This window comes from Sinohyriopsis cumingii, chromosome 7 (genome assembly GCF_028554795.1).
Source record: "Sinohyriopsis cumingii isolate HCF-2022 chromosome 7, ASM2855479v2, whole genome shotgun sequence".
Classification (NCBI taxonomy): Eukaryota; Metazoa; Mollusca; class Bivalvia; order Unionida; family Unionidae; genus Sinohyriopsis; species Sinohyriopsis cumingii.
The window spans coordinates 20552499-20671222 of NC_142967.1; the positions used below are offsets into that span (position 1 = coordinate 20552499).

Below are 118724 nucleotides of genomic sequence, written 5' to 3' on the forward strand. Positions count from 1 at the left end.
AATATTTTCTTATTTAAATAATTGTCTTAAATATAATATGGAGGAGTTTTCCAGGTTGTCTGCGTTTGGCACCGGGAGATTCGATCTTGACAGACTAACCCCTGATTCACGGAGACGAGCCCTGACTGATTTGTTTGATATTATCAGGAATGCCAAAAAGGAATTCCGCAACGATGGCGCATCTCACGTGTGGTCGACATTTAAAATTATACGCAACACTGACAGAGGCAATGTCATTGATGCTACAATGAATGATGCACGAGCGAAAACAATTATTGATTATCTTACCGCCTGGTCGGAAATATTTTTTCAGAATAAAATTTACTGTGCAAGCAGATTCCGATACGTGGATTATTCGTGATAAACACGATCCTGTTCTTGCTAGCGGAAAGACCATTCTGTTAAGTAGTAGTTGTAGACCAGGAATGCTGACCGGGATTGATAAACCATATTACCCGAGAGCTTATCCTGTGACCGCGGTCATTTATGGAATTTATCCGATAAAAAAACCAAGAACTGATAAACTCGCCCCGATGAGGTCGTCGTTGGCGCTGAATTGTGTAGCAGAGCGAGTAATGGAACATTTTAAAAATGCGATGCGCGGAAACGGTCTGACTGCGTTAAGACAGTCCAAAATAACAGCGTGGGCTGAGCGAGTCAAACACACAGGAGCATCAATAAACGATGTTACCGAGCTAGAAAAAGCATTAAGATTTCCCATAACCGTAAAAACGATCACAGAAGAGGTATTATACAAATCGAAATATAATCAAAAAGGAGCCCCAATAAATATCATTGATCATAACGCTCACGCTTGGACTCGCGGTTACGATATTTCCGCGGGATCGTGTTGTGAAATATTATCCGCCAGGGAACTCTGGCGGAAATATATTTGATTTTATCAAACAGATAAGCAGCAGCGACCCTGTGTCGATGTGGTTGTTTAAAAGTTCCGAAGATGGCGAGTATGATCAATTTGTAAGATCCAACGGTGAATTATACCGAACGGAGTCGTTGCAACAACAAATGAAAAAACTCGCAGAGAAACATATGAAAATCGAAGATTTTAAAAACACTGAGCAGTTATTGGTTAATTGTTTTACAGTTCCAAGTGTTGCCGCTCACGCCGCCAGAGAAAGAAATTCATGGAAACCAACACGAAGTAAGTTTCTTTAGGATATACAATTAAGTTGTGTCGAGTATGGACACGGCGGTTTGTGGAATACCCGATACGACCACCGGGATATGATTTCCGTGGATATGATTGCTTGCTACCCGGGAAGTTTTCTCGGGATGGGCGAGTGCAGCGAATACTTTAAGCGATTCGGACATCCCACGAACTCGATGACACGAGTTGCTATAAACGGTCCTTTATCCGATTTTGACCTGACAGGATTTGCTCGTGTGACGTCGTTTGAATTTGCCAAAGAGTTACATCCGTGTTGTTATGTTTGGTTTGGCAAACACTTCAGTGAAAAGCGCTGGGCGCCAATAGTGTTATTGCAATACATGCTTGACAGCCGAATACTGGTATCGTTGACTGTCAGTGAAGCAATCATATCATATCGACCGCAGAACTCAGTTTGGTTACCAACACCGGAGCGTGTCAGTTTGGATGAGATTATTAGCGAGTATGGACGAGAGAGTCCAAATACTCCCATGGATGTCATTATCGGCGAGGCTCCTAAAGTTCTTAAGATCAAACTCAGCAATAGTGAAAAAACAGCAAAAGATCTCGGACGAAGAATAATCGGTAAATTTACTCAAGGTGGCGAATATGATCATAAACTACATCATTCACGGCTGATTATCGATGATGCTGAATTGGATTTTATAATTGCTGATGCCGTTGCGAAAAATATATTTTGTAATCGGGAGGACGCCCTCTTGTCCGACGGGGGAAAGTTGGGCACAATTGTAAGTTATATCGACGGAGAATCTCCTCAGTACACACATTTAAGATCTTCGATGCTGGCTTATGTTTCTATAAATTTGCTATCAATGATAAATCGATTTCCCGACACTGCACTCAGAGTTGCAACGGATTCATTTTATATCAGTAGCAAATGCTTAGAATCACTGGCTCGTTTTACAAAGAGCGTCGAAGACTTTTACGATGAATCATGGAGTTCGTGGAGAATAAAAGTGGAGATGTTACATGGATATTGTGAATCCGCTGATGTTACAATTAAGGATGATTATTGTAAATCAGAATTATCAGAAATGTCGAATGCGCCATCTGTGTATGATCCAATCACTAGACACAAAACTGTTTATTTGAATGGACCAGGGGGTTCTGGCAAGACAACTCGAGCGATTGAATTATTTCGAAATTCAGATATGATTGTGCTAACACCTACACACCGACTTGCCAGGGAGATGAAACAACGAGGAGTTAATTCTTGTACTTGGCACAGCTTTTCAAATACAGCGGCGATGTGTGGACGTCAGATCGAATGGGAACAAAATATATTCCCGGGAAAATAATTTGGGATGAGATATGTACGGTACCGTTGGAAACGTTGAAAACGTTCCTGGATTGGCTGCTAACAGCGAATACAGCTGTGATAATGTGCGGCGATCACGGTCAGCCACCACCTTTTGTTGGGCCATCTCCACATGATTGGTTGAGGGATTTTGTTGATTATTATGAAGAAGTGTTTGATGATCATAGAGCACTTGATGCAACATTGAAGGAATTTAAAACATTAATCAGATTACAACCGAATAAAATTCAATGCGAAATTATGCGCGAGATGATTCCTGAAACTTCAATGAGCGACTTTTGGAAAACATGGAAACCAGACGATTTGATAGTGGCAAGTAGAAAGATAGTTAGAGACACACTTCAACAGCAGCTATTTCAATTACAACAAGAAAAGTTTCCAATGTTGCCAGTGCCGTTATGTTATAGACCAGCTGATACGCGGTTACAGAATATAGATGTTGATATACCAGGACACCAGACTGTGTCAGGGACAGAGTCAAGGAAACAGAATTTAGTATTAAATGATATTGTGTGTTAGTTGATATTAATGCTGTCAAAGATGCACTAAAAATGAATAAATCCCCGTGGACGCTGGGATACGCAATGACAATTCATTCATCTCAGGAACTAACTATCAGTGATACAACTGTCTGGATTGTCGACCACCGCAATGAATGGTCAAACTTGGTCTATTTAGCTGTGTCTAGAGTCAGAAGAATATCTCAACTGCGAAGAATTGTCTTGGAAGAGTCAATAATTAATAATGAAAACAACAGCGACATAATAAGAAAAAAACTCACCGGGTACAAACAGAGTGACAAAAAAAAAATAATCGCGATTTCGACCTCGACGATGACTTCGTTGTTGCGCTGAAACAACAGCAGAATAATCACTGTGCGAGCTGTAATTGTATAATGCTACGGCAGTATTCGAGTAATAATCCAAGACAATTCACCGTAGATAGAAAAGATAATAATCGTGGCCATACACGCGATAATGTGATGCTGACCTGTCTTGAGTGTAATCGACGTCGGGGTGCTGGCACCCTTGGTGCTAGTTAAGTGATCGCGGTGGCAATTGTGTGTTCTCGGGAATTACCTGAAGTTGCTCACGTGTGAATCCGCGTTGAGGAGCAGTTGAATCCAACCTGTAGATTGCTGGTCTGCCAGTGGATCTTACTATGCTAGATATCTTGTGTGTAGTGATACTCCAAATGGGATCAGTCGCTATTCGTTTACCACCTTCAAGTTCACCCGGTTCATATAAATATCTTACAGTGACACCACCCAGTACTCGCTGTTTTTCAATATTTTTTTGTTGTACGGATATATTTTTTTTTTGTGACCGCGATTGCAGGTTTCATATTGATTGTTCGAGTAATCTCATTATTTAGTGCAGTTATCACGCTCGGTAATCTTGCGACCCATTCACGAGATCTGTTGTCTTTAATAAATTCCTTCACGTATTGATATCCAAATAACCGCTCAGCAAGTGTTCGATTAAATCGCTCAACAATTGTCGGATCACGATGAATTGCAGTATGCCCTCGTCTGATGGTGACGTTATGTTGTTTCATCAACGATGATACCGCACCTTGAAATTCTTTGCCAGGATCAACTTGTAATAAATTTGGCCATCGCAGACCACCTCGTTGATAAATTTGTTTAAACGCAGAAGCAACCTCAGATGCGGTTTTAGTTGTTAAAAGCTCAGCATCCTTGTATTTACTTGCAACATCAACTACAGTTAATGCGTACTTGTATGTTCGGCGACGAATGGTATCGTGTGGCAGAAATAATATATCAGCCTGATGAACTTCATTTGGCACACTAACATCAAAATGTGCAAAGTAAATTTGTTTAGGACGCGGTAGATAAATTTGCCATATTGCCTGTCGGGATAACCAATTTTTAGCAGTAACTAGCGTAACTTTTGCTGCTTTAGCAAGTTTACTAATTGCTGCGCTACCTCTCCAGTATCCACTTGGGGAATAATAAATCGACTCCATTATATACCAGCACCTAGCGCTAATTTACCTTTCATTGCAGATTTTATTAACCAGGATGCTAACGTTTCTTTGAAAGATTTATCAGCGATGGCATTTAACGCGTGAATTAATTTCACATCCGCGAGATGGCGCTGTTGCAGATCCTTACTTCGATACGCTATATCATGAGCATGACACGCACCGTCGATAGCATTTATCGGATACTCACCTGGATTGGGTCGATCTTGGCTATCAAGTCTGATATCAAGTCGGGTTCCGGGCCCACAGTAATTATATCCCGGAAGATGTTTTTCTCCTGGGTATTTAGCCCACGGAGTCCCTGGTAATTTTCCTAACTTGGCTGCGATATCACCTCCTTTTTTGTTTTACTCGAAGCTGGCACGCCGCTGCTGTCTGTGACAATTGACGGAATAAATTTAAACTTTGTTATGCCGCATCGTTCACACTTGCCTGTAAGCGCAGATCGATTATTTTTTGTCGTAGTGGTTGTTATGCCTGCAGTTGGGGTACGTGCTCTACATTTCACACAATATAAATCCATATTATTTTATAATATATCTAATGAAGATTACTGACTTTTCTGCCACAAAACGACGAGAGCCAATCAAACATAACTCAGTGCTACCAAATTCTGTCCGAATGATTATTATAGGCCCATCTGGGTCGGGTAAGACGCAGTTGTTACTTAATTTAATAACGAAGTGGATGAAATGGGATAAACTGTATTTGGTAGCTCCATCTGTGGATGATCAACGGTGTCATCAAGTACTGAAAGATTTTAATGAAAGTGTAAAGTCGCTAAACGACGATGATGATGTTGTTGAATTTATCACTGACATCGATGAAGCACCAAGTATTGATGATATTGATGGGAAAATTAACAATTTAGTCGTGTACGACGATGTGATGTTGGACAAACAATCAAATCCTGCCAGGATATTTTCACGCGGCAGGCATAAAAACACTGATGTGATTTATGTAACCCAGCGATACACACAAATTCCGAAAGTGATCAGAGACAACTGTAACATCCTTGCGCTGTTCAGCGGCGTTGACGCACATACGTTACGAAATATACATCAGACCTGGTGCAGCGGCGATATGGACTATAAACTTTTTAAACATTTCTTTAGTCGTGCTCAGGCGAAACCACATGGATTTGTAACGATAAACTTACATGACCCTCGAACACGGTATCGAGTCGGGTTGGATAAAACTTTTAACTAGAGAACAGCAGAGAGGGCGGCGACAACGAGTTGGGTTCGTCGCATAAACTAAAAACCCCATCAAAACAAAAAAAAAATTGTTTAAGGCGCAGCGATAGTAATATTGGTCCTTCTCCCGGTAATTATCGTTACCCTCTAATTGACTTTTTTCTCGATTCGATGGAGGCCTTATTTTAACGTTTTGAACCCTCTATCAGTTTGTAGGGTTCGCCCTCTCTGCTGCTCTGGTAATAAGAATGGCAAAAATATACTTACAGTTTTACATTCTGCATTTCCTTAAAATATAATTTCTTAGTTCTGCAAATCCGAATTACATGAGCCATGTCATGAGTTCTCAAGTTTGTTCACACATTTCGAAATTGTACTGTAATTTAGACTATATTCCAAGTGCAATTACATCCTCCTTACTGCAACTCAAAATGAAATAAATATTAAATTTAATAGCGTCTCTTTGGTAATTGCAATTGAAACACTTCATATTTTTCCCATATTATGATTTCAAATAGTCAAAGACAGAACAAACACACTTGCAGATGTAAACACGCTTCTCCCGCGCTGCTTTAATCCGATGTATTTCATGCACAATTTACACAGATGAATCCAGTCCATAATCACGAAATTTCGTAGAATCGACAAAAATACCAAACCTATTCATTCCACATCAAATGGAAAACTTGTTGCAATGCGCATTCATTCACAATAAGAAACATATGTTAGCGCGCGGCAATTTCAAATTCGTCTCGTAGCCGGTATGCTCTCATTCACCGAGAACTGCAAAAGCGCGTTGTCATTTGTTGGAAGCCAGTCTTAAAGAACTGTTTGGGCTGATTTACCTTGATGACACGGTCTTCGCAGAATCATTCACACTAGTAAACATAAATAACTTTGTTCAAAAAAGTATTAACTATTATTGACACTACTCGCAGGTTTGAAAATTGATATATGGAGACAGAAACAAAATATTGTATGAAAAGCCAGTGTTAATATTTGCTTGATTCTTCGATGAAATGCGTGGGCAGTAACTTTGCTTCAGAAACACGTCCTGAGACTCTTGGTCAGGTCCAATTATAGCTCAACAGCCTATCTTTCAAAAATGTTTGAGGTAGTTCTTAAAAGACCGGTCGATTCTTGATACGTTCTATGTTTGACCTCCAAAAGTAAAGTTATTTTGACGTAATCGAGTGATTATGGTAATGATCTTGTAAACATTTTGCATTACGCTTTAATCTGTTTATACCTATTTATACCTAGTAATCAATTAATATTATCCATCTCATAAGCGCACCAAAATCTAGTCATTAATGTATTACCTTTAATCTAGTCGTAGAAATATACATAACTCACACAGTCCTTTATTTGGACAGTGTGTTTGTATGTGTTTGTGTGCGTTCGCGTACGTCTGAATGTGTGTGTATGTGTGTTTTCTTCCCTTAGCAAAACACTTAGTCCTTAACGAAGAGTGTTTGTGTGTAGAGTGTTTGTGTGTGTTTGTGTGCATTAGTGTACGTTTGTATGTGTGTGTTTAAGTATGCATGTCTGTTTGTTTTCTTCCCTTAATAAAAAGCTTATCCCTTAACAAAAAGTGTGCATATGTATGTGTTACTGTATGCAAGCGTTCGTCTGTGTATGTTCGTATGTGTTTGTGTCCATTAGCGTATATTCGTATGTGTGTGATTGTGTATGTATGTGTGTTTGTTTTCTTCCCTTCACACAAAACTTATCTCTTAACAATAAAGTGTGGGTTTGTGCATGTATGTGAATTTGTATGCACTCGTTCGTGTGTGTTTATGTGTGTATTTGTGCGCGCGTACGTTTGCATGTTTTTGTGTATTTGTTTTCTCCCTAACAAAAAGCTTATCCCTTAACAAAAAGTGTAAAAGTGTATGTGTGTGTTCATATATGTGTTTTTGTATGCACGTGTTTGTTTGTGTGTGTGTATTTGTGTATGTGTGCGCACGTACGTTTGTATCTGTTTGTGTGTATGTGTGTTTGTTTTCTTCCCCTTAGCAAAAAAGCGTATCCCTTAACAAAAAGCGTAAATGTGTATTGCCTGTTTGTATGTTTTTGTGTGCGTTCGCGTAAGTTTGTATGTGTGTGTATGTGTTTGTTTTCTTCCCTTATCAAAAAGCTAATCGCTTAACGAAAAAGTGTGTGTATGTATGTGTTTTTGTATGTACTCGTTCGTTTGTGTGTGTATGTGTGTGTATAACCGCGCGTACGTTTATATGTGTTGTGTGTTTGTTTTTTCCATAACAAAAAGCTTATCTGTCAACAAAAGAGAGTGTGTGTGTGTGTGTGTGTGTGTGTGTGTGTGTAGGTGTGCGCCCGTACGTTTATATGTGTTTGTGTGTTTGGTTTTTCTTTAACAAAAGCGTAACCCTTAGGAAAAAAACAGTGTTTGTGTGTATGTATTTGTTTTTGTATACACGCGTTCATTTGTATATGTGTGTGCATTTTGTTTGTGTGTATGCATTTTGTTTGTCTGCAGACCCCATATTTTCTATCGCCATACATGCCCAACCTTTTGTTTTTTATAAATCGTGTCCCTGAATCGTCCCACGGTGTTATGTAATGACAATTCCCATTGTCCGTGAATCACGTGAAAAACTGTAACACTTGGTGGAGCGGGACATATAACTTTATATAACGCCTGGGGGACATTGTTGCCAATGTCCAGTACCGTGACGTCTTCATTCCTAGTGTCCCAATACAAACGCAACCTATGGTAAATTCCCATTGTCTCCAGAGTGGATATAAAATTGCCATGTTAAATTCCCCTTGAGGCAAAAGTGGATATACCCATTTTTAACATTAAGGTCCCATTGAGGCTAGAGTTTCCCAATCACTTGTAGTTATGTTCAATTCCCCACTTACTCCTTGTTAAATTTCCCCATGTTAAATTCCCATTGTCCCCAATTTGGATATACCCTTTTCACATCAAGGTCCCCTTGACGCTAAAGTGTTCCAATGCCTTGTCGTTATGTTCATTTCCCCTTTTCGCTATACAGTCTCAACCACTTGTCGCTATGTTCCCTTTTCCCTTCTCGCTATACAGTCACAATCCCATGACGACAAACAGGCCCACCCATTTTAAAATTCCCCATGTTAAATTCCCCTTGTCACCAAGGTACAACACCCTCATCATTCCTGTTGTCAGTACACGGGCCCAACTTTCCCTCGTCCGTATATGGGCCCAATACTCCCCATGTTAAATTTCCGATTGTCCGTATAAATCTTGTCTGTATAGTGGCGCAGGCAGTTTTGTAATGGTAATTCCCATTGTCCGTATAGTGGCCCAATCCCCTTTCGCTATGTTCAATCCCCATCCACTCCATGTTGAATTTCCCCATGTTAAATTCCCCTTGATGCTATAGTGACCCATGACCTTTTTGAATGGGATTTGCCATTGAGGCTATAGTGACCGACTATACTACTATGGTCCTAACAAAGCTCTATGAATCCCTAAGCGAATGAAAAGTTCGGTATAAATTTCACAGCCGGAAATATACTGTTCCTCCTAGAATCGTGATGTTGTCAAGATGGTGTAATCCAGAACTCCTTGGAATAATTCACATCAGTTCCAAAATAATATTATGGTCCAAATAATGAGCACTTTCTTTTTCCACAGAACAGCCCAAACAAATATTCGGGTATTTTTTTCTCCCCTCGAATAATATCTAAGTACAATATAAAACACGTTTGCAAACTTATAACAGGAACACATGAAATAAGGATGACTCCGAAATAGGAATGAATCGGATTGCTCAGCTCTGTCATTATATACACCTAATATAACGACAATTATTTCGCAATATACCCCTCGTGACATATCACACTACACATTTTGCGTCGAAATTGCCTATTCATTTGACCCAGCCCAACGAATGGGAAGTTATGGAATTCTTTTAGAAATGTCGAAACTCCATTAGACTTTGGGGAATTAATCCAAAGAAACCATTAAGTCTTGTTTCTAATCATAAAATTAAAGTCTTCAACACTACGTAACCATCTCTTTATACATTATGTGTAATATTATGCTCTGAACAGACTCAGATCACATAAGCAAAAACTAACTAAATATATTCTGTGCAAATCACAGCCATGAATACAATTTATAACAATTCGATAAATTCATGTACCAGGAGTTATAAAAATAGCGATATACAGAATAAATTGTAATAGATAATTACACCCCAATTAAACACTGAACACACAAAAAGATTCTGCCTCAGATGTTAAATGCGAGAATGAGGAATTTCTCAAGTAAACAACATGATACGAAAAGCTAAGCCACAAAGTAGTACATGGATGAGGGTTAAAAAAATCATTTCTAGAACAAATCTATGTTGTCAACAAGATAAAATCTGGTATCAAAATTATAATTAGAACATGAGGTACAACAGAATCTTCATGAGGGAATCCTATGTCCGAGACCAAAACCTAAATAAAACATGATTACCTCCATTGATAATGAAAACATGAGGTACAACAGAATCTTCATGAGGGAATCCTATGTCCGAGACCAAAACCCAAATAAAACATGATTACCTCCATTGATAATGATCCTAACATTTAACCTTCATTGATAGAGAAATATTAACTATGTATTTTACTTTTACATAATAAACTTTACTGCTCAGAGAAGTTTTCTAGCAACAATTAGTCAAAAATACGTGCTAAAAATTACTCAAGATGAAATCTTATGAATTACATATAGAATGCTTCTAGGAATATAATACTTCTTTACTTTTGAATGTGTACCTCCATTTAGATTATCTTTTCCTTTGACGTGCACCATGTATCTTATTACTTGATGTGGGCAATGTATATTATCCCTTGATGTTCCCGGTGTATCTTTCCGCTTGACGCGCCTTTTGTATCTTATCATTTGATGTGCCTCATGTATCATGCCTGATGTCAATATTATTTTCATGCAATCTTAAGCTCCGCCTTTTAGTATCTGATTTTTGTTTGTTTTCATATCTGGCCAAAAAAGGTAAGGGGGTTGTGATCAGTATCTACAATAATAACAGAAGAAGCTGAACTTATATACACTTCAAAGTGTTGCAAAGCTGGCATCAAAGCCAAAAATTCCTTCTCGATTGTGGAATAATTTCTCTGGTGCTAATTTACTTTTTAACAAAATAGCACAATGGATGTTCTACACTATCTCTATATAACTGACTATAAAAAGATCAGCCAGCCCCGGCATCACTTGCATCAGCAGACATTTTAAATGATCGAAATTTGAAGCCGAAAGAATCGGTGCACTCTTAAATATGAAATTTGACTTATCAAATGCCTCCTGGCATTTTTCAGACCAATGAAACTTTCCTTTCACTGTCAGCAAATTTATCACGCGTTCAGCAATTATGGACAAATTGGAACAAAATTTCCGATGATATCCAGCCATACGCAAAACTCGCATCAGTTGCTTTTTACTGATAGGCACAGGGAGTTGGATACTTAGATTCCGTTAATCTTAAATCAATAGACAAACCACCCACAGCTATTAGAAAATGGAGATTCCTCATATCTAGACCGGAAAGGTGGGCATCTCCGCCACGAGGGAAAAGACCGGTAGTAGTGAAGGGGGATACTATACGTACAATGGGAATTAGCATTACAGACCCCCCTTGGGAACATATACGTACAAGGGAAATTTAACATGGCGAAAAATCGTGGGTCAATATACGTACAAGGGAATTTAACATGGGAATAAATCGTGGGTTAATATACGTACAAGGGGAATTTAACATAGGAATAAATCGTGGGTCAATATACGTACAAGGGGAATTTAACATGGGATTTTTTTTTTTAAATTTAAAAAAAAAGGGGTAGGCAATTGAAAGGCTATCTCTTTTCGAGAAATATGGCTGGCCTTGAAAAGGGCCTTTGGGTTTTCTTCTTCTGCTTCTAATTTCTTCTTTTTCTCCACCAAGTTCTTATTTTATCTCCTACACTCTTTTTCTTCTTTTCTTTCTTTTTTTCTCCTGCTCTTCTTTCTTCTTCTCTTCCTCCTCTTCTTTCTTCCTCTTCTCATTTTCTTCTTCTTTTTCAATTTTTTCGTTCCATTTGCTTATTCTTATTCTTTCCTCTTCATCCTCCTTCTCCTCCTTTATCTCTTTCATGACACCACTTATCTTGTCCTTTACCTTTCTTAAGTTATTAATTTCCATCTTTACACGATGGGGACTATAGGAATAGTGGTCTTCAACGAGTCTTATTAACATCTGCTCCATCATTCCTAAGTTGTCTAAAACGTCTTGCAATGTTTGCATTTTGTCCATTTGGTTAGAAGCCATCTTCTTTGTAGAATGGTTTGAACGACGAATACTGTGGGTTCTTATAGTGAAAGCGCGTACGTGAAGGAAAACATCCCCCTAAAACATAAAATTGAACTTACCTAGATCATGACCAAACAACGCGCGGACGTGAAGGAAAACATCCCCTACTTTCTCATTTCATATAATAAAACCAAAACTATACTCTCTACATACGCTAAGAAACAATAAAGAAACCCATAATCTACTATTACACAAACATACCTGAGCTCTTACAATCACAAACACACAAACACATACCCTCACACAATTAAAAAAAGAGTTAGTGTTTATTTTGACACTACTCTACCTACACATTGGCAAATTGATCGTTATTTTTTTTCTAGAGTATTGGTTAGCCCTGAAATGGGCTGTTTTTTGGAACTTCATGGACACCTGGTTAATGGTGGCACCTTCCAGGCCTGGCGCCACATACACATCTTATCCCCCAGTTACTTTTTACCTTTTGGGGGGAGAGAGCAGAGGCAGGATATGTGGCTTCAGAATCCCAATTTTCGGTTTCTGGGATTCTGAAATTTCTTCTTCTCTTCTTTTCCTCCTCCTCCTCTTCTTTGTATCTTCTCTCCTCCTCTTTGTATCTTCTTTTCTCTTCTTCTTTATATCTTCTCTCCTCCTCTTCTTTGTTTCTTCTTTCCTCCTCCTCTCTTATCCTTCCCTCCTCCACAATGGCTTCAGCGGCCAGTTCATTTAATATGCGCCTGGCATATTCCAGATGCACATGAAGTTCCAACAGTTTCTCCAGTCTCGTGTTCATTTTTGGTGTTGATCAATCAACAAGGGTAGCTGGACTGCCGAACGAGTTTCAATTTATAGTGAAAGCGCGGACGTGAAGGAAAACATCCCCCTAAGAAACATAAAATTGATATTACCTAGATCATGACCAAAAAACAACGCGCGGACCTAAAAGAAACACTCACTCACTTTTTATGCTACCCATTCCTATTCTAAAAATTTTTTATAAATCACTTCAATAGACTATCCACATACGCAAAGCAATCCAATCTAACCCCAAATATACACCTCAAACACCAAAAAAAAAAGACATCATTTTAATCTACTACCCTTACCAACGTACTTGAGCACTTACTAACACAAACACACAATCACATACCCTCACATTTTTTAAGAAAGAGTTAGTGTTTATATTCACACTACTCTACCTACACACATTGGCAAATGGATCGTTATTTCTTTTCTAGAGTATTGGGTAGCCCTGAAAAGGGCTGTTTTTTGTTTGCTATGGCATTCTTTTTTAGTTTCTAAGAATGCGATGTCCTCTGAGGATAGACTTTCTGGCGATAGGTCTGCTTCTTCGGAAAGAGAAGAAGAACTCTTTGGTGTCGATACGGCAATCGACAAAGCCTCTGTCAGGTTCAGGTTGCTGCTGCTGTTGCTGTTGTTGCTGCTGTTGCTGCTGTTGTTGCTGTCTCTGAAGTCTGTACTTCTCTGTCCATTCTTCTTTCTCCCTGTTCATTTCTTCTCTGAAGAGCTCTTCTATCAGGTCTTCAGTGATTTTTAACATTCTCACATTCTCCATTTCTTCTGGCTTCGGTATCAGACTGTGTCTGACCCTATGCAAATTCACGTAGGCTTCGTTGAGTTTAGCTAGTTTGGAGCACATCTTCTTAGGAGGATGAGTCGACAATGGATGGTTAGACTGGAAACAACCCCGGTTCTTAAAGTCAAAGCGCGGACGTGAAGGAAAACATCCCCACACGGTTTTCGAGCCGCAACGTTCAGTGAGTGTCATGAGAGGGATAGTAAGAAATGAAAGAGCATCAATCCAACATTCTTATAGCTAAACAAACCACAAAGGCATTTTTTTTCAAAACACAACATTTTTTATTCAAAAATCACTTAACACTAAACAACAACAACTCTAACATTTTTAACAATAATCCAACAATATAACATCAAACAATTGTTTCAAATCACAAACATTTTTTCTCAATTTACAATCTACTTTAAACAGGGCTGACAACGTTGTGAATGAAATTGTGATTTCCACTGTTGGAAATCATTAGGCCATTGATGGACACTACGTTTCCTAGCTTGAGATAAAGGATAAGCATAATGGTCACAAAACCATCGATCTACTTTCACATCATTTCTAGAAGAAGAACGAGGATCAAAATGAGTCACTAAATGTTCTAAGGAATAGCCCAGGCTGCGATGATGCAGAAAATACACACAGTACTGTCCACACACCAAGGAATCTGTGCCTTGTAATTTCACATTATTGAATCGGGTGGTTTGAGCATTTCTTCTCATAAAGTCGATGATATCGTCTTCCAAAGGGGGAAATCCGTACGAATCGAAATATTCCATACATCCTTCTTGAGGAAAGTAGACGGCTACCCAGTGGGTTCCTGGGAGATGACTTTCGTCCGTGTTGATCACGTAAGCTTGATGGTCTTGAGGTTTGCGATGAGGGAGTTCATCTTTAGCACAGACGACAGGATTCCAAGAAGCCGTATACGAACTGTGGTTCAAAAGGTAATAAAGTTCCCAGGTATCCATTGATTTGTGTGTGCTTTTTTTCTTCTTCACAGGTAATAATAAGTCGTCAATTCGATCCTGACTTTTTGCTTGAAAATGTCTGACGAATAAACGGTTATTCGTTCTGTTTCCTCACTCTGATTCAGGAGAGCTTCGATACGATGGATCTCTTGAGTGGTTAATGGTGGACAAGAATGTTCACGCAAGTCTTTATACCACTGGTGCAACACGTCTTTGTCCGAGATGAGACTCCAAGCTTCGTCCAGATACTCGTCCAATTTTTCTTCTTGGCTCAACATTAGGCATTTATCGTGTTGAATTTGACTGGGATGATCGTTTTGACATCCATAACAATTTTTCTTGATCAATTCCGTCATTTTTTCCACCAAGTGTTTGGCAAAACAGGAGACTAAATGGGCTTCTTGTTCTGGCCATCTCGATTTCATCATGATCACTTCTTCTTCTTCTTTTTCCACGGTCTCCTCACATTCCATCTTTAAAGTTTCTCCACTAGGTAAAGAGGGATAACAGTCTTCCATGGTTTCTAGTAATCTAGAATGACTTCTCTCAAACTGTTGATTTCTATGGTATTATCGAATTCGGCATACAGGATGACGTTCACTGTCGCTGGTAGTTCTTTTGCAAACTGAAGTTCCACACGAATCTGGCCAGATTTTATAGGGTGGAAATGTCCCTCGTCGCTGCCTTGGTCTGGAGTGAAATCGAAAGCCCACAAAGCATAGCCTCCTGCGTAATCGTCGTACGTAATGCCGTGACTGGTGTTGGTTCCTAACTGATCGGTGGCTTCGTACAGGGACAAGTACGATCTCAAGTAATTCATCTTCTTGTCAGTAAAGTCAGGTTCGAAAGGTCGGGTACACAAGGTCTTGCCATCGCGACTGACTTCGATTTTCTTCACGTTGAAGTGTTGAAAGTTGAAAGGATTTTCAGCGAAGGCTCCGTTGAAGGCTGAATTCAGGACCATACCAAGGATTAAACGTTTGGGTAACTGTCCTTGAAAGAGATGATCTTCGATCATAGAATGCTGTCCCTTGGGAATGGTGAACGTTTTCACTTCCACACGTCGTATGGGATACTTGGCGGTCGTTCTGCTCAACGTTTGACTGATGTCGTTACCCACTTTAGGTAACACTTCCACGCGTCGTACGTAGAGTTTGGCCTCTTCGATTTTGCTTTTAGGAGCCTTAGCAGCCTCAGCCTGCAAATGGAAAGCGGTACTGCTGCGATTCAGTCTCAAGCGAACATTGACCCCGTTCAGCAAATATTTCTCTTGCAACCACATGTCCAAATGCAAACGATCCATCAGTTCTAAACTCTTCTTATCTATGATTCTGATTTCTCTTTGCTCAAAGCCGGAATTGCTTCCATCTATTGTGTCGAACTTGTTCGCTTCGTCAGGTTCCCACAGCACACAAGCATTGAGATGAGTATCCTTGGCATCTATTCCGTACGTCAAGAGATTTTCCAGGTAGGCACGGTAAGGGTATGTATCCATGCTGCTGCTGTCTAGTTTGTTATTCAAGTACAAATCCACTGAGCTGAACAAGGAATGCATGAAATTGTTGACGGGAGCTATATTCTCACTGCCATCTACTCCACCATCATCCTTATCTAGAACTTGGACTTTCAAGTACAAGTAACTGCTATTCAGATCGATGTAATCTTCGGGCTGTCCCTTGATTTCAAACTCGATGGGAGCGGAATCGGTCAGTGAGGAGACGGGGTGAAATTCCACCCACTGGGATTCTTGCATCGTCATCATCGTGGGGGGCATGGCAAACAGATCCAGTTCCGTCTTGGAACAAGCGCAAGACTCTCGGTGCATCATTTTTGTTGCTGTGTTTCAATAATCGAAAACGTCTAAGTCTCGAACGGTTCTTCTTTTCTTGGTCTTTCTCGCTTGAAGTCTGGTGAAAGGGTGTTTTCTTCGTCGTCGTCTCTTTCTGCCTTGTCCTTGCTGAATGCCTGACTCGGTAGCGTGCAGGGCATTTATAGGTGTGTCTCGTCGGCCTAAAATGTCTTTGCCCGTTTGCAGCAAGACATTTTTGCCTGCCCTCATGAAGGCTTCTTTAGGGTTTTGTTTGTCGATGATGACATTTTGGAGAAATTCTTTGCCTTGCGTCAGTGCCGCATCTTTCAAGGCGTGCAATCCGCGTGTCACCATCGGTTTCAACACCGGGGCCACCGAACGAAAGGCCGATTTTAACATGTCTCCTAAACCGTGTCCTCGCTGTCGTGCAACCCCTCGGTACACTGGATACATGACTTACTTACGAATCGTGAGAGAACCGTTTTCGAAAATGGAGTTTCACCGTGACTTTTCCTTTGGTGAATGGAATATTTTGTCCCAAATCTCCTTTTATAGTAATGTTGACCGTGTCCAAATACGACTTGCTGACCGGCAAATAGTGAGGATGGAGAAATTCGCGGTGGACGTGGTAAGTGTTTCCACCTTCCTCGTCAGCGTTCGTGGCAGAATCCACTTTGAAAGGAATGACACGCAGTAACGGCACGGAGGTGTGTCCCACCACGTTGTATTCCACCACATCGGAGTACACAAACATCAAATTCAGTCCTTGGTTCAGTTCTACCGGGGAACGAAAACCTTGGCAAAAGCATCGTTGTCAGAAATGACTGATAATTCGGGTTTTGTTTTTCGTTCTAATTTTTTCCTCAGCTCCATGTCACCGCCCAACATGTCAAACAATTCAGGACAAAATAAGAAAGACATGATTTTATTCCCCTCAGGAAATTTCATCAATAAGCGACGAGCTGCTTTGTGGTACTCCATGGTGACCTTTTTTTGGGCAAGCTCCAACGCTTTCCCAAACACGGCATTAAACCTGGAGCTTATGGTGCTGACCAAATGTTGACCACTAAAATAATAGCCTGGGGGAATCAAAATCTGGTAGGTCCACGTTCGAGTTGTTTCATCATATTTTTTGAGATCATATTTGACATTATTCAAGGGCTTTTGCACTTGCTCGTCATGAACTTCCACCGTAAAATAATTTTGGTTGGGAAGGACATTGAGGACTTGGGTCGGGTGAATCATTTCTACTAAAGCCACTTCCCAATGGGCTTCGTGATCTAAGGGGATGGCCTGAGGTAATTTGGCCGTGTAACAGCACAGCGTGTTGTGGGGAAACACCTCCATGGAACTGTCACTGGGTAAGGTCAAGTAAAATTGGTTTTGGTGACTCATAATTCCAGAGTTCTGTGGCTGTCCGAGGGGTTACTGGACGTCAGAGGCGTGTCTCCGCCCAAAATGGGGTTCTGATTGTGGTTGGAGTGGTGACTGACACTGGCACTGGACACAAGGTTCCCGTTAGAGGAGAATTTCAGGGAGGGATTGGGAAGCAGGTAACCGATGCAACTGCTCAATAAAATGGTCCACAATTGTTTGTCTCCTTGTTGCAAACTCAAATTGGCGATGGCTGCCCCGATGACACAATACACCACGAAGATTTGGCAGAAAAAGACGATTTGCGTTTTAGGCACACGTTCTCCACACCACACCCAGAAGGGTTGTTTTTGTAAATCTTGCACAGAAGAACTAGGTGAAGAAGGAGTGGTCGACGTAGCTGCGTCTGATGTGTGAAAGGGCATGATGGTCACTTCTTTTTATAGTCGATGACTTGCGAAGCGTCGATCCAAGAATCGAAACTGGGTGGATATCCTTTCCAACGTACTTTGACTTCTTTGACACGTCGTTTGCCCACTTTACGGGTTCTGCGTTCGAGAATGCTTTCGATGTCGTACACGTCGTCTTCTTTTTTGGTGACACGTTGTAACTCGGGCAAATAAAACGTTCCTTTGAGCACTTCTCCGTTCATGTCTTCCAATTTATAGACGGCAGGATGACGGCCATGCACTCGTCCAGTGACGCGAAACAGTTCGGTCGTCCAGTTAGGTAAGTAACCTTTGTCGAAAGTGCGTTTGGTTTTGCCAATGCGCACCCAATCTCCTACGGTCAACTCTCCACTTTTCTTGGGGACAGCCCTCGTCGGGGACGTACCAAACAGACGCTCAAACACTAGCACTTCGTTGTCGGGAGTCACGTCTTGCGGGGCACGTCCGATGCTTCGATGGTAAGATTGGTTGTACGCTTGCACCAGGTGCGGTAAGATGTCGATGTACTTCAGAGTGTGGCGTAAAATATTTCCACATGCGTTCTTTCAAAGTGCGTTGAAAACGTTCCACGATACTGGCTTTGGTTTCGGGATTCTCGGTGGTAAAAAAATGAATGTCACGTTTCTTTAATTCTTTTTGGAAAGCTTGGTTCAGAAATTCGGTGCCTTTGTCCGTTTGCCATCGAAGAGGGTGACGACCGCTTTGTTTCAACACCCGTTGCAGGGCTCGCACTAACTCGTTGCTCGATTTGGAAGTCAAGGGCACGACCCAGGCAAATTTGGAAAAGACGTCGATGACACAAAACAAATATTTGTAGCCACGATTGTAGCTGGCCAAATGAGAGACATCGGCTAAATCGGCTTGCCATTGATGATCGATGCCTTCCACTCGGGTGCGACTTCTGGCAAACTTGCGTCGAATGGGTTTGTGTAAAGTGTAGGTAGCTTGTTCTTGTAACCATCGTTGCACTTGAGGTAAACGGAGACTTTTCAGTCGAGTTTTGGCAGCAAGATACAATTTTTGAACTCCTGCGTAACCTGCAGGATGCGAGGGATCGTACTAAATGCTGGCTAAGACTTTTTCCATTTTTTGTGTTGGTTGGTGTGTTAATAAGGCACCCACTCTTGGAAGAGGCTACTCTTTTTCTCTTGGGGTATTTTCTTGGATTGCAAGGCTTTGCGTGTGCGACCGGCAATAGGTGTTGAAGAGGAGGAGGATGTCTGAGCGGGGAATATCGGTTCTTGTTTCACTTCTGTCTTCACTTCTGTCTTCACTTTCTTTTTCTCTTGTGATGAAGAAGGGGTGGCCATCATCTTTTTAATCCATCCAATTCTGGAGGTAGGTGGTGTTGTTAACTTGCGTACTTTTTCTGGTGGAGTTTGAAACCCTTCTTCTTCTTCTTTTCCTTTTTCTGTCTTGGTCACTGGTACTGGTGGTACTGGTACTGGTACTGGTGATGGTGCTGGACTTTTCATCAAGGTCTTAAAATCTTTCAGAGTGGGTAGAGCTGTTTCGTCTAAAGCTTTCTGGTGAAAGAGTTGCAATCGTTGCAAGAGTTGACCGTACTTTTGCGATTTTTCTGTTTCGGACAAATCTTGGCGATCCATCAAGGACTGCAATTCGTGTTGTAACTGGGACATCTCGCTCAAATGGGGATTGGGAGGTAAATGCGGGGTGCGTTGTTCTTGCCACCGATGGTATTCCATCCATCGTTTGTAAGGCACTAAAGCTAGTTTTCGTCCTTCCATGGGGTTGTCAGGGGTCGATTCTGAGATCTTGGGACTTCCGAAGGCCTTTTTATCTTGGTCCCACCAGTCCTCCCAACGTGGTTCCCAAGACTCCTTTCAGTATGGGGCCTAACAAGAGAGGTAAAATGCCTCCACGTTGGACCAACATCTTCTTTTTTTGACGAATGGGAATTTTCTTTTGAACCATTTTCCGAAGAACGTGACGATGTTTGCCTAAGCATTGTTTCTGGTGTTTGGACAAAGGGATCGTGCCTTTCAAAACGTTCAAACAACATTCGCACACGGTATCGATGACCTCTTTGGAGGCCGTTTGAATGAGTTTTTTTCGTAGAGGTGGAGAAGCTTTGGACAGGACAGATAACATGTCCCCATGTTTGGCTAAACGTGGTGGCAGTCCTTTCCTTTTCTTTCCTTGGGGTTTTCTGGAGGGTGACATCTTTGCTTGTGGGTTCCGGGACATTCACCAAACAGACACTAACGTCGATGACTTAACGCACACCCTTTTATCTTTTTTTGGGACTATCGCTTTGTCATAAAGGTGACAATGTTTTTCCCAAAATCGCCAAGGAATCCTCCCCTTTGTTGACGCCTCTTTTTCTTGGAACGACTGTGTCTTTTCTTAGGGTAATGTCGATGCTTGGCTAAGCGCTTTGTCGGATGACGCGTCTGCCTTTGTCTCTTTCTTTTTTGGCTTCTTGGAGGTGACATCTTTTACAAGTTCACTGATACCCCTACTTGGTCACAGACCTTTTTTATACTGGAACGCGTCGCCACTGATTGTCTTTACGTCGTATTAGTTTGAGGACAGGCATGACACGTCGTGCAGGGGTACGCAACGGACTAAATCGAGCCAGTTCTTGCTTGGACAAATCCAGTAAACTTTGTAACATGCCCGATCTTTCATGGACTTTGATTTTGGGTGAAGGTACTTTGTGAGCAGCATCCACTGCCGCTAAATTGGAGGGTCCTGCCACTGGGGAAGTTCTTTTGGGGGTCATCAACGGAGAAGTTCTTGGTGTGATCAACGTCTCCAAGTACTCTTCAGTTCTGGGTATCATTAACGGAGAAGTGGATAAACGTGAGGCTGCCGGAGACGCAGTCACCGCTATGGCAGGTCGTGGTTTGCGAGTGTAAGGTTGCGTCTTGGCCGAAGTGCCTCTCTTGTGACTTGTTTTCTTCTGTGGACTTTTCTTTTTCTGGGGACTTTTTTTCTGTTTCTTTTTCTGGGGGCTTCTTTTCTTTTTCCGGGGTGCTGGTGTCTGGTCAGAGGAGGGTCCCGCCACTGGAGAAGTTCTTTATGGGGACCTGGTCTTTTTCTTTTTCTTCTTGGGGCTTCGTTGGACTTTTGTCTTGGGGATAACTTCGGGGGCATTAGGATCCCATCTTAAGAGAGAGCGAATGATGACCCCTCCTAGAGTACCGCTCCCTCCAGGTTTCAAAATGATTTGTTTTTTGGTTTGAGTGTCGATGCGGGGATCGGCCAGTTGGACCAAAGCGACTTTGTTTCGATCGAAAAAGCGTTTGGTTTGATGAGGAATCTGAATGATTCCTTGGAGTATTTGACGTGCCGTCACCGTGAACCATCGTAAGACTTCTTTGAGACTAGCTTCTAAGACACGAGCTCGTGTTTGTGGATTTTTTTCTCGACTGATGCCATACAAGGCACGAATCAATTTGACGGGAAGATGCGACTGAAGGGACGTCATGTTCACACTGTGTGAGACAGACGAAAAAGGGTTTGAGGTTTTTATAGATTTTTTTTATGTGGAGTGAAATGAAGTCGAGGACGGAGACGTGTACAGGACAGGCCCTCCGTCTTGGCACCAGTGGTGAAACAAGTGGGTACGAAATCGCAAATCCTCGGGGGTCGTAGGTTTCAAATCGACGAGTAAATAGGCGTGTGGCGTTTGAGTGGCATCGTCGTACGCCTGAGTCAGCCAAGGCGTTCCTAACTGTTTGGCTAAGACTTGCACTTGCGATTTATCTCGAGGGCTTTTAAACAAGACCACGTAATGTGCATTGAGACTGATGGTGCGATGGGCTTTACTTTGTTGAAACAAATTTTGGGTGATGTAAACGACACTGGCATTACGGTGATGCCCTTTGCGCGTGAACCACAATTTAATTTCTTCTTCGTCTTCTCCTAACATGTCGCCGAAAATGACCAAATGGGTTTGACGGGAGTCAGAGACGATGCCGTCGTCTTCTTTAGGAATGCCTTCCACAAACACGATGGAATCGCCTTGACTTTCTCGCAAGAGGCTGTACGCCGATTACCACTCTTTGTAACACCACACGATCCGTTGAGGTGGCCGATCGATCAAACGATGTTTATGTTCGATCAAACGTTTGACGAATTCGGTTTTGCCTGAACCGCTAGGTCCAGCAATGAGCATGTTAAAGGGATGGCGAAGATACAAAGCCTCCCAACTGACACGATCTAAGTGTTCGTCGATGACTTTGACAGTAGAGGAAGAGGGAGCAGAGGCAGTAGAGGTAGCCATAGTGTGAGGAATGTCACTTGTGACACGAAACAACAAACAAGACAAGAGTTTATATACTTTTTCAGAACACGTTTATTGAATGTTTCAAATATGAACACGAAAGACAAAAATACATAAAACCCAAATAGTGATGTACAGGAATAAAAAACACATCAAAACAATCAAAGTGGAATATAAACAAGTGTCTGTACAACATGTTTTGGGTAACCAAGATGTCCTAGGGACAGTTTGTAATGTTCTTACAGTCTCTACATGAGGTATTGTCACACAAGTGTCCTCCCGGAATGACCTTTCAGGCATGTCCATGACAGTCCTGTCCTGAAGCGAGTGGTTGTTCTCGGTGACGGGTTCTTCTGGCACCGTCACTAACACAGGTTGAAAAGTAACTTTTTTCCTTGAACAACTCTTGTGCATACTGGGCCACTTCTTGGGTCCAAGCCTCAAAATCCCATTCTTTCCAGGCACGGACATCTGTCCAATGGGGATGTAAGTCACAAGCTACACACACATCGTCATACACGTCTTGGGTAGCTAAAAGTTGACGAATCTTTTTTTCCTGTTGAGGTCGAGAAGTATCCAGATGAAAACGCAAGGCTTTGAGCAAAAGGAGTTTTTCGTGACCATTTAAGGCCATTGAGTTGGTAAGTACTGATCGTAAGGAGTCCACAAAGAATCGGCTGGTAAACGAAATCCCAGAAAACAAGTCACTAAGACACACACCACTTGTCGTCCCAAATTGAATGGATAAAATTCTTGTAATAATTGATGGTAATGATCCACGGTTTGAATATGGTCATTGAGTACCTTCCACGGAATCTGTTGAATGATATGTGACATAATCCGTGGCATGGCAACTTGATTTTATAGTGTCTTTGTTTCGGAAGCAATAAAGGTAATTTCTAACCAAACACGTTCGTTCTCCAGTAGGGAATTTAAATGTTACATACTGTAACTGAAACGTCAGAGTTTGTCTAGATGTTTCGTCTTTTTCTAAGCAGATTCCATGTAACAAATGTTGGTAATCCTTTAACTCGTCTTCCTCAATACGTTGCAGTAAGTGAATCTCGAAGTAACCAAAATTACGAACGTCTAGTCCATCATCATCATCATCATTCATACACTGAAAGTGTTCAACAAGGTCTGACCACTGAATAAATTTCTGACGAATCAGTCCTCTTATACCATTCAGGTACCAGTGGTTAAAGATCTGGTGACGTAACGGATGCAATTGTTCTTTACGTTTCACTTGTATTTTCACCAACTCTCGGTAAATCCTTTCTCTCAACTCCTCAGGCAAGCCCAAAATGTTCTCTTGTAAAGTATCCATAAGTATATACACTGTTTTTGGAATCCTTGGGTGGTGGCCAATAGCCTCGTTTAACTTTGTGCCTAATGTAATATCCACTCATAATCAGTCTTCTTGTACTTTGGAACATAGCATAATTTAAAAACGGATGAATCACTTTGAGTTTGCGTTTCACTTGTATTTTGATCAGTTCTCGGTAAATGCGTTCTCTCAACTCCACAGGCAAAGCACGAATGTTCTCTAGCAAAGTATCCATGAATAGGTCATACTAAATCCTCTTTGGTCTGACACAAGAAATGTACTGTTTGCACAGACATGGTTTTACTTCAGTGTCGAATTTAAATCGTTCAGTCACTAATTTGCACATTACAATTCGTTCAGAAGTTTCCTCTTTCACCAAGTTGACATTGTGTTCAAGATGTTGGTAATTCGTTAACTCTTCCTCTGGAATTCGATGCAGTACGTTTACAATGATGTAGGTAGAATCGCCCATACCAAACCAATCCTTTTTAAGACTAGAGGATCGTTGATCAATGTCTGTCCGATGGAACACTTTCAATTGAATCAATCCTTGTATAGCCTTCAGGTACCAGTGGTTCAAACACCGGTGACGTAACGGATGCAATTGTTCTTTACGTTTCACTTGTATTTTAACTAGTTCTCGATAAATGCGTTCTCTCAACTCCACAGGCAAAGCATGAATGTTCTCTTGTAAAGTATCCATGAACAGATGATGGTAAGAAGTTACTTCAATGTCTCGGTCCCACTAAGGGTAAGTAATGACAATTCGGTGACCATCGAGCACGTTCAACGTAGGCCGAATCTTGCGGTTCCCAGTGGTGAAGTGACACACCGCAACTGAAGCACTTGACTTTATCTCCTTCGCCCAAGTAGAAAAATCCGGCTCTGGCTAATTCTTCGGGGGTCGGTCCTCCCAGATACTTAGGCCATTTTCCTTTGAACGATTGAAGACGATTTTCAAAGTCGCAGTATTCCGACAAACGCACAGGGAACGAATATTCGTCTTTCACAGGTTCGTTTCGATGAGGGTTGGGTGACATGAACAGGAGTTTGCTCAGGGCTGGATGACATCCGTAAGGGGTTAGACGTGAAGGTGAACATTCCCCTTTAAAACGAAACTCAGTAAAATGTCCAAGAGGACGAGCGGCATCACTTTCGCATCCCTCAGGTTTGACACGCACAGCATCCCTTTCCATGATAGGGGTAGGGACACTAAAGTTCCCATGATGCTTTACGGCATCGCTCAGGTCACAACGTACAGCATCGTACCCATCGCAAGGCTCACAATCGCATTCCACTTCAGAAGCCTCACACTTGAATTGTGCCTTTCTAAACAACTTGTTCTGTGTTTCTCTGAAAGTATTCATCTTGTTCGCTCGGTCTTGGTAGTCCCAATGAACTATCGATCTTGCCTAGGGTTCCTTTTTATATACAGACCAATACCGACGTGACCGTACGGCAACGTAAAGTGATTGGGAAGTCTCACTCGCTTCTGGTACACGATTTGATAGACTTTTTCCAAGGGTCGACTGGCGATGTGGTGAGTGGGTAAACGTACAATCTTGTTCGGTTGATAGGTGGTCACTTTAAAGTTTCCATCCTCTCCCGATTGCAAGGCTTATTTCAATACCCCAAAGTTCACCACTCGACTGGTACGATAATTCAGAGTCAGTCCTTTCATTTTGCACGTCGTGTGCACTTCTCCTTGTTTATCCCGGTATTCGTAGCCGTAATTTTTGGGGCCGCCAGTGACGAAACTTAGAATATTGTCGTTGGGATGCTCGTCTGTCCAGGCTCCTAAACGGTCTCCTTCGATGTCAGGGTGATGTTGAATCGGGTGATGGATGTAAATGCAACTGTCCGTGTCAAAGTACAGGACGCGTTCCCCTAACAGTTCTAAAGCTTCGTACAATTTTAAGCGAGCATGGGCTGTCAAGTAAGGAGCAATGATGACATTTCCAAAAGGGTCGTCTTGTACAAAGTCCAGATCTTCTTCGTAATTGACCAAGATCAAATCCTCTCGAACGACGTCCACGTGTTTCATGTATTTGGTTTTGTCGTGAATCATCTGAAAGTAGCGGGAAGGTTCTGTCAAATATTCCGTCTTGGGTAAACACGGTCGTTGTGCCATTTTACCCCACAAGCAATTTAACATCACTTTGGCAAACGATCGCCTGCCTTCGTTTTTCTCGATGTGGTCTAAAGTGATGCCTTCTTGTTCGTAGTATTTCTCTTTGAATTGTATTTGGTCTTCGGGAGTGTGACACCAGGAAGGATAGCCGCTGGCTTCTTGCTTCAGTTTCAAAAAGGCATCCACGTAGTCAGCGAAAATACCTTTCTGACTGGGATCACCCTTGTGGTATTGTTGTGTCTTGGGAAAGTGGCAAATTTCGTACACTTCTAACAGTTGGTATCCCATGTCCAGAGCTTTGAACAATTCTACGCTGACCCAGGTTCCCGTCAAGGCACGTTCTTCCTGGGTGTGCTGACAAGGTTGGTCTTGGTTGCACGTTTCGGCACAAGTACGGCACAATGGAAACATCAGTTTGCCTTGACAATGGTGAGGTAAGACGGGATGGTATAGGTTCGTGGGAGGCAAAACTTTACACTTGATCAAGCCTTCGTATTGTCGAATGTTTTTCAGGTCGATGTGTTCCGTCAACAATTGCGGGTGCCCTACAGGAAAGCGACAATATTTGCACACGTAGGGATACAGCGAGCACACGTCCAAGTATTTGATTTCTTCTCCTTTCTCTTCGTCGGCTTGGTACAGCAAACAGGTGGCATTGGTCCTTCCTCCGTACAAACTATCCCTCGGGTTCAACGGGTCCATGAACTGGTAACTTTCCACGAGGCGTTTAAATTCGGGATCGGTTTTCAAACGGTGATCGTACTCGTGTTCCCACATTTCCACCACTTGGTATCCTTCCTGTTCTAACTTTAGGCGCCGCTGACAAGTGGCCTGGTACAAGTCTTCCATGGTTCGTTGTAAAAACTGATTTTTAGTGCTACGATCAGGGTAACAGACGGGACATCCGTGAAATAAGCAGCCGTTAAACTCGTACACGATCTTGGGGTTTTCTAAGTCCCAGCCATCGACCGAATGCGTTCCGATGGTCTTTTCGCCCCCTTCGTTGCGGGCATGCTGAATCCACTTGTCTTCCTTGTCGCACAAGTAATGTAACCAGCGTAGGGCTTTGACCGAGTATTGACGCTTGACATTGTGGGTCGTTTGAGGACTGATGACAGCTACGGTGTTTTCAGGCATGAATCGTTGCCGGTACACTAAGGAACACGCTTTGGCAATGGTGCAAGCTTCTTTCAAAGGATCGACCCCTCCGTGTTCCATGAACAGTTCTCGAAATTTTCCACAGCAACGTCGTAAAATGTCCACGTCGGAACGACAGTACTTTAACATTTCTTCCTGAAAGTCGAAGGGGTCCGAGGCGTGAGCCTGGTACCAAGTGTAGAAAGCTTCTCGTTGTTCGGTACGCATGTTGTCGGGGTCGTAATAGTGAGCCTCAGGCAAATGGGGTAGAACGGCGTGTTGATTGGCTTCCGTATTGAAAAAGTGTGGAAAGTACCCTTTAGCCATTTCTGTCATTCCAAACGTTTTAGGCATTCGACTCAAAGGCATGGCCAAATAGCTCATCGAATCTTTAAACTGTACTTGTCCCACTTGCATGAAAATGATTTTGGCTCCGTTCAAAGTCACTTTAGGACGTTCGGTGCCTTGTTCCGTATAGTACCTCAAAAGAAACTGTCCATCGTATCTGGAGAAATTGTGAGCCATCACCGTGGCATGACGATGACAATCTCCGTAAAGTTCGATGTCCTCTTGGCTCCACGTCTTGTCGATGGGGTCTAAGACCCACTGGGCAAAATCGGCTAACGTGTTCTGTCCCCGAAAGATTTTTTCACGTCCTCCAGGAATCTTGCTGCAGTGAGGGCAATGACTGAAAATAGGTTCTTGAATGCACGCAGAAATTAGGAATGTGAATGCCGGTCTCTTGCATGCATTCGAAATCGAAAAAGATGAAATTGCCTTTCTTCTTGTGACCATCCTCTTTCTCTGGTGGGGGTTGGTATTTTTGCACGTAGCATTGGTGTTCCAAGTCCACGATGTGGTGACAAATGTGACATTTTTTCTTTCCTGAACATACGTGTGCCTTGATATTATTGGTACGTATGACTTGTTCACACGTAGAGCACAATCTCAGGAGTTGACAAGCGCATTTCTTCTGTGAACCTTGCGTTTTCAGATGTTGTTGGTAACAGGTAGGGCTGACAAACGTGCGCAGACAAGTTGAACAAGGCACTGGTTCTTCGCTCAGACAGGGTGAAGAGGCCAAACATCCTGAGCATTTCAATCCACAATGCTTGTGTTGCTCTCGATTATTATAACCATGGTCACATTTCTCACAGTAATAACCGTATCCCAGGAATCCGGTGATACTGGTAATGGTATCGAAATGGTCATCGTGATAATAAACATGAATGTATTTTCCGTCCTTAAAATCTTGCCCTCGAAACAACAGACGCCCGCGCATTTCTTGAGGGTGCACTTTCAAGGTGTATCGTGGAGCTAGGGCATCTTGCAATTTTTGCATCTCAGGAATGCCACAGGGTGTGTCATTGGACAGGCCAGCTTGTTGCAACAGGAGTTCTGCTTCGTTTCGTTGTTTGGCTCGATAGGAACGTTGAATAGTGTTCCAGGTTCTTTTCCATTCTACCGTGTCGTTCTTGTTGGCATAGGTTCGTCCCACCACTATGGCACGGGCTAAACACATCTGGTCATGAGGATTGTGAATTTGGACAAGGCTACGCTTAATGCTGCGAAGCTCATTCACCAATAACATCTTTTTGCGTCCGGTCCCTTGAGGAGGAGAGACGTGGGTCATGTCCAATGTGGCTTTTCCATCGGTGATGTCAAACTGGTCATTAGATTGTTGCACGTGTTGAATCTTGTCCATGACTTTGGAAGCGGTCAATTCTGCAGGGGTGCTAAACTCGATCCAAACAGGGGATTTCAAAGCGTCGTGTTGTATGGAAAGACTCAAGCGATCGTCTTCTTTGGGTTGACATTGTCGTTTGAGTGAGGTGAGCAAAGAATCCCACACCCCAGTGATAAACACTTCTGCTTTCTCTAACGGCACTTCAGCCTTGAAATCTTTAAACTTCACTGTGTATTTGTAAGCCGTGGTTCTAAATTTTCTAGAGGAGCGCTTTTCCGTCTCTCGAATGGAATAGTATTTTTCAGGGTTGACTAAGGGTGGTGAACTTAGTTTAGAGGGTTTGGATTCAGGTTCACTCATGTCCTCTTCAAAATCACTGGCATGAATTTGTGCCAAGATTTCAGCCCTGGTACGAGGCGATAGATCACGTTTCTGCCTCTTAGTTTCTTCTTCTTCTTCTTCTTCTTCTTCTTCTTCTTCTTCTTCTTCTTCTTCTTCTTCTTTCTTCTCGAATGAATGGGATCGTTTCATCTTGAGTGCAAAACGTCAAATGACTCAATTTTAAACACCATAGACTAATTTATAGTCATAGCAGACCAGCGTATATAAAAGGGTGTGTGTCTTGTCGTTTCACTATTCATTTCACTCTCAAGCCGAACACAACGATGGAAGAGACTAACCAAATCGAACGTTTCGTCAGAGCTTTGCGAGGGGTCATTAGAAAATTCTCTTCAGACCAGCCCACGGACTACTCTCCTTCCTTTCGAGATAAAAGTCAAGATACTTGCTATATCTGTCAGAAGAAAGGGCATTGGTCTTCAGAGTGTCCAGACCGTCAAAAAAGAACAAAAACAGGGGCTAAAAAAGACAAAAGTCAAGATACCTGTTATTATTGTAAAGAAAAAGGACATTGGTCTCCAAATTGCCCAAAAAAGAAACAAGAGGAATCAGAAGAAAAGAGGAATTCTTCAGAAGAAGAGAGGGATTCTTCAGAGGAAGAGAGGGATTCTTCTGAGGAAGAAAGAAGACAGGTGAAGAAAAAGAAACAGGAGAAAAAAAGAAGGGAAGAAAGCGAGGAGGAAGAAGAAGAAGAGGAAAAGAGTGTGACGGTGAAGAAATTTAAAAAACAGAGAGACTAAACAAGGAGACAGAAGAAATCAATGAACTTTAAATTAAAGTGTTGTGTTATGAATTGTGAATTGGATTGTAAAAAATGGAGAAAAGAATAAATTAATGATACAAGGTAAGTGTCTTTGAGTTTTGATTTTAAAATAAGAAGCTACACTCACGCACTCATACACAGACACGTACTATAAGGGTAAAATGGGTGGGTTGTTTTTTTTTTGAGTTATTGGCAAATTGAAATTGTATTTCTTTTCGAGAAATGTGAGTGGCCCTGAAAAGGGCCTTTTTTCTTTATGGTGTAGGGGTGAGTTTAAACAATCAACTTTAACTGCCTTAAGCCTTTGCCACGGCCAAGGCCTACTTCTGGACTGCGTAATGTTGATGATGATGATTGGGTTGAAATCACTAAGGGTGGTACGGTAGGCTTAGTCACAGGGTTGACGTGTTTAGCTCGGGAAGGTCGTATTCTCTTCGGTCGTGATAAAGAAGTCTGATACATTTGTTTCAGACTTCTTAACTCCGCTAAAATGTCCAACAGTACCGTGACCGTTTGATTTTCACCCTCTTGTTTCTTTGCTGCTACTTCTTCTTGCTGTTGTTGCTGTTGTTTTTTTCTTACCTCTTCTTCTTGCTGCTGTTGCTGTAAGAGAAAAGCTTGTTCCGCTTCCTTTTGTCGTTGTATAAATTTCTCCAATTCTTCTTTCTGTCTCTGTCTAAAATTCTCCACTTGCGGTAATGAAGAAGGTAACGCAGGTTCCGGAACAAATTCTTGCGAGGAGAGAAAATCGACAAAATCCCAATTAACCTCTTCTGAAAGTAAGTCCGGGTTCCCTTGGGCAGTCGCCCCTGTTGGTGCACCCCAATGAATCGTTTTCTGAATTTCCGTCATGTTGAATCACTGTCGCATAGATTGACTGCACACAAGCGCTAGCGAATCTGTATAGACCACGTGACGTCACAGACTGCTCTCTTCGGATTGGATGCGAGCTGACTGAATTTTGTAACGCGTGTTTGGATTGGTGAATGAACTCAATCCGTTTCAATCCTTCCTCTACCTATAAATAAGCGCAGTTCACTGCATTGATTCACCTGTTCTCGGCGCCTCAACATGTGGACCGATGTGCACTCTTCAACGCTTGTGTCAACGATGATGTTCAGGACGGACATGCTCATGTATGTCCGATCGAAGTGGACCATTGTCCACAGGACAAACACCAGCCTGTGGATACGTAGGATCTACGTTGAAAGACAAGGATGCCTGAAAAGAGTGCTAATTTACGGGCCAACAGTGAGACGCAGCCTAAGGACAAGAAGAAGACCAATGCGGTGCCATTTATGTTAATGAATACATTAACATAAACCCAAAGGCCCTTTTCAGGGCCAGCCATATTTCTCGAAAAGAGATAGCCTTTCAATTGCCTACCCCTTTTTTTTAAATTTAAAAAAAAAAAAATCCCATGTTAAATTCCCCTTGTACGTATATTGACCCACGATTTATTCCCATGTTAAATTCCCTTGTACGTATATTGACCCACGATTTTTCGCTATGTTAAATTTCCCTTGTACGTATATGTTCCCAAGGGGGGTCTGTAATGCTAATTCCCATTGTACGTATAGTATCCCCCTTCACTACTACCGGTGGACCTTCCCACCACTGGAATTGGTTCGCGGTAAGGGTAAGCCAATCTCAAACCTCAGGGCGGAGGGGCCCCTTTCCCCGCTCCTTAAAAATCACGGCAAGAAAACATAAATTACTGACATACTTCATACTACTTAATTTTTAAGAAAATACTACTATTACCCCAGCAAATAATATGTTATGCATTTCACTTTATTAAAACAAAACCAATCATATCGTCTTTCTTCCATAGCATGATAATGGTATGGGAGAACTGTCAGGAAAACAAGCCATCCCCTTTCTCGCTTCGGGGTATGCAAATAAAACGTTATGCGTGGCATATATGGATGCTTCGATGGGCACTGAAAAATTACAAATTACCCATTGAGGAAATGTTAAGTAGTACGGGTACATTAATCAGTTGCACTTGGCTGATTGGCCCCGCGTGACCTAAATCCAAGACAGACAGACTGCCCTGCCATTTATCGTCGATCGTATAAAAAGCTAAGAATAAAGAAGAATAACAAGCACCGGACAAAATCACGTCGGGAGATTAATGGAAACCTTCATTGTGATGGATAGAGTGGAGCACCCCCTGAGTTGAAGAGAGGAGATAGGCTGTTACCCACCAAGCGTCAGCTAAAGTGGCAAACGAATGCATTTTGAAAATACAGAAATGTGTTAGAGAAGCCGTAAATAAAGCAGTGAAGAAAAGTAAAGGAGAATGTTCTAAAAAGAGGAAAGAAATTGATAAAACTGGGGAGGTAAAAGAAGAAGAAGACAAATATTGGGAGAAGAGGACCAAATAGCCTCCTTTTAATCTGATTTTCTTCATTTGAAAATTACTGACAATGGTAAATCCTACTTAATTCCATATGACGATTGCCATAAGTTTATTGTCTCTTTAAACTTGTCATTACTTTTGCATTTCTCGATGACGACAGTTTCCTTGCCTATTAGTCCTGTATATTATGATGATTGGCAGTGTGATTGGCGTGACGACATCGTTATAGCATCATTACATATATCTATCAATTCATTAATTATTTTTTCATGCATTGTTCGTAATACTGTGGTATTTAAAAAGCCCAATGTCTCATTCATATGGTCGGCAACACATTTATCTCCACATTAAGAGCACGAAACAAAACCATCTTTTGTTTGAAGTACTACTGTTAAGTAACTTTTACTAAGAAATGATAACCTGAGTGAGATAAAGCATTTTTCGGCATGAAACCAAATGATATAGAAACGATCAAAGAGGTTTTGAGATTTTCTTATTTAAATATAATTACAAGCCTTGAATTACTGTATTGGAGAAAAGCAGACTTAACTAAAGCTATTTTTAAATTTCTTCACAATATCCCACATTATCTGAGTCTAGTTTCCATATTTTAAAGTTTTAGAGGTCAGGTAATGGTACACAGTATTGTAATTCGCGCACGCGCACATGGATTAGTCGAGGTTGTCACAGCATTTGTCTCTATAGCTTCTGCCCCATATACAGAAATATATATTGCGGTTTGTAGTGGTGGCGCCTTTTACAACGACTGGTGCAGTATAAATGGTGGCGGCTTTTTCAAACTTTCAGCAGCGCTGGTATTGCTGAGAGAAATGTGAATATTTCTGCTGATCTTGGCATATGTGTTATCCTAGCGAAAGATAGCGATATATCCGTTCCACGAAGCGCATTCCGTGCCTCATTGAAATTAAATCAGTTCTCGCTCGGTTAGTCCTAGTTGATTCCTTCTCCCCTGCCAGCTGTGTGTTTGTCTATTGCAGGGTTACTCAAAAGTTGCTTGGGTCGGCCGATCGTAGTTTTGCAATTTGATTTTATCTCAGTGTCATATCAAGATGGCTGTTTGTGCTGTTGGGCATGTTTATATTGTTCACGTGCGTATGATCAATTGCCAATGGAGAACTACGTCACAGACAACACTTTCGGAAGCGAATACATGTTTTTACACAGGGGCGCCACCGATCTTAATTCGTCCGCCAACTCTCTCAACATGTAGTTTTTGTCAGACAATATCAAAGCAAGCACTTTGTATTTGACTATAACAGCTGGGTTTTGCACACAAGTTCGTAAAGTTCATGTAAACCACGTTTGTCTAATTAAATCTAGATTTTCCAGCGAAAAGAGGTACATGGTATACGACGCAATGAGATATCTGGAGTCTTGTGTCAACATTCTGACCTATCCCCATCATGGACATCGAGCGATGATAATCAGGTGCGACATGATTATTTTCCATATCAAGCTGTATTTCTTCAGATGGTTCTTGATGCCCATTGACCGCAACGACACTGCACTGATACTTACCTGGTTAAACCACCATTGGATTTCTGGCTTGACTCCCCAAACGTGTAACATTCTATAAAGCTACGATTACGAATGAAGCTTCAATTCTCTGTTGAGATGCAGTTTGCCATGTAAATTGTCCAGTTACTGCACTCTGAACCGCATCGGTGGTCATAGTTAACCATGACAGTGTTGATTCGTCACTCTGTATAAAACTAAGTAATTGATGTTCTTAAGCGAGCCATTGAGAGTGGCATTCGACCACGAAAAATTTGTCAATATAACTCCTCCATCATCGATTGCAACGTCTCGTCAGATTGTATCATTGTCGGTACCACATCGTGTCACCACAATTTTGAGTTTTGCTCGAAATGTACCTAGTCTAATATTTCTGCAGAATTTAAAGACGTGTGATTGTGGCATTACACTTGAAAATTCTTACTCAGCATTAAGCATCAGTCGTCTCTTAGTAAATCCTCAATTATAATTTTTAATTCACCGAAGCCGCTGCATCTCCCGCCCCATTCATTTGCACTTATATATGTGGTCAGGCTAATCAGCAATATCTATGACGAACATCATTGAGCACTGCGATAATAATTATTATCCAAGAATTGTCTCAGCAACCTGAACGCTGTCATACACACGCTTGAATTTATTTATCGTCAATGATATTTCGCGCGCTGCTGAATAAGGTCATTATTTCCGTTGCTGAGCTGGTCCATAAGCTGTTACGTCATCTTTTACAAGTCTACCCCAGACTTCAATAAATGCCTCTGCGGAAAAGAAATATCTGCTGACATCTTCAACCTGCTATCGTTAGGTACACGAGGACATTAAGCAGAAAATGTATAATCTCTCACGGATTCATCCTTAGGTATGGGTTCGAACATGTCAAATCCGAGATCTGATACACGTTTGATATTAATTTTATATTTGGTTCCGTTCTAGGTTAGTCCTCTCCACGCAATGAGATTTGCGGTTATGTTGCTGAACAGATTGCTGTCTTTCAATAAATTGATAAGAGCATTGTTGCTCACCAAATTATTTATTTGTGTTACGATGACGGCGTTGATGATTTCACTGACCCCGACAGGCATCTCTTCAGTACTTCACAGTTGTAGACCAATAATAATTCGATCACAAGTGGTTCTTGCGGCGATCGGCAATATATTACTGTTGCCATGTGGAGCTCCGAACTAATCTAGATAATGCTAAGTGAAGATATGAGAATTTACATTGATATATCTTTCACCTATTTTTTTTATTTTCTTCTGGGAAGCGACATAATGCAGTAGCTCCCACATTAGATTTTCCTGCAATAAAATTAACTTAGATTCTGTACTCGAGCTCAACACATTCGCCTACTGCTTTTGCAACGACATATGGTCCAGAATGTCAGTGGCCTATGGTCAACATGTAAAGTGAAATCCCTACCATATAAATACGGTGCTAATTTCTCAATAGTCCATACTAGTGCTAAACAATCTGTTTCAATAGTGGAATGCCGTTTTCCACGGTCCGAGACTAGCACACTGTACGCAGTGTAATTCAACTTCACTCCAATGAAGTAATAAGTTCCGTGACATGTATCCGAGGCATCAGTTCGAACAACAAAGTCTTTACTGAGATCAGGTATTTTTATGATGGGATCTTTTGCGAGAACACTCATTAGGGTTTTTAATGCTTTGTCCCATTCTTCAGTCCAAAGTACCTTATTTGGTTTATTCTTTATAACTAGGTCAGTGAAACAGGCAGTTATTTCGGTAAAATTCGGAAAGAATTTTCGATAGTAACTGGTAATACCCATAACAGCTCTAACTTGGTGCTTGGCTTTTGGTATTGACAACTGTAGGATTCACTTTGCAGTTTTCTCACCGGGTTTTAATTCACCACCATCTGCAAGGTTTCCTTCAGAATCTCAAGTACATTTCGAACTAATTCTAGGTGTCTTTACCAAGAGTGTGATACAGTCAAAATGTCATCCAAAAATTCAAGGTGTCATGTTTCTCTAAGGATAATTTTCGCATAAGCTGTGCAAAAGTGGCTGGTGCACTGACCAATCCAAAGAGCATTCTCACAAATTGAAACAGCCTAATGAAGTCTGAAGGGCTGGGTTTTTTTCTCTCGGTCCGCACGGCTACATGTATTTGCTAACATCCTTTTATTAGGTCAAATTTTGTGAAATATTTTGGTCCCTTTAGGCGGGAAAAAAGTTCTTCCTGTGAAGGCATAGGTTCTACCTCAAAATTTTTATTTATATTGAGCTGATGGTAAACGATACGAACGCGTGTCGAATCGTTTTTCATTTTCACGAGGATAATCGCTGAAGAATGTGGTAATTTGTATGTTTTAAAGTCAATCCTGCTTTTTACTTCGTTTTCGATTATTGTTCTGGTTGTAAATAGTGTAGAATATGGTTTGATGTTGATGGGTTTAGATCTGGTTACTAATTGTATGTTCTACCAATTTGGTATGAACTGGTTTTTGGGTTAGGACGCCTTGACGTTATGAAATATAAGAAGAGCACTGAGCAATAAGTTTCATTCCTATCGTTTTAGTGATTCTTCTTTTTTGCATTCCTTCAGATGTGTTTTATGTTGTTAGATATTCTTTGACAGGAGAAACATTTGTTTTGACTGTTCGTTGAAATTAAAAAGTGCCCATGTTTTGGATTATAATATTATTCGGGAACTATTGTGAATTATTCAAATGAGTTCTGGAAGCCGCCATTTTGACAAGTTCCCGATTCTTGATTGACCAGTACATTTTCAGTCTTGAAATTTATACGGAGCTTTTCATACTTTTGGATTTGAATAGAACATTTAGGATTATTTTGGATTCACTTAATAACACTGTAAATTCCACCATATTTTAATTTAAAACTTTGATAATTTAATTTTTGTTAAGTTTAACTAACCTTGGTTTTGCAGCTTTTTGTTACTTAGTTTATGACCACAGACTTGTAACTCTCTCTCTCTCTCTCTCTCAACATTGTTACAAGTTAGTTACTAGATCATCGTCTCTGCTGCTTGATGATATTTAAGTTTCCTTCCTGCAAGAGCTCTCAATAATCATAGGTTCCTAGACATCAGACACTATAAAAAAATTAATTGAAAATATACCTGACTCTATGACTATACCTTAATTTTACTTTGTTCCCCATGTCGTCGACACTAGGATATTTTAACAAGATAACCGGGTGGGATATTTCGGATTGACAACAGAACACGTTTTGACGACACAGATATATATGGTTTAATGTGGTGATTTATATGAGCAGTAGATTATGAAGATGTGTGCGTATTTATAATCCAAATATTGGATTTATTTAACATAAAACGCACAGATTCAAAGATGGAAATAAAAAATACGAATAAATTAGTTCAGTAACACAAAAACCACAGGATAAATGATTCACAAATGATTCAATAATGGAAAGATGAATATAGTTCACTCAAATAGTAAACGATGTAAGCTTTTTACTCATAGTAAAAATGTATTCGCTCAGGTAGCGAAATTATGTTGCTAAACACAAGAACGGATATACCATCTATCTTTCCAGTCCTGAATGATACACTGGGTCTTACTAACCCAAAATTAGCCTACAGCTAATAAAATACATGTATGGAGATACACTCCGTTACCCGTGCACCATATCCGCTCCACAGCTCCTACGAATCAATTTCACAACTGCTACAGACTCCGGACCCTCGGAATACTATGATCACTCGGAACATTAGACCCTCCGGACACTCCAAATATTAGACCCTCCGGACACCCTGGTCCTTTGACGGCTCTACGGCTGGGTCACCTTAGTCACTTTTGACATTAGACACTCCGGACACTAAACATTAGACACTCCGGCACCTTAAACGCTCCGGACAAACGGACGTTTCTACTCTCAGACAACACCGGACACCCCGGATATTCCTACCCTCAGACAACACCGGACACCCCGGATATTCCTACCCTCAGACAACACCGGGCACCCTGGATATTCCTACCCTCAGACAACACCGGGCACCCCGGATATTCCTACCCTCAGACAGCCCTACAGCTGGAGTTGTGCGAATCCTTTAAACAGGCCGCTTGCTGACAAAACCATTAGTATTGTAAAGACCCTTTACATGCAGTAAAGTATTTATACGTTTAGACTTTTCGTTTTGCCGTATCGAAAACACCTTGCATGTGTTACTCCTAGGACAGGCCCCAGGTCTGAATATCTCTAGATTCTGTTGCTTGCCTGCCAGTGTTTGCTTTATCTGTCATCACCTAGTTATCAGCAAGTGTGACTTTCACTCATGTCAAATATAATTGCTTTTAGACTCCCAGCTAACTGTCCAGTTATAATGCCCCTGTTTCAGTTCCCTGTGTTTGAAAGCTAGCTTTAAATATGGGATTTCTATATTTATTGTATTGGGCATAATAGATGGTAGGTCTATATTTTGTACCAAAATAAGATTAGCTGACTGTTGTTGTGATGTATTTGATTGACAGATGCTTCAAATACATTGTCTAAATAGTTTTGTGACTTTTTACAAGAATACTTACAGTTTTATCTTGAAGACACGGAGTATGTAATATCATCAAGAATTTGAAGAGGAAGAAATGGTAAGAATTCTATATTATTTGCATTCAGTAATTTGTATTATTACTTAGTGTATTACATACATACACTTTCTATTGTGAGTTTCTATTTGAGATACTTTATATACATACATATATATATATATATATATATATATATATATATATATATATATATATATATATATATATATATACAATTTCATATATATATATAAATATCTATATCTATATCTATATATATATCTATATATATATATATATATATATATATATATATATATATATATATATATATATATGGAATTGTAGAAATATAATAGCTTTATACCACAGCCATTTGCAAATGTTTATTGAATTAATTATCAATCCAGTTTAAGTTCATTGACAGTTCAATAATAATAAGTTAAGTTCAATAACTGTATTCTCTCCAAAATCCACAAATCAAGAAACCCAGAGTTCATGTCGCTTTAATTCTCATGTTGGTCATTTATTTGTCTAACTGCAGCAAGAAGTAATTAAGGCATAACATTGTCTATGTCGGTATATTGGAAGTGTATCATCATTAGATAGTAGTACTTTTTTGCCCAATGTATATTATAAGTAGCATAGATAGAGACTATGGTAATTAGCATATATGTTTGTAAATGATCATGGTAGTTTATAAAGCATTTAATCATACATTGGATCATAACTGACACCAGGCTTGTGTAAATAGCAACAAATGAAGCATTTGATATAATGGTCATATGTGTTTGTAGTTTATATTTCTATCCATCTCTCAATAACATTGATCAATCATACTTGTAATCTTTTATCTTCCAATACATAAAATCTAGTACCAAAATTCTAACTTTATATTTTATTATCTAGTTTGACAGAATTGTTGACATCAGATAGTTAAATAATTTCATTCTTCAACAGGTTTCCATTTGTATGCCATCACTCGAGTCTCTACATTTCAATAAAATCGAAGATGGAACTTTCATAGCCATAGATGATCTTGTAAAGTTTCTTAAATCTAACCATTCGATTCATGACAAGAAAAAAGTTGTGAAGAAAGAAAATATTGTACAAGAATTACAGAGACATGATACTGGGATAATCCAGAGAGAAGAAAAGAATTTGGTTTCTTTGTCGTCTTTCTTTCGATATATGTTCCATCACTATGATGACTTCCAGGTTTGCAAAGTGGTATGTGATGAACTCTTAGAAAAACAAACACGGTCTATATCTTCAAACAAATGGAATAAATCAACATGGAACCTTTATCAACAACTAGCGTCTGTTGAAATTTTAAGTTTGCGTCTGTATGAAGAAACAATTAATAAGCTACAGCTTGAAGGGCTGAAGATTCCATCTTTAATTATTGATTATAAAACACATTTCACCGACAGCGAATGGAATAAAATTCAATTGTTTGAATGGCATTATAGTTCCTTTTGTAAGAAAGAAGCGTCAGACTATGAAGATGAGCAGGAAAGTAAATGGGAATTCTTTAGATTATGTAAAGAGTTGGCAGAAAAAGGACAAGGACTCAATCAGTTGTGCTTGAAGGTATGTCAGCGGAATGTTGCTCGAAAGTTTGCTGCTGATGCAATAAATGGAATTACTATCCATCTTGAAAGTATCCATCGACCTGAGAAAATAGAAACCGACACAGAAAATGCTCTAGAGACATACCTGCTCCTCAGTTTCAAAATATCATTTGTTTTCAGTGCAGAAATGTGTGTGCACATAAAGCAGGAGTACACTTTGGTATCGAATTGCAGGAATTGCAACATAATGTTGAAATGTATGATGATATGTCTCTGATAGTTCGTGCCTCTCTGAAGAAAAGTCACAATGTTTATGTGCCTGTCATACTCTTCTTTCCCAAAGGCTGCCTTCCGCCTGGTGAGCGTTTTCTTGCAAGAAGTCATCTAAAATCTGGAAAACTAAAAACCCCATTATGTGTCACTTTCATCTTGTCTGGATGACCAAGATCTCCCAGAGGAATATAGAATTCTCGACTCCTTTTGCTTTCAATGTTTTAAAGAGGAGAAACATTGGCTTGCTGATCCCTTAGATATGAACCACTTTCAAATAATGAGAGAATGGCGCTTGCACGTTCCTTTACCATTCCAGTGTTTATTAGAACAAACACTACTGAACAAAGACAGCCTCAGGCGTCGATCATCAGATGATTTCTACACATCAAAACTATCCTCTTTATATTGCCATTTCGATTCATCACTGAACATACTTAACAGAAATTACAGTGGTCTCATACAAGATATTGTCACAGATGAGTTGTTCATCAACTATTATAATATCACATCTGTTTTTTCCATCACATCAGCTATCAATATGAGTCAAAGTCTGCGAAATGGAGACAGACGTCTTAAGAAAGCTGCAGATCCAGAACTTTGTCACTTTAAAACGTATCTGAAACCATACCCACTTTGCTATATAAAAGCAAGTGATGTCTCATCTTCTGAACATTTGGTTTGTCTCAGAGACTGCCATCTTATATTTTTCATGGACAATCTGGTCCAGCTCACCATGAAAACTGACCCACAACCTGGTGAAAGGAGAATAAATCAACTATGCACCCTGCCCATTACAATCAAAGGCATTGCAAAGGATTCAAACGATGTATTAGCATGGCATCTTCCACTGTGTGAAGAAAAAGAAGATTGTACAGGCAAGGAAGCACCACCGCTGAAAAAAGAAGATCTAGAATGGGTTCTACTAAAGATGACCTCTGATGAAGAGTGTGCTTTTGAACGTTTTCAGCAGCAAGCCAAATGGGGCCTGAAATACATATGGACAAGACTTCCATCATTACAGCCCTTCACAAACATTCTAGGCAAAGCAGCTTCGATGGAAAATTCAGAATTTCAGGAAGAAAACATGGATCTAGATGAAAGCTCTTCATCCTTGCCCATTCATGATTTGGAGAAAATGGATAAAATTAGTAATAATTATAGAAATGAAAACTTCCCACTAAACATATCCAGTGAAGATATAGAGAGCATTAATGGAGCCATTACCTCCATTGCATCAGTTGACAGTAATGGGGATACAATCGAGGATATGAAAAACATCCAGGATGATCCAAATGTATCTTGTGATTTTTTGCCATATATTGATGTCAGTGATATAGATGAGGAGGATGTACATCCAATGGATAAAGATAAAATGAATGAAAAAAGAGGAAAAGAAGAGGAAGAGGAGGAAAAATTTTTTTTCAAATATTAGGATAAAAGTTGGTGCTAATAAAGATATTCTCCAAGATGTTCAAGCCCTCCTTGAAGAAATACAGATACCATTTATGACAAACAAAGATGAAACTGTTGTCTGCAGTACTGATAGTAGCATACTAGAGTATCAGGATCTAAACAACACACCATCACCGCCACTATTATGCCGCCATCCTCCATCCTCCAGTGGTAGAGATGACGACATAACCACATTAAAAGTGGTTCTCGATGATTTTTTGGAGAAGGCTGAAGTGAGTGAAACAAATGATAAGGTTCTGTTTGCACCTGACTACAAGATTGTCAAAAATATTTTTAAGCTTATAGATGGGAACAAAAAAAACATTTCGTCCAGAATTTCCAGTACTGCACTTGAGACAGTCTAAAATCATGAATTTAATATCAGCTTATGAAACATCAGGCCTCATTCATATACTGAAATATATGAGAGATGATGATATTGAAAAAGACTGCAGTAAATTGGTAAGTATCGAGAACATCGAGACAGCCACGTGAAATGTTTGGCGATTGTCAGCAGCTTTGCATATCTCGGTTATCATCACGTTTATAAACTCGCTACCACATTTACATGCAGAGGAGCTGGAAAAAAAAATTGTGTGATCAGGAGTTATCCGTCAGCCAGCTTGAATTGAAATGGGGACAAATGTTGAAAGAATTCATTAAGAAAACATCCACTGAGAATAAAACGTTTTCCCTGCATATTGATATAATGAGGCATTGTGACGAAATTGTAGCCATCGCCGTTGCTGAAAGACTAGGAGGAAAAGATGGATACAACTTACTATTGGCCGGTGTGAAGTCTTCACTTCTGTTCTCATTCTTAAATGGAGCTTCCAGTTATGCTGGATTTTGCACACGGCTTTTGACAGAACATTACAAATCAGGTCGCTTTCACAGACAAATGAAACATGCTGTATTCAGTACCTGTCACAATGGTAGTATTGTCAGGTTTGGATTAGACGCTGCTCGAGAGATTGACCACAGAGATGCAAAGAAATGTATTCGACCAGGGGCCACACTAAGCAATGTAATGATAAGGATGTCCACAGAGACAAGTCCATAAAGCAATCCAGTCTGTCATCTGAGGAGAGGATGCTTCGAAGATTAAGCAAGATGAGACAAAAGACGAAGAGATAGCATCCAAAATTTCAGAAAGGTACATTGGAAGAAAAGCCAGTGATAATGACTTGGGCCATATTGTAAGAACAGTTGGTCTGATACAACGAAGAAAAGGAATGTCATCAAGTTTTGATCCCATTCTAAGAAATGTATATCACAAGGAGAATCCAGAGGTTCAGCAAGAGATGTTAGATTCAACCACAGAAGAGATAGGAACATTCATGATTCACAGATATGCAGCAAGAGAGTGTCTATTGGGTATGACACTTAGTGATTTTCCTAACATTGAATTGATAAACGGACACAAACATCTCATTTACAGAATAAAAAGATCAAAAGGGTCAACAATCAAGAGGACTAAAGGCGTACCAAAAAATACATCATGTAAGAGCATGAAAGAAAAAAGCGAGGAGAAAAGAAAAAGGACAGTAAAGAAGATGACAACGATTGTGGACTGTCTAAAATCTTCCATGAATACTTGTCAGTCAATCTTTAAGCCAGATGGGACAAAATCATCCACTAATAAATCAGCTGGTGTGAAAAGAGCTCTTCTCGAGTTGATAAAGAAAATATCTGATACTAGAGCTACAAGTGAGCAAAAGGAAGATTTGCCAGACTTAGATGAGTTCATCCTAACAGATTTCAAAGCTGTTCCACCGACCATAAAGGAACAAATGAAAGCTTCAGTTGTAGAATTTGCCGGTGTGAAGTTCAAGACATCAGCTTCGACTGGAGACCAGTACTTAAAGTACGTATCAAAGGCAATTCTTCACAAGCTGATAGGACACCTTCCAAATTTACGTCACATTGTTATATGTGAGGAAAAATATTCCTTCACACCAGACACACTAAAAGCACATACAAGAAAAATGCGGGATTCTAAAGGAAAAATATCTATCTTACATTTGAAGGAAGAAAAAGAGGTGATCAGTGAAGATAAATTTCACAAGCCCTCTGTCGTGGGAACAGCGACTGGAAAGAAACTTGTAAGTTCCTATTTAGGCAATCACATTGATCAGCTTCTTCTTAAGCAAAATATTATACTGGATATAGACAGTGAAGCTCTGCTGACAGCATGTCATTGCCAATAGGTCCCCTGCACATGTTGTCCTTTTACAACACCACTGAGAGTTCGATTTACTTTCGAATCAGGAATTGTTGGTAGGGAGAAGCTGTCTAACATCAGGCGAGAAAGGGAGAAGCAGAAATGGCTCAACTTGATTGGATGAAGGAGCTTGGAGCTGAGTTGTCTGATGGAGATTCTGTTGCCAACTTTGTATCATCAGCTGATATCGACACAGTCCTAATTCACCTATTTGGTATCAGTCTCCACTGGAAAAGAAACCAAACTGGAACCTTTACACGCCCTGTTTATGTTTGGCTACAGAAACAAAAGCCTGAGCTGTACAACATCTCAAAATCATAGAAAGTATTGAAAGATACTTCAATAAGAAGTATTCGGCGGCTCTGATTGCCATCATTTTGTGCATGGGAGGAAATGACTTTTTGCCACGACATTATGGAATTTCACACGAAAAGATTTTAATGAAAGCCATTGACAATCAAGGTCTTGAGCTTTTCAAACTCTTTCACATGGAAATCCATGAGACAGATGAGTCAGTTTCATCCATAATGCTAAATATTGATGCATACATTTCCTTTTTAAAGGATTTGTGCTGTCCAAAGATCTACAATGCAGCTGCATTGTCCTTTGAAGAAGTAAGGCAAAAGACAATCAAAATGCCTGGAAAAGAATTCCGACATCCACAAACATGGATGCCCCAGGAAAGTGCCCTGAGGAATTTAGGAAGCCTTATTCAAGTTCAGATAGATTATTTATTGACTATATGGTGTCACGAGGCCGCTTTGTCAGATCTTCTTCGATACTGTTGTATTTCCATGTGTCCAGACGGTGAAGTTTGTTACAGTTTTGGAGATGATGTTCATGTATCTGACAAAGAACAATTATTATCAATACCAGAGGAGCTACTCCAGGAGAAAATTAATTGTACGAAACAAACTAGAGTACGAACATCAAAGAAACGTGCCTTGCATGATACACCATGCAAACAGAATCCGAGAAAATGACAGCCTCTAATGTCAACTTCAAGGTAAGCATACAAACTTTTTTAACTCAACAAATTTCCTTTTTTCTCTCTCTCTCTTTTTGAGTTCTCTATGAACAAGCTGTGCAGTTGAATTTGAATTGTAATTAAGCACACCACACATGCATACATGTACATTGCCGTTATACATAGTTTAAATTATTATATTTGATCAAAAAATGCTTCACTAAGGTTTATCAGATAGCTATTCATAAAATAAACAAAATTATTTTAGACCATTTTAAATGTATAGCTACTTCTCATAGATTTCTGCTTCTCATTTTTCCTGGCAACATCTTTGAAAGAAAAACTGTTAACTTAGCAGCTAAATATGGGGAAAATTTGTACTGGACTGTTTTGGTCAAACGTCACATATCAAATGGCCAATTGTAGATCAATTTACATTTTGTCAACATCAGTACTTATTTTCCTCAGTAGATACATTCTTCTTGGGACAAAAACTTTGCATTCATCTATGTGTTAAATATCCGTATTAAACTGATTTACATACCTTACCGTGGTGCATCTATATATACAGTTTTGAGGAACCCATAAATCGCATTCCATCAAGATCTATTTTTGAATCTAAATTTCATTGTTTACCATACAGCAGTGTACTTGGATGAATTTTTGTTCTTTTCCAGAAAGATGAAGTTTTCCTAGTGATCAGCAACCAGACGTTGTAAAACACAACCAATAATGTACTACAGGACTTAGAAAGGAATGATGAAAATATTGAATGGCCATTTAAGTCCAATGCAATTCAGATAGGATAACGACTCGTACCTTAAAAAGGAATTCATTTGAAATGGAAATAACACACAACGTGGACAGTGTACCCCATAGGGCAGCATTTGGAACAGTTGTAAATACTATGCTCAAATAATTCTAGGATCTTGTAATAAGCATGGATAGACGTATAGTTGATATTTTACCATAGATGTTACCTCCGATGTGTTCTGGTTCGGATGTACGAAATGTTTATGTAAACTTTGACAATACTTTTAATTTACATATCATCATTTGGAAAATAAATATCAAGTTCGTTCATTGGACTTTATAAATTTACAGTGCAGTCTGCAATAGATGTAGAACATATTTTGTACAAAAGTGTTATAGTAGAAGAGTCATATGTAAAAATGGGGCATAGCAAATGATTTTTTCATAAGTTCATGTGTTTACCATTTTAGAATTTCTAAAAGTATTATGTGATATTTTTTTTGTTTTTAAAATGCACATTCATTGAAATTTAAAAAAAACAACAGGTGCATTATTCTTTGAGACCGACACATTACAATGTGGGATGTAACAACATTTATATAGACTATTCATAAAACCATATAGAATGTTTCTATGTGGATGGAAGAAAAAAATCATATGAAGTAATAAGCCTTTATAGTAATGAAATGCATATAAAACGACACTCATTATATTGTCCAAACACTTGCTTCAATTGCAATATTTGGAGGTTCTGTGAACTAATAACCGGGTGCATACAGTAGTTTACACCAGTCTGGAAGAACTCATCAGGCTCACACAGGCATGGGCTTGGGATGTTAATAGCAGAGGGCCATTTAGCTGGGGTGTCACATTACCTTGGACAGAAACTATCCAAATTTTTGGGGCCTGTCCTATGAGTAGTGTGGCATAGGACGAATCGTACTCACGATTTCGAAATACAATAGACCATATACAGAATCACCCTCGGGTATCGTTGTACAGGCAATAAGCAAAAACCCGAGTACATGTATTTAATGAATAACATTTACACCATTCCGTGACAGATATATATATATATATATATATATATATATATATATATATATATATATATATATATATATATATTGATTACTATTGAATGATAAAGACCAAGATGACGTTGTCACTCCTCTAAATCCGTGCATAGATCGACGAGCAGTTTCTGCTCAAGATCTCTGACACGTGGAGCAATAAATGAAGCACACTCAAGGAGAGGAAGAAGCCACGTCTGCTGAAAAGAAAATTCGTTCATCTCGTCAGCAACGGTGTGGACTAGTTATTTCGCATGATCGCCGAGTTTCTTTCGGTTATCGCTGTTATCAAGTGTTGCACAGTTACTCACGCGTCGCTTTTCTTTGATGTATGAGGGTATCAGAACAACCTGATCTGCCGTAAGATAACGAGCCTTCTGATAGTGATTCCATTTAAAGTTGAATATGCGATGGGTGCTTAGCTTACGATAAGGAGGAAACACTTATCATGTAAATCGAAAATTAATTTATCAACACTGTCTTCCCGGCTGTAAAACGTACATTTACAGTTTGAACAATAATAATAATGAAGATTTTAACAAATATAATATATTCGTCTAATGCAAAGTCAGCGTGAATCTTCAGGCAAACGATTCGAAAGTGACTTAGAGGCCATGTATTCCGTACACCTAGGAATACCTCGATACTGAGGACACGTGACTGAAGGTTTTGAATTGTCACGCTAATTTTATTTTAAATTATTGCCAGGGTACTTTAAACAAATTATCGATTGCATCATGCTGAGGGAATGAAATATCTGTGAATTTTACAAGGACGCACCTAGGCTGCAGACCTGTGTTGGCCTGTGCAGGTATCGAACCCGTGACACTTGGAAAACGAGCATGATACTCTTTCAGTTAAGATACCACCGCCTCCTCAAAGACTACAGTGATCTAATTGACAATTATTAGGGAATGTGGTCGATAACAACAGTACGAATCCAGACCAAGACTCTAGCGTGTCTTACGTCAACAGTTTCATGCATTCTATGATCAGTAAAACTGATTTATATCTGAACAACAAAACTAGTTGACAGCAACCCACTTAACTAAGAAATCTACTCATTTGCGGTAAAGAAGGAGTGTACAAACACATAGATGTATACATGGGGTGGAAACTCGAAGCAAGTTCACCGATTACGTTGAACACAATCAATGATTATCCAATGGCAAAATACAGTCGAGGAAAGCACCATTTTCAGATTCTAGTACGCTTGTTCTTGGTCATAAGGCTGCAGTGTATGTATATGTAGAACAGAGTCGATGTACGTCTAACTTGTAGAAGCACCGTCTTCAATATGATAGTAGTGCCAGGGATTTCAAAGCCATCATTAAGAAAGCGAGTTTGTATAATTCTTACGAAGAGTAGACGGCAAGAACCATCAAACCCTAACTAGCGATATCGCCTTGTATCCTTTACAACGAGTGGACGTAGAAACCTTCACTATTGCTGCTGGACTGGGAAGCAAGATCGAATATTCAATTACTAAACTTCTCTTCATTGGCATCGTCAGTAACGCTGCCAACAGCGAAGTTATAGATCAAAATCATTTCCTTTTTCATCACCACAACGAAACAAGTCACCCGAGACAAATATTGTGTACCAGACCTATTGAACAAAACTTTAACAAGAATAATTAATTTAGATCCTCATTGTCCACGTTTCATTTGGGTACCAACAAAACACACGGTATTTGCTACCACGAGTGTGCCAGAGGTTACTATTTGAGGGCATTTGATTTCAGACCAGACCAGGATAGCAATAAGTGCTATTATTCATCCAGTAAGATCAGGATAACTGTGTTTGCAAATCCAGTTAGTTCATCCACACGAAAAAGGGTGTACGTAATCTTGTTTACGTCATTCGACAATGCCATCAAAATCAACAGGCAGCGAGGAATGATTTTGAACTACTAAATCTTAGTGTCGCTCACTTGTGGAAAACTTGGTCAATGGTACCCCGTGATGAAACAGGACAACAACGCACACATCAGCAGAAACAACGAAGTAAAAGTGAGGCCGAGGAGGAAACGAACTAGAAGGGGCACCAGTACAGTGATAGGAACAAGGGAATGCCTTAGTCATATCTTTTGCTGAACACTTTGCTAAGAGAATCAACTTACTAGTGTCCTGTGTTGAACCAAAAAGAAACGTTGGACTAAGCATGGAATGCTATTAAAGAATTTATTTTGTAAAGATTGGTAAAAAAGATTTGGTACAAAAGCGTAACCCATCACTAACCTTCACAGAGAAGGAAATTAACGAAGCTCTCGTCCATCAAAACACGAATCTCTCCTTGTCCCCCTGCCTACCTCATTTGACTGGTTGAAGCCAAGATAGAAGCCACCGCCTAGCATTATTTGTTATCTCTGTTGTATAAGAATGAATTCCTGGGAACTTCATTACCTACTTACACGATGTTTATAAGAAGCATTATGGAACCCATTGTTATGTGCCAAATACGAACTCCTTCATCGAAAATCCGAAGAGATTCGAGCCCACGTGATCGCAACTCCATCAGCCAAGAAAACTGTGGGTAGCTGCCTACTTTCCGAAATACATCAACGAACACATGGTCGCATAGTTTGATTGGTTTTGTTTACCTTCAAGACGATGCTATACCTAATGGGCAGTAATTCTACTTCGACTAATTTGTTTTTGACCCCATTTTCACAGAAACAATCAAGGATTAGAGTTGTTGTTGTTGTTGTGGGATTTAACGCCATTTTTCAGCACACGATAGGCTATACATGGCGGCCAGTATCAATGGTGGAGGAAGAACCCGGAAAACCCCGGAAAGAACCACCGACCCACGAGAAGCTACTGGCAAGCTTTCTCACATACCCACATTGGAGGATTAGAGTTGTATATCGTGATTGTTATGGATATCTCTTCTCTTTCGCCTGCCAAGGCTGTTTAAGTAGTTGGCAAGACAACAAAGTAATGGAACGGACATCTCAGCATCAACAGTGAACGTTCCTATGTATTAATGTACCCGATTCCTCACCACTTTGAATGTAGTTGTAGTTGCTGGATTTTACGTATGATCGTTAGTCAAAATACCACCTTTATCCACCAATACATACGTTTTGGGGTTTGTAAGACTAAATTGATCTTTCCAACACCTTCTCTCTCCATAGACATTATGTTTTAAATATATATGATTGCTTCTAAAGTCTAGATACTCCTTCCATGTACATACGTTAGTTTGTAATAATTGTATTGTATGACTGTATTTATGTCTGTTAGTTATCAAGCCATATCTCACCATTGTATACATGTCTCTTTAGCTGTGTGTGCTGGTTAGCAACTAGTTTTATCAGACAATTTTATAATCTCCTCTACGTAGAAATTAGTTTCCAAGTATAGGTGTTTGTAAGGACGAGATGTAGCAGAAAAACCTCCTCTACCTAGAAATTAGTTTGCAAGTGTAGGTGTTGGTTTGTAAGGACGATTGTTAGCATTCCAACTTAGGCATATCCGTATTTCTATGCAAATTAGTTTGCAAGAATTATTTTGAGATTTTGTAAGAAAAGTGTTAGTCATCATGCAACGATTACCGAACTGATTTGTAGCTGTTTTGTTTGTAAGAAGTGTGTCTTTGAACCAATGTTTGTCATTTTATCTGCTGTTTGTATGTCTTTACAGGTGTTTGTTTATTACATTTTCTTACCACTCCACAGCTGCTAATAAATATTAAATGTCCAATATCGCCCAACTGTTTGATCCATGTTAAATTTATTTTGATACCCATGTTACATTTCACGTATAACCTATGCTGATCGCTTCATGTTAAAACTAGCATAATCGCCATGGCAACCCATTCATGTAAATCTCTCTTGCCCATTGTTTCCAAGGTTTTATTTCCCCGGTCCCATCGATGTCAAATTTTATTGCCCCCATTTGCCCTCCCAAGTGATTCATACTAAATTTCCCATTTACCCAGTCGTTGCCCATTACTCCAATAATTGCCAGACTTTGCCAGCAGAGTGGCCCACACATTTTACATGTTAACACAGCCCATATTAGCTTAAAAGTCTTCACAATGACCCATCCATTTTGTACTACTATAGGGCGCCTTAGTGAACCATCCGTGCTAAATTTTCCTAGGCCATATTAGTGATCCTAACGTTTCTATGTGACCCATCTGGGCTAAATTCAAACAAGGCCCATGGTAACTCTGTCTGACAATTTAAACTCATTCCACTACAGTTTAAATGTATATATTTCAATGTTTTCAAACCTCTAAAGGCACAGTCTTTTTGTGGTTGAGTTCTTGCTTGTCTTGTGCTTTTCTCAAGTCTGATTATATAATATTCTAGAGCATATGTATACGTTTTAAACTTATAATACTGGAAAATATATACTGTTAATACAAAATCTACGGTACACGGATGTTTAACTCAGTTATCAATTAATTATTAGTGGCAGGACAAGAAGAGTTTCTAAATGATGATTATACAGTATATAATTTAATTAAACTGGGATTATGATTTTCCCACATTTTTTATATTGCAAAATACATTATTTATATTGCAAAATAAATGACCACTGAAAAAAACCTACAAAGGTTGTTTTTTTTTTGTAAAAAAAATTGGAAAGAGCATTAAATGTTACTTCACATTACTATCATATATATCGTATAATGGGCCCAGTACGTAACGGCTCGAGTTATTTATACGGACTGAATACGTAATCGGTTGTGTTCGTTAAATGGACCTAGTACGTAATGGGTCTAGTTGTTATTTGAGTCGAGTACGTAATGGGTCGAGTTCTTTAGATGGACCGAATACATATTGGGTCGAGTTCGTTATTTTGACCGAGTATGTAATGGGCCCAGCACGTTATATGGACCGAGTACGTTATAGGTTGATTTTGATAGGCCGAGTTTATTTATGGGCCGGGAAGATTAATAGGTCGACTCGGCTATCGGCCGGGTATTTACGTGTTATGTTATTCTAATGGTTCGTAAGTTTAGAAGAATAAATATAATTTTTGTGATGTCTTAAAATTTTGAAACTACTGTTATTTACGTTTGTATTCTTTATGCATTTTGATTACTTTGGCCAAGTCAACGCTTAATTATTTTATTTGTTGTATGTTATATATTTTTCTTGTTTGCAATATGGCTTACGAAGGTCATGATTGTAACTTTAATTCCACTATTTGGAAAGGTTAGATTCCAATGTGTTGTGGCCGCCTGAATTTAAATATGACACCGAAGCTCTCCTTATGCATAAATGTTTCTAAGCACTGGCTTTACAAAGAATTCTCACAAATTTTACCAAGCTTTACAGATGATCCTAAAACATTCTGCAGTGGCAAAATGTCATTAAATTTTGCCTTGCTTTTATTTGATGTAGACTTCATTTTGTTTGACATGAGTTGTTTTTTTCTCTCGCAGAATTCTAATAAGTATGACCGATTGCGAGAGAAGAAATGCCAAGCCTTCACACCTTTTATTGTTACCGCCTGATCATTGTAGGTTATCCACTATCAGTCTAATCCATCTTGCCTGTCTTCAGTTTCTTTTTGCTCATCCCTTTCGTACATGTAGTGATCTAGATGACCAATTTCGCCAACCACAAATATTCATCAGCAACGATCTGCGAAACTATTTACAGTTGAGAGGGATGAGTATGTATACAGGCTGCTTTTGGAAGTCTGGGCAGTAACAGAGTATCTGGAACACATACATACATACATACATACATACATACATACATACGGGGACAGAGTGAGCAGATAAAGAGGTTGACAGAATGATTGACAGCTTCGTAGTTTAAAACTAAACTTCTATGCAATTCTTTTGTGTACAGACGCCTTTAAAGTTAAATGGGTAGACGTACGGTGTATTACTGGTGTTCTTTCTCACAATTCCGTGCCATGTTGTGTAGCTGTAGCTACGTATCTATTTACGCACCAAAACACATACATACACATATACATTCATAGATACATACATACATACAGACAGACAGACATACATACATATATACAGACATGCAGACGGTAAGACATACATACATACAGACATACATACACATACATACATACATACATACATACATACATACATACATACATGAATGCATGCATGCATGCATGCATACATACATACATACATGCATACATGCATACATGTATATACACATATGTACTGAAGGATAAACAGAACGGCAGACGAATTTAAAGACAAACTGACAACCTGACGAAGGGGCAGATGAATAAATGGATGGATGGATGAAACGAGATGGAATTGTATCGGTCGATACATATGATAGATAACAACACCAGTTATTAAATGTATATTTAATACGGTAAATATCTAAATCACCCCTTACAAAAGTCAAGATCATCTAAAACCCGGGTATTTGTTAGACATTAGTTGCATGTATCTTTGTAATGTGAAGTATTATTCAGTATCTAATGTCAAGAATTTCGTGTAATGTGGAGTATAAATCTGTATCTAATAGCAAGAATTTCGTGTAATGTGGAGTATAAATCTGTATCTAATGGGAAGAAGTTCGTGTAATGTGGAGTATAAATCTGTATCTAATGGGAAGAAGTTCGTGTAATGTGGAGTATAAATCTGTATGTAATGGCAAGAATTTGGTTCTTGATATTCCTAAAACTTTACCCTCGACCACTCTATATACTATTCTCCTTTAATGGTGTTATTCGAAACAACACACTTCAGTGCATCATAATGCGAACTATTCCAATTCTGAGTCAAACAACACACATCAGTGAATAAGGAAAATGCATCTCAATAAGAACTTTTCCAAATTTAATCAAGCGAAACAGTTCAGTGAGTAAGGAAAATGCATCCCAATACAATTCCAATTTTTCAGTCAAGCGACACAGTTCTATGAGCAATGAAAATGCAACTCGTCATGTTTTCTTAATATCCAATGATCTTAAGCCCTCCACAGCTCCAGGTTTACATCCGGAAACGTACTGCAGTCCACCAATGGGTTGCTGTAAGAAAAAATAGCATTATAAATCCCAAATTACACACGCATTTTATTGGCATGGCGTGACGATATATCTAGACTGTCTTTCTGATACGTATTGCAACGACACAGCAAACGAGTTTTTTTTGTCCCGACTCGGAACAAAATACAAACGCAATTTTCTCTTTAATACCCACTTCTTTTTTACGCGTTCTGATGGGAATAATATGTGAATGGAAACCAGACGCAAATTGGAATTTGGAATGTTCGATTTGATGCATCGAATATAAGTGACGTACCAAACATTACTGAAAATACCGAAACTGTGCTAGTACGGTTGTGTGCGATACGGATTTACAGACTGAACATCCATGTTATATAGCATATCAGCCATATAAAATTAAGTAGGTATGTAATAGGGTTAAATATAACTGTTTGACTGTTTCCTTGTCAATCGAGGCCTGAAGACACTGCACTTGCGAATGAAGGAGCACATGAAGAATGGGCTTGCAGTTGCCAAGTTTCTTGAAGGAAACCCAAGGGTGGAAAAAGTTATTCATCCAGGTTAATAAGGGTTTAGTTTTAAAATTATCCAGTTTATGTATAACATGTACTCTTCTGTATCATAAGCCCTGTCCTGTCTGCACACCTTGCAATGGAAAATTGATTGTCCTTTGCTGTTTCAAATACTGTAATCATTACATTCTCAGAGGTAAGGTAAGAGTTACATTCCTTTGCAGTAGGTCAGAGGTCATTGAGAAAATTGAACATATGCAATTATTTGTTCCCGTTTGTTCCCATTGTTACTAAACAGAAACTTTACAAAACAAAACTATTTTGCTTACCTTAGCATCTATTTACCACAGTCATTTTTAAAAATTGATTTTTTTTCTCCTTTGTACCTTTGACATATTGCAAAAGGTACATACTTCTTTCATCTCTGTGGAGAATTTGTTAATTGGTCTACTGAGTTTGTACTCTGTATGGGTAAATAAAGGGCATAACTCTTAAAATCTGGGACAAAACTCTTGACCACAGAATGTGTATATTGATCTATTGAGTTTGTATTAGACATGGGTAAATAAAGGACATAATTTTTAACCACAGCTCATTAGTATATTAGTCTATTTATTTTGTATTATACATGGGAAAAATAATATACATTGTCTTGTAATGGTGTGATGTGAGGTGTTTTGATTTTTATAACGTGGCTTTAACAAGTTTTCAGTCATATTGCTACGATGTCTGCAGTGAGGCAGTTTATAGTGATGTAGCATGATGTCCCACCCAGTCACATTATCCTAACACCAGGCCGACCAGTCCTAACACTAACATCTTAATGCTGAGCGCCAAGCGAGGCAACTGTTAGTACTTATAAGGGAAACAAAATTGCAGTGTGGTTGATGGCAAGTGCTATATTGCCTGGGTTATCTCACTTAGAAAGGTTTCAATGTTTAATTCTCATAAACACATAATTTTCTTGAACATATTAATCTGGTATTGAATTTTCACATGATTTTAACTTGTTTGCTGTGATAGTGTATGGTTTTGTTTTATATGAAAAACCAAATTTTCTTTTTGTATGTTCATAATTTTTGCACTAAGCAAATGACCATATAAATTTAATAATTTGGTATACTGGGTTGATCGGTTGGTAGGTATTTAACAGCAGTTAGGACTGGCTTGGTATTGAATCGACAACCATGAATGTATAGTCTGATTCTCTTCCAAGGGAGCTATTGCAGCTCCCTCAACATGTTTGCCTCCGAGCATACATTTTATGGAGCACTTGGGAACAGGCTTTTGGGGGCAAATATTTGTATATCATCCCAATCTTATCCATACATGAGAGAATCTACAGAGTTTACCTCTATATGACCTTTGACTTCACCATCATTCTTAGGCAGAATATTCCCTTGTTTGCACATGCATAATACTCACCTCATGCATGATACTCACCTAATGTATAATGCTCACCTAATTCATAATGCTCACCTCGTGCCTACTACTCACTTAATGCATGATACTCATCTGATACATAATACTCATCTAAAGCATAATACTCACCTCGTGCATAATACTCACTGCATGCATGATACTCCTCTAATGCATAATACTCACCTCGTGCAGAATACTCACTGCATGCATAATACTTGCTCAAAATGTAAACAGCACTGACGCAGATCAACAATTGTAACAGATGAGGTCTCGAACTTTTGCACATGAATTTTGTGTCACCCAATCACAAAGTTTACTTTGTAACATGTTTGATTGGCTGAGTGAAAACATAACCTCAAACTCAAGTTTGGACTTTGTGCAATTTGTTGCAGACATGGCTTCTAACTGCTGGTGTAAACCTTGATTGGAAACTATCATGTAACTGCAGTTCTAGGTCTACTCTGTCCACACTTTGATGCTTGTTTTAAATTGGAAAATACAATATTTTCTGTAATGTTGACTAGGCCTCAAGTCACATCCTCAGCATGAGCTGGCCATGAAACAGATGAAGGGCTTCAGTGGGATGGTCACTTTCTACCTCAAAGGAGGACTCGAGGAGTCCAGAGCATTCCTAAAAAATCTCAAGGTAACCAATGTGATCAAAGAAAAGTTTGCTTGTTTCACAATGGGAATGTAAGGCAGCATCTTAGGGAGTGATTATTATTTTGATATAAAACTTTCAAAGAGTGAAGAGTGTAATATATCAGGAATTTAATTTTCAGATTTTATTGGAATTATCATTTCATCATGTACATTATGTTATTGTGGCACATATGAGATAATGTCATTTTACAAAAGTTTTAAAATATTTCAATGCAACTTCTTGCTTCATTATATTTTTTTATAGAATGATTTATTCTATGTGCAATCAACAAAAAATGTTTTATCATGCAACTTGGCAGTTTTTTTGAAGATTCAAATTTATATGCATGGACAAATTTTAAAGATGAGGAAAATAACATCTGTTTATGGAATCCAAGGTCTAGATAGGAATTTAAGGTGGAAACTTTTATTTTCTGGCTTGGAACCATTGTTTTTTTTTTTTTGGGGGGGGGATGGAGGTTGCTGTTCTAAAATTTTGTGAGTTATTCAAAACATAGTCTTACAATAACAGACACAGAGACATTGTGACATTGATGATGCCTTTTAGAATGTATGAAATGGCAAGCTGACAAAGACCAGTTAATAATGTATTTAATTATAAGGTTCTATTTGAGTGAGTACTCTCACAGTAATAAAGTAATGTGACTTTAAACAATGCATGGAACATTCAAAACGTTTATATTGTTCTTTTGTGCCATCATAGTACATGAACTGTGTGCATTGGGAATATGCTTGCAAATTTGGAATGAATGCTTAAAAGATTAAATTGCTTGATTTTAATGCATTAAAAATTTTCATTGGCTTTTAGTTATTTGCTTGCATAGCATGAATCTGCTTATATATAGCCCTGCAGGCAGGACAGTAAATTAAAATTGAATGTATTTGTAAATATTCAAATCAGTGATTGTAACATGAGTCTGTAGAGAATATCCCTACAGAATCCGATTTTGATCTTGTGTTTGAATATTATCTTTGGTCTGTTTTTAAATATTTGAAGAGAGTAGAAAGTTTATTACAGTTCCATATTTTGTAGTTATTGCAAAATGATTTATATGTCATTTTGTACATTGCCATGAAATGTTAAATCCTTTCAGTCACTTGTTAGCAGCTTCAGTTAACATAATTAGTTGAGATGTTCAGAGTTTAAAATTTAGATTGCAGCTGTGGCCAAAGTTTTTGTTGTACTTTTACAGATCTTCACACTTGCTGAAAGCTTAGGAGGGTATGAAAGTCTGGTGGAGTTGCCGTAAGTTGTTCACTAGCTACCAATCACTGGTTGCATGTTGTTAATGTTTTTCCTACTCCTGAATTGTGGTATATGTTCTAGAGACCTAACTTTTACTTATGTTACCTTATGTGACTAGATGTCAGTATGAGGTGGTGCTGTGTATGATGGCAAAGTACCTAAATAATGTCAATTCCCATTGCTTTTGGATACAGTACATAACACAATGTTTTCTCAGGCCAGTAAGACAATTGTACCAGTACAACTTCTTCTCAGTCTTACTCTTCCCAGCAGATCAATAATTATAATTATAATCCAATTAATTATCCATTTTTGTTTTATTTGTTCTTTTCTTGTTTGATATAGAATGAAATTCAAAACGAAGTTTACCCTTGGACCGTGCAGTTTTAACAGGCACTGCAAATGTTACAAATGCCTATAAATACCATTTGTCCTGTAAAGGACACAAATGACGATACTAAGTGGAAAGTCACTGGTAAATGTTACAAATACTGGTAAACATCCAGGCATAAATGACAGTTACTGACAATATTTTCGGGTAGATGGGACTCGTAAACCTTGGATGGTAGTTCATCTAGGAGAAGGAAAACTCCGATTCCAAACCTCTGCTGCCTTGTGGCTATACCCACTCATGGGAAAGGCTAAGGGAGTAAACCCCGGCAGAAAATCCGGAGATGGAGTCCCTAAGGCGGTATGACATTGACTTCAACGTCATTCCGGCAACTCCTGCGACGCCGTTGGTGCCAAGCTGTATCGGCATTCGTCGTTCCCTTGGGCACACCAGCTGCGTGGAGAGGGGGGATCTGCTGCATGGGCAACAGCTGATTCTCCATACCACCCTGCCCAGGCTTCATAGCTCCACTGGAGAGGACACTCCAGCGTCGTCGTACGGCGTCGGCACAACACGAGAAGTAGCAGTTTACCGGTTCTAAGTCCAAGCTCGATTGGCGTAGAGCTTGGCGCCAGGGGTTACTTCTGACGGTGGGAGAGATCATCAGGTCTCACTGGACAGCTACCGCCCGCCTCAAGCTGGGCAGCCCCCAGTCAGTAAGGTGCTGCCCGCCATGGCCTGCCTGCTTCACTGGGTGCGTGGAGCTTAGAGAACCATCTCGACAAGTGGGTCACAAAACTCTGCACCAGGAAAGACTAAAAGAAGAAATAAACAGACTCCAACTCTTCGTTTTGCAACCTGGAACATCAGGACCATGTGTCCTGGATTGACCACTGACCTACAGCAGATCGACGATGCACGGAAGACTGCCGTCATTGACAGAGAACTCTCCCGACTGAACATCGACATTGCCTGCCTCCAGGAGACCCGACTGGCTGACAGCGGCACCATCAGGGAAGCCAATTACACATTCTTTTGGCAGGGGAAGCCCTTGGATGAACCTAGGCAGCATGGTGTAGGCTTTGCCGTCAAGAACACGCTAATCGCCTTCATTGAACCTCCATCATCAGGTACTGAGAGAATCCTTGCCCTCCGGCTGTCAACATCCTTAGGCCCGGTCAACATCTTCAGTGTGTACGCCCCAACCCTCTACTCCACCTACGAGGAGAAAGACAAGTTTTATGAGGCTCTGGATCAGGCAATATCCAGTATCCCCAACAATGAAAGCCTTTACTTACTAGGATACTTCAATGCTAGAGTGGGAGCTGACCATGAGGCCTGGTCCACCTGTCTCGGTTTTTACGGAAGGGGCAAGATCAACGAGAATGGTCAGCGACTGCTGGAGATGTGCTGCTCCCACAGCCTATGTGTGACAAACACTTTCTTCAAATGCAAGGAGATCCACCAGGTGTCGTGGAGACACCCACGTTCACGCCACTGGCACCAGCTAGACCTCGTCATCACCAGGCGTGCAGAACTGGCCAGTGTCCTCCTTACCCGCAGCTACCACAGTGCCGATTGTGACACGGACCATTCCCTGGTGGCCAGCAAGGTGCGAATATTACCCAAGAAGCTGCACCACGCCAAGAAGAAGGGTCACCCACGTATCAACACCTACTGTGCAAGCAACCCAGAGAAAACACAGCAGTTCATCAGCAAACTGAAGGAAGCCCTCACCAAAGTGACACCTGATGACACCATTGATTCCAAGTGGTCCCATATCCGTGACTCTGTGTACAAATCAGCCATCACAGCTTACGGGAAGAGGGAGCGAAAGAATGTCGACTGGTATGAGGCAAACTGGGAGGAGATGGAGCCCGTGACTGAGGCAAAGAGGAAAGCCCTTCTGGCATACAAGGCTGCACCTAGCCCCAGAACACTACAAGCCCTCAGGATTGCAAGGAATAACGCCCAGAAGACCGCCCGCCGCTGTGCCAACACCTACTGGCTGAACCTTTGCAACAGTATACAGACAGCTGCTGACACCGGGGATACAAGAGGAATGTATGAGGGTATCAAAAAAGCGACAGGCCCCCCCAGCTACAAGACCGCCCCCCTCAAGTCCAAGACGGGCGAAGTCATCACAGACCAGGGGAAACAACTGCAGCGATGGGTTGAGCACTATCTTGAGCTATATGCAACCCAAAACAATGTCACTGGAACTGCCCTGGACGCCATTCCAGACCTGCCTGTCATGGAGGAGCTAGACACACAGCCCACCCTGGAAGAGCTCGGAAAAGCCATCGATTGCCTTGCCTGTGGGAAGGCTCCTGGAAGCGACGGCATTCCGCCTGAAGTCCTCAAGAGCGGAAAACCAGCACTGCTCCAGCCCCTACACACACTCCTCTGCCTTTGCTGGGAACAGGGATACATCCCACAGGACATGCGTGATGCCAACATCGTCACTTTGTACAAAAACAAAGGAGACCGTAGCGACTGCAACAACTATCGGGGCATCTCCCTCCTCAGCATCGTCGGAAAGGCCTTCGCCCGTGTTGCCTTGGCACGCTTGCAGGTCCTAGCCTCCCGCGTCTACCCAGAATCCCAGTGTGGATTTCGAGCCGGCAGGTCAACTGTAGACATGATCTTCTCACTACGTCAGCTGCAGGAGAAGTGTCGCGAGCAGCGGATGCCCCTCTACATTGCCTTCATAGACCTGACGAAGGCGTTTGACATGGTTAGTCGGAGTGGACTCTTCAGACTCCTGCAGAAGATCGGCTGCCCCCCACGTCTGCTTGCTGTCATTATGTCGTTCCACGAGAACATGCACAGCACAGTGTGCTTCAATGGCGCAACATCTGAAGCATTCCCAGTCGTTAGCGGAGTCAAACAAGGCTGTGTCCTTGCACCGACGCTCTTTGCCATCTTCTTCTCCATGCTTCTCCAGTACGCATTCAAGGACTGCAGCGAGGGAGTGTACATCCATACCAGGGCTGACGGCAAGCTGTTCAACATCGCCCGTCTCCGTGCTAAGACTAAAGTCACAGAGGTACTCATCCGTGAATTGCTCTTTGCCGACGATGCAGCCTTGACATCACACACGGAAGATGGACTCCAGCAGCTGGTATGCTGCCTCTCCCATGCATGTAAGGAATTTGGACTGACCATCAGTTTGAAGAAAACAAATGTCATGGCACAGGACACAGACTCCCCTCCCTCTGTCTCCATCGATGGGTACAATTTGGAAGTTGTCGAGAACTTCACATACCTCGGGTCTAACATCTCCAGCTCACTCTCCATTGATTCTGAGGTGGGCGGCAGGATTGCCAAGGCAGCAGCAGTGATGGCCAGACTTAACCAGAGGGTCTGGAACAACCCCAACCTCACAGAGAAGACCAAACTGCGTGTCTACCAAGCGTGTGTGCTCAGCTCACTTCTCTACAGCAGCGAAACATGGACCACCTATGCAAGACACGAGAGGAAACTCAACAGCTTCCACCTGAGATGTCTGCGGCGCATTCTGCACATCCAGTGGCAGGACAAAGTACCCAACACAGAGGTTCTAGAACGCGCCAACATGAACAGCATGTTCTCCATACTCAGCGAGAGGCGCCTTCGCTGGCTCGGCCATGTCAAGAGAATGGACCCAGGTCGCATTCCCAAGGACCTGTTATATGGGGAGTTAGCAGAAGGTGCACGACCAACTGGACGACCACATCTGCGCTACAAAGATGTTTGCAAGAAGGATATGAAGACAGCAAACATCAATGTCAACGACTGGGAGAGCTGTGCAAACAACCGTTCCAGCTGGCGTCTAGCTGTCAGGCAGGGAGTTCAAAACGCAGAGGAAAAGAGAAGAATAAAGCAAGCTGAAAAGAGAGCTAAAAAGAAGGATAAGCAAAAGCGTACTTTGGAGCTATGCCATCGTCTCTCGTAGACGGACGGATGCCAAGAGAATAGGGTTAAATATAAATATATGTAGTATACTTTCTGGATGTTTACACTTGAGAATATCATAAAGAAATATAAAATATTTGATGTAAATACCACGCAGTTAGGATCTTGTTACATCGTTAAGTAGCGATAGTTTTATTGGAGTACATCATGGTAATGGCAACATAAAGAAAATTATCCGGGCTCTTATTTCTTGTTGTCAACTATGTTGACTGTAAAGACATGCATGGTTTATTTTTTAATCTCATTTAGAGACTTGGTTAACAGCACTGTTCTGATTGTTTACTTAAAATACACTTAAAAAAGATGAATACTTCAAAATAATTTGATGCATTTATACATGTATCAAGAGTTATGAAGACACTGTGAAAAAAATAAAACAGGTTGGAGAGACGAACTTGTAAACATGCTATATAAATTCAAATTTTAATGAAAACCATATTTAAATCTAAATCAAATGGCTACAGTAGAGATCCTAGTAAATTGTATACTCACTCAGCACTAGGCAGTCTGAATGGATCTACCTGAAGCCGGCTTAGGTGGAAGTGCGTACACATTAATCGAGGCAAACTTGTTGTCTTAATGCTATCCAATTGGGCTGGAATGAAGAAACACTTCTTTGCATTGATGCCATGAATTCTGCATTAGATGAAGATATAAAACCTGAAGTATTCAAAGTGTTCACAGGAATCTGTGCTAATGGTACATATGTTCCCTAGCAATAAGTTATCTTTCAAGTTATTAAAATGTAGTTTTTGCCCTGATATAAGCAAATCTCCAAAATGTTGGTGTCTGTACCTCAGCTTTATTTTAATAATTTTTTCTTCCTGTTTGTAAACCTGTCGTTTTCACATGCTTTAGATATTTTTCAATAAGTTTTGGTTGCTGTCAGTAAAAATATTGTTGATTGCGTGCTTTCGATATATTTCAATACGTTTTGGTTGCTGTCAGTAAATATGTCCTTGCTAACTTGCTTTAGATATATTTCCACACGTTTTGGTTGCTGTCAATAAAACTGTCCTTGCTAACTTGCTTTAGATATATTTCCACACGTTTTGGTTGCTGTCAATAAAACTGTCCTTGCTAACGTGCTTTAGATATATTTCAATACGTTTTGGTTGCTGTCAATAAAACTGTCCTTGCTAACGTGCTTTAGATATATTTCAATACGTTTTGGTTGCTGTCAATAAAACTGTCCTTGCTAACTTGCTTTAGAATATTTCAATACGGTTTAGTTGCTGTCAATAAAACTGTCCTTGCTAACGTGCATTAGATTTATTTTAATACGTTTTGGTTGCTGTCAATAAAACTGTCCTTGCTAACGTGCTTTAGATATATTTGAATACGTTTTGGTTGCTGTCAATAAAACTGTCCTTGCTAACGTGCATTAGATTTATTTTAATACGTTTTGGTTGCTGTCAATAAAACTGTCCTTGCTAACGTGCTTTAGATATATTTGAATACGTTTTGGTTGCTGTCAATAAAACTGTCCTTGCTAACGTGCTTTAGATATATTTCAATACGTTTTGGTTGCTGTCAATAAAACTGTCCTTGCTAACGTGCTTTAGATATATTTGAATACGTTTTGGTTGCTGTCAATAAAACTGTCCTTGCTAACTTGCCTTAGAATATTTCAATACGGTTTAGTTGCTGTCAATAAAACTGTCCTTGCTAACGTGCATTAGATTTATTTTAATACGTTTTGGTTGCTGTCAATAAAACTGTCCTTGCTAACGTGCTTTAGATATATTTGAATACGTTTTGGTTGCTGTCAATAAAACTGTCCTTGTTAACGTGCTTTAGATACATTTCAATACGTTTTGGTTGCTGTCAATAAAACTGTCCTTGCTATCGTGCTTTACAATATTTCAATACTGTTTGGTTGCTGTCAATAAAATTGTCGTTGCTAACGTGCTTTAGATATATTTCAATACGTTTTGGTTGCTGTCAATAAAACTGTCCTTGCTAACGTGCTTTAGAATATTTCAGTAAAGTTTGGTTGCTGTCAATAAAACTGTCCTTGCTAACGTGCTTTAGATATATTTCAATACGTTTTGGTTGCTGTCAATAAAACTGTCCTTGCTAACGTGCTTTAGATTTATTTAAATAAGTTTTGGCTGCTGTCAGTAAACTTGTCGATGCGAAAATACTGTAACTCCCTTCAATCTATGTTTAGTGTTTTATCGATTTTCAAGCTTCATGATTCCTATAAATAGGAAGTTCATATTTTGTATTCTGATAGTTGGAAATATAAGAGTAGATCATCAACGGGCTTTTAGTTTCACCATTGTTTACAAATATTGTCAAAGAATACAAGAAGGGGGTATGAATACATGCTGAATTCCTGTATGGTGGTATGAGTTACTAACAACCAGTTATCTGCGTCACATGATAAGATTGTATCCATTCTAAACGCTTGTTACTAAGGCTTGGTAAGCATTTTCAATCGTTTATTTTCAGAAACGCTTTAAGAAAATAGAACGCAAATGATTATATCACATGGTGTTATTTTAGTTGGAATTTATTTGCTTGTAAGATGGATTACGAGGCATCTCGTGATTCGATAGCTATCATTGTATTATTCATAGCTGTGCTATTTGATTCGAAAGTTGTAGTCGCTCAACCTTTAAACGTACTTGTTTTGAAATCGTTCGTGTAAGGTGCAAATTTGATATTCCGTTTTTAAGTTTACTTTGTTTAGCTATCTATGTAAAGAGTTTTGTGCTATTACGATGCTTTCGGTTTGCAACCATAGAAATACAACCAAGCACCTATGCTCACGCATGCGTGTGTGTTATGTTTGCATCCTTCAATATGAATTTACCTGGGGTAAACCCTGTGTCTTTAAATCCATTTTCGTAGTAAAATCTGTCCCCTCTTTTCAGATTGGAAAATTGTTGTGCAATAATGCAGCTAAATAATGGTCCTACGACACCACCTGGCATGGGAGTCTCAGACAAACCGCCAGGGAAAAGATCAATATCATCTGGATGCCTGTAATGCGTATCAAAATAAAACAGTTACATAATGAAGATGAACGCATCGAATTCAAACTTGTACAATCTATCGTTTTTATGTTCCATGACTACTGACGAGTTTATTCCGTCTTAAAATTACTAATTGAAGTTCGTGAATTTCGTGTTAAGATGAATTATGGATGCTAAAACCCTTGTACTTTATTAGTATCAGTCTCCTATTCAGTGCTAGTTAATACTTTTACTTTCTTAAAATCAGTCTCCTATTCAGCGTCAGTTAATACTCTTACTTTCTTAGATTCTGTCTCCTATTCAGTGTCAGTTAATATTCTTACTTTCTTAGCATATGTTATGTATATTTAATTTAATTGTTTGTCTGTTAGTTTTAAATTTATTTCATTCCATTACATGTTGTTGTAATGTAACATTATTTACTGGCTTTGACATTGTCCAGAATAGAAACATTGTATCTAATTACTGGTCTTGTCCCAAAATCAGTAATACTTTTAGTAAACAACTTTTTTATTTTTTTATCTGTCTCACAGTAAAAAATATTAAGTTGAGACAAAGTCATAACTGGACTACGTGATATTTATCAAGAACAAACTTCTTTTTTTTCCAGAAGAATGAACTCTTGACCCCCATCCGGGAATCTGTTTTGCGCATTAGCTATTCTTTTAACTGATGTTATGATAAAGGATTACTAGTCGGGCTTAAAACATTTGACACATTAAGTTGATCATGTTGTGACCAGTTTGGACTGAATTTTTATTTCATTCAAATTATTGAATTCAAGTGATCACTTTCTCTGGAAATACAAAAGTGCTCTGATAATTCTTGGACAAAGATATTTACCGGAATTTATACCGAATTCAAAAACTAGAATAATATTTTCTGTGATTCAACAACAGACTGTTGGCACATATGCACTTTGTAAGTTATTACAGACGTCATCGATTTATATCTTGGATTTTAATCGAGATTTGAATTGTGATTCACTAAAAAATTTCATTGATACGACTTGTGTTTTTTAATTCTTGGATTATTTTGGATTTAATTCATAAAACCGTAAGTTCGTTTTTCTCATTTTTCACTTTGTATTCCAGTGAAAAAAATTATTTGTTAAATTTTACAAAGCTTGTTTTCTTCACTTTTTTCGGTTATTTATTTTTAGAGCATAGACTCGTAACAGTATCTGTCTCAAATTCAGTGCCAGTTCGTACTCTTACTTTCTTAGTATTTGTCTCATATTCGGTGACAGTTCATACTCTTAATTTCTTAGTATCTGTCTTCTATTAAGGACCAGTTAATCATCTTACTTTCTTAGTATCTGTCTACTATTCAGTGACAGTTCATACTCTTACTTTCTTAGTATCTGTCTCATATTCATTGCCAGTTAAAACACTCCCACGTTCTTAGTATCTGTTTCATGTTCAGTGACAGTTAAAACTCTTTTACGTCATTAGTATCAGTTTGATGGTCAGTACCAGTCTCAACACTAGAAATGGAATGGAAATAAGATGTTATCAAAAATCAATCTTAGAGAAAGACAAAATCTTAAAGTTGAATGAAAATATGCCCCAATGAATTCAAATAAATTTCGGAATAATATTCAACAAGTTACTTCGAAACAAAATGTGATAACTTTTACCTGTACACCGCTCGTAGTTTCTTTGCATTTTCTGGAGAGTGATCTACCAGTCCTCCGGGACCTATGCCGAAATGGAATGCACACGGAAGTCCGCAAAACTTTCTCCACGCGTTGTAACCAGGCACACCATGATCACGACTTCTCTGAATGTTCAAGGATATAAGGTCCAGACTACGGCCATGCATATCTTTGAAAAGGTTGTCTCGTACAGCGGTCACTACTTTCTCGTCTGCTTTACTAAGTGGTGCCTGCGATAAGCCCAAACCAACATAGGAGACACCCCTACCCTCTTTAGAAAATGCCAGAGTCGGTTTGTTAAACATATCTTCACTCCTAAACGTAAGTGCAGCCTTCTCAGTCAAGAAAGGAACCGTATCCTGCAGGAGAGTGTGCGCAAAGCGAAATGGGGCAACTGCAAATTCATTGGCGATGGTGGGGTCTATGTCGTCATCATACACTTTGGCATATCCGTGTTTTAATGGTCTGAGACCATATTGGAGAACACGATCTGGACCAAGTATGTACTGCAGCCAATAGGCGTACGTAATATGCTGAAGCTGGCCAATCACAATCTTTCTTGTCTCTGAATAAATATCGTCGTCATTCCACAGAGGATTCAGTTTTCCAAGAATGAATGCTATGCGATTGTGCTCTCTCAGAAACATGACCTGGACAGATGTCAATCCAGGCATGACATGAATGCGAAAATCGCCTGCAAGTAAAGTTCAGTAGTTTAATTAAAGAAATTGAAGTAGCGATTCCAGCACTAATTTAACACCGAATTCGAAAATTTGATATTTTAGATATATATCAACATGTTCTCCCATTCAACGGGAAAATACATAATATGTAAGTAAGGCACGTCCTTTTTCTTCTTAAGTCGAATAGATTTTAGACCAATTCATCCGACATTTCCTTTCTTGTCTTTTTTATTTTCAGAAAGGAACAAATTTAGAATAAATAGAAAAAACAATGAAATTACGCACATCCATAAAATAAAAGTAAGTTAATATATATTGGTCATACGTCAGATTGTGCAAACAATCTAACAATTACAAACAAACTATTCAAGTCATTGTAAAAATAAGATACCAATATCTAGGAAGTAGCGGAAAAGTTTAAAGAACTTATTTAGGCCGAAAATGTTTTTGAAAAATGAAGAGAGCATCATACGTTTAGCCTTCCACTATATATTATAAACTACAAACATGAAATGTTTATGCAGAATCACAATATTTATTCATTATATCACAAACATCACATATATCTGACAGTTTATTTGTACATTTCTTGCTAGACTGACTCACCTTTGTAACATATTTTCCCACTTTAAAATACTTCTTTCAAGTTTATATGAGATAACCTACTATTTAATCTATTAATAAAAAGCTTTGCTAGTACATGGAGGAAACAAATACATTCAGGACAATCTGAGTTGCCTTTAAGATAGTTTCATTAAATTTCATATTAATATTTAAGTTTTCTATTGACTATTGGTCAAACTAAGCCTATAAATTGTTTAGTCTTCTTCACTGAAACAAAACACGAGTAACTGATTCTAACACTGACAAAAACTTAGTACATCATTATTCGATATGTACGCCAAACTATACACAATCTCTTGAAATGCATTTCCATGAATTTGACATTATCAATAAGTACATGTAATGAGAATTATTAAATAATTACATAGCTGGCGTTTCACATGATATCTAATACTACTTTCGATATACTTTATAATTTTACGACTCTGTAGCTTCAAATGGTAAACTTGTAAAATTCAAAAGGTTTTTTACTTTCGTGATATATAGTGAAAATGTAAAAGGAACGTACATTATTCTGAATTAAAACCCAAATAATCCAACCGTTCTATCGCGTGCCCTAATGCATCAAGTTCCAAAGGAATTAGAACGTGATAATGTCCAAATAGCCTTGATTATGGCGATGTGTTATCAGTATTTCGATGCATCACTATAATCCAAAATATCATGTCTGTATTCAGTGATTAATATTTTGAGTAAATGAATCCACCCAAATATATAATAAAAATGAGCACAAGAATAAAACTCATTCCGCTTCAGATACAAAGGCTAGGATAAATACTTTTTCAAGTCATAAAAAGCTAAGACATAATAATACAGTCATGATGATGGTCAGTTTTATTCCTCAAACAATCAAAGTTGTCGGCATATTTAGAAATTTCCAAGTGAAAACTTCATATCCTACATTCAGAAAGAAGTAAACATGTTTACTTTAATCTGATAATGGTCTTAATTAAATCCACAATCACAGAGAAATATTTTGGGTATTTATGATGTTATTTACATCCTTAAAGTCATAGTTCAGGTACACTATTAACTTGACTTAGACAAGTTTAATTGCAAAATACAGATAGTTTTAGGTATAACTGTATTATATATTAATTGATAATATAGTTTTATTTAAGTCATTTTGGTTTATGTCATTTGTATTTTCTTTAAATTTAGTGGCTTTCTTGTGTTTTAGTAAAAGTACTTGTACAATACGTGAATAATATTTCATTCATAAGTCAAGGCAGTTCACTAAGTTCACGTCAACAACCATTTCGGCCAAGTACTCCATGGATTAGTTTCATTGTAGCTCCTGAAAACATTACATGATACTAGGAGTGTATTTCTGCTATAGAAGAATCATATCCGCTCTAGTTGTTAACTGGATCTATAAGCTGAGAAGTTCTGAACATAACTCTTAAATTATGTGATTCTGGTTATGTTGATTTGATGCCCATATAGAGATTAAATAAGAGAGCTAAAATACCACAGTAAGATTTTCCAGTTATATGCCAGTTTTGAGGAAATCGTGGTTTATTTATAATATTGAAATAAATTTATTTGCCTATTTATAACTGTGATTCTTCATTGGTGCGAGCATAGCACATGATCACATTGAGACCTTCATTTTGAACGCTTTTTTGATAGTTTCCTGATTAATGTGAAACTGATTGAACGAGTTTGGATAATGCCATACGAATTCATGCACTGTGTTATTTTTAATTCTTTCACTTTTTATATTATATTTTAGAAAAACAAATGTATATTGTGAAATATTTAATAGTTTGGGGATTATTTCTTTGTCTCGCTTATTAGCCCTTGAACGAAACAATCTACATAACATATAATCATTAAGAAAAGCCAACACACAATACAAATTAAATATAAATACAAATAAATAGTTTTATAAGTTTTACATAAATGACAATAATGAAGTCAAATAGTCACCACTTCCTTAATGACATATTAATGATATTCGAACTCTAACACCTTTATTAATCAGATGGATACCAGATCTAACATTGACTATAAACATTTCTATCTAACAACACACAACGGCCCTTTCTCTCTCACAACACACAATACTTGTAACTCTTTCTATCTTAAAACACACAATGACGGTAACCCTTTCTATTTCACAACACACAATGATTCTAACCCTTTTGTTATCTCACAACACACAGTTGATATAATCCGTCTCTATTTCACAACCCACAATGAATGTAACCATTACTATCTCACAACACAGTAACTATAACTCTTGAATCTCATAACACATTATGACTTTAAACGTTTTAAATCTCACAATGTACAACAAATTTAACGCTTTCTATCTCGCAAAATATAATGACTCTTACCTTTTTGAATCTCACAACACACATTTACTGTATCCATTTCTATACCATAACACAAAGTGAATGCAACCCTTTTAATCTCACAGCATACAATGACTGTAGCCCATTCAATCTCACAACACAATAACTGTAACTCCTTTTATCTCACAACACAGAATGATTTTAACCCTTTCTCTTTCACAACACACAATGATTGTAACCCTTTCTATCTCACAGCATACAATGACTGTAACTCTTTCTACCTCACAACACAGTATGATTCTAACCCTTTCTACCTCACAACACACTATGATTCTAACCCTTTCTATCTCACAACACACAGTAACTGTAACCCTTTCTACCTCACAACACAGTATGATTCTAACCCTTTCTACTTCACAACACACTATGATTCTAACCCTTTCTATCTCACAACACACAGTAAATGTAACCCTTTCTACCTCACAACACACTATGAATCTAATCCTTTCTATCTCACAACACACAGTAAACGTAACCCTTTCTACCTCACAACACACTATGATTCTAACCCTTTCTACCTCACAAGTGCTGGATAGTCAATAGATCTAGCTTTCATCCAAAGGAAATATATATCATTCAAATTCAATAAACAAAATCTAAATATATTGCAAGGAGAAAACAAATACGATTTATAAAATAATTGAAAATGAACTGCAAGTGAGCGCTAGTTAATAATGTTGGTGAGAGAAAGAGAGAGAGAGAGAAAAGAGAGAGATACAGAGAGAGAGAGAGATACAGAGAAAGAAAGAGAGAGAGATCTGAAGTTGTGTGAACTAGTAAACTTTTGTATTATGTACTTCATAAACAGTCCCATCAGTTCATGGGCGCACGCGTATAGGCGCAAAGGGACGGAGGCTCTTGCCACCCCTACGCCACTTCGGATTTCACCTCTAAATATGTTTATGCCTGCATCTTTAAAAATGCAATTGCTGACCATTGCATGCTTGACCTCCGCCTAAAAATAATCCTGCGGGTACCCCTGTATTAGTGTCATGTTGTTCATAGTGTTATGCATCTTTAATTCGCATTGATTGTTACTTATATGTATATAAAACAAATTTCATTGTATGTTGTTGGTAATGAACCATTGTATCTCCTTGTCCAAAACCACATTTTTTTTCTCAGAGCGACGATTATTATCTTAACCTGAGTCAATGCCATCTAGTTTAGTATAAAGTTATACTTGACTACGCGATTTCCGTCATGTGCCTTATAGGAACAAACCTTCTATTCCTTGGGAAACAATAAATATATTTTTCCTCCGCCGGACTTTTGTTTTACATCTTAGTTCGTCATAGAGCTGATGTTTTTCTGAAAGTCTATTATTCGTGTTTTAATATCTGAGCAGGATCGAGTTATCATTGTTGTGTAAAGCATTTGATTTTGGAATTATTTAAATTATTTTTATTCTCTGGAAATTCAGAAGTGCTCTGACAACATGTTTGGAAATAGAGAGTTGAATTTACAGTCAAATTTCAAATAACGATTGAATTCTTAGATTGTATTATTGTGATCCAGCAAAACACTGCTGGCACGTCAACACTTTACGAGCCATCACATACACGTCAACACTTTCAGCGTTGGGTTTACGTTGGACTTCTACTAATATTTATTCAGTACCTTTATTATTAGGACTTGTGTCTGTAATTCTATGCATTTTGGGATTTAATTTATTTTTATTTTCAAATTGTATTCTAGGAAAAAAAATATTTGTTGGACTGTATAAAGCTTGTTTCTTTTCATTATTTTCTGTTACTTAAGAGCATAGACTTGTAACAATAGAGCCAATGCCCAACGATATTAATCAGAGTTAAGTAAACATATTGACAGCGTCTTTATACTGCAAATAAATACCCTCATTAGATCAACTACTTCTACCTAAGGTTAAATAAAAATGACTATGGAGACGGAAAATACTGACCACGCTTTAAATCCGATGGCCACCGGAAACCAACAATGTCTGCAACCTTTTCTCGAGAACTAGTAAATGTTGTTCCCATTCAAGGAATAGAGTATGTAATCCAAATTAAGTAAAGCAAATGCGTACACACCCAAATATTTAAATTTAAAGGAGAATACAATAAATAAACATCATTTATAATCATACTGAAAATTGATACTAGTGATCGCTAGATGTTTCAGTTGGTGCGAGAGAGAGATAGAGAGAAAGAAAGAGAGAGAGGGAGGACAAACAGACCTTCGATAGAATGTAGCAGTCAACAACATTTCTTTCACGTAATCCGTTCAGTTGTACCCATCCAGAACAGCATTGCGTTATGACGTTTCTAGGATAGCAAATTAATCGTTGTCTTTTTGGAGATATTATCTAAGACCGATGGGACACAATACCCTTGCAGCATTACTGACAATAACACAACTGTAATCTTATAAAGCATATTTCTGGCTAATTTTTCCATAATGGTGTCTTCCTTTCTCGCTGATTATTGCATAATTCGTGCGGTTATATCAATATTTCGTTGTGGTCTGTGGCTAGATGAAATTAAATCTTCTTTAACAACCTTAGTTTTGACGACTGAAGAACGAGAATCATCCCATGTAAGCACGTGCGTCCGATGCTATAAGGCAGCGTGTTCCACTAGTTTAGGTTTCCTTCACAAAGTAATCGGCAAAAGAAGTGCTCCATAAAACGTTGAAATATGTTTTGTTTCCATTTTTATTGCATTGTGTTATTTATATAATACCACAGTATGAATGATCTGCAAATCTCTAAGCATGTAATAACAAGATAAATGGACTCGGTATAAAATAAATATAGGGCCATCGTTCATTTGGCATAGAATGTCCTGGCTAGGTTAAGCATCCTTAGCAACTTGCCCTCGGAATAATAATTTTTAATACTAAATCAATAGCCTATACCAATTGACCATAAATGAGTAAAATATTTACATTTGCCTTGTATTAAAAACACGTGTCCCCTTTCAGTGAAATATCTACCTAAGGCGATGGAAACGCAGAAACACTAACCACTTCATAGATATGATGGACAGCATATAAAACTCACTACCAAATAGACTTGATCTTCAATGGCTGTGCAATGATCGAACCAGCGCCAAAAGATGCTCACCTGACAACTACTGAATGAGTGGTTAATTAAATTTAATTATTTTCATTAAATAACTACGAAGAGAGAAGAAAATATGTCAACAGCATTTCGGGCCAAAATTATGGCATATGGTCATGACAACAACATTGACAGTATGTGAATTCAAACATTCAATTACATTCTACTTAATTTCTGATGACATCTAAGTTTACCATTTGCCCTATTAATATTAACATATTCCAATATTTCTTCACGGAGTACAACTGATCATCATTGTCGTAGAAAAATACGGAACTACAAGAACTTAACAAATGTGAGAAAGTAATATTAAATAGCAAGGAACCTCACAGGCAAGAAGTCATAAATGATGTTAAATAGAAAGGAACCCCACAATTAAGAAGTCGTAAAGTGATATTTTTAATAAGGAACCTCACAGGCACAAAGTCAAAAAAGTGATATTAAATAGCGACGAACCTCACAGGCAGAATGTCACAAAGTGATTTCATATAGTAAGTAACCTCACAGGCAGAACGTCTTAAAGTGATATTAAATAGCGAAGAACCTCACAGGCAGAAAGTCATAAAGTGATATTATAAAGAAAGGAACCTCACAGGCCGAGAGTCATAAAGTGATATGAAATATCAAGGAACCACACGCAGAAAGTAATCCAGTGATAATAAATAGCAAGAAACCTCACAAGCAGGAGGTGATGAAGGGATATTAAATAGTAAGGAAACTTACAGGCATAGAGTTATAAAGTGATATTAAATAACAAGAAACCCCACATGCAGAAAGTCATAAAGAGTTATTACAAAGGAACGAATCTCACAAGCTGCGAATCGTAAAGTGATGCTAAATATCAAGAAACCACCTAGGTGGAAAGTCATAAAGTGATATTAAAAAGCAAGGAACCTTACAGCCAGAGATTCATAAAGTGATATTAAAAAGCAGGGGAACTCACAATCAGAGAGTTATAAAGTTTAAAAAGTGATGTCGAAAAGCAAGGAACGTCATACGCAGAGAATCTTAAAGTGATTTTAAATGGCAAGGAATCACGCAGACAGAGACTGATAAGGTCATATATAATATCTAGAAACCAAACAGGCAGAGAATCATAAAGTAATATTATTTAGCATGGAAACACACAGGTAGAAAGTAATAAAGTGATATTCAATAGCATGTAACACTACATGTAGAAAGTCATATGGTGATACTAATTAGCAAGAAACCTCACATCAGAGAATCATTACGTGATATTAAATAGCAAGGAAACTCACCGGCGGTACGTCTGAAAGTGATATTTAAAACCAACGACCCGAACAGGCAGAGAGTCATAAAGAGATGTCAAAAAGCAAACAGCTAGACAGGCAGAGAGTAATATAGTGAAATTAAATGAAAAAGAACCTCACAGGCAGAGATTCATAAAGTAATATGAAATAGCGGGAACCTCAAATTTCAGAGAATCATAAAGTGGTACTAAATACCAAGGAACCATACAGGCAGAGAGTAAAAAGTGTTATAAAATAGTCAAGAACAACACAAGCAGAGAATCATAAAGTGATATTAAATGGCAAGAAACCTCAGACGCAGAAAATCATAAAGTGATCTTAAAAAGCAAGGAAACACACAGGCACAAAGTCATAAAGTGATATTAAAAAGGAAAGAACCTCACAGGCAGAGAATCATAAAGCGATATTAAATACCACTAAGCCTCACAGGCAGAGAGCCATCAATTTCATATTAAATAGCAAGGAAACCCACAGGCCGAAAGTCACGAAGTGATATTAAATAGCACGGACCTTCACAGGCCGAAAGTCACGAAGTGATAGCACGGACCCTCACAGGCCGAAAGTTATAAAGTGATTAGAAATAGTGATCTATTAAATAGCAAGGAGCTTCACAGACAGAGAGTCATAAAGCGATATTAAATATCAAGGAACCTTGCAAGCATACGGCATAAAGTGATTTTAAATAACAAGAAACTGTACAGGCATATAATCATACGTTGGTATTAAATCGCAAGTAGTCACAGAGGCAGATAATAATAAAGTAATATTAAATAGCAAAGAAACTAACAGGCAGATAATTTTAAAATGATATTAAAAAGCAAGGAACCTCAACGACAGAGAGTCATGAAGTGATATTAAAATTGCAAGGTACCAAACGGGCAATGAGTAATAAAGTGATTTTAAATGGCAAGGAACCTCACATGCATAATGTCATAAAGTGACGTTAAAGAGCAAAGAAACTCAGTGGCAGAGAGTCATACAGTGATTTTAAATAACATGAAACCACACAGGCAGAACGTTATCAAGTGATATTAAATATCAATGAACCAAAAAGGCAGAAAGTCTTAGACTGATATTAAATATCAAGGAACCACATAGGCAGAAAGGAATAAAGTTATATTAAATAGCAAGGAAATTCACAGGCAGAGAATCATAACATGATAATAAATAGCAAGGAACCACACAGGCAGAGAGTAATAAAGTTGTATTAAATATCAAGAACTACACAGGCAGAGAATAATAATGTGATATTAAATGGCAAATAAAACAGGCATTGAGTCATAAAGTGATTTCAAATGGTGAAGACTCCAACAAGCAGAAAGTCACAAAGTGATGTTAAATTACAAAGACACTCAGAGGCAGAGAGCCATAAGATGATTTTCTAATGCAAGGACCCACATATGCAGAAGGTCATCAAGTGATATTAAGTATCAATTATCCATACAGGCAGAAATTCATAGAGTGATATTAAACAGCAAAGAACCACACCGGCAGAGAGTCATAAAGTGATATCAAATAGCATGAAACCTCACAGTCAGACGTCATAAAGTGATATTAAATAGCATGAAACCTCACAGTCAGACGTTATAAAGTAATATTAAATAGCAAGGAATCTCACAGGCAGAAAGTAATAAAGTGATGTTTAATAGCAAAGAATCTTACAGACAGAAAGTCATAAAATTATTTTAAAAAGTAAAGAACCCCATAAACTATATTAAATAACGAGGAACATCAGAGGCAGACACTTACAATGTGATATTAAATAGCAAGGAATCTCACAGGCAGAAATCTTTAAAGTGATATTAAATATCAGGAAGTGATACTAATTAGCAAGAAACCTCACAGGCGGGACGTCATGAAGTGATATTAAGTACCAAAGTATCCCACACACCGAAAGCTTTAATGTGATATTAAATAGAAATGAACCTCATAGGCCGAAAGTCATTAACTGGTATTAAACAGCAAGGAACTTACAGGCATAAAATCATAAAGTGATATTAAATAGCAAGGAACATACAGGCCGAAAGTCATAAAGTAATATTAAATAGCAAGGAACTTACAGGCATAAAGTCATAAAGTCATATTAAATAGCAAGGAACTTACAGGCCGAAAGTCATAAAGTAATATTAAATAGCAAGGAACTTACAGGCATAAAGTCATAAGGTGGTGTTAAATAGCAAGGAACCTGACGGCATAAGTCATAAAGTGGTATTAAATAGCAAGGAACGAACCTGACAGGCATAAAGTCATAAAGTGATATTAAATAGCAAGGAACTTACAGGCCGAAAGTCGTAAAGTAATATTAAGTAGCAAGGAACTTACAGGCATAAAGTCATAAAGTGATATTAAATAGCAAGGAACTTACAGGCCGAAAGTCATAAAGTAATATTAAATAGCAAGGAACCTGACAGGCATAAAGTCATAAAGTGATATTAGAAAGCAAGGCGCTTACAGGCAGAAAGTCATAAATGTATATTAAATAGCAAGGAACCTGACAGGCAGAAAGTCATAAAGTGATATTAAATAGCAAGGAACCTGACAGGCAGAAAGTCATAAAGTGATTTGAAATAGCAAGGAACCATACAGGCAGAAAGTCATAACGTGATTCTGAACAGCAAGGAACCGCACAGGCAGGAAGTCATAAAGTGATTCGAAATAGCAAGGAACCACACAAGCAGAAAGTCATAGTTCGATTTGAAACCGTGGCGGCAAGGAACCACGTAAACAAAGAGGTGTAAGAATACCTATAATGGTCTTAGCGTTCTGTTATTTACACTATCCTCCGAATCCTTTCGGTAAAACGGTGTGGAGAAAAACTAGTCGCTTGTAGTTTGGAAACAGATAAAATAAAACAGCTAGAAATATAAACACATTTGCGTTCGCAGAGGTACAATCTACTCATTATTATTGACGTTCCGTACTGTAATAAAAGTTGTAAGCTGCAATTACACCAATTCTATATTTAAATTGCAACCTACTAATTTTTTTCTTTGGTGTATAGACACAAAATGTATGTATGTATGCATGTATGTATGTAGACAAAAACTATAACCCAATCCAGTATATACATCACAAAGCCTACATACGGTCCTACTGACCTGATTTCATGCAGTAATGCTCTTCAGATTCCACCTGACAACTTCGCGTGTCACTGGAGCCAGGTGGAGGAAATAGACCATTCGGAGTCATTCGTAACATCCCTAAAGTAGAAACGTTGCATCATTCAATAAGGAAGCATGGTTAATCCGGTAGTTTTGGAGCGTGAACATCTTGTCGGATTGCTCAGGGGTCAGAAAAAGGCAGTTTTGATTAGATTGGTTGAGTAAAAACAATGTGTAGATTTGATAAAAATTTAGCTTACCAAATCCTTTTATATTTGATCGATTTATCCACATATTCTCTATACTAAATATGGTCATAATCCAGTATATTTGCATTTAAAATATATTTTAAATCCACAGAAATTCAAGCTTGGTGCAATTAGATAAACAAATAGTTGTGTAAGTGCTTAAACAACGACGCAAATTTTAATTGTTATTAAAAAGAACAAATCATTGTCGAGAAAAAGAGAGCGGTGTTCTTTTGCACAAACAATCTCTAATATATATATAATCGAGTACACACTTGCAGTTGTAATATATCATTCATGGGTTATAGGGTACACGTTATGAACTGCAATATATATATATATATATATATATATATATATATATATATATATATATATATATATATATATATATATATATATATATATATATAACCAGGTACACTTCATAAACTATAACATATTTAATCGGGTACACATTCAAACTTAATTTACAAGAACTAGATTCCCCTCCATATTCTGCTAGTATCACTACTTATCATAATACTACTACTGTTACCAGGTATTTATTATAGGTATTACTAATAGTAATAGTAGTGGTAGTAGTAGTATCATTAATATTGATATCAAAAAGTGTCAACCTCTTTCAAAAGCACGAATGGTCTTGCTGTCCTCTGGTGTTTGGCCGTAGAGAAAAGATGCATCGAGGAAGGAAGTCGCTTGGTTCACCTGATTTCTATAACCTAAAATGTTCATTTAACAAGAATAACAGTGTTACTATAGAAAAGTATCATGAGCTAATGCGAGAAAAATGCATTAAAAAGAGTTGTTAATCTGTTCCTAATTTCATTATTTCAATCCAACTTTTTAAAGACATTTCATTACCTATGCACTAAGAATTGAACAAAATATTTAGATCTGTGCTGAAAACGAATCAACAACAAATTTTGTAGACTGATATATCTCATCTGGTTCGTCGGTACACAATTAAAATATCATGGCATACCCACATGTGGAGGAATTCACTGATAAGGTGTCATGACAACACATAAATGGTGACGAAGAAACCATGTTACACGTAATTTAAAAACTAATAAAATAACAATAAAATGAAATATTCAATAAAGCATGCAGATTTCATTCATTTCACTTCTATATGCCTTTTGAATGTGGTAATATCAAATATATGGTTATTGCTGGCTTTGCGGTTGCTCTTGAGAGAGCTTCGATTTTTGTAGCCAGTGAAGTCTATTATTTGTCTGGAATAATGATTCTTGTTAGGCCTTTAGTTCGTTCCATATAGCACCGTTAATTTTATCCGATCTGTAGCTCAGAAACGTTTTTGTTCAGCGGTTTAAATCTAGCAAAAAGTATCTAATTCGTTTCACACGAAATATTTAAAACTAATTAGCTACATTTAATGACGCTGACCTGAAAATGTATTAAGTTACAGATAGGATTAAAGTCAGCATACTGTGTGTAGTTTCTAGCATGATATCAAATAGTTCAACTTGGTGTGCACGTGTACAAGTTATTTTGTATAGAGTGTTATCAAAGCTTGAAAGACCTTAAGATGCTTTTTGAGTGAATTATTTTCTTATTTTTATATGTTGTTTTTGTTGATGTGTGATTTTGTATAAACTCCGTCAGGCATTACAAACGATAACAGAGGTTCCTTTTTGATAAAAGTAGTTCCTAGTTCGGGGACACCATAACTGAGACGACCGGACTGTGACAACCAGACTGAGATAAGTAAAGTAAGGATAGCAAAACAAATAAGAAAATGCCGTCTGATATAGCTGCACACATAAAAAATTTCCAGTCGCTGGTTACGACAATATGTTTTATCTTATGTCACTTGTTTCGGCTCGAATAAACAGTAACACAAAAAAGAGTAAAAACGACAAGCTTTGAAAAAATACAGTAATTTATTTCCCTAGAAAAATTCTGTAAAAAGGAAAAAATGTGAAATTACGGTTTTATAGAATCAAATCCAAAAATAATCCAAGAATAATCCAAGAATAAAATTTTAGTAGTCCTAATAACATACTGTTCTACTGATTTCACGTTCGAATCCCGACGAAGAATCCAAGATGGAAGGCGATGACGTATGCTGCAATCTGTAGTGTTGAAATCTACAATACCTTGTAGAAACAAGAATTATCACTCCGGTTTCTGATAGCTGAATAAACTTTTATAAAATACTGTCCTTGTTCCACAATATTACATGAGCACATGCATTTTCCAGAAAAATAACAGAATTAATCATTTTGAATCCAAGTAATTTGAAATAACTCCAACCAAGTAATTTGAAAATAACTCTAAACAGCACAACATAAAAATAACAGTTTAACAGCCCAGCTTTTACTGAGATTAATTCTCCAAAACATGGGTCATATGGTCTATCTAAAATGTAAACATGGGGTCACGTGATCATCTTCTGGAAGGTTATAGAAGCAAGTACTTGTTACAGATTACGTTTACCCAGTGTGACCCTGATGAAAACCAATCATTTTTACTCTAAGAAATAAAAAATATATTTTTTTTTACATCTTAAAGACAAATTCCCATCATGACTTTGGAAACAACAAATCGTTTTAAAATAAAATAAAACTTGTTTACGAAGGTTACTACAAATTATAAAACAAGGTCATGCTTTAGATCAACTCCTGGTGTTTATAAACTAACAGTCAAGGTCAAACTATTTTCTAAAAAAAGTATCATCTCTAGTGAACAAATTTACATTACAATATCATGTAATAAAAAATAACTTTTTTTTTAAAACTGACAAACAATTAAATTGAAATAAATATATATTAAATCAGATATAATTAAATCAAATATACATAACATTTATATCTACTGTGCTTGAGAATCCACCATGATGTCAGCGTTGAACATTTAACATAAAATATTTCACATATTGGCTTTTGAGTACACTCATACAATCTCAGCACCTGTAAACCCCTTTCCTAAATCCACGTCCAATCAAAACTATAAATCTCTTGTGTATCTCTGTAGACACGATACATTTCATGTCAGACTTGAAACGTGTGTCTAAAGAGCAGATTTTATCAGCTACTTGAAGTAAATTACTGCTAGTTTCTTTTTATGGTAAGTATTTTGCATTAAAGCCGCTGTTTTGCACATTCTGTCGATCAACAATAAGTCCTAACCCTTGTATACACAAGCGGAAATTGTACAATGCTCTCTTGCTTGATATACGATTCCCAGATTACAGTCATGTAATTTTGTTACTCCGACGTCAACAGTTCAGTAGGTTCGAAGTTCTGTCTTTTATTATAGTCAAATTTTCATGCATGATGTTTAGAATGACGGTCTTATAAGAATATAATACCCCTTAGTAAATGCAAAGAAACGGCCCACTATTTTGCATTCTGTAATAGTAGTTCAATGCAATGCGCTTAAATAAAAAAATACTGTATTTTCAACCTGCAGGTTAAATGACAAAATACCGTAGCCATCAGAGAGTGAATAGTCAGGAAGTTACGTGGTCTTACCGAATCTGCACAAATCATCTCTCGCAGGTAGATTGCGCACAAAGTTCATACAGTCATTTGGGAAATGCAAATCACCTTTCGGAATATAAATTGGAAAACATTCAGGTCTAGGAAAAGAGAAAAAGAACATTAAGGCAAATAAGCATTAACAGGAAATAAAGTATATTATATATATATATATATATATATATATATATATATATATATATAGAGAGAGAGAGAGAGAGAGAGAGAGAGAGAGAGAGAGAGAGAGAGAGAGAGAAAGAAGGAGAGAGAGAGAGAAAGAAGGAGAGAGAGAGAGAAAGAGTATTGTCAATACAAGTTCAATCCACATGTAGATAGAAGTAAATGCAGGATCAATTGATATATGGGGACAAATCACAACACTATATATTGAGATATAGGCTGAAATCAATACAGGATCAATCTATATATTAATATAAGTCAACACAGGATCAATATATATATATATATATATATATATATATATATATATATATATATATATATATATATATATATATATATATATATATATAGAGAGAGAGAGAGAGAGAGAGAGAGAGAGAGAGAGAGAGAGACAGACAGACAGACAGACAGACAGACAGAGAGACAGACAGACAGACATAAGTCAATTGGGGATCGATCGATAAATATTTAGCTAGATGTCAATACAGCATCAATCAATATATAGACAAAAATCAATATGAGATTAATCGATATCTACAAAGGTTCAAACAGATGTCTGCATATGTAAATAACGTATAGATACGGAGAACAACTTTTATCGAGTACTTTAAATTCACACATCATAAACGCGACATAAAATGTAAACACTAGCATTTATATGACTGTATTTTCAAAACAAAACAAGGTTATTTGATATCAAAATAAGACCAGCATTTATCAAAAGTTTTCTATAAAGGCAACTTCATAGTTAATTTCGTCTTTCATGTTATGTGTTAAGACATGAGTAACGATCCATCTTTATGGCGATGTATACAGAGATTTAAAGCGGCAATGAGTAACTAAAACCTGAAATGATGTTTTTTTTGATGAATTATTTGAATCAGATATTCGGTCAGAAACTCTTTTAAATCTGACTACTTGACGGCGAATTTGACGCTTTGATCGTGAGAAAAAATCATACATTAAGTAAAAAAATTGACGCTTTGATCGTGAGAAAAACTCAGTAAGTCGAAAATTTGAATCACTCATTTACTGTTATGATATTTTGTCAAAAACACGTTATAATTCTTCTAGAGTTACCTACAGAAAAACGGAACAATATTGTAGACGTGGCAAGCTTGTCTTAGTGAAATGGTAACTACTAAATTAAATTACAATTGATCATAGCTGTTAAAATTCCAGAATTGCCTTAATGGTATCATGACCATTGCCTCTATTTGCTAGAATTCCATTAGTGATGTCATGACCACTACATAAATCGTCTTTAATTCCCTTAGTGGTGTTATGACCACTACCTCTATTGTCTAGAATCCCCTTAGTGGTGTTATGACCACTACCTCTATTTGCTAGAATTCCATTAGTGATGTCATGACCACTACATAAATCATCTTTAATTCCCTTAGTGGTGTTATGACCACTACCTCTAATGTCTAGAATCCCCTTAGTGGTGTCATGACCACTACCTCTATTGTCTAGAATCCTCTTAGTGGTGCTGTCATGACCACTACCTCTAATGTCTAGAATCCTCTTAGTGGTGTCATGACCACTACCTCTATTGTCTAGATTTTCCTTACTGGTTTCATCACCACTACTTCTATTGTATAGAATTCCCATACTGGTGTCATTATCACTACCTCTATCGTCTAGAATTCCCTTATTGGTGTTATGACTACTACGTGTATTGTCTAGATTTCTCTTACTGGTGTCATCACCGCTAGATCTATTGTCGAGAATTTCATTAGTGATGTTATGACCAATACGTCTTTCGTCCAGAATTCCATTATTGATGGTATGGCCACTACATCTATTGTTATTTATATTTAATTTAATTTTTTGTTTGTTTGGTTTTAAAATATTATTCCATTATATGCTATGGTAATGTAACAATGCAGGCTGGATTTGACTTTGTCCAAAATTGGGTTCAATTCTGCTTGACGTGGTTAATTTTTTTAAATTTCATTTTGTGTCTTAAAATTTCATTTTGTGTAAACAACCTATACATGGCTAAAAAAATTATATGTGTATGGGCTTAATATCAGGATCATAATTAATAGAAGAAGTAAATATGTTTAGTTGGGTCTAGGTCTTGGAATTTCCTAAGTGAATTATACATAATCCATGTTATTGCTTAGTAAACATCGGTGTAATTCTAGAATGATATTTACCATTAGTAATTTTTTATTATTATAGAAAATGCTAATTTTGATCTGAGGTCAAGTAGAGAACTCAGTATATTGTAAATGTGATGACTTTTCATTCGAGCTTTAACATCTAGCACTTTCAAGTTGTACATTATATGTTGTGACCTGTAGCTTTGGCTGGATTCTTTTTGTTCAAATTATCGAATTCGAAGTGATTTTCTCTACAAATACAAAAGCACTCTGATAACATTCTTGGATAAAGACATTTACTGGAATCCAGACAGAATTCAAACCTGGAATTATGTTACTGTGATTCAATAGAAGACTACTGACACATCAGCACTCTATAAGCTATAAGAGACACGTCATCGCCTTCAGTTTTTGTATTTATTCGGGACTTGTAATGAGTTTTATTCAGGACTTTAAATTATTAGGTCTTGTGTCTGTAATGTTTGGAATAATTTGCGATTTAATTCGCAATACCGAAAATTTATTTCTCTTTTTCACTTTTTATTCTAGGGATATAAATTATATTTGTTAAATTTTACGAAGCGTGCTATCTTTCGTTCTTTTCCGTTACTTATTTTAAGAGCATAGACTCGTAACACAAAATTGGGCGCTCGTCCCTGTGATAACAATTTCGCTAAAATATTTCAAAACACTTTTTTTTTAAAATTTTTGTTTCACCTTTTTTGACATTTTCTAAATTCTAGGTATTATTGCACATTTTAAATCTTTATAGAAGCAAACAAGCTTTTTGCAACGTCATCTAAAGTGGAGATCTTTATTTCAAATCCTACCCAGGAACAGTTAGACTCTTTGAAGAAAGATTAATTCGTTCGGCTTGCCAGATAAATGATCTTTCTGAGGCAAACGCTTTAATGATGCAAGAAATCAAAATTATTTTGGTCCAATATTTGGTGGAAAAGAGTGTTGTGGATAAAAGTGCATTGGATTTGATTAGTAAACCTTTATCAGATTCTAGCCTAAAAGTAAAGAAATAATAATCAAAATACAAGATGGAATTAGAGTTAAGAATACTTGATCTTCAGAACGAGAAAGAAGAACAACAAATGCAATTGAAGAAAGAGGAAAAACAAATATAAATGCAATTAGATGAAGATAAAAGAAAGAGGAAAATGCAATTGGGGAAAGAGGAGAAGCAAAAGCAATTAGATAAAGAGGAAGGAGAGAGGAAAATGTAGTTGGAGAAAGAGGAAAGGAGAAACAAATGCAAATGCAATTGAAGAAAGAGGAGCAACAGAGACAAATGCAAATGCAAAGAAGAAAGAGAAGAAAGGGAATATCAGTTTAGATTAAAAGAATCAGAGCTGACAAGTGAAAAGCACAACCCCACTTTACATACAAGTTCAAGTTTTGATGTTGCTAAGAATATTAGGCTAGTACCCCTTTTAGAGAAAAAGAAGTAGATAAACATTTTCCTCATTTTGAAAATATTGCAGAAAATTTGAAATGGTCACGAGAACATTGGACTCTATTATTACAAAGTGCACTCTTTGGCAAATTCCGAGACATCTATGCTTCTCTGTCAGTACAGCAATATGCTGGCTATGATCTGGATAAGGAATGAATCTTAAAAGGTTATGAGTTAGTCCCTGAGGGTGATCAACTAAAATGTAGGAACTATGAAGAAGAAGAAACTGGACAAACTCATGTCGGATTTGCAAGAGATAAAGAGCAGTTATTTGATAGGTGGTGCTTAGCCAAGAAAGTTGACCAAGATTATACATATCTCAGACAACTCATATTTCTTGAAGAGTTCAAGAACTGTGTCCATATTGACGTTAAGACTTATCTTGATGAGTACAAGGTCGACAGTTTAGAAAATGTTGCTCGTACAGCTAACGAGTATTCCGTACCTCATAAAGTTTATTTTGTCGGTAAGTCTTCCACTCAGCACTCTTTACTTGTAAAAATATATTTCAGCCTAAAAGGAGCCGTTCCAAATCTCAATCTGGCACAGCTTTTATAAATCAAGTTTTTGATAAGATTGATCGGAAGTAATTATCTCTTCGTTGGTGTACCTATGGCAAGAAGAAAGTATACGTTATTTCTGATTTCTACAAATTGAAAAATTAGCAATAAAATCAAGACAGACCTATTCCAGATGTACTTTTATCTATGAGGTCAAGGTCACATTCGTGTATTGAAAGCAATACCTTTTTGGGTCCAATAAACCCCAATCTAATTTTAATATGGAGAATTATGAACCATTCCTGTCAAAGGGTTCCATATTACGCATTGGCCAATAATATCCCTATTAACAATTAAAGGGACCCATGAGCTTCTCGTGATCTTTTATTATCAGGTACTTCGCGTGTTTCTGAGAAGTCTTCTTCTAATGAGTGTTCTTATTCAGGAAGTTCCTCTCCAATGTGTAATTTATCATCAGACTTAGCCTCAGGACTCGTGACAGTCGGAACAATGTCCTCTTTCTCCATTGACGGCATTCAGTTATTACATGGCAGTGACCTAGCTGGATGTAAGGGTGTGGTTAATCCACTTGTAATTGACAAGCCTTGTTTCGATCAGAAAGTCGATCCTATTAAACAGGAAATCCCTGATTTATACCAAGCTTGTGCAGTCACTAAAGCTATGACAAAGAACGCTCTTGAGAATGATATTGAACAGGACATTAATCCTTTAACTGACACACGTCTTGGTCAGGCTTTTGATGAAGTCACTTTTACTCCTTGTTTGGATCAATCAGTGGGTATTGATCACAATGATCCTCTTTTAACTACTCGTTCTCTTTATTGTAATAAGGGTAACAAGCAACAATCACTTGTCTTCAAACAAGAAAAAAGATCCTGAGATCTCCCGTTTGTTTCAAATGGCCATAAGTGAAACTGAAGCTACTAAAGTGCCTGTCTGTTATTTTATCAACAATGGGATTCTTATGAGAAAATAGACCTCCCAAGGTACTAGCTGGTGATGAGTGGTCAGTGAACTATCAAATAGTAGTTCTAAAATCATTCAGACAGAAAAGTCTTGGTCTGGCCCACGAAACTCCTTTTGCTGGTCATTTAGAGATTAATAAAACTTATCACAAGATCTTGAATCACTTCTATTGGCCCACAATTAAAAGTGATGTTTGCGAATACTTCAGATCTTGTCACACTTGTCATTTAACACAGTAATGGTAGATTTTGATTTTCCGTTACCTAAGACAAAGTCAGGCATCCAATACTAGTTGATTATAATGTGTGTGTCAACTAGATTCCCTGAGGCGAATCCTTTGAGGAGTCTTAAAAGTAAAACAATAATAAAATCTTTGATAAAGGATTTTTTTTACTCAACTTTGCCTTCGAAAATCTGTCCAATCTGATGAAGAGTCAAATTTTATGTCTGGAAGTTTCCAGCCAATTATGCATGGATTAAGCATCCATCAGTTTAAATCAAAAAGTGAAATTAAAGTACGACATAGCTGTAATGGAGCAAACTTTTCAGTCTGGAGATAGATTTCTATCTCTCATGTTCATTCCTCAAAACTTTCTTCGGATTACAAAGTTATGAAGAAAATGAATGAGTTAAATTTGTATAATAGTACTTCTGGAATGCAAATGTATTAAAGGAGTACCAGTAATTTGATAGAGATTGCCAGGTTAATAATGCAAATTATTTAGTTACACATGTCAAACACACTGAGGATTTAAGCGATGGAATGCAATCGGACTGTAATGATTTGGGAGTAACACATTTTTAGAATTCATAAATTATGAATAATCTGGACCAGAAACTCTTACATTTACAGCAACAGGAAAAGAATGAACTGAAACAGTTTTTGCTTGAATATGAACGCTTATTTCCAAATGTTCCTCCAAGAACAAATATAATCTACCATAACATTGAAATGGTAAATTCCACACCTGTAAAACAACACCCATACAGAACGAACCCTCTCAAACAGGAATATTTGAAAAAAGAAATTCAGTATTTGCTGGAAAATGATTTGATTGAGTCGAGTAAAAGTGACTAGAATTCACCATGTATGCTTGTTCCAAAACCAGATGATACGTTCCACATGTGCACCGATTATAGACGGGTGAACAGTGTCACTGAAAGAAATTAATTTAAATGACCAAGAATCAATGACAACATTGATAAAATTGGAAATGCAAAGTATGTCACCAAATTTGACCTTCAGAAAGGATTTTGGCAAATTCCACTGACGGAAAGGGCACAGGAAATTTCGGCATTCGTGACTCTAGATGGACTTATCAATATAAAGTGATGCCGTTTTGGATGAAAGGTTCGCCTAGTACTTTTCAACGTTTGAGGAAGATGAGTTCATCTGGTCTAGATAATTGTGACGCTTACATCGATGATGGCATCATCTACAGCGACACCTGAAAAGATCATTTAGCGACAATTCGGAAATTCTTTGATAGACTCACTCATGCAAACTTGATAATTAATTTATCTAAAGGTGAGTTGTCCGTGCTTGTGTAACATTTCTAGAATATAGTGTGGGGTACGGAAAAGTTAAACCAACAGATGTTAAGATCAAGCCTATCTCTGAAACCCCTGTGCCTATCAGAAAAAGGCAACTGATGAGATTTTTGGGTATAGCTGTATACTATCGGACATTTTGTTCCAATTTTTCTTTAATTGCTGAACCCCTGACAAATATCATGAGCATGAAAACCAAGTTTTATTGGTCCGATAAATGTAAGGAGGCTGGCTTTTGATAAGTTAAAGGTCATATATAAGAGTGCACCAGTTCTTACAGCTCCAAATTTCAGTCAATCCTTTCAACTGTCTGTTGATGCAAGTGATCTTGATGTTGGAGCAGTATTGATTCAAGATAACAAAAAATGGTGTAGATAGTCCCGTGTTTAATTTTTCTTTTCTAAGAAATTAAATGAGCACCAGAGAGATTATTCCGCAATCGAGAAGGAATGTTTGGCTTTGATATTGGCATTAGAACACCTTCAAGTCTACATTAGTTCAGCTTCTCCTCCGATTATAGTGTTTAGTGATCACAACCCTCTTACTTTCATCGGCAAGACGAAAAAGATAACTCAGAGATTATTAATGTGCAGTTTGATGGTGCTGGGATATCATATTGACATCAGGTACGTTATGGGAAAAGACAATTTAATAGCAGATACACTTTCGCGTGTATAGAAATAAATTGTTTCATGCATACTATGTGTCATTTATAAGATTGCACATATTTTTCTACCACATGTATATTTGACTTAGAGTGAAAAGCTTTATTGCGTAAACTTTCTTTTTCTCTATGAGGGGAGTTGCTATGTATATTTAATTTATTTGTTTTTTTCTTAGTTTTAATTTTTTAAACTTTCATTACATGCTATTGCTATGTAACATTGTATGCTCGATTTGACCTAGTCCAAAACTGAGTTCATTTCTACTTGACCTGATTATTTCTTTTGTTATTTCATTTTATGCAAACAACTTACACATTGCTAAATTATTCTCTCTGTGTATGGACTTATTATCAGGATCGTAATTAATAGAAGAAGTAAATATGTTTTTTGGGTCTAAGTTTTCGAATTTCTTATGTGAATTACACATAATCCAGGTCATTGTTTTGTAAACATCTGGATCATTCTAGAAGGTTATCTTCCATTAGTCATATTTTTCTTTCAGAAAATGCTAATTGTGATCTGATGTCAAGTAGAGAACTATATATATATATATTCTAACAGTGATAACTTTTCATTTGAACTTTAGCATCTAGCACTTCCAAGTTGTGTATTAAATGTTGAGACCAGTAGTTTTGGGCTGGATTCCTATTGGTTGAAATTCTAGAATAAAATAATTCACTGGAATCGATACTGAATTCAAAACTAGAATTATATTACTGTGATTCAACAAAAAACTGTTGACACATCAGCACTCTATAAACTATAATAGTCACGTCATCGCCTTCAGTTTTTAGATTTCTTTGGGAGTTGTACTGAGTATTATTCAGGACTTAAATTATTCGGACTTGTGTCTGTAATTATTGGAATAAATTGTGATTAATTCACAATACCGTAAGTCACATTTTCTCATTTTCACTTTGTATTCTATGGAAATAAGCTATATTTGCTATAGTTGACAAAACTTGTCGTCATTCACCGTTTTGGTTATTTTAAGAACATAGACTCGTAGCACTAGATTGCACTCAGTGATGTCATGACCACTACCACTATCGTCTTTACTTCCCTTAGTGGTGTCATGACCACTACCACTATCGTCTTTACTTCCCTTAGTGGTGTCATGACCACTACCACTATCGTCTAGATTTCCCTTAGTAGTGTCATGACCACTACTTCTATCATCTAGAATTCATTTCTTGGCATCATGACCACTCCCTCTATTGTTTATAATTCCCTCAATGACATCATGACCACTACCTCTGTTGTCTAGAATTCCTTTACTGATATCATCACCAATACCTTCATTGTCTAGAATCCCTTTAGTGTGCATTACGACCACTACCTCTATTGACAAGTACGAAGTGTCTGAACCAATATTAACCAAATTAGAGGCTTGTGACGATTTGCGACAGTGTTGCTTAAATTCTAGACACAAAAAAAACGACGAAAACGCTTTACAATTTGTTACTTTTATCACAGATTATGAAGTATTTGATGTACGTATAAATATATTAAAATGTAAGAATGGTACCTTTTCTCCAACAGTTTTTCAGAAATATTACAGCACATTATGGAGGAATCGCCAGCCCCTGGAAGAAAGAAGGGTGAAATAAAATTCATAGAAATAACACATATAGTTGCTGTAAGAAAAATTTGTATTTTTTATTTCTTCTGTTGAAAACCGTTCTTTTTCCGTCATCCTAACCAGCCTGACCTCATGTATAATTTAAAAAGTATTACGGATTATACCTGTACAAAATATCTTGCTAATTGAGAGAGAGAGAGAGAGAGAGAGAGAGAGAGACAGACAGACAGACAGAAGTGCTATCCATGTATCGTACAGGAGAAAATACATTGTTTAACTGTCTGAAAGGTAACTTATCTGCCCTTATCTTGCGCATGTGAAAATGTGTACAGAATGGACTCTTTAGTACAGATTAAAAGCTTTAACTCGAATAAGGCGGTATACCTTTCAATCCGGCGGTATCCACGACATCGTGGTCAACCATTTGACCCCATTGCATGACGTATAAACTGAGGTCCCTTTCCCTTAGAGGGCAGCAGGGATCTTGTCTATGAACAATATTGCTGACCATCCGGGCACTTGGGAGAGGGTGTCCGTCCACACTTAATTGGCGAGGTATGGATACACCTTTAGAAAGAAACATTACAGTAGTGGTGGTGGTGATGGAGGTATTTGGAAAAAGAAGGAGGAGAAGGGAACGCTATTCCATTCCAGAAAAGCTTTAAACCAAAGTATGTCTCAAACAGCATGCGAGGCGAATTGTACAAACACGAGAAGAAAACTTGTATTTGACGGGAAAAAACAACAGATGACCTACTGTAATTTGGTGGAATTTAGCATATTTGGAGATATTTTTTATAGAGAGAAACATATGATGAATAGTTGAAAAGTCATAAGGTCTTGAAGACTGTAGCTTAGTATTCATGGTGGTATACTGGAAACGCTAAAATATCGTCAGAGGAGTTTGACTCTTAACTTTACTTTTTGTACGCGTATACAGAGGCAACATGAGTCTGAAAATAAATACGCTTCCTGATATTACGCTTTCTCACCTATGTTATACGGAACTGCGTTGAACGTATCCAGCGTTCTAAGTATCAAACGTTCTAAGCATCAAGCATTGTATGTATCAAGCATTCTCACTATCACGCGTTCTAATTATCAGGCGTTCTAAGTATCAAGCACTCTAAGTATCAAGTGTGTCATAAGAGGATTATAGAAAGGCATATTGCAGACACTTTCTACCACATGAATGCTAAATGTAAGGGAAGGATGACGTGTAACAAATTAAATTGACAAATGGGTTTAGGTTCCGAATTAAGTCTTTAGGGTAAGGTGTTTAGTGTCCCTGGCTTGAAGCATAATTGATTTTTTATTAGAATCCATTTTGTTAACGGTTACACGGATGGATGAAGCAAGGTGAATTGGAGTTTTAACATCGTAAAACGCCTAAGATAAGTCTATGTAGAGAACATTGTTGCACAGTTTTGAAATAAGTGTCACAAAATGAAGATTTCCAGAAATCGTTATTAATAAGAGCGGAATAAAGAGAATTATTTTAACTTTGATGTGCGAGTATTAATAACGGTAGTTAGATAAATTTAATCATGAATAACAAAGCTACATTCAATCGTTTAAGTATTCTCCCTCAGAAAATTAATCAGTCAAGTTTCTTAGCTCCGAGGAAAAATTCTCATTAAAATTGTCAAAGGGACGGGTATCTAGAAGCTTGATGGACACCGAAACGTAAAGGTATAGAGAGGTTATGCTACGTAGATGCGACATAATCTAAAAAGCATAAGGAATTTGTACTAATATCTTGCAATTTACGTGATAAGAGTTCGCAATTATTTGCTTGAATTTATTTATTTTAAATTAATCCATCAATTGTCTCTGATGAGTTCTGAAGTTAATTCTTTAAATTCTTTAGTTTTGAATGGTATATGACTCGTTCATTCTAAGAATTCCATACGATATTTTGTTGAAAGAATCTTGAAATAATTGTTTAATTTATTCGTTGCTATGGAACGCGAATCGCGTAGTTTAGCAATTGATATTACTATGTCTGGATATGTTATGCAAATGAATTGTTAGTTGGCAAATATTGTAGTTAAAACACGAAATGAATTTCATTGATTCATTGGTATAAAAAGATGTGAATGATTTTAGCCGAGAAATCGAGCGCCTTCCGGTTGAAGAATTAACCCAGTCAATGATCTGTAATTCATAGCAGGGTGTGCGGTTTATTGTGTCTAGCTTATGTTAGATCAGTTAAGGATACTAAATAGTCAGTTTGGGAGAGACTTTAATCTTCAGTTACTAGTGTTTGTATTCATATATCAGTCTGCGGACTGACCCATATCAGCCTTCGTTTCTGTTAATTACGATATGACGATATCTGACGTAAAATTTGTTTGACTCTTGAAAAAGAAAGCTGACAAATATTTAGATTGTCTAGTGTTTATTTTAAAAGGTAAATGGTTCCATATATACACTTATAGTGTTGGCAAAGGGAACACAGCATTGAATTACGGTTGATGACCTGGAAGCCAGAAGAAGCAGGAGAGAGAGAAAGAGAAATGTATATGTGGACTCCAACCTGCCACCAATGTTGAGTTTAGAGTGACCGGCAAACAACCAGTAATGCAAGCATGCTGGATGATTAAGTTTGACCGTTCACTTGATTTCATGATGGAATTTGTCTTATCCGTATACAAAGAAAGACTAATGCATTTGTATATACCTGGTAATTATTTCTATGTGAAGTGTATGCTTCAAATATCATATTCCGCTTTATTTTGTTTATATAACTGATTAAATTGTTACATTTTAATACTGGACCCGTGTTGTTCTATTCAATAATCTGCTTATATCTCTGTTTATTCCATCACATTCATATGTATTTTATTATTTTACCTGGCAATACCACCATGGTCAATCATCCTTCAACAGAACAAACACCACTTAGCATTATTATTTCCCCTATATTATTACTATTATTATTATTATTATTATTATTATTATTATTATTATTATTATTAGTAACAGCAGCAGTGGCAGTAGTAGTAGTAGTAACAACAATAGCAGCAGTGCAATACATCAATCTATTTTAAAGGTCTCACCATCCAGGTATGCTGGAGGTAGAAATCTCCCCTCCGCTCTGCCCGCCATCCCCCAAAGTGGAAATTTTAGATTGTTGCATTCCCCAGTCAACCTTCTATATCGTTCTCCGGGAAAACATTTGACGGTCCTAGGTGTACATCTCAATCTTATCAACTTGAGCCAGATATCAACAATTCTCGGACAGGCCGCAAGTTTTTCGATGGATGCGTCGAAACTTAAATGCGAAGAAGAGTAACATGTGAGAGCACTGAAAAAATAACTTTTGAAATTTCAGCAGGTCCGATTATTATACATATTTACAACACCTGTGGTTCTAACCACTGCGATGATACGTAAGCTAAATTTATTAGACATGCGTTAAAACATTTGACCGTGAAATTATTAACATACATGATTGTTATTTCTATATTTTTTGCCGGTGTTCTCAATGTATCGACAGAGAGAATGGTTAGTTCTGTCTGTGTTCTCAGTTCTTGGATCCATTATCTTTCTTGGTAGTAAATGGGTTTTGGATGAGACTTATAATGTGAAGACGAAGGTTTAGTTTACATTAACCCAGGATATCTTACCACGGTATTAATAATGTTATTATACTGTGTGTTCTGACAAAGGTATCAGTTCCAGTTTACGAGAACACTATTAATTTTGGGTGGTGGGCATTCCATAAGTACTAGGTCTACATCTCAGAAGGAAGACATAATAACGACTGATTACTAATATGTATGAGAGACAGAGAAAGAGATGACATTCTTGATACAAGAAATGACACTTTTAAGCTCGGCTACTGGAACCCATGGTGACGAAATGTACTGACAATTTTGATGATAATGGAAGAACATTTAAATGACAATAAAATCAATATTTAAGTGCCTAATATATTCAATAACCGACTTGGAAGACAGCTCAATTTATATAGAAAAACAATTAAAATACACTCGATACATTTCAAACAGGCATAACCGACTTTGATGTGCAGGCATATTTGTCAACCAATTCAGCATTTAACAATGTATTTCAGAAAGATAAAAACATAAATAAAAATTAATTAAACAACCAAACTCAAAGGACTTTTAACTCTTTCTATATTTAAGACCCCAGTCAAATAAAACATCGGAACACAATTTTGCAATAAAAGAATTCCAATTTATGATAAGAATGGTTCAGCAAAAGCTGGCAAAGAAATCCAATTTAGGATAAGAATGGTTCAGCAAACACTGGTAAAAATGACCAGTAGATATTTCAGAATTCGGAAAGGAAATATTGTGTGTTGGTCAAGATGATTCCCTGATACTCACTTTGCCTTTCATGTCCATATTATGACGTCATTATATCAGTGATGTCAACACTTATGAAATGAAACTAAATGTATTTGCTAGATGTAAACATTCTGGAATGGGCTCAGGTTTTGCTTCATCACACTAACCCTGTTTAATATCTGCAAAACTATGTGTAGTTCCAGTCTTTCCAGGCTGAGATGTCTGTTGAGTTTAGTATATGATGTATATCTATATTGTGAGTTTAATTTTTGTCCTTGATTGTAGATTGTAACATCTGTAAACAATATATTACGTAGCTATTATTTGTCCATGACTGTAGATTTTGTTGTAAGATAATGATTCTATAAATAGTTTGTTTACTTGCTTTTGGTTTCCTGGCCCAGCCTTGATAATCAACGTCTTTTAAGGTAATTTTCGACTAGTCTGATAGAGTATTGCAACATATGTCACGTGGGAGATGTATTGCGACATATCATGTGGGAGGAATTGTGATATAGTTGTAATAGAGTAATGACGATGTTTATAAGAAGAAAAGTGAACAATATTTCATATTCCAATTTCTACTGTTATTTTATGTTCAGTTCGCTTCGCTTAGTTCTGATTTGAGGATACGTTAATTAAATTGTTTTTCAAATACATCAAGAATATTGGCACTTCAGAACATTCAAGGAATTGATACATAAGCACATTCAAGACCTGGAATTAATTTATGGAACACTCCATTCTTTGGACTTGTGATGGAACGTTTGAATTATGTTGGACTTAATTCACAATACTGTAGCTTCCTCTTAAATTTTCATCATTTTGTGCTTAAAATTTATAATTATTTGTCAAATTCTACACAACGTGTTTCATTTGCTAAAACTAAAACCAGAGCAAAAGCTTTGATAAATTTCTTTACACGTTTAAGCTGTACAAAATCTGTTCAATTTGATCAAGGGTACATTTTTGTGTAAATGAGGATGTTCATTTACAGTTGTTCTTTTTGGTTAGGATATCAGTTCAGGAATCAGTAGAGTTTATTCCTTTTGTACTAGTAGTAACACACTGCCCATGGACTATTAAGGTTTTTAAAAAATAAACGTTTTTCGACAGAAGGTCTAGCGACTAATCTTGTTGATTCTGTGTCTGATTTCAAATGTCAGGTGGAGTTTAACATTGCAGGAATACAGCATTAACATTAGGCACATTAAGGGCGAAGATTTTAACAGGCTTTCTCACGTGTATAGAAGTACTATATTGCTTTATTTTGCACATATTTGGTGTCATTTATAATATATCTTCTTATGTAATTTTGACTAGTATGTTATCATATGTATATTTCAATAATCTGTAAAAGGGCTCCGTTTTTCTTTATGATTTGAGATGTTATTTATATGTGTGTTGTGTGTGTAATTATTGCCTATGATTGTAGATTGCAATGATGATGTATAAAAAACAAATTACACATCCAGCTTTTGTCAGTGATTGTAGTCGGATTATAAACGCAGCCTTGAGTTAATTTTCTATTGGTTTGATTCAGTATTGCGGGATACATAACGTGCAGATGTATTGTGACACATATCACGTGGGAATAAAATGCGAAAGAGCCTAATAAAGTCTTGGAGTTGTGTATAAGGAGATAATTGACTAATTATTCTTATTTCAGTGTCTGTTGTTATTTGACGTATTTGCGTAATTTAATTAATAGTTCTTGCTATCATGGTTTGATACCGGTCTTTCTGTTCTCAAATGTGTCTTTTTCCTTTGCAGCAGTTTTGAATATCTCTTCGCGCACTTGTAATACACAACACAATGGAGAATGTTACTTTGGGCACAAAGATAATATTTTAATGGAAAATAGATTCATGCAGAGTATTGTCTTTTGATCAATGAACTGGAAATGTGCATAAAACATGCATATCACGTGCCCTCGTTTAAGATAAAATGTCTTTGTTTTCCACGACTTATTTGATGATTGAACCTGTATAAAGAATATATTCTGAACGTTTCTTACTTGACGGCTGTACTTTTCTGAATGTATTTGGAACATATTAAACACCTGTAAATATGTCCCATCCCCAAACGTCTGTATCTCGGCTAAATGCGTAGCATAGGGCGTTATGGTACATTTTATGCCATGTGAAATACGTAAAATAACTAATTTTAGCCAGTATAATTTACCCAATATTTTTTTCCGGAATTTCACTGAACGATCTCATGAAATTTTAATGCCGCAAATTAAAAAGCTTAAATATCAGCACGAATCAACCTAAGCTCTGAAAAAATACGTCGCTGCTTTGTGAATGTCGCTTTCTGACATTACAATAGTTCGTAGCTGTGACAACAGGACAGGTTACAGTATAAAATGCACATAACACATACCTTCTGGTCAGTTCTGTAGTTGAGAAATCAATGATGATTCCTGTATCAATATCTGGAACTGTGCCATGTTTCAGTTGCTTGAAAGCAGCATAATGCTGATGGTAGGTCCATGCTGGTGTCGTTGCCGGTGCTTCATCTACTCCTATTAAATGAGAAGGAATAGACTAGATTAAAATGCAAATAAACTAAGGGCATTCGCATAGTAAGTTTCAACGTAAATGGATTATAGAGGATGGCGTCAGGACACATCTATCATACAGATAATGTAGCCCAAATTTCACTTAAGTTCAGCTTTATAAATTTAAGTAATACGTTATCTTGCAATTTTACATTTCGCAGAAGCCATTGTGGTCAAGAAACTGTAATTTGTAGAGACGAAAATGATGATGCACTTCTCTATGTCTCTCCTGCAACGACATGTGGAAATTTTAGAATGATATGCCAAGATGAAATGTTAGGACCGCCACTGACATAAAATCAAAGCGTCAAATGGTTATGTCTTTCCATTTTAGTTATTCTAACAGGTTTGGTGTAGTTTCACATGGTTTTGTCTTTCCTTTCTAGTTATTCTAAACGATTTAGTGTAGTTCCACATAGTTTTGTATTTCCATTTTAGTTATTTTAACAGGTTTAGTGAAGATTTCGGGACCTATGCAGGATGGTAAAAATTAAGTCGAACACCGGGAGAGAGAGAGAGAGAGAAGGGGGGGGGGAGAGATTTATGGCCTGTAGAAATGTTAATTAAAGCAGACTAATGACTTAGATCAACTGTAAATATATTCGAATAGTTGAATTACCTCTTGTTGGTTAGTCATTTTGTTTAGTTTCTGAGTCATAGTTATTTACATGCGCCGGTACTTGAATAACGGAGCGTTCAGTGTTTTTAGTGCTCTACTTTCTTCATTAAAGCCATCTTTCATTTTAAAATCATAATAATGTCTTATACTGATTTGATAAATGTGAATTAAAATAAGAAAACAACCAGCTAATCAATATGCCAAGGTGATTGTGAATAGCTACAAAAGGCACAGAACTACAACTTGTAGCGGACACACACGGCAGTGATGTGAGTTCATTCAGTCACTCGGTCAATACTTATTTGCATGTAGTCAGTCTGTTCAAGGAGCGAATGTAATAAAAAATAAAATATATGTATAGTATGTACGCTGTATCAATGATACGTCAAGCCACGTTTATTTTTAATGAAGAATTTATTCATCTCGAGGTATATCACTGATACACCTTATATACTATAGACATGTATGTATGTATGTATGTATGTATGTATGTATGTATGTATGTATGTAACATGTTTTTTAAAGTGTTGGTATAAAGCACATGTGTCAAACTCAAGGCCCGCGGGCCACATCAGGCCCGGCGTACAATTAATCCGGCCCGAGAGAGAATTTTAGGCAAAAATATTTTTTAATGGCCCTGCGATATAAAGTGCAAATCAAATTCCCTAATTAGCAGCCTTGCCAAACATCCAGCTCTGACAAATTGGCATAAGAGCGAAAATGGGTATGCCAATAATTTTTTATTATTAAAACTTTTTTCTGTTTTAATTTATATTAATGTTTAAAAAAGGTTTAATTTTCCGCTTATTGAATGTTTATCCTGTTCGGCCCGCAACCTTACGTGTGATTTGAGTTTTGGCCCGCTGAGCGATTGAGTTTGACACCCCTGGTATAAAGCAATATGATATACCAATACTGTTGTTGTATCAACTTATGATTCGTCCATGGCGCAATAATACACATACATAAAATTTCTTGGAACTGAATGCTGTCGGGTCTGTTCCCGTAGATCAATGATGAATTTCCACTCATTAATCATTAGTGACGTATGAAAATAACGATAAAAAGTAATAATAATCCCTGTTTTCTAAATGAATTTAATATGGTACACAATTTAATCGCAATCCTTTCTTTTTCCGTTTGCCCCTCCCCTCTCATGCACAAGGGACAAAATATGCAGAAATATGTAGTGAGAGAAAATTAAATTGGGCTGGATAAGAAACCTTGAAACAAAAATTTCACCAAGTATCGTTCTTCCTTACGGTATGTTTACATTTCCCTTGGGACCACTCTAAAGTGTTTATATGGGCAATGATGCATAAAATACAATTGTCGGTCGACACAGTAAGGTAAATGTAATGTACTTAAGGCTTTGTTCGTGTTTCTTAAACCTATTATAAGGTTCTAAAAATCGATCATTACTAATTAAATATGAAATTATCAAAGGCCGCCCCCTTCTCTCTCTCTCTCTCTCTCTCTCTCTCTCTCTCTCTCTCTCTGTGTGCTGACCATCGTATCAAGATAATAGCAAAAATCCACGTAAAGACGAGAATAGAGGATTTTCTCTTGCATAATGCCAGACCGTCTCGGGACCTATGAAAAATGATGGTAAATGTTAAGTTAAACCGACCAGAGAGAGAGAGAGAGAGAGAGAGAGAGAGAACGTTTATGGTCGGCAGTAATGTTAATTAGAGCAGACTAATGAATTTGAACAACTTTAAATACATTAAAATATTCTAATTACTTCTTGTCGGTTAGACGCTTGCTTCGATTCTTTTCCACGCTAATTTCATTGCGCATTTACATCAATGCATTGATGAGTGTTCATTATTCAAGAATATATGCGTCTGTAGGCCTAGTACTCTACTTTCTTCTCTAAAATCATCTTTCATGTATAAGTTTAACTTATATTGATTTAATCAATGTGAATAACATAATGGAATTCTAAAATGCAAACAATCAACTTATCAATATGAAAAGGTGATTGTATCAATCGTTGTATACATTTTTCATTAAAACGAGACTCGGTTAACCTTTTAATGAAACATTTAAATTCTCATGGTATATCATTGATATAGCGTACATACCATATATATATATATATATATATATATATATATATATATATATATATATATATATATATATATATATATATATATATATATATATATATATATGTGTGTGTGTGTGTGTGTGTGTGTGTGTGTGTGTGTGTGTGTGTGCTTGCGTGGCGTGTGTGCGTGAGTGCAACATTAAGTATGCAAAAGACGATCCTATTAAAAAGGAAGACTTGATTTTTATCAGGATTGTGCAATTACAAGAGCTATGGCAAAACAAAGCTCTTGAGAATGATGCAATCTGGAAATTATTCCTTTGGCTGAAATTTGTACTGGACAGGCTGTTGATGAGGTCACGTTTACTCCTTGTTTGGATCAATCAAAAAGTATTGATCACAGTGACCTTCTTTTAACTACTCATTATCTTTATTCTAATCAGGGTGACAAACGACAATCACTTTGCGTCGAACAAGAAAAAGATCACGAAGACTCCTGCTTATTTCAGAGGGCGGTTAGTGAAACTGAATCCACAGAAGTACCTGTCTGTTAATTTGTTAAAAATAAGTGAAAATGGAGACTACCTGAGGTTCAAGCAGGTAATGAATGTTCCGAAATGGTATAGACAAGAAATTATTAGTCTGGCCCATGAAACTCCTTGGGCTGGTTATTCAGGTATCCATACGATGTATTACAAGATCTTGAATCCTTTTTTAGTGGCCAAATTTAAACGTGATGCTTGTAAATCCTGTAGACCTTGTCACTCTTGTCAAATGGTAGGAAACCCCAATCAGAAGATACCTAAGGCTCCTCGGCAGCCTATTCTTATATTTGATGAACCATTTAGCAGAATAATGGTAGATTATGTCGGTCACTTACCTAAGATATATTGGGGCAACCAAAACTTGTTGACCATCATGTGTGGGTCCACAAGATTTCCAGAGGCAATTCCTTTGAGGAATATTAAAACTAAAACAATAGTTAAATATTTGATAAAATTGTTTACTCAGTTTGTCCTTACAAAATATGTTCAATCTGATCAAGGGTCATATTTAATGTATAGAATTTTCCAGCAAGTTATGCATGAATTCAAATCAAGCAATCCAATCTTCTTCCTATCAACTTGAAAGCCAAATGGCTTTAAAAAGATTTCATCAAACACTGATTCGGTCACATTGCTTTGATACTGGAAAAGACTGGGACAAATGTATTCATTTACTGTTATTTTCTGTTAGAAAATCAGTTCGGGAATCTCTATGATTCAGTCCATATAAATGAGGTTTTGTACTTCTTGTATGTAGATCATTGAAATTGTTAACGAGAAACTTCTTTCTATGAAGGCAGAGAAAATAATCTTCTCGATTATGTTCCCAATTTTAAATGCAAGTTATCAAATTTTAGGTGCCCTCGAAAATGAACAAATCCGGCTTCGGTTTAAACAAATCGATATCATGATGAACAAATCTGTTATCGGGATAAACAAAAAAGTATTAAATCTGCTATTGTTACTAATGCTGCTCAGCATGTTGGTGAATTAGGCACAACAATCACAAGTACCTGAATTTAAAGTTCATACCCGTAGTGGTGAATTAAAAGATCACGTGACAATTATCCCACCCACATACAAATCAGACAAAGATCCTGTTAACAACTGTTAACAATTATGTTTCCTGTGTTCACATTGATGTTACCACGCTTTGGCCACTCCGGGGTCAAAGCAGTTATTGCTGTTAATGCGCATTTGTTTATGCCCCTTAGTCGCCATAAGGATGGATTTAACACCACAACACTGTGATTCACAGCGATGCCCGTATAATCCTGAACCGTAGCAACGCCAGTGCAATCAATGACGAAATTAATGACGGTGTAACTGTGGTGGGATCAGTGAAAAACCACAGCGGATAATCATGCCAGAACCAGGTAAAAACAGTCTCAAATTCAGAGCTGAACTGTACAACGAAAGATGAAAGTCCCTTATATCAACTACGGGGACTTTGAGTGTGTCAACGTTGAAGTGAAAGATGCAAACGCGTCCAACAACGCGTGATGGTCACTTGATAATGCAAACAGTAGCCAAGGCATCACAATCACCAATAAGCGTGATCCCCAAATTATGGAAAAATACATGACCTTGAGGCTGGGTCAACTGCAGTTCTTTCATTCGTTACAGTTTTTGAATTCGTCCTTGGACAAGTTAGTGAACAATACGACGGGGGAAAGCTTCATAATTACACGTAGACAGTGTGCCCTTTACTCTGGCCACCCAAACATCGACCCACTGGCTAGAAAATGTGTATATTTGTACGAGTACATGAGTGACTAGGACAAATTTGCTAAAACTCAGTTGTCACAGACTGAAGAGTTTCATTCATCGCTATCGCGTGAAGGTCTTTCAGATAAAGATTATGCGCACTCAAACAAGGTTTTGTAAGCATTCGAACATGGGTGACTATCACGGTCTGTATCTGCGCACTAATGTGTAGTTGCTCGCTTATGTGCTTCAGAAATTTCGCGACACTGCTATGCATTTGCATAAGTTAAATTCTGTACATTACTTTTCGTTGCCGGGAATCGCTATGGGTGTGATTTTATCAAAGACAAAAATCTAGTTGAAATTCCTCACTGGTATTGACAAGTATTTGTCTATCGAGCGCTTTATTCGCTGAGGGATTTATATGGCCAATCACAGATATGCTCGCGCAATCGACCCAAACATGTCCCCTCTGCCCCAACAGATGTATCATATAACTAGATCCCAATAATCTTAATGACTGGCAATAATAATCCGAGATAAACTGACATACAAAACATATTAACGACTGCAATAGCATAGAAACTTCGCAGATTTCAATGAGGTTGACCTAAAATGTCTAGAACAGTCACATGATGTACACAACGATTATCCACTGACGCCAGAGGCGTTGTCGTTCCCTAATACATTCTTGGCACTATATGAATAAATGACCGTTGATGAATCTGGACGTAAATATAGTGAAAGTACCAAACTTGTTCCAAGTTTTAGAACAAAAAGACAATTATTTGTTACACATGCCAAATCTACAGTTGTATCTGCGATTGGGTACGCATGTAACCAAGATCCACGATTGCTTGAACTTTGACAGAATGCTTAGATGGCACGGTGTATATACAAAATGAAAATGGATATGCGCACAGTGACAACAAATGAGTTTGAGAAAGAATTATTGAAACTTATGAATAATACCGTGTTCGACAAAAGTATCGATAATGTTACTATTGATCTTCTAAAGGAATAAGACGCAGCTGAATTATGACGCGGTCGCTTGCCATAATCTAACTAATACATTGTACTACTTTTTCCCCGTAGACCTGTCCTTTCCACATCATCAAATTCTTTTTAGATCAATAAAGACACACGAAACTGTTTTATTTACTTCAATTATTTTTTAATTAAAAAAATTAATTTAAAAATGTGCTGTACTATTAATCTTCTTAAATCCAAATTGTGTGTCAGCAATAGTATCATATGTAATTGCCACATAATAAGAGTATTTGATTTAATATGCAAAGTCAAACTTTCCTATGCAGCTAAGCAATGGTATCCCTCACCAGGTGGATCATCGTTTTTAAAACATTGGTATAAGTAGAGCCATGCTCCAGTTTGAAGGATAAATGCCGCCGCTAGTATCATATTGAATAGTTTCAGCAAGCAATTTGATAAAGGTGGTGGAAACGACTCAGTAATGTATTTATTCAAAAATGTGTGAAAGACTGGTGCGATATTCATTTTAAATTTTTCAAAGCTGAATTAAATTCTTCAGTTGTAATAGGAATATCGAGCTCTGCAAATATAGGTTTGCTTAAATTCTCATTTGTGTCCTGGTCTTGTATGTTTTACTCTACTCTAATTGACCTGTATTTTTTTCTGACAAAGGCAGTTGCAAATTTCTTAAAACCTCATCGAAATCTCAACCACATTTCGAATGATTATTAAGTAGTTTCCTTCTTTTAAAAGGTTACAACAACTCACGGGGATTTCCTTTCGTAAATCCAGTAATTGTGCCCTCTTTCACTATTGTAAAGTCACTTATTTGATCGGCGGAGCATTTTGTATTCCTTTTTCTTCATTATATATTGGATTTGAAAGAACCGTAATTAATCAAAGTACTTTCATACGGTTTCCTCTTTTCTCTACATCTACCATAAAAACATTATCTTTAGTACATACATTAAATTTCCCATCCTGAAAATGAATCGGTTTTTTTTCTTTCAAAATATCCGTTTGGATTGTTGGTAATAAAGCACGTGAATGCTTCATCTTTTTCATGAACTGATGTTTCGTAAATGAGTCCAACAGTATTTAAGTAGTCTTCAAGTTCTTCTGGGTCTCATTCTACGTCAGCATGGAATGCTGTCTTCAGATCGGGATTCCATTTGTGTTGTAACATTGTAAATTTAATAGAATTCAGCTGACCAGTTGCGGTTTTTAACGGACTATGACGAAACTGTTATACATTTATGTAACATGAAGCTTTTAAGGAAGGAGAAATAATCCTCAGAAGTCAAAACATAATTGTACATTTTCCGATGATGCGATGCATGCGAACTGACCCTTATCTGCATCGGAGTTCGTATGCCAGTGCTTTGCCGTAAGTCTGGTACGTGATTTCCAAAACTGTTACTGTCTTGGTAATGATTAGTACATGGGATCAGAGTGTCGGTGGAATTCACCTCGTCATGCTTTATGAAAGTAGAATTATTTTCTAAGTAATTCGCCCTTACCCCTGCCCTACTACGAAGATTGCCCGTACTAAAACAGCTCCAGTATGCGTGTAATGATTGATTTCAATTTGTATTTTACCAGTTAAATTGAAATTAAAATTATGAATTGTGATTGTTCAAGTGGAATATTGACACCATCTTTAAAACCGAAATATCTATTTTCAGTTTTTATTCAGACAACGTAATAAAATTGGCTTTGACCAACTTGTATACCATTTTCATAACTTTTCTTTACATGTAATATAATGCCACCACTGACACGTTTTACTTTTTCCGGAACGAATTTCTGTGGGAAATTATAAACATTTGAGCATTTTTAGCAGTATTTATGGTCTAATTTCGAAAGAAATGCATGAAACTAATGCGATTCTTTTTTCCTCTGTAAGCCTTTCTACATTCCATGTCAATATTTTAACCAATCCGTTTTTCTCTTCGCTCACCTAATCTGACTGCATCTCTAGAATAACCGGTCTCTGCCCATCCTCTTCAACGTAGTCATCGTGCAGATTATATACGTTGTGTCCTCTGTTTGTTGTGTTCTTTTTGTTTACCCATTACTTACCTAAGTATGGACTTCGAAATGAATAATATCGAACTACCATTTGACAGGGACGCTTACAATAATTTATTATCGATGTTTAAATCGATAACATCCAATTAAAACGAGATCACTCTTAGAATGATACCTTTTGCGGTAAACAATCCTTGGACAATCCTTGATGCCACCAAAATGATAATTTGATGATGGTTTGCTCTCTCTCACTTCTAGTCTGAACGCATCTTTTTTAATGACCGGTTCTTTCTTATCATCCTTTTCAGCGTGGTAATGGTGCAGTTTATGTACGTTGCGTCCTCTGTTTGGCTATGGTTGTGTTATTTTTTTTGCCGTTATTTACCTAATTATAGACATCTACAGGAATAGTATCCAAATAAAATGAGATAACTTGTTGACCAACGCCATTTTCCATACACTATCCGACAAACTACTTTTAAAGTCACTAAGTCCCTTTTAGTACGTATACTCAGCACGAAGATAATCATCGATGCTATGAAATGAATAACCCGTGGATGTTAAACAGCTTGATTACTTTTACTTTTGATATTCCTGAAAAGTTGAATGAGATGGAAAAGAATATTTTAGTGTCAAACGTTGACGTTAATTTACCGCTGATTCAGTCATGCCCGATCACAAGTTCAAGTAAGCTAAAATGTTTGATTTCATCGAATTTAAAAATTGTTGGTTCTAAATTTTACTTCTTTTACTCACCAATTTTAAAGAGGTATTCATTAAAAGTCTGCACTCTTCTATACGTCACCTCCGCAGCGTGTATTGCTCCTGAGATAATCTTATACAGCTGTTCGTCGGAGTATTCCGCCCATTGTTTACAGGAGCATGCTATTTGTACCTTATCCAGAGACAGGAGAATAAGCAGTACCGAAATTGACCAGAGACCCATCCTATGCAACGTAGACCGTCTCACTGGATTGTCTATCCGTTTATTTGCAACTACTGGTAATAAAATATCGGCACTGTCTGTGTCAATCATCCAGATAAAATGAAAATTTCACGACGATTGGTCAACGCGTTAGCTTGATGAATGTTTTCAGGTACCGCAGGAGGTGATAGGCTGGGTTACACATGACAAAAATTTAATACAGGTATAACATTTGGAAAATACGGTTCAAGCTGGTGATAGATGAAATTGCAAATGACCAGCTTCATCAAGACACAAGTAGAAATGCGGTAATGCACATATTTGTGATGTTAATTTCTAGTACATTTTATGTAATGTTGTTGGGAATAGATTAACTAGCGCTGGCACACGGACATACATCACACACAAATATAAATAAGAATTATCATGTTATGCAAATCAGATATTGACTAACGAAGTCTGATTTTAATGAAATTGTTTTTGTTTTTTTTAAATAACTCTTCATTTCCGTTTGTTATTCGGTCGCAATAAGACTTTTGTAAGATAATGCGAATCGAAACAGTATTTCATGAAAGGATACTTAAATCAAAGTTACTCTTTGATTTGAAAAACTTTCTAGACTTAAAACAATTTTATATAAATATGTATCACAGTAACATATTCAAACGTGAGATAGGCAGCGACATATATTTTCCCTTTAATGTAGGTGCAAAGTATACCTTTTCTTCATAAGTACAGTTTTCAAAACATATTTCTTCACATGCTTTCAACCGGATGGAGAAAATATGAAGCTTCCGAATGACGATGTATGCGTCTAAGGCACGTCATTTGTCCCTTATATACTACGTAGTATCAAAATTTGACACAAATATGATTTTCCTTTTTGTCATCGTTATGCACTTTGTAGTTTTTTTTTAATTGGGTTTTGCATTTTTGATCATTTTATTTAGCAAATGGTCCTGATTTTCAAAATCTATCCCTATCAGATATTGTTTAGTCAGACTGGTGGAGCAGACACTGATGTAAGACGACGAAACGAGTATGTGCCATAGGAAAGACCGCAAGATTTAATATTCTGTCCAAAAAGACCATTTTTCAGTATTGGCTGTTTCAAAAGTCTCGAAACGTTTCATTCTTAATTATCCCTTAGAGCACTCTGTCAAGCAGGCACTGACTGTCTTTGTCCCAGGCATCGCGAACTACATATTTAGTAAATGATTTTATGTCTGAAAGATGTGCTAACATCAATCAAAAATGGAATGCAATTACGTGTTCATTGTCCAGATGTCGAAATTTTTCCGACCTACTTACGGTCTGAGAACAAGGGACGGAAAAAATAGCTGTGGAAATACTGAGACAGAGACAGAGATGGATTAGGGATCGGTAGAGTGAATGCACAAACAGTATTTTTATTTAAATTATAAGTACCTCTGTTAATATGCTCTCAATAGAACAACATCCGCATGCATAAAAATGCATTTTAGTGGGCCTGATATAATTTGCCTGGTCGGTGTCTGCCTAGAAGCTAAAACAATGAGCAGCTGACCAGGAAATCTGAGACACTAGGTAGGTTTTTGTAGAAATGCCTCTTCCAATTAAGTTAACTTCATGCGTTTCAAAGTTCCCATAGTCAGTCTAAACGGAACGATTTGTTATATGTGCAAATAAACGATGCTAGGTAATTCAATTGTGTGCATAACGACCCAAAAATACCTTGTCACGTTCTTACCATTCCTTTAAGTTTTTTAAATTGTCCTTAAAATAACGTATAAGCTAAACTACACAATAAATCATTATTGTAGATCACGTGTAAGCTTACAACACACTAATTAGATTCGACTGATCACAGATACGCTTACCATACATTACAATTATTCTTGTAGATCATGTGTAAGCTTACAACACAGTAAATTGTTCACATTGATCGTGTATAAGCTTACGTGCAGTAAAATGATTCTTGTAGATCACGTGAAAGCTTACAACACAGTAAATAGTTCATATGGAAAGCAAATAAGCTGGAAACATTAAATGGTTCCTATCACACATTAAATGAATCTTCTAGACCATGTAGAAGCTTACCACGCAGTGAATGGTTCCTATAATATAAATTTCTTTGTTGTTGTTGTTGTTGTTCTAGGGTTTAACGCCATTTTTCAGCACAAGATAGGCTATACATGGCGGCCAGTATTAATGGTGGAGGAAGAACCCTGGAAAACCCAGGGAAGAACCACCGACCCACGAGAAGCTCCTGGCAGGCTTTCCCACGTACGCACGCTAGCCGAGCCTTGGACTCGAACACACGCAGGCAGAGGTGAGATGACAGTGATCCGGAACGGTGGGCGCTTTAGACCACTCGGCCACTCGGGGCCCCTATAATAGAAATGCATTGCGAATAAATGTGTTGTCATTAACTTGTCGAAATAGGTTGACGCGATTAATCGCAGAGCATTTTAAACTTGGTCAAACAAAATCGCAAAATAATTGTCTGTACCTATACTTTTTTAATTTATAATTATCAAAATAGGCTGCGGAATCATTATAAGGTGTTGGACTTTAAGTATCTTCAGTTTCATTATAATCGACATAAACTGGAGTAAAATACTAAATACAAAACTTAAGTTGCAGTACTTTAATTGTTACGAACCAGCAGTTAAAACAGTTTTTCGAGCAAGAAACAAACGAGCAAATGAACCGAAGGAGAAACAAAGAATTGAACGACTGCAACACACGCAAAAGACCCATTGTATTTACTCAACGTATATGCGTGGGTTCCACGTTTGACACATTTGACACGCCAGTTTATCATTTTGAAATACTCGATGATAATATTATCATGTCTTTTAGGATTTACACAAGCGATTATACGTTCCGTTTGTTTTGTTGTTGGTTTTGTTTTGCATAATTCTCTTTGTGGTAATTAAAAAGTTAAAGAGATAAAGTATTTCAAAGTAAATTGAAATATAAATTCGTATGTGGTTGGTCACAGTTTTAAAGTATATATCTACGAATACCTTCGTTCCAAACACAAACCAGGTACATATGATAAAAACTGATGAAATATAAATAGACTTACGATAGTGTATGCTGATGCTTCGAATAAAATGAAACTAATAAAATTAACGCACAATGTATCCTGCTGATACAAACCATATTATTTGTTTGATCGTATTGGCACAAGTCAAACGCTGAAGGAAGCTACCGTATTGGCAGTGGGGAGAATGATGAAGATATCGTATTGTGTTATGTGTATTTAATTTAATTGTTTGTTTGTTGTGGGTTTTTTATATAAAAAAACACACTATTTCACTACCTTCTATTGAAATGTAACATTGTATGCTGGACTTGACGTTGTCCTCAATGAGTTCATTTCTGCTTGACCTGATTAATTTGACATTTTTAATATCATTTTATGTAAACAAATAATACATAGGTAAATTATTTTTTGTGTGTATGAGCTTAATATTAGGATCTTTATTAAGAGAAGAAGTACATATGTTTATTTGAGTCAGGGTTTTAGACTTTCCTAAGTTAATTTTACAGGATATGGTTTCGATTTTGTAAATATCCAGATCATTCTAGAAGTTTTTCTTTTCCATTAGTAATGTTGTTTTTTTATAGAAAATTTTAATTGTGACCCGAAGTCAAGTTTGCAAACTGTATAATCACGTAATTTTGAGGACTTGATCATTGTACTTTAGCATCTAGCACTTTCAAATTGTATTATATTGTGAGCAGTTGGGCTGAATTTTATTTTGCTCAAATCATTGAATTCAAGTGATCGTTTTCTCTGAAAATACAACAGTGCTCTGATAAAATTCTTGGATAGAGGCTTTCACTGGAATTCATACTGAATTCAAACCTGGAATTATATTACTGCGATTCAACAAAAGACTATTGACAGATCAAAACGCTATAAGCTATAACAGACACGTCATCGCCTTCAATTATTGGATATCTTTGGGATTTGTACTGGTTTTATTCAGGACTTTAAATTATTAAGACTTGTGTCTGTAATTCTTTGATTATTTTGATATTTAACTCGCAATAATGTAAGTTCTTTTTATTCTTCTCATTGTCACTTTTGTATTCTAGGGAAATAAATTATTTGTTAAATTTGACAAAGTTTGTTGTCTTTCACTTTTTATGTTACTTATTTTAAGAGCACAGATTAATAACAATTGTAGAGGTCAAATGCTGAATGACGGCCCTTTTTGCCAGCGGGCAAATGCTGACGGAAGCTGGATTAAAACATTGTTTTTTCTTTTCCTTTTGTAAAATATATATTTTAAATGATATGCCTTTTTAATTTTGTAAGGTTTCTAAAGCACTGAATAGATCCAGTGGATCCAATTAATATAGTATAAAAAGTCATATTGCAAATTTATTTTAAAAAATAATTTACTAAATACTTACGTGGATATAGACGGTGGCTAGCGCAATAAAAGCGACACTGAAAAAAAATATGTGATGTTCAGGATACGTATAATATAACACGGATATAACAAAATCACCTGACGGAAATTTTCTCATTAACTATTCTAATCATATTCGCCTGTATATATTGTCATATTATAAATTCTGTGATAGTGGTGAACAAACGTGGATCGGTTAAGCTGCCATTTCAGCAGATATATTTTCTCGCAGAAGGTTAGCACAAGAGAATAAGGAAGAAGTACTAGAATGTCTTATATCCTGTCGTATACCATTTAATCAGGTATAATTACCACTGAATTCTCAAATACGAAATGCCGATTTTATTGTATCATCTTTTATATCACTGACTGAATATGACTTTATATTTTTTTTAAATGTTAATTTTCAAAATGTAGCACTGTAAATTACCTGGCTAATAATCTAGGTCAACAGTTAAGGTCAGGATGACATCTCACCATCAGTTAGTTAAGATGGATGTATCAAGTCGTATGCCCTAATCTTTGTCACACACTAACGCACATTGTAATTTACTTGACAGTTATGTATTTGGTTTATGGAAGAGATTGAGTGCCGTCTTTAAATTTGTTACATGGCGTATTTTGCGTAATCACCTTTCCATCTCTGTCATTTTCTTCGAATATTAAGACAGTCTCATTCAAGCATACAGGACGTACCTGTATTAGTGGTATCATTGTTTAGTATAATGCAGCTTAATTATATTGGTATTCCAACAGGAGATACTTCAGTACAGGTCATTAAACTTTGATCTTGCATACAAAATACAAATGATTTCAAATTGGCATGTAGGGTAATATACTATAAAGTTTGTTGCAATAAAAACGCTGGGTTTCTAGCACGAAGAAAATTATAAAGAAAAACAATAAAGTTGGATGGCCTCATTAAACGACGCTTATTAAATGCGTGTCATTAGACTTCTGCTACAGCTGCAAAAGGTTCTAAAAAAGTGACAGTTTTGCCCCACCCACCCCCCCCCTTTATATTGAAATAATAAATATATATTTGACTATACTTAAACGTTTATTTATTTTTCGTTACGCTATGCATCCATCCCAATAAATGTATGTGCATAATTTATATCTGTGCAATCTCCAAAGTCATCATATTTATTTAAATATATTTGTACACGCAATACAAAATACAAGATTATTACTTCCAAACCATGCACAAACACTACAAGATTATTACTGTAAAACCATGTACAAGCAGTACAAGATTATTACTGCCAAACCATGTACCAGCAGTACCAGATTATTACTGTCAAACCATAAACGATTATTTATTTGTCGTTATGCTATGCAACCATGCAAGGAAATGTATGTGCTTAACTTATATCTGTGCCATCTCCACAGTCTTCATATGTATTTAAATATATTTGTAGACGCAATACAAAATACAAGATTATTACTGTCAAACCATGTACAACCATTACCAGATTATTTGTGTAAAACCATGTACAAGCAGTATAAAGTTATTACTGCCAAACCATGTACAAGCAATACAAGATTATTACTGTAGAACCATTAACAAGCAGTACACGATTATTACAGCCAAACCATGTACAAGCAGTACAAGATTATTACTGTCAAACCATGTACAAGCAGTACAAGATTATTACTGTCAAACCCTGAACAGGTAATACAAGATTATTGCTGTAAAACCATGTACAAAGAGTACACGATTATTACTGTAAAACCCTGAACAAGTAATACAAGATTATTACTGTAAAACCACGTACAACCAGTACAAGATTATTACTGTCAAACCACGAACAGGCAATACAAGAGTATTACTGTAAAACCATGTACAGGCATTACAAAATTATTACTGTCGAACCATGTATAAGCAATACCAGATTAATACTGTAAAACCATGTACAAGCAGTACCAGTTTATTACTGTCAAACCACGAACAGGCAATACAAGAGTATTACTGTAAAACCATGTACAGGCATTACAAGATTATTACTGTCGAACCATGTATAAGCAGTACAAGATAGTTACTGTAAAACCATGTACAGGCAATACCAGATTAATACTGTAAAACCATGTACAAGCAGTACAAGATTATTACAGTCAAACCATGTACATGCAGTACAAGATTATTACAGTCAAACCATGTACATGCAGTACAAGATAGTTACTGTAAAACCATGAACAGGCAGTACAAGATTATTACAGTCAAACCATGTACAGGCAGTACAAGATTATTACTGTAAAACCATGTACAAGCAGTACAAGATTATTACTGTCAAACCATGAACAGGCAGTACAAGATTATTACTGTCAAACCATGAACAGGCAGTACAAGATTATTACTGTAAAACCATGTACAAGCAGTACAAGATTATTACTGTAAAACCATGTACAAGCAGTACAAGATTATTACTGTCAAACCATGTACAAGCAGTACAAGATTATTACAGTCAAACCATGTACAGGCAGTACAAGATTATTACTGTCAAACCATGAACAGGCAGTACAAGATTATTACAGTCAAACCATGTACATGCAGTACAAGATTATTACTGTAAAACCATGTACAGGCAGTACAAGAATATTACTGTCGAACCATGAACAGGCAGTACAAGATTATTACAGTCAAACCATGTACAAGCAGTACAAGATTATTACTGTAAAACCATGTACAAGCAGTACAAGATTATTACTGTCAAACCATGAACAGGCAGTACAAGATTATTACTGTCAAACCACGAACAGGCAATACAAGACTATTACTGTAAAACCATGTATAAGCAGTACAAGTGTATTACTGTCAAACCATGTACAAGCAGTACAAGATTATTGCTTTCATACCATGTACAAGCTGAACACGATTATTACTGTCATACCATGTACAAGCAGTACACAATTATCACTGTGAAACCATGTACAAGCAGTACAAGATTATTACTGCCAAACCATGTACAAGCAGTACAAGATTATTACTGTAAGACCGTGTACAGGCAGTACAAGGTTTATCAAATGTATATTGTTACTCCCAAACGATGCTTTCTGATGCTAAATAAAAGATTCGCATTTCTTCTTTGTCTGACCATAAGTATAAATTATCAATTTATGATTATATACAAAACGAGCTATTGATGCTATTGATTGATAAACTTATTTTTAATTGATAAGTATTTTCGGACAAATGAGAAATGGCAGCATTTATGTTTCGATCCTTGATACTCTATAAATAACATTGTTGCGAATCGATGGTCTTAGACTAAGTAACATAAAGAACCGAAACCACGTAGTTTATTTAAATCAACAAATAAATGTATTTCTCTAAGTTACAAAGCGAAAATTTAAGAGGAACTTATGGCATTGTGAATTAAATCCCAAATAGATTTCAAAGTAATATCACAATTCCAAAAGGATTTAGAACGTTCCGGATGAATTCCAATATTTAATACGCTGATGTACCAATCGTCTTGAAAGGGTCATGTACAATAGTCTTGATGTATCAGAACGATATAATCCAGAATATCTTTGAATGAATTCACATAAATTCTAAAATAGTGTTTTGTCCAACATTACAATAAGCGCCTTGCAATTCCAGTCAATAATTTTCATTAATAAGTTCTCACTGTAAACTGCCGCATTGATTGCAAAATTGTTAAAGTTACGCTAAAAATCCAAATTAGATACACGCACATAAGAAAACATTTCAAACTTTGACCTTTCACCTCCACCAACCGCATCTGTTCCAAACCTTTTGAAACTGTACAATTTATAAACGAAATGTCAGGATTAACTGTGGTGAATTTCATGTTCTTCTATGTCAGCATAGCATTGGTTGGGTTGCTATGTTGAGAAAATGCAATGAACATTTATAAAATTGCTCACTTTTCATAATTGGGGGGGGGGGCCTGGGCTTTTATAGAAGTTTATCTACTAATAAATACTGTTCTTTGGAGTAAAAAAGAAACTTGAAACTTATTCAAAAGGACTGTTTCAGCTAAACAACCAAAATTAAATCATACAATAATAATACCTATGTGGTTTTTATGGCGGCGCTAAAAACATATTAGGAACTTCTGAGAGAGTGACAGGTGTAAAGTGAAGTTGTTCACATTTGCAACATGCACAATGGAGATAATGCTGGTATACCGCTATGTTACTTTCATGTACTTTAGCTTAAACATCACTGGATATTGTCCTTATTAAATCTGTAGATGATCTAAGCACACAGTTAATTAAATGACTACTCCTTTGTTTGTGCCCCAAACAAACAACATGAATTAGGATAAAGTATTATGCATGTAGCAGTTATTGAAATATGGACAACACATTTTACCAGACTAGACAGTACCATTTTCTGAAAGTGTAATAAATGAATTACCAAATATATACAGTCTAACAAAACCTCTCGGCTCTTGTTTTACTAATTTACCTCGAAAGTATAGGAAGTGAAAATGAGCAAGATGAGCTAGCAGTGTTTTTATAGATGCACATCTGAATTAAGGCCAAACTGTATACGCTATAATACAAATTCCACCCATCAATCATACACCAAAATAAAGGGAATTATATGTTCTTTTAACAATGCATACGATACAAAAGTGTTTTTTTTTTAACGAGGCAGTACAACCAGTGAAGAAAACATGGGAAATTCTTTTTCTTTACAAATCTATCCATGCGTAAAATACGAAACTGTAGAGCGCCACCTAACTGAAGCTAGAACTTCAACAAAAAATAATCAGTAAACAACTTTTCTAAGAAATGGTAAAAGTCAGGTGGCCCATGACTAATCTACTCTTAATCGCGGAAAAAGGACAGTCACACAATACAAATTAAATATACATACTCAATCGCGGAAAAAGGACAATCACACAATACAAATTAAATATACATATTATAATAGTGGCAAAAAGACATTAAAAAATGATTGTGTTCTTATATGGCTCTATATGGGTAGAAATGACTATATTGCGCAATAAATCCTTTTTTGGATTTATACGGTAAAAAGGCTGTGCTGCGTAGTGATCATGTGTCTTCAAACACTTGAAATATCCAACTCAAGTATCTTGACATGTTAATTTCTAGACCAATGAAGAATAAACACGGATGGTCTAAACTGGTAAAAATTACCCTTAACTTCCTTTCCGCGGATGTATTCTCACAAAGGGGACGAATTCTTAAAACACAAGCGTTGATTTTCTTGTATCATATCGTATAACATCGAGCCTGTCTTTATATTCAAGCAAACTATTTTTATTTTCAATACGTAACACCAATCAGGAAATGGATCTACGTCATCCCTCAGTAATTAAATCTTACAAAAAGTTCATTAAGATTGATGTTATTTCTTGAATGTCATGCGGTCCGTTTAACAGCTCCGAATATTAAATTTATCTGGCAAAGTTAGGAAAATGATGCTCTCTAAGGCTGTGTATTTTTTCATATTTGTTAAATGTTCATAAATTTGTACCAGACCTATACATCAAAGTCATACATCAGTCACTTTAACATTCTGGAAATAAGAATATCAGTATTAACATTTCATTATATTTGTAATGCAGTTCATGAAAGTGCAAATGTTGGGTAGGGAACCTTAAATCTAATGAAGCTCAACAAGTAACAACACTATAGCAAAAGGAATTCAGGAATTCCCTGAACAAACGCGGTCAAATACGTGTCTTTGCTGGTGCCAATAGGAATCAGTGCTTTAACTGATCAGCGTAAACCTGTCTTCCTAGATAAATTCTGCGTCCTGTCCAATAATATCATCTCTAAGCAAATATTCCTCTTAAGTCTCCAAATGTATTTTGATAGTGCCCAATGTGTACAAACTGATTTTATTCGAGATATATGGAATTTACTTCAGAAGCACGTGCTCACAAATCTCCTTTTGGACTTCATTAACCAGTCAATTATCCCTTACAAATCTTAACTGAAACGATTCGTCAACATGATAACATTTCAAACGTAAGACACTGCCTGACGCGACAGAATCAATAGAGATAGAGATTTATTTAGGTTTAGAGACTAACAAACACATATTTGCCATTCTACTCTGCTCTGCATTGCGAAGAATAATTATGAACGCAAATCAGTCAATTTTATGGCATTCCCATGAATACTAAAGCCGTGGCTAGATGTTATTCATTGTCAAAAATGTGGTCAGCAGTGTAACGACCTTCTTCGACAGGTGATCACATCATACATTTTAAACGTTGCCAACGACTTTCAGTGGTACGTGCTTGACAACTTTGGACTTGATCTACGCATGGAACTTAATCAAAGTAAAGACGGGTCACAGTTACTAACACTCACAACTGATCTTGAATGTAGATTGGACAAAACACAATTTCCCCATTTTCAAATCTATTCATTCCAGTTTCTCGTTCTTGCAGCTCGAACTTAATTCTTGACCTGAAGACCAAATATTTGTCAAAAGCAAAATTTCCCAGATCAGCTCCTACCAAATTTTGTACCAATAAGACCCCATTTTGAAAGTAAAGTCATTATCATAAAAGACCAGTATTGTTATAATAATTTTTTATTTTCTTTATCTCTTTTTCTATTTCTATTCGAAAGATTTAAATATAGATTTATGTTTAACATTTATGTCCCAATTTTCATGCATGTACTTCCTAATAAGTAATTAATGGAAATTCCATTTTTTCCCTCCCCATCTGCATGAGTTGCATAACTGTCATAAGGTTCTTGAATGTTTTCCCAAATCTTTGTACATTGTTAAGCTTCTATATTTAAGTCTTGTTTTCTATGCTTGCAAATGAAATCTCCTAAGGTGGTAAAAAAGATTGATTGATTGATTGATTGATTGATTGATTGATTGATTGATTGATTGATTGATACGCTAAATCAGAGCGCCCAATGCCAAACTATGAAAACTAAATGCGTGTCATTAGTCTGGTGCTACTTCAATACAGAATTCAGAATAAGTTTTGTCTATAAAAATTCATTGTCGAATAAATAATGAAAGTGTATATAGCGAAAGAGAGAGAGAGAGGGAGGGAGAGGGAGAGAGAATTAGAAATATACACCACACAGAACGGAAAGTGCTATCACTGGATTCATATAGAAGAATACTTAATAATAGTAGGCAGAATTAGTATTTTAATGCAAGTAATACTATCATACAGGTTAGAGAATTTTTAATTCGTACTCTTTGGAGATTCGAACACAGGTCCTCGAGTAAACGACACCCATCACCATGCCTGCACACACTAGCCCATATTCCCTCACGACTGAGCACACATCACCAAAAAATGATGTTACTCAATCAGTGTGTTATTAGACAGTTACCGATATTATGGGACCCGTTCGGTCCGACTAATCTTCTACTTGTTTGTTGAATATTTCAACGAGGAATGTGATTAGGTCCCTAACGACGTCCTTCACTTGCGTGGGATAAATGGATTTTACCAAAAGAACTTCCCAGCTATATCCTGACCCAATTGCTTGTCTTGGGACAATTATGCTGTGAAACAACATAAGGTATTGTTTGGGAAACACATCCATAGATTACAGAACTGTCAGTGGGTAATGTATTGTTCATAGTTTGATGGTTCGCGTTTCCGAAGACTTATTCGTTGTCATAAAAACGATTTTCCAAAAAACATTCGGTAACAATAACAACATTAATTGCACTAACGCCAGTGAAAACAACAATTCTTCCCATCACAGTAGCAGCCATCTTTTTCGAATTCCAACGCTTCAACGTGTCCAGGGTAGAAGTCACCCTAGAACGGAGTACGTTATGTACCAGACCGTTTTAACTTAACATTGCACAGATTTTCTTTAGACCGTACTTGACTTGGTGTGTGTACAATACCGTGTGTATTTTCTAACTCAACAAAGTCCTAGAATTCCCTTAATGTATTGGCATGCTTTGATCGTGAGTACTAGAGAGAAGATGATAAATTAGAAAGACGGTTTTGTAATAATATGGCTGGATCTTTTCTTTAGCTCAAAATCGTAGAATGGATCAATGAAAAGAATAGCAATGTCTTATATCATTAGAATTGAAGGCTGGCTCCTCAATATTGTCGTCATTAGAAATATGTTCATTTTATTGCTTTTGGTGTTTGCATTTTTGTCTGTTACAGAAGCAAATTTATTCTTACTATTAAACATGCTGATTTTGAAACCATTGAAATTATCTAGTTTTCTATACAAATAAAAATTTTCTATTAAGCTTTGCAAAAATAAAATAATGTTTTCTTTC

The 118724-nt window shown here is 37.3% G+C and overlaps 2 protein-coding genes across 2 annotated transcripts; one reads left to right on the forward strand and one right to left on the reverse strand.

Annotated features, from left to right (window-relative positions):
* Positions 1 to 53166: 53166 nt before the first annotated feature.
* LOC149794837 (peroxidase-like) lies at positions 53167 to 106094 on the reverse strand. The gene is made up of 12 exons (XM_089963720.1): positions 105905 to 106094; positions 97023 to 97164; positions 93381 to 93508; positions 90703 to 90885; positions 90265 to 90322; positions 81269 to 81375; positions 78389 to 78490; positions 77518 to 77619; positions 66382 to 67093; positions 64580 to 64749; positions 62251 to 62353; positions 53167 to 53648 (listed from the first exon to the last, which is right to left on the reverse strand). Exons 1-12 carry the CDS (start codon positions 106092 to 106094, stop codon positions 53588 to 53590), a joined length of 2058 nt encoding a protein of 685 aa, XP_089819846.1. The 3' UTR covers positions 53167 to 53587.
* Positions 54064 to 57474, forward strand: LOC149794838 (cystathionine gamma-lyase-like). Its single transcript, XM_089966195.1, has 3 exons — positions 54064 to 54187; positions 56086 to 56207; positions 57418 to 57474. Exons 1-3 carry the CDS (start codon positions 54106 to 54108, stop codon positions 57472 to 57474), a joined length of 261 nt encoding a protein of 86 aa, XP_089822321.1. The 5' UTR covers positions 54064 to 54105.
* Positions 106095 to 118724: the final 12630 nt, after the last annotated feature.

Coding starts and splice junctions, on each gene's coding strand:
- LOC149794838 (XM_089966195.1), top strand. CDS start 54,106: ATGAAGGAGCACATGAAGAATGGGCTTGCAGTTGCCAAGTTTCTTGAA. Junction 54,188..56,085: donor GGAAAAAGTTATTCATCCAG/GTTAATAAGGGT, acceptor AATGTTGACTAG/GCCTCAAGTCACATCCTCAG. Junction 56,208..57,417: donor CATTCCTAAAAAATCTCAAG/GTAACCAATGTG, acceptor GTACTTTTACAG/ATCTTCACACTTGCTGAAAG.
- LOC149794837 (XM_089963720.1), bottom strand. CDS start 106,094: ATGGGTCTCTGGTCAATTTCGGTACTGCTTATTCTCCTGTCTCTGGAT. Junction 93,509..97,022: donor ACTACAGAACTGACCAGAAG/GTATGTGTTATG, acceptor ATGTACACCTAG/GACCGTCAAATGTTTTCCCG. Junction 53,649..62,250: donor TTCAGACTGCCTAGTGCTGA/GTGAGTATACAA, acceptor TTTTTCTTACAG/CAACCCATTGGTGGACTGCA.